Here is a 144,179-nt window from a genome sequence, read left to right on the forward strand (position 1 = left end):
TCTTTCTTGCTAAAGTATTCCACAAACATTTCTGCCTGTTCGTTATCTTCAAAATACTTAATTCCCTCCTTGATAAGTACTTGGTTGGGACTTGCTGATTTGTTTATGATATTTTTTAATTTATTTACCGATCTATATATGTCTTTAGGTTGTTTTATGTTATAATTTATGTTTTCCCAATATTTTCTTTTTGCTTCTATTATGCTTTTCCTAAAAAGAGCAAGTTTTCTTTTGTAATCTATCCAATCAGTAATCATTTGAGTTCTGTAGGCTTTGTTTTTTGCTTGGTTCTTTTGTTTTTTCTTTTTTGAGCATTCTAAGTTCCACCAGTTGCTGTTTGAGTTGTTGTTTCTATATTTCACTATTTTTGTTACGTTATCTATATTTGATGTAATAATTTCTGTCACTTGATTAAATGTATTGCAATTAAGAATCTTGAAATTTATATTAGGAATGATTTTATCCATATTATCTTTGAATTTGTCCCAATTTACATACCTTTTAATTTTAGTGTGTGTCTTTTTTTCAGCAATCCTGATTATAGTGGGGTAGTGATCACTTTCGCCGTTTTCATCGCTTCTATGCCAATCCATTTCTGTAATTAGCTCAGAACTGACTATTGTTAGGTCTAATATTCCCTCATCTTTTTGTTTGTTGATATGGGTTGGAATATTTTTATTGATTATGCAGATATTTTTTTCTTGGATCCAGTCATAGAATTTAATTGAGCTGTTGTATGTTTTTTTGTCTCCTGTTATTTTATTTCTAGCGTTAAAATCACCTGTAAAAATTTGATTATTTCCCTTTTGGATCTTTTTTAAAACGTTTAAGTCCTCTTCAGTGAATTTACCTGGTGGTCTGTAACAGTTAATAATTTGATAATACTTGCTATTGTAAAAAATAGTTACACTATTAATTTCAAAATTGGAATTGGTAATGTCTATTACTTCTTCAGTGACAGGAATGTCTGTTTTGACATATATACAAAGTCCACCTCCTTTGCAGGGAGGTGGTCTTTCATAACTAAAATTATGATAGCCACTTATAGTGGGGATTTTATTCTTTGTGCACCAGGTCTCCTGGAGACAGATAACGAAAGGAGATAACCATGAAATTAAATTTTTTAAGTAAATAAGATTCTTAGCCAAGCTGCGGCAATTCCATGACAAAAGAAAACAGTCCCTGAACAAGAAAAAAAAGAAAAAGAACAACCCCCTAAAGAGAGTTGTATTCCTCTTGGTCACTTTCCATGGGGTCTCCATCAATTGGTAGACCTCCCAACAGTTCAGCTTCAGGAAGAAGATTCTCTGCACTTGGGATTAAATTGATTTTTGGATTTTCCTTCCTCATCTCTCTATACTGCTTAATCAGCTGAACTTCTACTGTATTAAAATTACTATTTTCAGCTTTGTCGTCGTAGGTGTTATTGTACCTCAATATTCGTAATTCAATTTTAATTTTGTCTATTTCCTGCTTCAGCATTTTTATTTCTTCATCTTTCTCTCCTAATTCTTTTTTTAACTGCTTAATGATTAAGTCTTTGTTTTCATTTTCAACTTTATTTTCACTAGCCACTTTTGCATATGTTTTATTTTTTTCTTGTTCTTTCCTGTCTTTATTGTTTGTATAATTCTTTAGAACAGGACAACTTTTATCCTCTGCACTGTGACTACCATTGCATCTAAAGCAAGCTGTTATTTTTCCACAATTTTCGTGTGTCATTCCACAATCTGAGCATCTAACTTCTCCCTTGCAATACTTTGCTGGGTGACCTATTTTTTTGCATTTTTTGCAAATCAAAGGTTTTTCTATGTATTTATTAGCTCGGAAGTTAATGCATCCTATTTTAAATTCTGTTCTATTTGTGATTCCCAACTCTTTTATCAAAACAATCGGGATTGGTACCTCAGTCTCTTTTTTCTTAAATCTTATCACCTGCGTTACGTAAACTCCTCTTTCCTCAAGTTTGTTTGCAATGAATTTTACGGTCAAATCTTCATCTACATTTCTTAGTATATACTTTGTGCTTATGGCATCTTCTAATAGTCTTGTTCCAACTTCAATATCCAGAAAAGTTTTAGTTTCACTCACCTTTTTCATGGTGTCTTCGTTTTTGGTACTCACAATTATGTTGCCGTTCCTGGTAAAATATACTTCATCTTCTTTTGAGATTAAGTTTTCTATTTCTTTGTGGAACTTCATCCCTTTGTTCTTTGGTATCTCCTTGTTAACACCGAAAATAACTATTTTAATTTTATCGGCTCCATTTGTCATGGCAGCCCTTATTTTTTTTTTCCTAGACATACTAGCTTCATATATAAATTCATTTCGCTTGGTAATTTTCTCTTTACCATTAACAACCACCTCCTTATTAGGGCTAGCCTTCCTTTTTGGCCCCATATAAACAAGTTCCTCTTAGAAAAATAAAAACAAAAACCATGCACGAGCAACATGCATAGCTGGAGAAACGCAATTGGAAATAAAAGAAAAACCCCTTTAACAAAACCTAACTCACAAACTCGAGAAAAAATCACAACCTCACATTCGCCTACCACGCCGCGAAAAAACGAAAGTTCAGTCTTACTTCCGGTTCCGTTTTCGAACTATTGCGGTCGTAGGTAAGCTGTGTGCATGTCAGTGCATTTTTATTTAATCAATTTTAGATTATAAAAACAAAAATAAATTATTTTAAAATATTCAGCTATTGAATTCATCTGTCCAATTGTTTATTTGTCTGAAGAACTTTCTTTTTTCAAATTGGACGTTATTTGAAAAAATTCATTGAAAGTGGCAGCAGCCATGCCGTTGCTGGGAAAAACGTGTTTTGTGTTGTTTTGTTTTGTTTACCGACGGGTTTTGAAAGTACGTAAGTGAGATCAGAACTAGAAATCCAAAAAGATACTTGGAATTTAAGTGTTTATTGCTGATGATCAGTTCATTTTTGCAACCATTTAAGACAATAACATTTCTATAAATCTGTTTTGCTGTTGATCAATAATAAGGTATGAATGTCACGCTCGAAAATATGTTTAGAAATTTTCTTATCCCAATGGAATATTGACATTTTAACATTGATTTTTTATTGAATTTTGAAAATTTTAAAATGTCTTTAAGACGATACTAAAATGAAAAATAATTTCATGCATAATTTTCCCCGATGCATGAGAAATGTTACAGAATTCCTTTCTGATTGAAATCAACAAAATTTATTGCATGTTACGTATCAATTAATTTACAACTAATAGAGAATTATTGAAAATATACATAGCTTCTTCTTTATTTAATTTATTTCACATTGTTACGTTTTTTGACAGCCTTGGTCGAAAGGTCCCTGAACTTGTATTTCATTTTAAAAGTAAATTTTGATGTACCTATTGTTATTTATTTAATTCAAAATACATTTATTTTTGAAATTTTTTCTAAAAATATTGATGTAACCTGAACTTTCAAACTAAAAATAAGGACATACCACTGAGAAGATGGGGAGAGGGAATTTTTTTTTCTTGTGTCTTAATACATCACCAAATTGAAGATTTTTAGATTTCGCATTAAAAATAATTTAAAATTAAGCCCCTCCTTTGCTATGTACAGTGAAACTTCTCTGGAGCGACCACTTTCTTCCTGAAAAAAGTGGTCGTTAATGGAGGTTCTTCTTCCGTAATGTATTTAAATAAACTTCTTTTTTAAATTTTAAATGTAAAATATACTTTTTACATGGTTTTTCTATTTAAAAACTAATAGCTTTAAAATTCACAAATTTAAAACAACTTTAGTTTCTAGTTAAGTTTCAAAAATAAATTAATAATGTGTCCTTATTAATTTATCTATTTCTGTTAGCGTTTGTTGTGCTGACAGCCTTTTTTTTTACTGCTAATTTCCTTTAATTTCCTTTTCTTGTGTAAGTTCAAGACTTCTGCATATTCCTCGAGCGTGAGATTGCTCGGTTTTTCGAAATTCTGACTGCAATTTATGGTATGGTGATGAAAAGCAGAATGCAAATTCACTGAAACCAACTCTTGAGCTTTCAAAGGCACTAAAAATAGATTTTGTCCACTCTGATGACGTAGGAGTGCTCCCTTCTAACTACCCTCTCCTGTAAGCAATCAAGAAATTTCAAGAAACAACCTTTTAACAAAGTTCTATTCTTATCAACCTCCCTCACTGAAAGGTGCACACTTGACTTGCCTTGAGATTTGCATGTGCCACCTTAGCTTCCCATGGGTCCAAAAAACAACGCTCTCCTTTTTGTGACTTTAATGAGATTACAAGCAGAGAGAGCAAGAAAGGAACACGTTTGGACCCACTGGAGAGTAAATTTTAATCCTTTATTCTGGTTTCTTTCCACCTTTGTTAGTATGAGAAATCTGTTCTGTGACCATATGAACTTTATCTTCTATTGCTTTTCTTCTGTTGTCTCTCTCTTTTTGAGTTTTCTCTAACAAAAATTCCGGTATTTTTGAATGCTGAGGTTTACGATTTGCCGGTCGTTGTGAGAGGTTTCATTGGTCTTTCCCAGAGGTATTTTAACATTAGTCATATACGGGAGAAATTCGGTGCCTCAGAAAAGTGGTCGTTAATGGAGGAGGTCGCTATATAGAGGTGGTTGCTCATAGAAGTTTCACTGTACGGATTTTATGAAATTGTATCAATTCTTAAATTTTAAAATAAGAGCGTAAACCAATAGTAAAAGATATCTAGTTAATAAAAAACAGAAAGGATGCATGTTGAAAAGTAATTCAATATGGGGTCCATACTAGAAGCAAATTTGTACCTGCAAAGGTATTATTCATATAAGTTGTGCAATTGAAAAGTAAACAAGTTGAATAAAAATAATTCTTTTAATGGAAATCAAAAGAAATCGCCATCAGCGTTGAAACACAGGTCTCAGTGTTGTGGCAGCCTTTGCTGTACGTAAAGATCAGGGCTGATTCCTGAGGAAGTCCTGCACCGCTTTCTTCACTTCATCATCCGAATGGAAACGTTTCCCGTGTAATGCCCTCTTAAGTGGCCCAGAGACATGGAAGTTGTAGGGTGACTAGTCTGGACTATACGGGAGGTACTCCAAAACTTCCCAACGGAATTTGTTTAGGATCATTTGTCAGGATTGCACACACTTTATTGTAATGCAGATGCAGGGGTGCCACCCCCCCCCCAAGGGCAAGGGAACCCACCCTCAATATCTCAGAGAGCCCTCAAAAGAAAGAGCCCCCTCAAATTAAAAAACTACCCCTCAAAACACCCCCCTTAAAAATTTCAATGGCGCAGACAGCGCCATGCAACCCTCCCCCCCGTGTGGGCACCCCTGGCAGATGTCTGTGGTTGATAGTGCAAAGCGTTTCTTTACTCAGGTTTTGTGCATCACTGATTTCACAGGTCTTAATCCTTCAATTAGCTTGGATCATTTCATTAATGAAGGCAATGAAATCATTTGTGATAGCTATGTTTGCTTGGCCTGTTCTTGGCAGATCCGATGGTGTTTGCCCCCCTCTTGAGAACTTTTACGCCACTTGTTTACAGCTGTGCGACCCAGGGTTGTCAAGTTTCTGGCACGGTGATGAAAACCAGTTAAACAGGCATGGCGAAACCCCTTTCTGTCACATTTGTGGCAGAATCTGGAAAAACACCAGAAATAACAAAAACATCATCATTGATATACAATAGAAACTTAACAAAGGAAAAATATGAAATGTTAAACAAAGCCCAACTTAATTACAATATCATTCAAAATCAAATATTACATTGTTTGCACTCTGCAGCTGTCTGTAAGAAAAAGTGGATTGAAAATATAAATGGTTTCTTAATTTAATAAGCCAGATAATTTTGGATAATTTTGGAAAACTCTCGCAGCAGAAGAACTAGACGGCAATGCCATCAAGGAACAAGCAAGATTCAGAAAACTTTCACCAATTGTATATTTTGTTTAACTGGTCCCTCATGTAGTAACTGGGGTAATTTTAAAAACTTCGACTGAAAAAGTAAGTTTAGGAAATGGGGGCAATTTGTTTTATAAAGCTGTGAGGGTACAAAATCTAGGGGTTGATTAGGTACAAAATCTAGTTTAATATTGACAAGTAAAATTCTGGCATTTTCTTCATGAGCACATGATAATTTCAATCCCAAGCATTTTACATGAAGCATATAAGTTAGCAAATGATAATCAGTAACTGCCTGTTTAAATCTGTATGTCACTTCTATTTCCTAAGCGCCCTTAAGATTCTCGTCCTTTGTTACGTTTTATGAGCATCTGCAGTTAAACATTCTCTTTCTGAACTAAATCAAGGGCAATAGCAATGGTTAATATTTTTTCAAATGATGAAATTGAGTTACATTTTTTAGTTTACTTAAAAAAATATCATTTAGTAATTACTTGAATTATTAAAGACACTTTTTTGTTTTTGCCAGTTTCTGCCGGTTTTTACTGGTTATAACCAGTTTCTGCCACTGGCAAGGCAAAAACCAGTTTCTGCCAGCAGTAAGCCAACCTATACGACCTAAACAGTGGTCGCCATATACACTGCTACCACTACCCGATAGATGTCCGCATACCTCTTGTAACATATGTTTTGTATTCATGATTGGCAACGCTTGCTTACTTGCCATGCTCGTTATTGTAACATGCACGTGTAGTGCGATTCAATTCTTACCATTTTAATAAAAGTTGTTAAGTTTGAAAATTTGCTGTTGTGCATTACTGATATCTAGATACTGATATAAAAATATGAAACAAGACATGGTGTCAGGTGGAAATGCTCACAGTAGACCTCTCTGAGCATTGGAACTTTTGTGTTCAAACAACAGATATGATGGAGATGTTCAAACCGCCAGCTCCGATAAGCTTCTCAACGGGTAATGTGCCAGAAACATGGAAGCTGTGGTATCAAAAGTTTGAGAACTTTATGTTGGCGACGGAAAAAAGTGGGAAAGGCGACAAGACAAAAATCCCCATACTCCTCAGTTTGCTAGGCGACGAAGGAATCTCCGTCTTCAATACATTTAAGTTTGATGATACCGCCAGTAAAGATAAGTACGACGACGTCGTAAGTAAATTCACCGATTATTGTGCACCGCGCAGAAATGTGGTATTCGAGCATTTTAAGTTCTTTTCTTGCTCGCAACAAGAAGGACAGTCAATCTGTTGGATATAATTTGATGTTATAGAGCTAATAGCCTACAGCTAAGCTGAAAATTAGGCAACTCATTTCCAACTGAAAATTTGAGGGAGTGGTCTGCCCGAAGAAAATAAAACATGAATCATTCTTTACACTGAAAAACATTTATTTAACATATATTATAAAATGGTTACAGTACAATAATTTGGTCCTCCGAAGAAAATTAAATTATGTTAAATCAAAAAGATCTTACAATAAGTCCATGCAGGTGTCAAAAAGTCCTGTCGATGTTCCATAGTGAATCCCCACAGGTAGAAGGACGGCATCGCAATCTCCCCAGAATTGCACGCTGGTCAGTTCACACCTTAGGAGCCAAGTTCACCATATCAGGGAAAAATATCGAAGATGGACACGATCCTTTTTCTTTGGAGACCAAACGACCCACTTAAATTTGACTATAACTTTTCACTTTTATGGACGTCATGGCAGCACGCGCTTCCAAAACTGTAGACATCAATAACGACTCATTCAGAAAAAATCAGACCTCACCTGAGAGGCCAGTAGCAAAAACTTATGATGACATGGACGAACACATTTACAAACACAAACAACACAAAACGAGGAGACAAGTGAGAGAAAAAAGCGAGTGATCGAGCTATGGCCGGTCTGCGTATTTATAGCCAGATCCGACCTTGCTCGTAACAATGTGACGTTACCTTATTTGCATATTGCAAGAACAACTCAGCCCGAGAAAAACGCAGCTTGCAGGTTGCAATTCTTATTTAATTTGACATTCAGCACCCAACACCTCAACATGGTTTTCTCATGTGATCAACATGTGCTTTGTCGGAAGTTTACCGACATCTGCCGAATGACGACAACCAATCATAGCGTGCCACATATTTTTCCGAACACTTCCGATTCAAACTCGGACATTTGAGTGTCGGTGGCAGGTGGATGGGATTTCCCGTGCAAGGTTTTTCCCGGAATGGCAAAAGGTAAGTTACAAAATTTATTTTTTTAAAACAATGTTGGTGAAATTCTTCAAGAAACAAAAATAAAGGCATTTAGCCCAACAAGTTCCCCCCTCTTGAAGGAATTTCATCAAAAACCACATTATATACATTAAAAACACTTAACTACATTCATATTATATTTACAAAAGATACATTTGAAAAAATAGTTCAAAAATTTGATACGCCCCCCTCTTTTAAGTTAATCCCAATTAAATATAATTTTACAAAGCTTATTTAAACAATTCTTAGATAGGGGTTTAGTGAAAATGTCCGCGATGTTTACATTTGTCCTCACATATTTAATCAAAAAAATCTTTTGCTCAATTAAATTTCTTAAAAAATAGTACCTTACATCAATGTGTTTTGTACGGGAATTGTCAATTTGAGACTTAGAAAAATCAATTGTTGCAGTGTTATCACAATAAATGACTGTATCCTTAAGCTGGAGGTTTTGAATATTTAATTCACTTATTTCTGTAATTATCCTCTTCAGCCAGACCATTTCTTTTGCAGTTTCACCAAGTGAAATATATTCTGCTTCCATTGTGGATAACGCAACACATTTATGCTTAAATGTCCTCCAATTAATTGGGACCCGATCAATACACAAAATTGATCCTCCCATTGAGACTCTATCTTCCCGATTAGCGGCGTAATTGGAGTCGGAAAATCCCCGTAGATCTACACTACTGATTGAACTTAAATTTAGTTTGTATGATATTGTATACTTTAAATATCCTAGCAATCTTAATAGAAAATCCCAATGCTTCCTTCCGGGATTTGCTTGAAATTGGGAAAAAATGTTCACCGCATAAGAGATGTCAGGCCGGGTCTTTCCCGCTATGTATGCCATACAACCCAACAAATTTCTGTATGGGAGCTTTTCTGCTTCCCTTTTTTCTTCCTCAGTTTTCGGGCAGTCGTCTTTCGACAAAACTGTACCCTTTGAGATTGGGAGGGTTGAATTTGGCACATAGTAATCGGAGAATAACCCCAAGACCTTCGAAATGTAAGAGCTTTGGTGAATAAAAAGATTATTTTTATCTTCCACAAATTCGATCCCCAGTAGCTTTCTGGTTTTCCCCATTTCTTTAATATCATACATACTTTTAATTTCATTAATTACCTTTTTAATTAAATTTTCATTTTTTGCTAGAATTATTATATCATCTACATAAATAAGAAGAAAAGTGTTTTTGTCTCTATGATATACACAATTACATCCTTTTAATTTTTGAAAACCAAAACCACAAAGAACACTGTCTATTTCTAAGAACCAGTTTCTTCCGGACTGGTGTAGTCCATAGAGAGAGTTCTTCAATTTACAGACAAAATTAGGGTGGCTTTTACTGACAAAACCCTCTGGTTGTCTCATGTAGATTTGTTCCTCTAAGTCAGCATATAAGTAAGCATTTTTTACATCAATTTGTGAGTGACACCATTTTAAAAGACATATAAAAATAGAAAAGAAAACTCTCACAAGTGAAAACTCAATTACTGGGCTAAAAACTTCAGAATATGACTCAGTTGACTGACGGTCCCCCCTTACAACCAATCTGGCCTTGTATCTTACAATTTCACCCCTGTCATTTACCTTGAGGTCGTAGACCCACCTATTTCCCAAAATTGGTTTCCCCTCTGGTGGGGGTACAAGGTCCCACACCTCTCTTTGCTTAATGACATCTAATTCAGACTCCATGGCCAGTTTCCAGTTGTCCACCTCGGGGGTAGCGATACATTGCCTATACGAATTCGGTATAGAAATTTCCACTAAACTTGCTTCTTCACCTTCCCCCGAACTCTCGTCACAGATTTCCCCTACTGTTGGATTTTTAGTTGAAAAGTCAAAAAGTTTTGGTTTATACTCTATTTTATTTTCACTATAATATTTTAAAACCTGTTTTAGTGAATTTAATCTTACTTTATTTTTACCGACAATTGTATAATAAATATCAGTCCTGTCCCCGGTCTTTCTCTTTTTGGCTTCTCTAACCCATTTAATTTTTTCACAGGGAGTTTGCTCAACGCTCTCCTGGATTTCCTGTTCAAGTTGAACTTTACTCATAGGCCTGATAAAGTTAAATTTTCTCTCATTTTTATTTTGGACTTTTAATTCCCCCCATTTTTCATTTTCATTGAACTTTACGTTAATAGTCTCTGTGACTGTTCTGGTTTCAGGATCCCAGATTCTGTACCCTTTGGTACGTAAGGCGTATCCGACCATGATCCCCTTGGTAGCCCTCATATCTAACTTTTTTAGTTTAGACTTAGGCTGACCTACATAGGCAGTACACCCAAAAATACGTAGGTGCCTCACTGAAGGTTTACGCCCAGAAAACAGTTCAAAAGGGGTCTTGTCCATATTTCCTATTACTGTCCGATTCCTTACATAATTAAAACAAAGAGCGGCTTCAGCCCAAAACTCATCCCCCAATCCAGAATCATTGAGCATAGACCTCACCATTCATTATGGTTAAATTGTATCTTTCTACTACCCCGTTCATTTGCGGGGTGTAGGAGTTGGTCCGCTCTATCTTTATTCCCTGATTGGTGAGATAGTTCTCAAAATCTTTGTTAACAAATTCTGTTCCGTTATCGGAACGGATAGCCAAAATTTTTGAGTTCAGGAATCTTTCAGTCCTTTTTTGAAAGTTGACAAAAACATTAAAGGCCTCACGTTTTGCTCTTAAAAAGAAAACATATGACTTTCTTGAGAAATCATCTATAATTATAAAAATATATTTCTTTCCCCCCAAGGACTCGGTCTGAAGGGGTCCCATCAGGTCCATGTAGAGCAATTGAAGTGCAGAGTTAGTACATCTTTCTGGCATAGATTTAAACGAGCACTTCCTCATTTTTCCCAATTGACAAGGGTCACAATTGGGTTTTTGCCCCTTCTTAATCTCTAGTCCCTGGACTGCACCAAGTTTACTCGTTTTGGTGATACTTTCCATATTTATATGGCAAAATCTCCTATGCCATTTTTCCATATCAACACTGACCATATTGGCCCCTTCAGACGGGTCCTTGGTCTTAAAAACTTTTGTATAATTAACATTTTCACAATCAATATAAAAATTTGGTTTAACATGTTAAAGTTTATTTATTAAATTTGCTGTAAATAATTTAACATTTTCTTGATTAAAAACACAGATCTTTCCAGGCAACCATTTGAGCTTATAGCCCTGTCTGTCTATACAAGAACCAGAAATTAGGTTGCGTCGCAGTGTTGGAGCATAGAAAACATTATTGAGGGTGATGGTAACTAATTTTCCATCTGATTCAATTTTAAAAATTACTTTCCCAATGCCCTCTACTTGGCTCTTCACGTTTCCTACAGCTACCTCCATTTGTGTGTTTTGTACAGGCTCTAGTTCGGCAAACAATGACTTATCTCGACAAAAATGAGATGTACTGCCGCTATCCAATAGCCACGTATCCTCACATTTTGGGTAGGTAGTGTTTGCAGAAATTTCGTTTTCATTTACTGAACAAAACATTCCTGCCTGAGGGTCTTCTTTGGTTTTGAATTTAAAATTCTTATCCTGTTTTACTTTGTTACGGCTCCAACACCTCGACGCAATATGCCCTTTCTTTTTACAAATGTAACAAACTTTATTTTTAGCAAGAAATTTACTCCCACCATTTGCCATTCCGGAGTTTCCGGGTTTTGAAAACATTGCCGAATTTTCTACATTAGGCTCTTCGGCCAAATACCTAATCCTGCCTTCCTCAGCCAGTAGTTGGTCTTTTACTTTAGAGAAGGTAAATCTCTCTTCTTCCCATCTGTAGATGGCTTGAACAATACTGCTGAAATTTGGAGGTAAATGCCGTATCAATTGAAAAGTTCTGAGTTTTTCTTCCATAATATATCCATTTTCGACTAATTGGTTAAAAATTCCCCCCAACCTTGCAGCGAATAATCCCACCGTTTCACCTTCTTGCATTTTGCAAGAGAAGTAGGATTCCCATAGTGCGGCCACTCTGGCCAAAGATGGGGGTTCAAAATTTGTCTTAAGGGCTTTCCAAGCTTCACTAGGATCTTCCAAATTATCAATTAACCTTTTTATGTCTTTTTCTAAGTTTAAATAGATGATGGCTAAAGCTTGGCCACATCTTTTTCTGTCAGCACTAGTTAATTCCCCTTCTGGTTTCTTTTGGGTAATCTCCCATAAATCCCTTTCTATGAGCACCATTTTTATATCTTTGGACCAGGTAGCCCAATTATGGGAGCCCAACTTCTCAACATTTCTATAATCTCTCTCCATAATAAAAAATGATTCGATTTTCTCCGGGCAGGTCAACCACACGACTCTGCTACCACCTGTTGGATACAATTTGATGTTATAGAGCTAATAGCCTACAGCTAAGCTGAAAATTAGGCAACTCATTTCCAACTGAAAATTTGAGGGAGTGGTCTGCCCGAAGAAAATAAAACATGAATCATTCTTTACACTGAAAAACATTTATTTAACATATATTATAAAATGGTTACAGTACAATAATTTGGTCCTCCGAAGAAAATTAAATTATGTTAAATCAAAAAGATCTTACAATAAGTCCATGCAGGTGTCAAAAAGTCCTGTCGATGTTCCATAGTGAATCCCCACAGGTAGAAGGACGGCATCCTCCAGAATTGCACGCTGGTCAGTTCACACCTTAGGAGCCAAGTTCACCATATCAGGGAAAAATATCGAAGATGGACACGATCCTTTTTCTTTGGAGACCAAACGACCCACTTAAATTTGACTATAACTTTTCACTTTTATGGACGTCATGGCAGCACGCGCTTCCAAAACTGTAGACATCAATAACGACTCATTCAGAAAAAATCAGACCTCACCTGAGAGGCCAGTAGCAAAAACTTATGATGACATGGACGAACACATTTACAAACACAAACAACACAAAACGAGGAGACAAGTGAGAGAAAAAAGCGAGTGATCGAGCTATGGCCGGTCTACGTATTTATAGCCAGATCCGACCTTGCTCGTAACAATGTGACGTTACCTTATTTGCATATTGCAAGAACAACTCAGCCCGAGAAAAACGCAGCTTGCAGGTTGCAATTCTTATTTAATTTGACATTCAGCACCCAACACCTCAACATGGTTTTCTCATGTGATCAACATGTGCTTTGTCGGAAGTTTACCGACATCTGCCGAATGACGACAACCAATCATAGCGTGCCACATATTTTTCCGAACACTTCCGATTCAAACTCGGACATTTGAGTGTCGGTGGCAGGTGGATGGGATTTCCCGTGCAAGGTTTTTCCCGGAATGGCAAAAGGTAAGTTACAAATTTTTTTTTTTTAAAACAATGTTGGTGAAATTCTTCAAGAAACAAAAATAAAGGCATTTAGCCCAACACAATCGACTCATACGTCACCCAGTTACGGACGTACGCAGCAACTTGCGAATTCACTGATCAGGAAGAGTCTCTTATTCGCGACAGAGTCATCTTGGGTATTCGCGAGAAATCCCTCTAAGAGAGATTTCTTCGGGAACCGGCCATGACTTTGAAGATGGCTACCGATTTCATCCGGGCAGTGGAAGCCAGCAAGGAGCAGTACAAAACGATCTGCGACTCTGGCGGCTTCAAAGCAGAAGTGGATGTGCTAAAGGCGAAGAGGAAGCCTATAAAGAGCACTGCCTCTGCAAAATCACACCAAGAGTTCGACTGTGGCAGGTGCGGGAGAACACACAAGAAAAGAGAGTACCCTGCGTTCAACAAGCTGTGTAACGTGTGCAAACAGAAGAATCATTTCGCAAAAATGTGCAAATCGGGTAACGATAAAGGGAAAAAAAATCCTGAAAGAAATAAATCGGGTCCTCGTCACGTGAACGAGATACAATCTAACGGTGAGCTCGATATATCTAGTCTCTATATTGACGTTGTAAGTGCAGGCTCAGGGCCTAGAGAGAAATCTTGGTCAAAAGATGTGACCATTAATGGTCAAGTAATTTCCTTCAAATTAGACACAGGTGCAGAAGCAAATATTTTACCTCTGTCTGTTTACACAAGTAGGAAACTCGATAAATTATGCGAATTAATCAGTACTGATGTTCTGTTAACATCATATGGTAACCACAAGTTGAAACCTGAAGGTTACGTTAATTTATCTTGCTCTGTAAATAATAATGTAAATACTGTATTGTTAAAATTTATTGTTGTAAATGTTGATTCAAAGCCAATATTAGGCTTACAGGCATGTGAAATGTTAGAATTAATTCAAAGAATTGATCAGGTAGAAATCCTTAACAAGGATGAAATTTTGATCAAATATGGTGATGTTTTTCAGGGACTTGGTACTTTCCCTGGTAGACCCCACCATATTGAGGTTAATGAAAATGTTACTCCGGTAATAAATCCTCCTAGAAGGATCCCCCAGACACTTTTAGCAAATCTAAAAGAAACATTTTCTTAGTTGGAAAATAAGGGAGTGATAGAGCATGTAAATAAACCTACAGATTGGGTGAGCAATTTAGTAGTGGTTGAAAAGACAAATGGGAAATTGAGGATATGCTTAGATCCAAGGGATCTGAATAAAGCCATAAAAAGGGAACATCATATTATTCCATCTAGTGATGAAATAGTTAGTCAATTAGAGGGAAAGAAATATTTTTCTGTGCTAGATCTTAAAGAGGGTTTTTGGCAAATCCCATTGGATAGCAAAAGCTCGGATCTATGCACATTTAACTCTCCTTTTGGACGGTTTAAATTTAAAAGACTTCCTTTTGGTATTGCTTCGGCTCCAGAAGTCTTCCAAAATCAAAATCAAAAACTCTTTGGTGATATAAAAGGTGTTCAAATCTATTTTGATGATATAATAATTGCTGGAACTGACAAACAAGATCATGACAGCACATTAATTAAAGTATTAGAGAGAGCCAAATCTCATAACGTTAAATTTAATCCTGAAAAATTTCAATTCCGAGTTGATGAGGCCAAATATATGGGGTTAATAACTTCGGAAAAAGGGGTAAAGCCTGATGAAAGATGATGAGCATGTGAGAGCCATCAATGAATTAGAAAAGCCTACCTGTAAAAAAGATATAAGGAGACTTTTGGGCATGGTAAATTTTTTATCAAAATTTATCCCTAATGTGTCAAGGATTACTGCACCCTTGAGGGAACTGTTGAAGGATAAATCTGAGTTCCAATGGTCATTTGAACAGGAAGAGGCATTTAATTGTATTAAAAAACTAATCAGTACAGCCCCAGTCTTAAGAGTATTTAGTAGCTCTAAAGAAATCACAATTCAGTGTGATAGCTCGAAGGATGGGCTAGGAGTATGTTTGCTGCAGGAAGGGCAGCCAGTATCCTTTGCCTCTAGAAGTCTAACCGAATGTGAGCAAAACTACGCCCAGATAGAGAAAGAGCTCTTAGCAATAGTTTTTGCTTGTGAGAAATATCATAACTTTATTTACGGGCATAAGGTTCAAATACAAAGTGATCACAAACCATTAACCTCAATCATAAGAAAACCTCTTAATAAAATCACCACTCGCTTACAAAAAATGGTTTTAAAATTACTAAAATACAACTTAGTTATCAATTACTTGGCAGGAAAAGACATGGTTTTGGCAGATGCATTGTCTAGAGCATTTATTAAAGATCAGGTCTTGATGATCCTGACATGTTGCGTACTATACACTCTATTTCTAAATGCTTACCAATGAGTGACAGTAGAAAAGAACAGTTTGAAAAAGCATTGGAGGGGTATGATGAACTAAAAGTTATCATTAGTTTTTGTAAACAGGGGTGGCCCAACAAAAAGAAAATTCCCTTCAATTTAAGGAAATACGACAAATTAAAAAATGAATTGTATCTAGATCATGATTTGTTATTCTTAAATAATAAAATAGTAGTCCCAAAAATACTTAGATCTGAAATGCTCACACTTATCCATGAAGCTCACATGGGTATTGAAAAGTGTAAAAGTCGGGCACGAGAGATCTTATACTGGCCAGGCATTTCAAAAGACATTGAACGAACTGTAGAGAACTGTGTAATATGTGCTAAATTTCGTAAAGATCAAACTAAGGAACCATTACGACCCCATGAAATACCTGACCGAGCTTTTCAAAGAATTGGGATGGATATCATGTATTTTCGAAACATTAATTATCTTGTCATAAACGACTATTTCTCTAAGTGGATTGAAGTTGAAGAACTGAAAAGTAAATCAGCTGGGGACATTCTTAAAGTATTGGAAAGAGTATTGACCAGGTTTGGTATTCCTGAAGCAATTGTGTGTGATAATAGCCCTTTCAACTGCTGGGAATTTAAGAAATTCTGTAAAGAGTGGGACATAACAATTTCATTCAGCAGCCCATATCACTCACAAAGCAATGGTATGGCAGAAAAAGGGGTTGGGATTGCTAAAGCCTTATTCAAAAAGGCCTATGAAGATAGTAAAAGTCCTCTTGTGGCATTGTTAGAATACCGAAACACTCCAATAGCAGGCATAGGGTTATCCCCAGCCCAAATGATGTTCAATTGCAGGTTAAGAACTAAGCTTCCCATCTGTAATAAGCTATTAAATCCAGAAATCTTTAAAGATATTGGTGATGGCTTAAAGCAGCGACAAATAAAACAAAAGTTTTATTATGATAAATCAGCAAAACCACTCAGGCAATTGAAGTTAAATGAGAAGGTATTTGTTAAAAACTTCCTTAAGAAAACATGGGAGCCAGGAAAAGTCATTGCTTATGGGAAAAACCCAAGATCATACAAAATAAGAACTGCATCTAACAAGGTTCTCACGAGGAACAGAAAACATTTAATACCATCAAATGTTAATTATAATTTTAACTCTCATATAGATTTTGATATTGATGAAAATTCACCTAATGAGAGCATAATTTCTTTGAACTTAAATCGAACCAACAATAACCCAAATTTCACATTATCAAATAATAATAATCAAATTGTGCGGACAAGATCTGGGCGTGTATCGAAAAAACCTTCTTATTTGAAAGATTATTACACTTGATGTACAAGGGGGGATGTAACATATGTTTTGTATTCATGATTGGCAACGCTTGCTTACTTGCCATGCTCGTTATTGTAACATGCACGTGTAGTGCGATTCGATTCTTACCATTTTAATAAAAGTTGTTAACTTTGAAAATTTGCTGTTGTGCATTACTGATATCTAGATACTGATATAAAAATATGAAACAAGACACCTCTTCAACCAAAAACCGTACTAACTACCGTGCATTGTTCCGATCTGAACGCATCCATTGATAGCATGACTTTCCTTTTGTATAATTTCATCTACTACAAACAGATTTCACCTCTGAATAGCATCTGAGATGCATACCTCACACCACCCTTTATATACTTGTGCCATAATCGAATCATCCATTCTTACGTTATCGCACATGTCCACTTTTCATTTGGGCAAATCTTATATTTACAGTTGCAAGCAATTTTCATCCTCTCTCAAAATTTTGAAAATCCCATGAATTAATAGGAAAAGTTTATTTTGGTTAAAAGAAAATATTTGAAATTTAATAATGAATGCACATAATAGTGTTAGAAAATCTAGTTTATTTATATTGTCCCCTCTTTGGTGGAACTTGAGTACAAAAGTGGGGGCTGTTTTGCCGAAATCGGGATGTCCGGTCACTTTGTATTTTAGTTTAATTTGAGAAATTAGCAAATATTGTTTCAAGCTATTTTAGGAAGTTTTTGAGAAAATATTTTTTAAACTTATAGATGTCAAGATATTATAGTATAACAGAATCTAAAAAGAGTGGTGAAGTTGAGAAAGAAATCAAACGGAAAGAGGAGAAAAAAGAAAAGTCAAAGCATAAAAAGGCCAAGTTCAAAGAAGAAACAGAGAAAACTTTTTATGAGGAAGATGATTTTGATCCTTATGAAGGCCCTGTTACTGTACCAAATGAAGTTCTCAAAAAATATCAAAGAGGAAAACGTCTTGATGTTGTGAGTTATCATGTTTCTTATTTCAATTTTATTAATATTCATTTTATGATTATTTTTTAAAAATAAAGTGAAATCCTGATTATCCCTGAAGCTGACTGGTGGGGTGGGGCAATAGTAACCCAATTTTGTGCATGATAACCAAAATAATGAAAACAGGGAAGAATTTTTTTTTTTTTTTTGACAGAAAATGTACGGGGAAAAAAAAAATGCCCAAAATAGTTTTTTTTTCACAAAAAGTAGAGTTCACCAAAATTTCTTTTTTTCCTAAAATGGGGACTTAAAAAATAAAAACCTGAATCAACCTCTGATTCATGCAAATAAAACGAACATTTTACTTGAGGGAAGTAAAATTATTTTCAATTAAAATTCATTGCTGATAATTTTAGATTTATTTCTCTTATAATATCAGTCAAACATTTCTGCTTTTTTGTATTGAAACACTTTCTCTTCATTTGAAAATACTTTTAGCATTATTTTATCATACAGTCCTCTCGTTCCTTTTCGTACTAAACTAGACATTGAACTTTTTTTGAGCTAAAGCTGCAACATGGCTCACCTTTCTTGCATCTTACCATTTTCTTCATCACGCTTAAAATTCATTCCCAATGCATTGATTATCATTTTATCATGAATTACATGCTCAAAACATTAGATCATTTGTGTGCCAATCCATCTACTTAATGATATTGTCTTTATTGATAGTTTCATTGTTAGCTATTAGTCCATTTTACCAAATTTGCTAAATCATGACGGTACACTTTTCAGTTCTACCCATGATTTTTCCATGTTAAAATAAAATTAATATACTGGTAAAAATGGTGGAAAATTTATCTTTCATTCCAAAAATATGTTCCATTTAAAAGATGGAAATTGAAGTAATTAAAAATGAATTTAGACTTGCTTATAGTGTGCGAGGTGGATAATTAGGAGTTTCCTGAACAAAAAAAGTGAAATGCGACAATTCAGTGATAATAAATTCCCATAAAGCTTCTTCCTATTTCTGAGATCTGAGTATGACCAAACGCAGAAAAATTCTTTTTTTGAGATCAGGGATGCATGGATAACCAAATCTACGCATTACCAATAAGTCAGTAAAATATCATAAGCAACTGATTATTTATGATGATAGTAATGATTTAATGTCATAATTTTTCCATCACAGGATGTTCTATTCTATTCTTTATGAAAATTATAAAACCATCTCCAGGTGTGTAGAAAAGTATCATACATGAGAAGTATTCAAAATTGTGTATCAGTGTAAAATAGGAAAGTGTATCAGTGTTTTTTATGCATGTTCATAAAATTTTTTAGAATATAAATATATTTGAATGTAAAGTTTTGTTTAATAAAAAATAATGATTTTAAAATAAAATTGCAAAATATTTGTTATGACTTCATGTGTAAACAGTAAAAAAAAACAGGGATGTGTCAGCTGGCGCCAACCGCCGATCCTGCGCCAAACTGCTCCAAAAGACTGCTAAATCGACTTTTCTGCTCCAAAATCGAACAAACTTCTGCCAAAAGTGTGATTTTGCATTTAATTTTGCAGTTCCTTCAGCATATTTGGCAGTTTTTGCAGATTATCATCAAATTCATGCATTTGGAGCTTGTTTTAACGAATTTTTGACTTGGTCCCGATTTTTTACGCATTTCAAAATCCGATTGCATCCACTTTTGAAAAACTCAATTGTTTTAATTTATTATGTGATTCTGTTCCTTTGACAGGGTGGCGACAGATCAGGGAGATCAGGGAAAAGTCAGGGAACTTTATTAATCAGGGAAAAGTCAGGGAATTTTGAAAAAATAACAAAAAATCAGGGAAAATTGATTTTTTTAAGAAAAAATTTTTTTTTTGCTTTACAAAGTTAAGTACTCTTAATTCTCTACGCATTTTCCGCCAATTATCTGTTCAAAAAAAAAGTAAAATTAATGAGGTGCGATTATACTGCCGCATATTTGTGCATCTTTTTTCCTCAACGTCAAAGTATTGAATCTTACTTATTAACCACAGGATGAACTTCCTAAGATTGCTTTTGTGTCTGTTAGGTTGTTTATTTTACATAGCTTGAAATTTCCTTTTACGCTTTCAATGCTACGTAAAATAAACAACCATACAGGCAAAGAGGAAGCCTTCAATTATGCCTTAGCTCGTTTGCCTTTATTCCATTGTCTCGAAGTAATTAGTTTACTGTAATCACGATTTCAAAAAGAAATCTTTGGTTTTTGAATTAATATCGATAAAAGCTTGAAAGTTATTACTTCTTCGCGTTTTTAATTTAATTGCTAAAATTGAACTTTCAATTAAAAAACCTTTGTTTTTGCCGTTATACTAATTGTTGTCACCGCAGATTATAAAGGTTTTCTTTTCTTCAGACTTTAGTGATTCTTTAACTTTATAACCAAGTTGTATTCTTCTTTTATATATTTTGAAATTAACTAATTGCTTTTTTTTTTTCATTTTTCCCCCCTTGCATTTCAAAGTTGTTTGTTACAAAAGCAATCAAAGATTTTTCTCGTTACATACTGAAATCATTTGAAATAGAGTTAACTTGTGTACTTAAGTAAATATCTTTATTTTTTTTATTGTTAAAATGCTGTATTCATTCTTTAAAAACCTATGTTCTTGATTAGAGAAAAGCTCCCTTTGAATGTTTGTCAAATGGTTTCATCTGTTTTGCATAAATATGTCAATTAGTTATATAAGAATAACTGCATTACTTCTATTCTTTCACTATTACTTGTTATTCTTGCAACAATTACTATACTGTTTGAAAACTTAGGTCAAAATAATTTCAATTACTTTTTAGTTCTATCATAAATACATATGTTTTTAAAAGTAATTTTAATAGTTTCTTAAAATTCTTATGCTAAGTGGTTTCTGGATGTAAAGTTTTTTTTTTATTTTTTTTAAAAATTTTCTATAATCTTTCCATTGTATAAAAATTTAATATACTGTTTTGTAGGTTATTCTCCCCCCCCCCCCAAAAAATAGTCTTGTTTTTTTTTGACCTTTTTATTAAAAAAAGTAGCATCTTTTTAAAACATATCTTTAATTCAACAACTTTACATAACTTAGAACGTTTAAAATACTGCATTTTATACAAACATACAATGGATTTCAAGTAAAGCAAAGAAAGAAAACCATTATCATTGGTAACGTAAATCAGGGAAATTTGGTGAACTTAATCAGGGAAATCAGGGAAAAGTCAGGGAACTTTTTTTCACAGTTTCTGTCGCCACCCTGTTTGACTTAAAAATTTTTGTATTGACTATTATTTTCAACCATTCTTATCTTTTTTTTTCTTTTTTTTAAAGAGGGCATGTAAGCTTGTCTTCTTGCCACGCCCACTCGAAAATGTCAATCCAGTTGAATCCAAATTTATTAGCGAATGCCATTTGTAAAAATTTATATTGTTCACCAGTTTTTAATCTTGAGTTTCTTAGGATTTTAGTTCAGAAAATTGATCTCTAATTTTGGTTTTAGACATTTTAGAAAGCAAAAATCGAAGAATTCTAATGCTCTGATAATGAGTATATGCAAACATTTCAAGTTTCTCAGATTATATTTTTTCCATGTTCTTGACCTGTCTTAAAACTTTAATTTCTGATTTATTTTTTTTTTTCACATTTTTCATTTTTTTTTCCACATGTATTTTAAAATTCATTTTCTTATGACATCATTTCTCAAAATAATTTTTTTTTTCATTGTTATTTCATTATTAATTTTGTGATTAAATATGAAACAGTTAAAAATACAAGGTTTTAAGGTTGCCTTTGCTTGATCTTCAGATTTGTTAATCAAGTAGTTCAGTATATAACATATATGCCGAAATATATATATATATATATATATATATATATATATATATATATATATATATATATATATATATATATATATATATATATATATATATATATAAGTTCAAGTATAAGTAAATAACATACACATACCAAAAAAAAAAAAAAAAAAAAAACAGATTAATTAATAGCTCTTCAAAAACTCACTTGTTCAACAAACCTCATCTCAAAACAAACTGTTGAGGTAAAGTTTTTAAATTTAGCCATTCTTTTTTGCTTTCCTTTTTAGCCGTTTTGAATATGTTTTTGAGTTTTATGTGGATGCCTCACTTGCCAAATCGATTAACTCCATATAACAAAAAGTAGAGAAAAGTTATGAAGAAGATGGTGTTATCCATAGGAGTAAATAGGACAGCGTGTTATATTTTCTGCCATCACATGGTCAGAAATGTACTGAACCAAATCTTTAATATCAATTCACATGCTGCCGTTTTGAATATGTTTTTGAGTTTTATGTGGATGTCTCACTTGCCAAATCGATTAACTCCATATAACAAAAAGTAGAGAAAAGTTAAGAAGAAGATGGTGTTATCCATAGGAGTAAATAGGACAGTATGTTATATTTTCTGCTATCACATGGTCAGAAATGTACTGAACCAAAACTTTAATGTCAATTCACATGCTAAGTATTGATTAAGCACTATTAAAGCAGAAATAATGTTTTTTTTAAAAAGTGGAGTTAATCGAATTGGCAACTAAGGCATTATATGTATCTTATATCGTTTAATTGCCTATATATAAACTGCATAAGAGTAAACAAATTTTAAAAATTGGTATCAAAACACTATAACTTAAATGTGTACTAAAGCAGTGATGTATATTAAGCGAAGTAAATGTGTGAACTAAATTTTAATCAGAGGAAGTGAAAGAAAAAGGCAAATCAGGACAGAACTTGTCTTTTGTGAAAGATATTACGCAAAAATAAAAAGATAATAATAATAGTAGTAATAATAATTGTAATATTAATAAATGTAATTAAGAGAGCTTCAACTAGTAGTTGGAGTTATGGTGTTTTACATCCTTAATCTCCTTTTGTATCATTTTATCATGTCACACGTATTTCTGTGTGTAAAATATACATAGTTGCTCCAAATTTGCATTTTTACTGCTCCAGGCTGCTCCAAATTTGTAATTTTACTGCTCCAAGCTGCTCCAAATTCACCGTTTTACTGCTCCAAGCTGCTCCAAACTCACCATTTTCCTGCTCCCAAGATTGCTTCAAAAGCGAGTTTTGATCAGCACATCTCTGGAAAAAAAAAAAAATCTTTGAAACCAAGTAGTCTTTGAAACATTGGGAAAAGAGAGGAGTTCATAGACATGGATATAATTAAACTCATATCCCCAGCCTTTTAATATGCATTTAGTTCAACAAATATTTTAAAAGAAAAAATATATGTTTTAAAATTATAAGAAAATTACCTTTGTTTAACCAATTATGAACTCATTCAGCATAGTTTTCTGTTCTCGGCACACTTAAAAGTTTTAGCTAAAGAATAATTTTTCAACGACTAATCGGTACAAATTTGCCAATTATAAATCATCAGCAAAGTGGCCTATTGCCAAATAATTGGTGCATCCATGTTTAAGATTTATCCTGTTTAAGCTCACTTCTACATAATAATCAAAATCCAAATCGGACTTCCTGATTGTGAGTTACAAAAGTCAACTTAAATGCTTTATCTCATGAATGATATTAGTAAAACAGCATAATTTACTGATATCAATCCATAGTGAAATTTCTACTTCTCGAACAAAAGCTTAAAGGTTAAAAAATTATTCCTAGAAAAGTTATATTTATCAATGCAACTTTTCTTTGCTCTATTAATAATACACTACTTTGAAATGAATTTGTAAGCTGTTTTTATGTATTTGCAGAGACACCTTAGATCGAAATCCCATAAAGCTGGTTTGATTCAAGCTGACAAAAAAATTAGGCAGTCTGTTCAGTTAGCTGCAAGAAGTGAATTATTGCTGCAGGAAGAAGCAGGGTAAGATGCTTTTCTTTTTAAGAAAGCCATTAAAAAGTTCTTTATATCTACAGTGACTAAATCCTTTTTCTTTTAATCCTGTTGCTATCCTACCATAGAAGTATTTAGTTTGACTGAAAATGGCATTTATTTGTACCTTGTCTGATTATGAACTCTGACTGTTCATTTAATTTATTCTGTCTTTCTGTCTCCCTTTGTTTGTCTTAATAGCATTGATCTAACAGTCAAAATCTATCTGAGAAAAAAAATAACTAATTCCTATTTGTTGCAATGGGACATAAATTATATGATGTTTAAAATGTTTATTTAGCTCTCATTTTCTTGACAAATGGGAATTAATTTTATAACAGTTGGAAATTTTAAAATGTTGGTGTTGTTACCCTGACCACACCAATACCATCAACTTATATGCCAACAGCTATAAAATTGGCTAGCTAGTTAATAGCTAGGTTGTAATATGCCGCTCAAAATAAACTTTTTGGACTCGCGTCTCAACTTCTGGTTGTGACACTGACAAATAAGCAAGGGGAGGGCTTTCATCATGACATTTCAGCAATGGAGAGAAGGTATCAGGGGAAGTGGGCTTATCTGTGCTTGTAGATTATTGCTTCCATGTCATGAGAAATCTCCCTAAGGTAAATTAGAAATGAAATCAAAAAAAAAAAAAAAAAAAAAGAGAAAAAAAAAAAAGAACCCAACTCAGAGTGAATAACTCAATAGATATGGAACCAAAGGGAGAAATTCCATACATACATGCTTGTTATATATGTATGACTTAGAACGAAGAACCATATTCTTGTTCATGATTTATCCAGATTTTCGTTGTGGAAGGAAAATTGTTTTTCAAATCCTGATTTAAAGGGCACTGCCATAGCTTCTTCACCCTTCCAAGACCTATTGGCACCACTGTTCTGTACAGTATATCGTATGCGTGTAGGAAAAAGGCTTAGACAATTTCAGCGCATTGCAGGTGATTTCACAGTAATCTTTTAGCATCTGTTTCTAGCTTGTCCTTTTTCTGATTATTTCCTGATTTGTACACTGTGCAATGACTATTGAGCTAAAATTCAAAGGTATTTTCAACGTCCATTGCTCCCCCTCCCCCCTTTTCTTGCCTGAAAAATTGCGTTTGAAATAAAAGTTTATTGTTCTATTTGAAACATACTACCACAGAAAATCTTTGGTGTCTTTTTTTTCACTCTATATACTTTATTTTACAACTTGTATTACATATTTTTTTCCAACTTATTAACATAATAAAATTGTAGTTTAAGTGTCTTAGGGCTAAAGACACTTTTGTATTAGTGTTTTTTTTTTCAAGAAAATTAATGTTTGATAAAGCCTCTGTCATTTGCATGTTGTTTTACAAGGAAGCTTTTATTATTTGGAAATGTTATTAAATTTATTTATTAAATTTGTGTATTTTAAACTAAAAAAGCCCAATAAAACCATATTTTTTCTTCAAATATCGTTGTTTAAAATCTCCTGTTTTCTCCCTTGAAACTTTGACCCAATCTCCTGTTTTTTCATTTCATAAGGTTGGCAGTTCCATTGTTCTTCAACCTTAACCTGGTTGTAGAATTGACCATTTTTGTTTATGATTGAGGCAGCTTTAATTGTTTGGTAGACCGGTGTAAGGAGAAATAATTTTTTTCTTTCATCCTTTATGATAATAAATAACAACTATTTTATTAGAGCACATAGCTTGATGTGTTTTCTTCAGCAGTGCAGATGTTTTATGCTTTTTGTGTTAAAGTTCTGATTTTTTTTCCATTGTATCTGCTCATAACTATGCAAAAATGAAGTATATTTTAGAAATGTAACATTAACTGTAGAAAAAATCGTTTCAAGGAAAAATAAATAAATAAATTGTGGTAAGTAAATAAAATAAGGTCATTCCATAGAATAACCATTCTGAGAAATTAACAATCAAAAGTTATCAACTTATTCATACTTTTAACCATAGTGTTTATTTATATTTGAAGTATTTCTCTTATTCAGGGTGGCAACAGATCAGGGAGATCAGGGAAAAGTCAGGGAAAATTGATTTTTTGATAAAACTTTTTTTTTTTGCTTTACAAAATTAAGTACTCTAATTCCCTACGCATTTTCCGCCAAATATCTGTTAAAAAAAAAAAAGAAAAAGAAAAATTAATGAGGTGCGATTATACACTGCCGCATATTTGTGCATCTTTTTTCCTCAACGTCAAAGTATTGAATCTTACTTATTAACCACAGGATGAACTTCCTAAGATTGCTTCTGTGTCTGTTAGGTTGTTTATTTTACCTAGGGTGAAATTTCCTTTCACGCTTTCAATTTTACGTAAAATAAACAACCATACAGGCAAAGAGGAAGAAAGGCCTTAGCTCCTTTGCCTTTATTCCATTGTCTCAAAGTAATTAGCGTACTGTAATCACAATTTCAAGAAGAAATCTTTGGTTTTTGAATTAATACTATAAAAGCTTAAAAGTTATTACTTCTTCGTGTTTTTAATTTAATTGCTAAAATTGAACTTTCAATTAAAAAAACTTTTTTTTTTGCCATTATACTATTTGTTGTCACCGAAGGTTATAAAGGTTTTCTTTTCTTCAGACTTAACTGATTCTTTATTTTATAACCAAGTTGTATTCTTTTATATGTTTTGAAATTAACTAATTGCTTTTTTTTTTCCTTTTTTTTCTTGCATTTCAAAGTTGTTTGTTACAAAAGCAATCTAAGATTTTTTCTCGTTACATACTGAAATCATTTGAAACAGAGTTAACTTGTGCACTTAAGTAAATATCTTTATTTTTTTATTGTTAAAATGCTCTATTCATTCATTAAAACCAGGGTTCGTACGGGTTATGGAAATCCTGGAAAGTCATGGAAAAAAAATAAGCGAATTTCAGACCTGGAAACGTCATGGAAAATTGAAATTTTCATTGAAAGTCATGGAAATTTATTTCAAGTCATGGAAAATTGCTCTGGACAAAGAGAAAGTAACAGTAACTAAAGGAGCATTAGAAATCTTGAGTGATTTAACAGTATAGCACATAAAAGCTATTAAAAGCAGAAAATTGAACAATCCCAAAATCAAATCTGTATTTTGAAATCTCATTGCATCCACTTCTGTTTCAGCCGCTTGCCTTTTTTTGCGATGTGATTTTATTGCTTGGACATCACTTATTTTGAATTTACTGTTATTTTCGACACTTCTTATGTTTCATATTCTGTAGTAGCGAAATTTCACGTTCTTAGTTTTGCCACGCCCACTCAAAAAAAAAAAAGCAATTCAATTGCATCCAAGTTCGATTTCATTACTCGTAAGAACTTTATCATTAAACTTATCAGAGTTTATCTTAATTTGTTGAAGGTTTTAGAAAATAAAGATTTTTAGTCAGGCAATAGAATACAGAAAAAGAGAAATTCTAATACTTTAAAACAGTAATGCCCAACATATGGCTCGCAAAACTAATCCATGTGACTCACTGCTACGTTCAATGTCAGAAATCAAACATGTTCTAAAATTTCTTCACCTATTAATTTATATGCATTTGAAAAAGTGCAAATAACTAAACAAAACAAGTATACTTTTGAATCAGAAGATTGATTCATTATTAAATGGTTTTTTCAAAAAAATCTGATTTAGAAACATAAAAAACTAAACTATGTGGCTTTACTTTAAAGAATCAAAATACAGTCAAGTAACGTGGATGATTAAATGCACTGTTGACACTAAAAGGCAACTTTTGAAGCAAATTTATTGAAACTTAGTGATGACTCGTTCAACCTTTGTCCCATTCAATATCATTCTGCCTATTTATAAATAAAATATCAGACATTTAAGCATCATCATATTTGTTTTACTGCATTTTTACTTTACTTAAATTTATATGATGAAGACAATTAAGAATAGTTTAGTTTTTTAAGTGTGCACTTATTATTTTTCCCATTACGAGTAAGTGCTTCAATGCGGCTGTGGCATTCATGTAGACGTTTTGCTAATGCTCATTTCCAAAAATTATCAAGTTTTGAGATTAAATAGTGCTATTATCTTTGAGTAAAGAGGTCATGAAAATTTTCATTGAAGTCATGAAAAAGTCTTGGAAAAGTCATGGAATTTTTCCATCCAAATAGAGTATGAACCCTGTAAATCCTATGTTCTTGGTTAGAGAAAAGCTCCATATGAATGGATGTCAAATGGTTTTATCTGTTTTGCATAAATATGTCAATTAGTTGTATAAGAATAACTACATTACTTCTATTCTTTCACTATTACTTGTTATTCTTGCAACAATTATTATACTGTTTGAAAATTTAGTTCAAAATAATTTCAATTACTTTTTAGTTCTATCATAAATACACATATGTTTTTAAGAGTAATTTTAATAGTTTCTTAAAATTCTTATGCTAAGTGGTTTCTGGAAGTAAAGTTTTTTTTTTTTTTAATTTTTCTATAATCTTTCCATTGTATAAAAATTTAATATCTTGTTTTGTAGGTTATTTTTCCTCCCAAAATATTGTCTTGTTTTTTTTTATAATTATTTTATTAAAAAAGTAGCATATTTTTAAAATATATCTTTAGTTCAACAACTTTACCCAACTTAAAACATTTAAAATACTGCATTTTATACAAACATACAATGGATTTCAAATAGAGCAAAGAAAGAAAACCATTATCAATGATAACGTAAATCAGGGAAATTAAGTGAACTTAATCAAGGAAATCAGGGAAAAGTAAGGTAACTTTTTTTCACGGTTCTTGTCGTCACCCTGTTATTCTAGTCCAAATAATTTGAAAAAAAAAGGGGGGGGGAAATAAATAATTATAAGCATTTCTTTCTGGTTTTATTGTGTTTCATGTGCATGTTTATTATATCATAGTGTGTGTGTGTGTGTATTTTGACTATTAAGCTTAACAGTAATTAAAATTTAGATTCCTAGAACCGGATGAAAATGAAGATACATATAGAGTAAAACAAGAAGAAATAGCAGCAGCTGCTGATATTACAAGTGCAACTAAGGTGAAGTTTTAGTTTTATTTGCTTATTTTTGGCAAACTAAAAATAGTTGCTTATGATTCTGACCAAGAAATAGCGTGATAGCATTTAGAATAGGAAGTGAATATAAAAATCAGATAATGTTGCATTAATTGTTTTGTGTATATACAGCAGAGTCTTGAAAATGCAAGTCTCGAAAGTCCGACATTCCGCTTAATTCAAGGTGTTTACTTTATATTTTTAGTTCCAAAAAAAATCTTATACATATAAAATCTGAGTATCTATCTATCTATGTCCAAGCTTCTTCTCCCGAACGACAGTGAACTGACCATCGAACCAGGTATCGATGGATTCGTCATCTTCCCGTCTTCATGTTTGGCTGTTTAACATAATCCTCCGATAATAATTAGCGGAGATATCAATTAAAAACTATTAATTATGACTCTTAGATTTCAAAATCAAATCCCTATTTTTCGAAGGCTTTCCTCCATTCAAATTATTATTCAGTGCTTCATCTCAACTTTCCATAACAATGCTTTTATTAAATTGTATAGCGGAAGAAGAAAATCATTCAGATGAAAGATCTGTTGCCATTTTTTTTCTCGAATATGAACAGGTAAAATTCTTGTTTTTATTTTGAGGCTTTTCCTGTAATCAGGGGATTTAAAATGTTTACTTTTTGGGGTTTTCCGCAATCTGCCGCAAAATTTCAGTGACTTTTTTTTTTTTGGTTCAAGCCTGAGTGTTGAACTCGCGTCACTTGATACAACTTTTATTTTCGAGGAGGACCGTGCACGTCGTAAAGTTAATGAGTGATTTACAAGTTATTTGAGTTCTTTGAGGGTTTGTACCTGGAAAACGGATTGATGTAATTCTTGTACGACCATGTGGATAGAATCCATCCAAATATTTATCTGAGTGGTATGTTGCATTAATAAACACCCGGGCAACGCCGGGTAGTAGACTATTTTATGTAAAAAGCGGATTGTTATTGTGCATAAATATTTCCGATATAGTCTATCAGATGTAATTCAGTTTAACGTGAGTAAAGATTATAGTTGATAATGCATATATTTTCCCCTTTTGTGCTGACTGAAAATGTACTCATAACTTGTATCATTGATAACGATCATTAACGTTGATGAGGTGTTTTGGCAAAAATATGTTTTACTGGTGTTTTGCAAACCTTGCTTTACGCGCATTTATTTATTCCTTAATGCGTTAGAAACTAGTGTCAGTGTACTACAAAAGCATCAACTGGACTGCTCTTACATTTTTTAGGTAGCCCGTGCAACGCCGGGCACGCAGCTAGTATTTTCATTAAAATCTGAAAGGATAAATCTTTTGCGACTGTGAAACTCATTTAATTACATACAGTAAAGATAAAAATGCATTAAGACATCCTACTTATTCATTGACTACTAAATATGGATTTAGAGATAACTTGGAAATAATAACTTGATACCTAAAATTAACATTGATTAGCCACAGGAAAGTGTAAGCAATAAACATGGCTTGGAATTATTTGATTGGAATAAAAAAAGAAGATTCACAACTTGAGGCCATACAAGTCGTATGTACGAAACTTTAAACCTTCTACAACTAACCGTTTTTGTGTTATGCAATATATACAAGCACATAGATATAGATGTAATGACAAAACTTATTGAAATGAATTCAGGCCTGTCAAAATGTGTGCTTGATTGCAAGTAAAATTGTCACACACAATTGCATACACAGAAATTATGGGGGGTTCGTTTAGAGGTAAATAAAAGCGAAATTTATGCTAAAATTTCAGTGATAATATTTTTCATACAATGCTTCCTTTTCTTCGTACAAGGAAGTAAAAGGTGTTCCTCCTTACGTCATCAAAAAGTGTAAACTTTTAATCTGGAAGAATTTTCCGGAGTTTTCAATAATTCGAGGTGGCGTGAGCCCCAATTACCTCAGATTTTCGAGATTCTACTGCAATAGTATTTCAGCTCAGGAACAATTTCCTTTATTTGAATTTTTTGGCAAAGATGGTCACAATTTCTTTTCACAAATCACTTATTTCTAGACATTTCTTGTGACAAAGTATTTTTTCTGAAAGCATTATGTCTGATGTTTCATAGAAAGTTGCAAGCAGAAGTCATGAAAGATCATGGATTTGAAAACTAAATATGTAGATATGCTGCATTGATCTATCAAGAATTGCTTATTAAGACAATCTTCCTGCTTTGTTATTGGATTTAACCAGCTATTTTAAGATAATGTGTTACTTTACTGTATCTATTTATAAAATATTGGTTTAAAAGGTTTTTTTTTGAAGAGATTAATGACTTTTTTTTCTTTTCAGTACTTTGATTTATCACTAACTGAATTCGGTCCCTACAAAATCAACTATTCCAGAGATGGACGGTAAGTTATTTGTGTGCATGAAAAACTTTCAAAGCTAAATTCTTTAATATGTATACAGTCGAACCCAGACTTTATGATGTCCGTTTCATGTGTTATCCAGCTTCTGACTTCATTTTCTGCTGGTCCCTGAAAAAAGCTATACTAGTTATGTTAAAATATTGTGAGATCCTTCATGTTCACTAACATAACAGCCCCAGATGGCACCTGGCCTTCCAAATATCGATCCATGATGTCTTTTTGGCTGAGGTTCTCCAGTCTGTCACCTCGGCAGCTCAATAATTTTCAGGTCTTTTTCTAGTGACTTTTTTTAGAGGCTGGATATCCATTCTTATTATGTGTTGCACTCATTTTATCCCCTGTATTGCAATAAATATAAGAATAGAAGGAGTTGGTACATTTCCAGGTTCATTCTTCTTCACTAATAATAATCCCTCTTAATTCCTCCACTTATGCTTCTCAAACAATAACCACTAATGACCAATATTCTTGCTTGTTTTGCATTTAAGACACTTTTAAATGCCCCCACCCCTCTTTATGTTTTATTTCCTTTCTTTCTTTTTGCTAGCTTCCGCTGAAAAACATTTGTTTTGTAATGATAAACATTTGTGATTATTTTTCATTTTTTGTATCCAGGGTTGGGTTTTGGACTGTCCAAAACTAGTTTAGGACAGGACAGGTGATTTTTACCGTCCACAACTGTCTAAAACTGTCCAAAAATATGTTGAAGCTAAGGGGGTGTAATCTAATCAATTTGTATTTACTGCAATATTTGTAATGTATAAATATAGATAATAATGAGGTTTAATTAATGAGTATTTCAAAATATTTTTCTCCAAAATGTTCATTTATAAAATATTTTTAAAAAAATTGTCAGCAACTCTATTACGTAAAAACTTCCTTATGTAACAGTTGGTAGAGTTATGAAAGGAAATTCACAACACTACTAAAGCAACTAATGGAACTGAAATCAGTTCCATTTATAACTCAAATGAATGTTATTACATGTGCTTAATTTCTTTTAATGGTTTTTTAATGGTTTTGCAAAAAATTTTACATAATGTTTTAACAAAAATTATTTTTTAAATCATAGATTAAAGAACAAGAAACTGATCATTAAATACTTTGCTATTCTTCTTTTAGTTTATATATTTAATATAATACATTCTGTAACTACAAAAAATTGTAATTTATTGCATTTAAGTCAATTATTGCACTATATTTTGAATTTTCTTTTGCACACATGCATAAGTGTTGAAAAATTTGGTTTTTAGAAAAAAAAAAAAAAAAAAATCATGCATACAAATTGAAATTTTTAATGAAGAATTTGATTTCTACGTAACTAAATTAAAATCAGCTGTATAACTAAGTTACAAAAATTTATACTTGAATATTCACATTGAATAAATATATTAAATAGTCAAAAAAAAAAAAAAAAAAAAGATGAAACATAATTTTGACACATTTTGTAATGTTTTTGGTATTTTTCACAAAATATAGTTTCTCAAAAAATAGTTTTAGACACAAGGGTTTTGAACAGGACGGTAAAAACCTTGCCTACCCTGCTTTCATTTGCACACATGTATAAACATAGGGAATCTAGGTTACTATTATCAAAAAAAAAAAAAAAAAAAACAAAAACAAAAAAAAAAAAAAAAACAAAAAAAAAAAAAAAAAAAAAACTCATTCATACAAATTGAAATTTTTATCAAAAGTTCAACTTCTATGTCACTAGATTAAAATCAACTGCATAAATAAGTTGAATGTTTTCATTGAATAAATGTTCAATATAAAACATTACTTTATGCATTTTATTCTGTTTTGATGTTTTTTTACAAAATACAATTTCTCTAAAAATATAGTTTTGTTCACTTTTGGACAGTTTTGGACATGACGGTAAAAACCAGGGTTTTTACTGTAGAGTCCAAAACCTTGCCAACCCTGCTTATATCATTCAATTAATTTATTTATTGTGAAATTTAAATTTCTTTAGTTTTAAGGTTTAAAAAGAATAATAATTTGAGAAACTGACTGCTAATGATCAATATTGTTTTATTTTTTTAATAGTTAAAGTACTTTTGGAAACTATTTTCTGAAGTTTCCTTTTTGTTAACTAAATCTCAAATATTTTTTATTTTGTAATTTTTGTCGAGCCCGCTTAGTAGAAAAGCCAATTTTCCATGAAGAAGTATTCTAATAAGTGGGATATGCCATTAAACGGGATTAAAATAATAGACATCAACAGGTTGGTACATTGAAAATGTATCACATTAAACGGAATATTCCTTTAACCGATATTTCAATAAGGGGACTTGACTGTATATGAAATTTGTAATAATTTTTCATTGTTTGTTTTCTTTACTTTATTGATTTGTCAAAAAAAAAAATTAGAATTTGTAACAAACACACACTGAATCATTTGTTTTACAGAATTGCTAATTTTATTTACAAACTTCAAAAACAAATCTTATTTGTTGGTGAAATTAAAGCCCCCCTCCCCCTCGTATTTTAGGCATCTTCTTCTGGGAGGATATCGAGGCCATGTTGCAGCAATGGATTGGGTGACGAAGAGACTCCTCTGTGAAATAAATGTGATGGAGTCTGTCCATGATCTTTGTTGGCTGCACCTGCCCACTATGTTTGCTACAGCTCAGAAAGATTGGGTCTATGTGTATGACAGTAAAGGAGTGGAGCTTCATTGTATCAAGAGGCTCAGTAGAGTTTTACAGTTGGAGTTTTTGCCTTATCACTTTCTACTGGTGACATCAGTAAGGATTATAATTCTGAGTTTTGATTATAAATTAGTGAACCTTTGCAAAAAATTTTCACATTTTTTACATTTATGATATCGATAATTGAAAAACATTCAAAAGAAGATGAAAATGGCTCTACTTCTAGCATTGGATAAATTATGTAACAAAATTTAAACCATTTGTTACCAAATAATTAATTTGATAAAAAATTCTTTTTTAAATGCACATGTATTCAACAAAACTACTTTACATCAATGTTACTACTCCAAGCCATTTTTTCTCTAAAAATATGTTTTTAAAATCAAATATCACATTTTTATTTAAAATCTTAAAAATCAATTTAGTTTTATTCAAACCTTGAAAACGTGATTTTTACTTCCCTCTTCCATTTCTTTTCTTTTTCTTTCCCCTCACAGAATTTTGTAACATTTGTAATTACATAAGAATCGAGTCTTTGATGGCATGTGTTAGTACTATGAATAATTTGTGAACTGCAAGGCTGAGTCCCATCCAGAAAGTTGCTGCCTGCAAGGCTGTCTTGGTCAGTTTTCCTGACCTAGACAAAAGCACATGCCCTCCCATGATATATTAAAAAAAAAAAAAAAAAAAAAAAATTAAAAAGATAAATTACTAGTAAATACCAGGCAAATAATTCTTCAATGATGCAAGTTTAAAATAAAAGAACAAAAAAAAAAAAAAAAGGCTAATGTTTATCTATTTGGTAATAATAAGATAACCATACAATCAATTCATGGTTTTAAAATGCTTACTTCTAATGTGATCATGGTAACATAAACTGTTGTGTATGGATGAATAAGATAGAAGTTGATCTTTTATAGACTGCATATATGAAAATAGAAAACATACTAAAATTCTTGTCACACAATAGAGTTTTCGGTGATACTACTCATTGGCCAAATATTTTCTGAATTTGTGCTAATCTTTTACTTTTTTTTTTGGTATTATAAAATAATATTCTTCTAGAGTGAAAAGGGATTCTTGGCATGGTTAGATGTTTCCATCGGCAAAATGGTGAAAGAGACCTACACAAAAGCTGGCCGTCTGAATATAATGTGCCAAAATCCATATAATGCTGTGGTGGCTACAGGACATCCAAATGGTAAGTTTTCTTCCCCAGTTGATTTGTAATAAAGTATTTAGTAGCTTTTCTGTCTTATTTTTTTTGGTTTCACCCATGCAAAAGCTTTAATTAAAATATTTAAAATGATTTTTTTTGGTTTATATTTAAAAAAAAGTTATACATAAGTTATTATTATTATTTAAAAGTAATTATTTCGACAGAAATCAGGAGTGCCCTGACCCACTTTTGAAGTGGAATATTTTATCTTAAGTTTCCAAATATTTTGCCATTCGATTTTTCTATCATTTGTACATAATTTTTCATATCTTTAAATAAAGTTAAAACTTATGTTAAAATATTATCATAGACATCTTTTAATTGATTTATTACTGTAATCAATATTATTTTTAAGGTTCTGTTAGCATGTGGTCTCCTAATGTTGAAAAACCGCTAGCTAGAATGCTTTGTCACCCTCATCCCATCAGATCAATTGCTATTGATAACAAAGGCCTGTAAGTTGACTTTGCTTTTATTCCACCATACTTGTATCATTACAGAACTCAAAAGCTTATAAAATCATTGTTTGACTTAGGTACATGGCCACGTCTTGTGTCGATAGAACAATGAAAATATTTGATGTGAGGACACTCAAATGCTTGCAGTCGTATAAATTAGGGGCTGCCGCTGGGTTTTTAGACTTCAGTCAGCAGGGGTTGTTGAGTGCTGGACTTGGAAATGTAGTTGAGGTAAGTGAAGTAAAATATGTTAAATTAGACTTCAGGCTTTTAAAATTGATGATGTTGTAATTGTTCCAGTTGCTCGATTGAATCTTGAAACATTTTCCCAACTGCTGAAAGACGGTAGAAATTTTGGGAAAATGATTCATTCAAAAATTGAGAAACTAAAACAGTTCAAAAAATCAAATTCTAAAAATAAATCATAATTCATAGTTTTTATGGATTGATACAGAAAAATGTCAGTAATTGAACATGAAAAAGGATTATAAATAGAACATGTTCATGCTATATGAATGATCTTTGGAATATCATGAAAGGCAGGCGTATTGCTATATATGCCTCTTCAAAAATATCTTTATGGCCAAGAAAATTTGGCTTGGAAGATAATTTATTGCTCTATGCTTTGTTAGAATAGACATAGAGTTTTTTTGTGAGAATTAATTCTTTCTTTTAAAAAACATGTTATTGAATGTATTGCCCATTGCTAGCCACTACTTTTCCCTATCTTTCTGGAAGCATTTGAATTCCACGTAGGAAAAACAACATGTCTTTTGAAGCTATCTAAGAGTCTAGCCAATTTTTGGCATCTTCATAAAAATAGAAGTGCTGCTCAGCCAGGTCATGTATCATTGGCCGGAACAAGTGGTAGTCGGAAGGGGCTATGTCCATTGAATACGACCCGTGGGGTAGGATTTCGCATATGACATACAGGGTTCGTACTCAATTTCAGAAATAAAATGAAGGAATTTTGGAGGAGTTTTGGAGTAAAACGAGATTTTGAAGGAGTACTAATGGAGTGTCATTAAATGATGTGACTTTTTTTCAACATATTTGACCCCCTTCTCCCTTTATCACAAAGTGTCGCACTTCATCCCAAACTTCTCCTCTTGTCATGTCACTTTTTGTCACCCTCTCTTCCCTTCGTCACAATTTCATGAGCCCGTCTCCTCCTCAAAATGTGACATCACTTGTGGATGAACCTTTTTCCAATATCATAACTGCAATTGACGAAACAATTGTTTTTTTTTTTTTAACGCAATCACTTAATGTAGTACATTTACTTATGTAGTTTTAAATATTTAAATAATAATTAGACAACTTGACTTTTGCTGCTGAGAGTGTGGTGAAGAAAAAAACAATAATCATAAAACTTGAAAAAATAGCCAAGCACCATTTAAGCATGTTTTACTTCACTTATGAAGTGTCTTAGTCTTCTAATAAAATTTTCACCTTCAACTTTTATGAATTAACTATGATCAATTTGTAAATCGAAAAAAATAAATGCACGAAGTTATTACAAGGCGATTTTAGCCCTTGTTACGAAGTTAGTTGTCAATCGAAGTACTTTAAGTTTTTGTTATAGAGGAAGATTATGTAGTCTTGAACTCTCTAAAAAAAGAAGGAGTTTTGAAGGAGTTAAAACGGAAATGAAGGGGTTTGAAGGGCCCTTCAAATTTTTTTTATAAATGAAGGAGTATTGGAGGAGTTTTGAAGGAGCGTACGAACCCTGGACATAAGTGTTTCCAAGTAGATTTTTACCGGTATTGCATCACGTGGTCGAGCATTGTCATACTGCAAATAACCTCATGCTGCAAATTTGGCTGGGTAGTGCTTTGAGTTTTGCACATTCAAGCTAACAAACACTTTTTGGAAACTATTTTATACTATGTAGTGATGAAGAACATCATGTCTAATTTTGGAATGGAAAGGGGTAAGAGACAACAGCTCTCTTTGACTCCTTTGACCATTCTTTCCTAATTCTGTATGCTTCTTTAGGATTCTTCTATGTTCTTCAGGATTTTGAAACCTAGGTTAGTTTCTGTGTAAGAGAGGTTTCAATTATTCTCAGTAAACTTTTAAGCTGTCTCTCTCATTTAATAGCTTGTTCTAAATTAAGAAAAAAAAAAAGAAATAAAATTAAAAAAAAAAAAAAAATTAGCAGTTCTATAAACTATTTAAAATTTTAACCAATGAATTTTTGATGCTAACTCTTTACTTTAATCACATTTAGTTTGTCTATATTCTAAGTTTTTTTTTTCACTTTTAATGTATTCACTGAAATTTGTTTTTAGGTCTATAAAGACTGCTGTACTCAGGCTGTTAAATCACCTTACATACGACATAAAATAACCTCAACAGTGTCGGATATTCAATTTTGCCCCTATGAAGATGTTTTGGGTATTGGATATTCTTCTGGATTCAGCAGCATCTTGATCCCTGGTATGTGGCTTCAATTTTTTAAAAAACACATAGCAGTTATTTGTTGTATAACAATGGATTTTTTTTAAATGGATTTATTCTTTTTTTTATTATTATTTATTAGTTTGCATTGTAAGCCGATTTCAGATTATAGTAACTTACTAAGTGAATCAATCATTTAATAAAATTCCGAACCTTAGAGCCAGGACATTGTAAGACACATAATCATGACGTTACTAAAGAGAGGAAAACATGTTGTCTGGCGCATGCTCTTTTTAAATTGGTAAATAATTACAAAAGGATTTTTTTTCTTAGAATTTCATTCACATGGCTCGACAGGGAACAAGATTCTACATGCAATGCACTAATAAGCTGAAAATCGCAATTTTCGGACTTACTTCAGTCTGACTCTGAGGTACAGAATTAAAGATTTCACAGAATGTGGTATTTAATGCTCTAAGTAATGCACATCATTGTGTTTTGAATTACGTTGTGGCATCTTGGGTGCATTGCTTTTGATTGCATCTATTGTATCAGTTATCAAGTATAAAATAATGTTTAGCAAGTTTTAAGTTAGTATCTGTATGAAATATATATTCTTGAAAATTGAAAATGAGTTGAAATGAATTAAATATTTTTAACCAATTGTATTTAATAAATGACAAATTCAATGTAGCAATTAAGGAATCAAAATGCTTCATTTAGATTCAAATCCAAAGTTCCAGTTTTATGCAGTGATTAAGCGTTCCTAGTATTCTTTATAAATGTGTACACTAATTTTGCAATTTATGCTGAAAAAATGTAGATTTACCCATTAAATATTTCTGTTGTCGTACATTTTGCCCTAGAGGGCATGAAACTGGTTTTGTCAAAAGTTTTAAAGTTCTTTATTTGTATTTTTTCATTCAGAGGCTCACAACTTTTTTTTCATGCATTGCAGCTTTACATATTCTTGTGCATTTTATTTTGTCTGTTTTTAATATTGTATATGAAACTCATTTTGATTGTTATTTCATTGATATCACTGATTTTTTACAGCAAATTGAAGCTTAGAAAAAAAAATCTTACCTTGTTAACTGGGTACTTATGTTACCTTACGGTTTTTTTTTGTACATAATGTTTTTGTTATAGGTGAGTTCAGAAAAAAATGCACATGACCCTTGAATTTCAAAAATTAATATTTTGCCACTTGCTATTGATCATTTTCTTCAAAAATATATGAATAAATTGATGTTAATTGATATAATCAAGTTTCATTACTTTGAACTTCTCGTTTTTTCGTTACCATAAATAAGTACATAATTTCTATGCTAAAATAAAATTATTTTCAAAAACTAGCGGTCCAATCATACTGATTAAACACTCCTGTAAGTTCTCTAATATTTTCAGAATCTTCCCATTTATAGTTTAGCTGAATTTTTGAGGGAAGTATGACTAAAAATAATGTACAAAGAATCCTTCCATTACCATTTTTTTAAAATTAAATTTTATAAAAAGTTATTAAGGAAAAAAAGTTCCTAGGTTTGACTTTAACAATTTGTTATTACGTGTTTAATAGGCTCAGAGGTTCTCAACCTTTTTCGATTTGCAGTACTCTTTGAAGAATTTGAATATTCTCATGGCACCCTTGCCTATCTTTGTTCTATTATATGTATTGATATTGTAGTCATTTTGCCGTACCCCTCACCTCTCCCTACTGTACCCCAGTATGCCATGGCATCCAGTTTGAGAGCCCCTGGTCTATACATCAATTAGTGAAAAAATATGTATGTTTTTGCTCTTACACACACACACATACATACACTCCTTCTGTTACCACCAGGATTCACCTATGTATGAAAGTTAAATAAAATAACTCTTTCATACAATAAGGTAAACACACCAGTAGTGCCAGTGCTTCAGTATTTCAAGGTTTAAAACGCACTAGTAATGACCGCAGTGAAGTACAGTCGAACCTTGATATCTCGAACCTCCTTATCTCGAAACCCTTGATGTCACGAAAAAAAATTTTCCCCTGCATTTTCTATAAACCCCAATGAATTTTCCATAGTTATCTCGAAATTTATTTTTCGAAACCTTTGATATGTCAAAATTTTTGCACAAAAGCAAGTTTCAGTTGTCGTTTCTCTTAGGCAATTTTTGTAGTAAAAACAGTTTCAGGGACCAGTTTTCATCTCTCTTCTTGGAAACTTTGATTAGGGGATTGAAGCAAGATAATAGGGAAGTGTTGGTATGAAAGGGGTGCTGTGTTTTCCCCACAGTTTAGAATCTTTGTGCATTTCTCTCGAACATTTTGTCCACTTTGAGGAAAGGGGTTGATTTTTCGCCAGTCAGATTTCAGGTGAAAACGGAAAATGCGTTCGTCATTTTCATCATTCTGCTTTTTTAACTCCTACAAAATGGCTACTGAAAACTTTTTTGACTGTGGGGGAGCTAGCTACTAGTTGAAGATAAGGATTTTTAAATTTTTAGGTGAAAAACCAAGTTGAAGTTGTTGTTCATTTCAAAATCTCTTCCTGTGCACTTTCGACAATTATAAAATTTCAAATCTAGTAAAATATTGAAGACTACTTTATTGATCGTAATTCAAAGTGGTCTCATATTAGATATATAAATGCATATAGTGTACGTGTATGTAATTGTGAGAATTTCTAGTGTAATTTTTTCAAAACCTTGATAACTCAAAAACTCGATATCTCGAATTTTTTTAATGTCCCGAGAGATTTGAGATATCAAGGTTGTACTGTATATGTTTAAACTGTGGGTCTACAATATTAATTACCTCTTGCAACTCAATGAGCGTATTATAACCCAACTCTTCCTCAATCGTCTCATTTTCTGAAAATGCCAAAATTTCAATTTGTTCAATTTTTTATCCATTTTTCCCAAACCTCTAATTTGATCCAGTAGTGGCCACTTCAAAGTCTGAAAATTTCAGTAGTAGCCATCTGAAATTCTCCATGCAAAGCATTTACATCACTTACTTTAAATTCAAATAACTGATGAATAAAATTGATTCAATATGATAGTAACATTAAGTACCAATATATTAATCACATTATTATTGTTCATTTCTTTCTTCAAAGTATGTAAGTAACCTTGAAGTTGCTACTACTGAATTACTGGCCACTACTGGTATATTTACCTTATAGTGCAGGAATAATTTTAGTTTTCTTAAAGCACATTAACTAAGAATCTTTTTTGTGTAATTATATCATTTTAGGTGCTGGTCAAGCTAATTTTGATGCTTATGAAAGCAATCCATTCATGACAAAATCCCAGAGAAGAGAGATGGAAGTGAAATCCTTGTTGGAGAAGGTATGGAAAATATGATTTCTTCTACAAGCTAGTTGTTTGTTTTCCTTACAGTATTTTATATGAACATGTTAAATTTCATCTGCTTTGTTTTATATTATTTTCTATTTCTTAGATTCAGCCTGAATTAATTACCTTAAACCCTGGACAATTAGGATCCATTGATATTCCCACGTTGAAAGATAAGTTGGAAAAAAAGAAATCTCTTCCGGTAGGTTCTTCAAATTATTAGCTAATCGTTTTCAATTTTAATTCTGTGTCGACTTTGGGTGAGCTTTTTTACATCTAAAGATCTTAGAGCAGGAATTAAAAATGGAGGGAGCAAGTCCAGTCATTATCTTAGCAAGAGCTGACCCGGCAAATGGTTGGCATGTTTTGCGTGAAACAAGCAAAAGAATCCCGATCTCTTCCACACACACAATGCTTTGTTTTAAAATCTATCATGTGACTTGGGTTCATGAATGCGAGTCTTCACTCCCTCCATTTTATCTTTTCTCAATGCTAAAGATAGATGTTATTAAATATGTTATTTTAGCTTACTTTTTTAGTATAGAACTAAAGCCATTTTAAATGAATTACACCCATTTTCCACCTCAAATCATTTATTATAGCCAATAAATAAGTTCAAAAACATTCATATGAGCATTTTATTGTACTGTTACTGTTTTTAAATTTTAATGTAAATACAGTAATATTGGTTCAAATATTGTTGGTTTTATTTATTAAAATTTTCCAATCTAAGAAATGTCTAATCTTTAGCTATCATGCGACTGTTTTGAGTTTAGTTAAAAGAAACCTTCCGGAATTTCAATGAATTAACAAATATTAATAATTTTTGTGAAAATATTACAGTAAAAGTTGTAAATTTTTTTAAAGATACTTCATGTCTTAGTAGCATGATAGGTATTCAGTTGGTTCTCTATTAGACAACTTGCATGGGACCACAAAAAAGTGTCCTTAGTAAATTGTATCCTTAAACAGTTTTTTAAAACTATAGTGGAGGGTCAGGGAGCACGAAAAGTTGCTTTAAAATAGAGAAAGTTGTTAAATAGTGAACCAACTGTATACTGTACTTCATAAAGTAATCATAATGGGATCATATCATCATACTTTACTATCAGTTTGTTATAAAGCTCTGCAATAAGAGATGTCTAAATTCAAGATGAAGACTATATAATTCAATTCTTTTTACTCCCTGAATGTTATTTTTCATAATCATTTTTATTTACAATTTCTTACTTTTTTATTTGGGTAAATAACATAATTAATTTAGGGATTTTTAAATCCCTGTCTAAATTTAATATAAGTTCTCAAAATTAATTTTTTAGTTCTAAAATATGGTTAGAAACACTTTCAAAATATTTTTTACCTGGTAAAGCCAGAATTACCTTTTTTGGCATGTGAAACTATATTGAGTGTAGATAGCATAGATTTACAGCTAATAGTGTTATTTGATTTTTCTCTTTCTTTATGGAATATTATGATACAATGTGCTGGAAGAAACTCTTAATTTTATAGTTTTGAAAGAATAAGAGATGTTTCTAATGCAATTGTTGCCAATTCTAAATGATACCATAAGGTCTTGCAACCTTTCGTAAATTTATGTGAAAGAAATTCATTTACATACCAAAAAAAAAAAAGATAAAATCTTTTATTTATTTTTCTTTTTATCTCATGTTTTTCAATTCTGGTTTTAAAAATTGTCCTTTTAGATGCGCGTGGTTTTTAAAAAAGTGTATTTAATTTAAAAAAAATATTTCTGTATAGCATGTTAAACCACCAAAAGTGGAGTTTGAACCTCGACCAAAGGCAAAAGGACGAAGTAAATCTGCTCGGGTCTTCAAAAGAAAGAAAATTGTTCAAGAAACAGCAAAAAGGGTTAGTAATGTGCATGAATTTTTGATTGGTTGAAATTTTGCAAATGTATTCAGCGTATATTTACATACCATGTAGAATATTATAAATGTTGTTTTTTCCCCCTCATCTTAGAATTTTATCAAGTCTGCTGTTAAGGAAAAACCTGTTGAAAAAGAAAAATCAAAACCATCTCAAGGTGTTTTGGACAGATTTAAGAGTAAAACCAAATGATGTACTAAATGTATATGTTTTGTAAAGAAATAAATATTTATTGTTTGTATGTTTCAGGTGTCAGTATTTTGTGTGATTGTCAAGCTATCAATGCTGTTATGGCTTGGTGATTGTACTTTCAGACTACCCTAGTTTAACAAGTTAGAAGTAACTGTTAAAAAAAGTCTACAGAAAAATAAGTAAAATTTTCTTTTGCTTTATCGACCTATGTAGACTAGTTTTATATGGAAGTAAGTGCTGGAGGTTGAATAAATCAGATGCGGCTAAACTGACGAACATAATGAAAAATCTAGAGACAAAATTTTGGAGCATTTAAAGCAGATGGAGGTTAAAGAACAGATATAGTTATAAATTACAATAAAGATTAAAACCTTATGTAGTAACAGTAATTATAGCCTCTGTTTAGAAGATGGCCATTTATAGTTATGAAGATGAGAATCTGGTGTAGAAAATAACATTTCAAAAGCCAGAGGGATAGAGCAGCTGCATACAAGATGGCTGGGCAATGGAAACATTGTTGAAGAGCCTTGGTTTAATCACCCTCTTTTCTTACTCCTGTTAGATGATGTTTTATCCATAGCAAGTTTTTATCAAGAATAATTTTTTTCTTTTGCTTCCCCGTCTCAAAGTTTAAATCATTCCTAATTCTTCCATCTAATTATGTTTAATAATAATTACTTTATATTTTCCATCATATTAGTGTGCTTAAATTTTTTTTAAACAAATGCAATTCACTTTGTAAAGTTAAAAGAAGGGGTTAAACTATAAAAAGTATCTTAAAATACGTTTTATTTATACATTGTATGATATCATTCGCTATACAAGATAAATGCATCTTTTTATATCTTGGTTAATGCTTTGCATTCTGAGATATTTTCTATATCTTAGATAGTGTTGAGATAATGTATTGATCAATCTTACCAGTAATTTTTTAGAGTTTAGATTTTAGTCCTGATAATTCCGGATAACCATGCCTATATAATGCAACCACTACAGCCCCTCCAAGTCCAATATTGTGCTGTAGTGCTATCTTTGCTCCTGGAACTTGCCTTAAACCTGCAGAACCTCTTAGCTGCCAACATAGCTCAGCACATTGGGCTAGTCCAGTAGCACCTAGTGGATGTCCTTTGGAAATCAGTCCTCCACTTGGATTCACCACGTATTTTCCACCGTAAGTATTATCGTTAGCATCTACCAATTCAGATCCCTTACCGATCTCACATAGACCTAAAGCTTCGTAGGTAATGAGCTCATTGGTTGAAAAGCAGTCGTGCAGTTCAATGACATCGATGTCCTGTGGTGTGATTTTGGTTTTATTGTACAGCTTCTGTGCTGCATTTCTTGTCATGTCAAAACCAACCATTTTGATGCAGCTGTTTTCTGACAGACTCGTTGGTGGATCTGTGGTCATTTCCATCCCGACAATCTCAATGGCCTGGCTTTGTAGGTTGTGTTGTTCTACAAAACGCTTGGAAGCAAGGATGGCGGCCGCTGCACCATTAGAGGTTGGGCAGCACTGAAGACGCGTGAGTGGTCCGTAAACAACTGGGGAGTCTAGAATTTCCTGTACTGAATATTCTCTATTAGATTGGGAATTTTGGTTGTGGACAGAATGCCTGTGGTTCTTCTGTGCGATTTTGGCAAAGTGTTCTTTGGTGGTGCCATACTTCGTCATGTGTTCTTGTCCTGCAGCTCCAAACATTTGAGCTGACATGGGCGCAGCAACTATTGGACAATTGTTTGAAAGTACCTGCATAAAAAAAGAAACTTTGTTAAGACCTTACTGATTAAAATGTTTACAAAAACCGAAGCTCACTGTTTAAAAATTAGGCTTTGCAAAAGTTAAATTGATAAAAGAAATATATATAAAACTAGAAAATGCCGAATTGTTGAAAGTATTATTGGTTCTTTTTCTTTTTTTTACTTTTTATAAATACAGTCGAACCTGCTTAAAGCCACAAAAAATTGTTCTAATAAGCGGGATATTCCATTATCTGGGATCAAAATGACCAATTTTAATGACTAGCTTAAAATGTTGAATATTTAATACATGAAGAAGGGGATACAATGAAACCTGTGTAATTTAACCACTTGTGGTGCAGTACTTAAGCGGTAAACTTAGACAGATGGGCAACTTACTAAGGGTTTACTACAAGATTCTCAATCAAATTTGGTGCAAATTAGTTTTCAAGCTAGGAGATCAACTTACAAGGGTGGTCAACTTTACAGGTTTACTGTATTTCTATAACCTAGGTTCTCAATAAAAATATAAAACAAAATAAGTACATTATTTCTTGGTTACAACACTCAATAATTGCAGGTAATGTTGAAATCTTCACATTAAGGTTGATATAAAAGCAGGCAATAAACTTAAATTAAAAATTGAGCGAAGAAGAAATATTGGCAGAGCAATTTGTACAGAGCTATTTACCGCAACATTTTGTATAAAATTTGCTGCTGATGTGCATGGCCTCTCCTTGCAATATATTGCCCTATTTTCGTTGAAATTTTGCAGATGGAATACTTAAATTCAGTGGAGAAATTTTTCAGAATTAAAATATTTATATTTTTTATAAACCTTGAAATTAATTCATTACTCACCAAATGAGTATCCCCCCGGTTGGACCGCACCCTCTCAAGAAAGGCTTTTTTGCCTTAACAAAAAGTTTTTTTCTCTCAAGTTACAGCTTAAAAAAAAAAAAAAAAAAATCAATGATTGGAAAATTTGATTTTTAAATTGAATATCTAACGTTGTATGCATCTTAGGTTTACAATAAAATACAACGCGAAAATTTCATAAAAAGGAGTTAATATTTCAATTTCTGTTTAGGGTTTTTTCTCACTCTAATGAGGAGGGAAAATTAAAAAATAAAATATTATAAATAAATTTAAAAAAAAAAAAAACAGATGTTTCAAAATCCAGGAGTCGGAGTCGGCCATTTTCGTTCCGACTCCGCAATCCTGGTAGAGGTTTAAAATCGGTCAGGAGGTGGGCAGATAGATGTTAAAAAAAATTATTGTTTTTTCTCTTAGAAATATGTACGTTTGAAAGGGAAGAAAGAGAGAAACTCACTCTACTTTGGTGCCCAGCTCCACGGACACGCAGAACTGTATGTTACTCAGGCGCTGGTCTTTAGTTGTCTTTTTTGCCGATCATTGTGGTGGTGTTGTGAAAAATTTCAAAGATTAAAATTTAATTTAAAAATAACCCTAGATTTCAAAGTTTTCAAAGATTATCAGATTTACCAAACCTATGGAATAACGGAATTCAGATTAGCAATACTTGCGTATTGAGAAATAAATTTTCCAAAACAGAAATCAATCACCTTCATATGCTTGTCCAAAGGATTTGCACGATCTCTGAACTTGGAAGTCAATGACCCTTTCTCCATTTTCTCAAAGCCAACTGCAAGAACGCAATCATTTAGTCCTCCTTTGATGAGCTGGTTGGCTAGCAGAAGTGCTGACGATCCTGTGGAGCAGTTGTTGTTGACGTTGTAAATCGGAATGCCAGTCATTCCGACTTCATATAGAGCTCTCTGACCACATGTGGAATCACCATAAACAAAGCCCACGCATGCCTGTTGTATTTTCTCGTAAGGTACCCTGCAGTCGCTGAGGGCAGCCACAACTGCTTCTTTTACCATGCCAGGGTAGTCTATTTTGCTCGTGCCTGGCTTTAAGAATTTTGTCATGCCGACACCGATGACGTAGACAGGTTGAGCCATTGTTGTATTCTGTAAATAAAAGAAATTTTATTGTTGTAAAAGTAAAATTTTATTTGTAACTATCTGCGTCGCCTGGCTTTGAAAATTGATACTGGCACATTCTGATGCAATTATATATTATTTACCCGTCAATTAGGAGCTTTAATTAAAGTAAGCTGTTCAAAAAGTGCAGGAGAAAGCCGAATTTCCTAATCGCCAATTTTGTGTATGATTACAAGTGAAATGAAGCTCTGTTTAAACAGAAAGGTAATGTTAAATCTTAAAAGAAGCATACGGAAGCAAAAAATGAAAAACTTGTACACTGTGCATATTTTATTGACGTTAGTACAAAATAAAAGCGACACATAACAGAAATTCGCAAAAACGAACCACTTCAAAAATAATCGCGGAAACTAACTTTTTTCGTACATAAATATGATTATTGTTCATTCTAAATCGTAAACATGATTATAAAATTTATAAATTTCATTTTCTTTTCTTGCAAAGAGTGTATTTGTAAAAAAAAAAAACCGTTCCCGATTTTTGGAGAAAAATCGGAAATTAATTTAAATGCGAGATGAGATTCCGTTTTTATTTCTTCACATTTTTAAAAGTTGGGGGGATAGAGTCACAAGCAAATATGTATTTTTTTTCTTTTTAATGGGTATTTTCTACTCTGATATATCATCGATATCGAGGAGTTGCTCATCATTTTTATGAGTTGTGTTTATGGCTATGCGGCATTTCTGAACATTTAAAATTTTTTTGACAGACTCTTACTCTTTTCGGGGTGCGGTAATTATACCGATGCGGCGTATCTACTGTAAGTTATTGTACTTAGTGCGCGTTTTCAATGGAAGGGGGGGGGGGAGAGAAAGAGATATATGCAGGCATTTGATGCCATGTGCTCCCCCCTCACTCTCAATTTTGTGAACAATTTCCGAATGAATATTTTTGTTGTATGGTGAGGATTGAGAGAAATTACATGCCTTCAATTAGAGAAACATTAGTATCTGATCTTTGTCTTTGATAAAAATGTTATGTTTACCATGCATGGATGTTTCCTTTTTTTTTTCGTGACAAAAATTTTGGAACAAGAAGGAGGTAAAAAATCAAACCATTAAAACAATTTTTGTTTTTATTGCTTGATTAAAATTAAAACTGGCCCATCATTTTGATCCCCCCCCCCCGGAGATGGCTAGCGAAGGATGTATACTGAATGCAAATTTTATCTAAAAACAACAAAAAACGCACATACTTGTATAGTTAGGCATTAATTTTCCAAAGCCAGGGAGGGGAGAAATTGACCCCAGGGATCCCTATAAATGACGTGCCTAAAACAAAAATGTATGTTGAATGCTGAAAATACATAATATAATACAAACCCTTTTGTTTACTTATTTCGTTATTTATTTACACTGGTGGACAAAATTAAGAGATAGAAGGCATTTTCACACATTTCTTGGAAAATATCCCATAAAACCTGGATGGTTGGTTGCCATATAATAACACTATGGTGCTGGTGTTGCTGAGATGCGTATACGTATTCTTGTGGGCGTTGCTTAGGCAGCAAGAGGGGTATTAAAGTCTGCAGCCACAGCTTCTCAGCTCATTCCACTCTACGACACAGTAACGATTTGAATGATGTTTCTTGAATAATCTTGTTGTTTTTGTTGATTTTTGGGTGAAATGAGTGAACATCATCGCTTAGGCGAAGGTATGAGGTGAAGAATTGTGGGTAGACTTGAGGCAGAATAGGCCCAAGCTCAGGTTGCTGGGGGATCGGGTGAAAGTCCAAGTATTGTTTCGAATTTGTAGAGTCAATTTAAAAACAGTGTGACAGTGTCCAGAAGACCAGGACAAGGTTGTCTGAGAGCAACAACGCTCGATAAAAACCAGTATTTGTTACTTATAGCCAAGCACCAGAGGACGTCTATAGCGACACAACTGTCTAGGGAGCTCGCTGCTGTCACAGAAACATTAGTTCAGAGGAACATTAGCAAGACAGTTGCCAGGAGGCTCGGTGAAAGAGGGTTGTATGCCAGGAAGCCCGCCATTGCATCCTACTCACTCACTCCCACAACAGAGAGAGTGTACAATGGTGCAGACAACACCAACACTGGACACAGCTTCAATGGGCTAATGTTCTTTTCACAGATGAGTCCAGATTCTGTCTACAACCTGATTCTCAGCGAATATTTATGTGGGGGAACCTGGGATGCGATACCATTCCAGTAACATCATGGAAAGGGACCATTATGCTGTTGGAGAATTGTTGCTTTGGGCAGGGATCATGCAAGATGCCCGCACACCACTCCATGGGTTTGACACTGGTTCCGTAAATGCCCAGAGGTAAAGGCAGGAGATCCTACAACCCTATGTGCGTCTTTTCTGGGGTGCTGTGCTGTTGGCCCTGAATTCGTTTTTATGGATGACGATGCCGACCACATGGGGCTGTCCTGGTTGAGGATTATCTGGAAAGCGAAGATAGTCATCGAATGGATTGGCCAGCCAAATCTCCTGACCTTAACCCTAATGAACATGCTTGGGATGCTTTTGGGAGAGCTATTGCTATACGCCAACCCTCATCCAGAACCATTCCGGAGTTCAAAACCGCTCTGGTGGATGAGTGGGAGGGTCTTCCACAAGCACGCCTTAACTCTCTCATTAACAGCATGTATACTCGTTGTGCATGCTGTCTATCTGTAAGAGGTGACCACACACCATATTAGAGGCGGTCACACTCCATACAAGCCTCACTTTCATTGCCATCATTCATGATGAAGTGCAGTCCACATTGGACATTTGGCAATAACTCTTGCCAATGAAGGGCACTTTAATTTTTGCTTTGCACACACTATTGTCTTACTATAGGTTATATCCATACCAAATTTCATTAATTTCTATCCAGTATTTCTCGAGATATTTGGGAAAATGCCTTCCATCTCTTAATTTTGTTCACCAGTGTAGTTTAATTATTTTATTATAAATTTTATGTCTCATATTTAAGAACACATCCTTATATATTATTTCTGTAGCCTGTTTTTGGTTTCTACGCGAGATTTCCCTCAATTCTTGATCGATTTCTTTGATTTACACCTTATTTTAAAGCTTATCATGCAGGCTACTGACGAAAAATAGACCCACGGTCTAAAAATAGTTTTTTTCCGGCAAAAAAACTAGTTTTAAAGAACCAGAAGGAGGTTTTCGGTTAAATTTATAACTTTAACTTGCACTGTTACCGACAGAGCTGAATAGATTGATCGGCAGAGCGTTCGACTGGTAACAAGAAGATTGCGTGTTCGGGCCCACGTCCGGACAATCTGCATCAAAAAATTAGAAAAATATCGCGCATTACATGAACAATGAATAACAAATATGAGGGAATACATGAGGTAGAAACGCTCCTAGCTGTTATGAAAACTTGATGTAACACGGAGCTAAATTGATACTCAATTGTAAGGTTTTTTTTTAAAACTTTGGCTCCGGGAAGAAAATTAAAGCATAATGTAAGCGAAAATATAAGTATCAGGTTTAAGATTTCAGACTACATTGGAATTGTTTTTTGTTCAGTAAAATATAATAAATCTTATGTTGAAATATAGATTCTTCTAATGAGTTTTTGACTCTTTGTACAAATAAAAAAAAATACTACCTCAATTTAAAGGGTAATATATATATATTTCTTCTTTTTGCAAAAAATCAAATATCGTATCACATTTTTACTACATTTGAAAAGCTACGCTTAAAAAAGAACTTAGTTCAAATTATTTTGTATTTTAACCGTGCTGTTAAATGATGAACACGTGCTGCCATCTAAGTCATTCAAACAGCCTGCGATAACAAATTGTAAAAATTTTCGAAAATAAAAACACTTCTCGCCAAGAAAAAAAATTTAAAATTACCTGTGGTTTTTTTTTTCGGTAGAGCGTTCGGCTATAAACTGTTTGAACTTCGGGCCAGTTTGGGCTGTCCGACATAATAGCAAATTTTCAGTAATATTACGCATTACATGTACTCATAACATACAACAGATAACACACGTAATAAAATAAATGCAGTGGGAATGCTATTTGGTGTTTCGACTCCTTTATGCAGGCTACAGTTATCATTCAGATAAGTTGACTGCTAATCGTAGGGTGTTCTTCCCTTTTTTTTAAAGCTTTGACTCCGTCCAGACCACTGAGCATAATGTTAGCATAAAAAAAGTATTAGATATACCTCAAGGGAATCCTTTTTGTGCAGAAAAACATTTTCATTGTATGCTGAAATGTAGATTTTTCTAATAGCAGTGTTCGAACTTTTGTACAAATGAAAAAATACTACGCCAAATTAAAACTACGAGTTTCAACCAGTAAATCTTTAATTATTTATTCGAATACGATATAAAACATTAAAATTATTATCAACTTCATTCGTAAGAAATCCTTTTCTACTCCTCTGCTTTCGGCTGAAAAAAAAAAAAAACATTTTGTCTACGTTCGAAAAATTACACTTAAAAAACGGACTCAGTTCAACTGGTTTTAGTTTTGAATTTTAAGTGTTCGATTAAAAGAAAAACAAGTACGGGCTTTTAAGCCGTACAGGTTAAAGAAGCCTGCTATGGGAAATTGTTGAATATTCAAAAATAAAAACACTTATTTTTTCAACCGAATTTATTACTTCTCTAGAATGTTTGTTTCAATCGCTACGTGAGATCTTCCTCATTCTTTAATCAAATTCCATGTTTTACGAATAATTTTGAATCGTATGATGCTGGCTAATGACAAAACATAGACGCATGATCTTATTGTATTTTTTTCGGCGAAAAACTTTTTTACTGTGTTTAATTACGCATTCCTTCAATGAATAGCATTCGAAAAGGAAGGCACAGTTGCTAGGTTTGTTGGAGAGTCGTACTGTTAATCAGAATGGCGCCAGTTCGAATCCGTGCCACTAAATATCTCTTTAATGTTTCTTTTTTTCCGTCAGATGCTCACATGGGCAGGACTGTATTTGCCACAACCTGTTTTTTCACATGCAAAATTACTGATTTTTCACGTATCACTCAGCCACACTTTTATTGATATCTATATTTGCATTGAAAATACGTACAACCAAAAGGGGAGCGATGATCAAATTATCACAACGTTGTACTTAACGAGGTTTTGTTACTGATGTCTTCAAGTTACATGCCTTCTCTTGTGCGCTTACTTTTTTCCGTTTACTTTTTTCGGTTTTTCTTCATAGTATTCTTTCTTTGAAATTTTTAAAGAGCGAAATGCCTTATGAAACGATTCGAAGTACAGTGCGGAGTTCCGCACGGGTCGACTAGTGTATTTTAGTTCTGAATTTTCAGTCTTTTTCCTATTTTTTTCAAATTCAAATATCTGCCTCTGTTTATGCAAGAATGCATGTCAGCTGCTGATTATTTTTAACTAAAACGAATTTAATATTTGCTTTGCTTTTGTATTATAGTTGATGACAACAGGAGCTGAAAGTGTTAGTATTTTCAAATGATAAATGGATTCTCTCTAAGGGATGTTTTCGTTTCTGACAAAACAAATCTTAACAAAAATGGTTTTATTGCACCAAATAGGAGTTTTATTATTATTATTTTGCGTTGCTATATTGCATTTTATTCTTTCACACTTAAAATTTTTATTACTTTATTGCTGAAAGGTGTTTATTTGTTTGGATTTTATTTTCATATTTTTGTAATTAATATCTTTGTTTCTACCAGTTTATTTTTCATACTAATGATTGTCAGTCGTCTTGATGTGTGTGTAGTACTATCTCTTCCTATTTTTTCCTACTTTTTTAAGTGATTTTTTTTCCTACTTTTCCTACTTTTTTAATTTTTGATTCCTTATTTCCTACTTTTCCCCCTCAAAAAACCACTTCGGGGTCTGTTTAAGTTCATGATTAGTAACCATTTAGCAGTTATTGTATATGGCACGTAGTAATAATTCATTCATGGCATTGTGAATGAACTGCCCTATAAAAATCTCCAAAAGTCAGCACAGCTGTGTACCCTTTTGAATACTAGCGACGCGGGAGGGGGTACAGGGCATTCAGGTGTCTCAGTTGAACATTTCAGAAATCTGGCAAACCCACCGTAGCCCCAACTATAGCAGTCAATGAATTTCAAAAATAAAGAAAGAAATTACGTCAGTGAGCATGTAATCATACCAATATTATTTTAAACGAGCTGATGTGTGCATCACATGACTTCCTTTTACTCCAATTAATGTCATTTCCCCATTACTGGCAATTTTAATGTGATTCAATAGTCTAACTCTTTAAATATCACCAACAGTGGCCAAATTAAAACAGATTAAAAAAAAAATCGCCGAATTTGTTGGCAAGTTGGCGACCAAAAGACTGGCGATATATCGCCAAGTGTCCGCCAAATTGTAACACCACTTAAGTTTACATCGAAATTAACAATGATTTCCTTCCAAAAAGGGGATAAAGACCCTCTTAGAAACACCCGAATGCAACCAAAAGGGAAGGTGCACAAATAGACCCCACGAGGAGTCTACGTACCAAATTTCAACTTTCTAGGACATTCCGTTCTTGAGTTATGCGACATACATCCGCACATACGCACATACATACGTACATACAGACGTCACGAGAAAACTCGTTGTAATTAACTCGGGAATCGTCATTATGGATCTTTCGTGTGTCTATACTTTCTTAGGCATTTATCCACGTGTGGTCGAGTCGGAAGGAAAAAAAAAAAAAAAACTCAATATTTATTCGGGGATGAATAAAATGGAAATTAAGGTCGATTTTTGAATGAAATTCTTTTCGCGAATACAATACTTTCTTTTTTGTAAAAGGAAGTAAAAACCAGTTGTCTACCTTTCTTCTAAACTAAAAGCTGTTTTGAACGAGTAAAATAGTTGAATTCATTTTCCTGCAATAGTTTTTCTAATTAATGCACCAAAATAGCGGTATGTTTTCCAAACTAGATTTGATTAAAGAAATAAAATTCCTTTCATTTTTAAACAAATAATTAAGGGAGTGAGAATTTGAAACCCGACATGTGATAAACTTTTTAATGGAATAAAAATGAAACGAAGTGATAATGAAACTTTTATATGGTTATTCTGTGAATTCAAGGAATTAGCTTTTGTTTTAATTCAATTTATGTTCTAAGTTTTACTACCTAATACGCATCCGTTTATTTGTTTTCCTATAAATGATTTGTTTGTAAAAACTTCGTATTGCTAGAAATTACACGTATTTACCTTTAAATGTCATTTAAAATTAGTGGATACTTTTTTGTATTATGTAAGAAGCGTTAAAATAATTTAGAGAAAAAGGATTAGTTTCCTTGACGAAGGTCAATCATTTCCAGTTAATATTCTGGTTCCCAGTCGGTGTTGTCGCATTATTGAAGACCGATCTTTGAATTAAATAATTTTGGGCAATTTTCATTTCGAAGTACTTAAAATAAAATTAAAATATTAAAAACAATTCAAAAGTTCCAGTTGGTAGATTTTCAAGAGGCAGAAAATCGACTGCGTTCATATCGTATGATTGAGATTTTTTAAAAGATCTCTTGAGTATTCGTTTGACTTTGAACACACCCGGCAAAATTAAAATCCTAGTGTAGTTTCGTAGCAAGAAAAGCCCAGATGCCTCCACCTAGTGGAGAATCTGGGCGTTAAAAATCTCGTGACACTGGTTCTCTGCCGAGGTGCCGCACAAAAGAATGGATGCCAGCTCTGAGGAGTACACTAGGTCTGTAAATGGTGAAAAACCAGTACGAGAGTGAATATTCTCGCGCATTTTAGTCCCGTCGCTCTCTCCTGTGAGTTGGATGCTAGTTTTAAAACTGGTAATCGCAGAATAGTTTGCGATATCAGGCCTGTGCTTTCGAATTTTTACAATGGGAAGCTAGAGTATTTTATACAAATTTTATCGGAAAACAACAGCTTGTAAAACATTATTTTTATATGCCAGGCCATAGCAATCGATCCTCTGACACGACCCCCACAAATGACGGACTTGGTTATTACCATATCAATCATCACCTTTCCCTTTCAAGTCAGAGAGCTTTAGGTTTTACTCCGGTTTATTATGATTTATTTTATGTGAAATTGGTAGTTTTGAAAGCTTCTCACGAAGGTTATGAAAAAAAAAAAAAAAAAAAAAAAAAAGAATTTTGACATCTTGAATTAAAATTATGTCTTTCGCAATCACGAGTGTGTGTGTGTGTAGGCGTGTGTATATGTGTGTGTGGGTACGCGTGAGTATATGTGTGTGTGTATAGGCGTGTGTTTTTGTCTGTGTGCAGGCATGAGTGTGTGTATGTAGGTATGTGTGTGTATGTATGTGTGTGTGTAGGCGTGTGTTTGTGTCTGTGTGCAAGCATAAGTGTGTGTGTGTATGTTTGTGTGTCTGTATGTGTGTGTGTGTAGGTGTGTGTGTGTGTATGCGTGTGTATTTAGGTGTGTGTATGTGTAGGTGTGTGTGTGTGTATGCGTGTGTATTTAGGTGTGTGTATGTGTAGGTGTGTGTATGTATCCGCGTGTGTGTAGTTGTGTATGTATGTGTGTATGAAGGTGTGTGTGTGTGTGTAGTATATTGACGCAACCTGGAGACGGTTTTCGCTATAGGAGCAGCATCGTGAGGATCCGGTCGACGGTGGTGCTGCAGAGGGTGCTGGTGGGAAAATAAAATGATAACACATCAAAACAGTCAAATGAAAGCAATAAGCAATCGTGATTGCTCAAAAAAAGGAGAAATTTTTGTATTCCCTCTGAATTTGAGAAAAGAATTTTTTTGCAGCATTTTGTCTGCAATGAATCAACAAAGTTGTTCTTATGCAAAAGAGTTTTTTAGCCTGAGACTTAAAGAAAGTCTAGGTGGTAGATTTCCTTTCATAATAGTCATAGCTGAATTTCTACATTAAAAGTTTGATGGTTAAAGTGCAATTATTACACGAGTACATTTAGTTTGGTAATAAATGCACTGCACTGCACTCCATTAGGGTTCACACTATCTAAAAGAAATACGTATTGTAAAATTCAAGCATCGTTTCATGGTAATAGTTTTTTGAAAGGTTTTGTCTTTCTTTCTATAAATCTAAGACCGTAATCAAGCACTTGATAATGACTAAACTAGTATGGTGCAACAGGAAATATCCAACGTTGTTTAGCACAAATAAACAGATTATAGAATACAGGTGTTTCGGGGTTTCGATAAATGTTTTGCTGTTCTCAAAATCAGAATCAGGAGCGAAAATTGAAAAATATTTGAAATCGTTGCTTAAATAGATCACGAACTTTTTATTCGTTAACAAATAGAAGATGACTACAAATAAAAATTTTAAATCATTGAGATTTTCCCCATTGTGCTATAGTTTTTTGATCGTTTTCCACGGATTAAACCGCGCGACCTTCTTAGTGCAATCGTAAGTGAAAATATTTAAATTTAATTCACTTAAGTGGATGAAGGTTGAGGGTAAGGTTCTTGTGTCCTATCTGGCAGAGAAACAATATGTTTATCAATGTTTGAATAGTAACTGTTTCTTCAAATAAATAAATAAATAAAATAAAAAATAAAAATGAAAAAATAAATAAATAAATAAATAAATATAAATTAATTTGAATTTTGACATCTGAAATTCAAATTGTGTTTTTCGCAATCACTAGTGTGTGTGTATGTAGGCGTGTGTGTTTGTGTGCAGGCATGAGTGTGTGTATGTATGCGTGTGTTTTTTTTTTAATAATTTTTTTATTTACAGCATGCTCCAAGACGCAAGTCATATCACTTGCATCTACAATCAATTACATTCAGCTAAAGATGCTGTCAGGTGTCCTAACAGCGACAAAGATGAAAAACAGATAGCAAATTCAAAGACGAAGAAAAGGAAAACTGAATAAATCCAAGGAACTGGTGCTCAATGTACTCAGGTGCAAGCAAATTTTCCAGTTTTGGAGGCCACGTTAGTCCACTTGTTACAACTTGTTTATAAAGTTCATATCGAAGAAAGTCAAACTGCACTGTAAAAAATCTCGGAAAACTCTCTGAATATACAAAAAAGTTTTCCGTAATACACAGATTCGTACGCCCTCCGCAGTTTTCTCCTATAATCAAAAACCTTTCCCGTTTAGCAAGAAAGTAAGAGTCGACGCATGCGCAGCTCACACGGCAATTTTATAGTCCAGCAGAAATCAAAACTGAAACTTTCGAAAGCACGCAATGAAAACAAGTGCTGACTCATGTATGCGAAGTAACACTCATCAAGTGGATTAGTAGAAGTTTTGTTCCTCGCATGAATTCACTGAAGATAATTTTAAAGTCTTATATTTTCTTGCTTATGTATCGTCATGAGATTGAATTTGAAGCTATGTCACTTATTTTTAAGTACGAAGTGCAAATTCTCGACGCATGCTCGCGGAAGGAATACAAACTGAAATTAAAAACCAAATAACTGCCGAGAGGACGCCATGTAAATTCATTGCGTCGCATAACTTGTGTAGGTAATTTACTTTTTTCTTGGATACTTTTCTTCTTTCTACCAAATGGGTAATTTTTGTTGGCAGAATTTTATTCTGTCATAAAAATCACCTTTTTGGTGACCAAAGCCTGCAAAAGACCACCACCGACGAATAGGTAAGTCGCTTTGCAACTCTATTACTTTAAAGAGATTTAGTTCATATAAATCTCGTTAAAAGAAACTATTTTCTTCAGTATCATTTTTTCGTTGTGAACTATTGCAATTTGAAAATATTTTACATTACATAGAACACATATTTAAAGTGCAAGTGTGTCGATACATATATGTATTTAAAAGTGTCTTCATTTTTTTCGTTTTACAAGCCTCAATTTTTACCAAAAGCAAAAAAAAAAAAAAAAAAAAAAAAAAAAAGACTTAATAAAATAATTTTGTATTTTTACACCATATTAAAGTATTTGACTTATAATTTATATGATACTTTGATTTATAATGTATATGATGTTGCTTTTTCAAGGGGGGGGGGGAGGGGGGGGGGGCGCTTCATAGCATTTTATGGGTGCACCATCACTCTTATGGTGGGGGGGGGATTCTCGTATATATGAAATGGAATAATCATGTAATAGAGTTCAATGTTTTAATAAATAAAATATATAATGCATTTTGCGCACACTGTAAAAATAAAATCAGTAACCTATTTTGAATAAGTATTTATATTTGTGATGAGCTGGAAAAGGGCAAGAACAGAAGAATCAACCCGAATGGTTCCAGCAGGGGGACTTGGTGTCATATTTAAATTCATCAATTTCTCTGTTGGTACTTTTCGGTACACTTTGTTCGTCAGAGAAATTGACTTGAGGTGAACGAATTCCGGAACGCGAAGGGTAGGTAAGTCCTGTCAAATTTTATCCGAAGATAAAAGCTATCAAGTTTGATACAAGATATACTATTTTTAAGTTCTGCATTAAAAATACAATATGTTGATAGTTTTGTCTTGAAAATATTGAGAGAAAAACTGAAGTTTAAGATTGTTTAACAAACAATCCCCACTTTTCAGAAGGTACCCCCACTCCAATTCCCCGACGATTTTGTGATTAGGAATTTCATAATTTTTCAAAAATTTATAACTGTGCATATGTTATGCTGTTAACCATGCTATTTGTCATTAGAAATTCAAAAAAAAAAAAAAAAAAAAAAAATCCACGAATGATTCTAAAATTGCTTGTATTATTGCTCTTAGATATGAAAGAATTGAAGCTGATATGGTATGCAATACTATAATAAAGAATTATATTTTAGAAAAAATCACGGAAAAAGGATTCCGAAATTCTCGGAAACGTTTTTGAAAATTGTTTGGAGAATCCCGAAATACTCGGAAACGTTTTCGAAACTTTCATGAACCACAGCTGCACAGAATACTCAGAAACATTTCTGGAAATTACGGAAAGAGGATTCCGAAATACTCAGAAACGTTTCTGAAAATTACAGAAAGAGGATTCCGAAATACTCAGACACGTTTCTGGACATTACAGAAAGAGGATTCCGAAATACTCAGAAACGTTTTTGAAACTTTCATGAACCACAGCTGCACGATATACTCAGAAACGTTTCCGGATTTTTTTTACAGTGTGAGGACAGAAGAATAAAACATGATCAACAGTCTGAAGTTCATTCAGGTCGCAAGAGCACAGAGGGGAGGTCGCATGATTGTGAATCTGAATAAATATTCTCTTGTTCTGCAGTGTCCAGATAGAATTTGGGTGAGTATAAATGAGGGATTTAGGTTTCGGTCTAATCTCTTATAAACAGATGTCAAAAAAAAAAAAAAAAAAAAAAAGAAAAACCTACCTACACACCTACCTACCTACACACAATGCGTGGTGTGTAGGTGTATGTGTATGTAGGAGTGTGTCTGTAGGTGTGTGTATGTGTATGTGTGTGTATGTATGCATGTGTGTGTAGGATATGAACGCAACCTGGAGACGGTTTTCCCTAGAGGAGCAGCATCGTGAGGTCGGTCGACGGTGGTACTGCAGAGGGAGGCGGGGGGAAAATAAAAGCATGGGAATTCAAAACAGTCAAATGAGAACAAAAACCAATGTGATTGCTCACAAAAAAGAGAGATTTCACCAGGCTACTGAATTTAATATTCAAAGTAATAAACATCGAATAACTGCGCTCATTTTATGCACTAAAAAAAAAAAAAACCCTGATGTGGCTATTTAATTTCTACTGTTATTCAGTCGAGAGGTAGATGGAAAATGGAAGAAAACTTCACACAGACAAACAAATCGTCATTAAGACCCTATTTAACCAAATGATAAACGATCTTGACACTGAAAATACGAATTAAAAATAATATCGCAAAAAAAAAAAAAAAAAAAAAATGACCCGAAAAGGCAATTTTAATTTCCATACAATGCATTAAGAGTTCATTGCAAGGGAGAGAACAGCAATTAACAGAACGGCGGGATTTTCGAAACTGCTTCCTTTTTCCTATCAAACATCCCACGTTCTCGGAAAATTTATTTTCTTTTAAATGCTACAACTTTTTGCCAGATTTCGTTGTCTTATCTTGAGAATGGTAGGAAAGGGAGAGAGAATACTTAATTTTTGAAAAACTTTAAATCCACCGAAGTGTGAAAGATTCATTGTTTATTTTCAGTTTGAATTTGAGACTACATTTCGTTAAAGATTCAGCGGAATTCATAGTTCCTTAGGCACACGTTATTCGATATGATCTGCTGGTTTTCTAAGAAAACAGTTATAATTTAAATAAAAAAAATCTACTAAATTACCTACAAAGCTGCGATTGAGCCAAAGGACAAATTTCATAGCAAAATAGATTAAAGTAAATTTTGTCTCATGAACTTAGAAGGGATAATCCGAAGAAAATTTTTCCTTACGAAACTACTTAAAGGACATCAAAACTAAACTTCAAAATTCAATAAAATTTTTAAGGTTACATTTGATAGTAATTCATGTAAGAATGTACATCAGGGGATCTCAACCTTTCAGGGTCTGCGCCCCTCTTTGAACACTGATGTGAGCTCTACCCCCCTTCCTCTCATGACCCCCCCCCCCCTGCATCTGACATGCGGTCAATACAAGAGTGCTACAAAAATTGAAACTGATGCGAGTTGCGATAGCTGAAGCTGGTTAGTATATAAAAATATAGATAGTTTTCTAAACAAAATTTAATGCAACTGCACATAAATACATCTTGAACATATTCTTATCTTTATTTTCTTTATCTTTTATATTTATACTAATAATAAATCTCAAAGTCTCTCTGTCTGGAGGATGTCTAGATCTCTGCGACGCGCATAGCGCCTAGATCGTTCGGCCGATTTTCATGAAATTTGGCACAAAGTTAGTTTGTAGCATGGGGATGTGCACCTCGAAGCGATTTTTCAAAATTCGATTTTGTTCTTTTTCTATTTCAATTTTAAGAACATTTTCCGGAGCAAAATTATCATAACATGGACGAGTAAATTACGAAATGATCATGATGCGGAATGGGAGAGCGAATGAACATAGCCAATTGGCGAGAAATTCGTTATCCATTATTTGTAAATATACAGGCGAACCATTTAATTTTCAACTACGGGCAAAGCCGTGCGGGTACCACTAGTTAGAACATATATGTAATCAAAGAACTAAATACTACTAAATTTGAAGTAATCTAGGATCTAGGTGGGGTTGGCATGTTACCAATTAAACCTGCAAATTGTTTTCACGGGGATTTTGGACAAAAATTGCATTAAAAACGGGAATAATGTTGAAAATATTTACATGTTAGTTAAAAATTGAATAAATTATTATTACTTCTACATTTGTCCTTTATTTTTGGCATATATTCACGCCTCCCTCTAACTAAATAGGTCTTTGACCCCTGATGTACATAATGGTCACATAAAACCCATACAGTTTTATCAATGGAAATAATAAGTTTTTCCCTCTAAAATAGAATGAAAGATTCTTAAAATGCTGCATTGTTTAAAATTGCTTAAAATGCTTAGACAGTTTTACTGTTCAGTAAAACTATATTTAAAAAAGTAATAATAACGAAAAAAGTTCTTGAATTTTACTTTTTTGCACTTGACATAGCGATCTGCAGACACACAATCATAAATTTTTATGTAATACGGTTTTTTAGTTGAAAGTCTTTAAAAATGGTTCTACATTTAATGTAACACTTTTTTATTTAATTTCAGTTCATTTAAATGTAATTTACAAATAAGTAAGTTTTAAATAAGCTGATAACGATTTCAATCTTGGTAGCCATTTGAACTATTTAAAGTGTTTACCGATGTTTAAAGTGTTTTAATATATAATATTAGGACACTACTGAAATTCGTTTTTCAATTTAAACAATATTTTACAAAATATTCTAAATCTTTTTAAAAATTTGTATTTAGGCAGCAGTCGCAAAGGTTATGCGACTGTGATTGTAGTATTTTTTACAATATCGATCGCAAAAATAACGATAAAATATGTTATTTAAATTTTAGTGTTATTGTAACAGGAATAAAATGTATTTTATGACATATTTCTGTGAAACACTTTTATCATAATTTTAGACTAAAAATTCGATTTGATATTTTCTTGGCGTTACATCACTTCATGCTTATGTTGTTCCTTCGTATTATGTAGGCTAAACGTTGAATCATCCACTGAGTTTATTGATCCGCATGGAACAAAAGCGGTCATTTTAGAGCAAATTTGAAAGTTCAAAGACTTTTCTACGATTTAGAAGAAATCTTTTTAAGAATATTTTTTAACTTCTAAACTGAAACATTTCAGATTTTATCATGTAAGAGTCTAAGAAAAAGAGCTTACCTGTTGGTTCCGCTTTTTCTATTCATACAAGAAACCTCGACCAGAAATACACCATAAAAACAAGTTCTGGAAGAAAACAACACGTACCACCTGCGGGCAATGGGCAGCCTGGTAATGAAAGGAAAGTTGCGACGTCTTGTTCTTCGGAAGAATAAAAAAACAAAACAGAAAGGAACACGCTTGGTTGCGCCAAGAGTTGTACCTGAGTGGGATTGTGTCACAGGTTGGCATGGTTGCCTGTCTTAGATTTTTCAATCTCTTGGCGATGTTCACCTGTATTTCTCAACAGCTTGGCGAGCTAGGATCGGTAAGATTTTCCATATGGGACAAGGTCCAGTGTTTTCTCAGGCTAATTTACAAGTCGGTAAATAAGTTGAAGGTAAATTAGCAGATCTGTCTACCTTGACCCTCCACCAAGGTCAGGATTCATTGCGTTTAAGCGGAAGGTTGTATAATTATAGATGAAAGTAGTTGAATTCGAATTGATAACACCGGTATTAACAACTTGGAGTTCTTATGTCGCACCTGAAATTCTAGATGCTTTGAGTAAGCTTTTAATAAGGGTTCTTTAAAATTTTAAGTATTACAAGATTATCAAAACTTAAGCGTTTAACTGAATGAGGAATAAAGCATTTGAGTTTGTACGTTTTCATATTACCGGAAAATACAAAATTCATAGTTTTTGTTATTTCTATTGCAATTATAACAACAATAATGCAAAATAATAACGAAAAAAAAATATTCTAGGTAGTTTTTTATTACGTAGCTACTTCAGCAAAAAGCATTTACAATTTTAAGTAGAAATAAAATTTAAACGTCTTTGGAAGCAATTACTATTCATCAATTTAGGAAGCAAGGCCATACGTAGCGCGTAACTGAATGCAATTTATTATTTCCAAGTGTAAGGCACTAATCTTCGAAATACATTTTGGTCATTCAATATCACGTTATGTACTCCATTAACTATTCAAACGTGGCGTAAAATGAGATTGATGTATTTACCGAAACTAATGTTCGCCCAGTGGTCGAAATTCGACCATATTCATAAATGAATATTTGAGAAACCTTGTATGAATTTAACTATTCCCAACATTTTTATTTCTACTTTTACTCTTGTTTACTGCATATCTGGAAACATACAATTTTTATACGTACACACAATAACAAAAGGTAATAATTTATTCCAATTTTGCTTTTTGTCTGTTAATCTCAAAATATATGGATGAAAAGGGATATTTCGGTAATGATGTCGTTTCCGAAATTTTTAAAGTGTTTTTTTCTGAAAGAGCATGTTCTAAAGAGAAACATGGATTTTAACCATTTTTTAAATAATTTTTAAAAATTTAATATTTTTTAACAATTATTTAAATCGGTGCGCAGATTGAAATTCAGTTTTTACTCTTCTGAACATGGCATCAAAAGCGATGAAATGCCATTCACTGATGCCATTAGCGCACAACGCAAATTATCATAGCGTGGAAAGGCGGTTGACAGCAAAGCGTAAACATTTAGCACGGCAATGGAGTAGCGCACGCCAAAGTACATCACTTGTAACGTCATAAAGATTAATTCCAAAATCGAACGTTTGAGATATTAATAAAAAATAACTGTCGAGAAAACAAAAGCTTTTCTTGGCTCCACGTTATTTCTTTTGCTTATTCTATCAATTTCAGTGACTAAAAGTAGTACTTTTGACTGAAAAAAACAGCCCCATTGAGAAATTGGTGTGGTCTTCAAATTCTTGACTTGATAAATTTTATTTTGGATACCATGTTGCTTTGTGCTAACCCTATGCAAATAGATACTTCCTTACTCTTTGTTTACGTATGCAAAGGAAAAACATTTTTTGCGCTGGCATTGGAAACAAAAAATTTGACGCTAATGGATAAAAATCGTCAGTAATACAATTTTCGAATTATTCCTGTATGAAATGAAACATCAAAACTCAGTTTATACGAAAATCTTCTGTGTGAACAATATTACTTATAAAACATCTACATTACTGAGTAAGTAGCTTCTTCGTCATTAGAAATATAAATTTCTAAGTATCAAATGAACGAACTCTTATCGTGGCAACGTATAACTGTCCATTCGAAAACACTGGACGTTGCAATAATAGTACAATTTTTAAAAAAGGTCATCTTTGAGATTTGCTTATGGTTGAGGGCGGTGCATAACTGATGTCACACTTTTCAACATTTTCGAGCCTCTCCCCTCTTTGTCAAAGTTTCGCAGTTCACCATACCCCTCTTCCTTTTGTCACATGTCACGCTGTTTTTCAAAAATGTTCCTATTAAAAAAAGGCTTGTTCTCACATTCTCCTCATTGTATGTCCCTCTTGTCATTTCTTTCCTCCCCCTAGTCACAAACTTTTACATTTCGTGAACCCCCACCTTAAAGCAGTGGCGTACCCAGGGGGTGGGCTGATAGGGCTACAGCCCCCCCGAAATTTTCAAAATTAATTATAAAAATTATAATAAAGAACAAATTTTTTTTTTTTTTATGATGTATTTTTGAAATCTTACATTCGTATTGATATCAGAAAAGCGATACATGAACTTTTCTTAGCTACAGTTCATAAGTATCCCCCCCCCCCCAGCTCAAAAACTTTCGAGCTCAGCCCCCCCCCCCCCCCCGAACTGATTTGTCTGCGTACGCCGCTGCCTTAAAGCGGGACTTCATTCGTGGACAGCCCCTGTTTTGTGGTAACTGTATGAAAATACATATTTCCCTACTCTTTGTTTACGTATGCAAAGAAAAAACATTTCTCGCGCTGCAATTGGTGCCAAAAATTTCACGCCAATAAATGAAGAGCGCCAATTTCCCAATTATCAAAATCTTCCCGAATGAAATGATGCTGCAAAACTCAGATTATACGTAAAACTTCTTCATGAATAATATTTCTTCTAAAAAGTTTAATATTATTGAGTAAGTTGCCTTGACCTCTTCCATTAGAAATTAAAATTTGGAACAGACAAATGAACGAATGGTACTTACTATATTAAAAATTGTCCATTCAAAAACACTGGACACCGTAATAATAGTACAATCTATATATATAAAAATGAATGTTTGTCTGTATGTCAGCCATGAACTCAAAAACTACTCGGCAGATTTGGCTGAAACTTTCACCGTTTGTTATTTTTGATACTGGGAATGTTTATAGACTAGTTCGAAAAAAAATCCGAACAATAGTTCCTTTTTTATTCCAATTTAAGTCACAATCCATTGGATAAATACGAATAAAATTATCGGCTGCAGAAATTAATTCGCGTGAAAGATCTCATTGATAAGAAGTTAGCTGTTGCCATTTTTCTTGAGTTTGAACAAATAAATTCTTTCTTTATTGTTTTATGGCTTTTCATGCAACGGGGGGATTTAAAACTTTTTCTATTTGATATTTTTAGCGATTGATTGATCTTGCAAACTGCGTGAGTACAAAATTTGAGTATAGTCACGGCTTCACTTGATACCTGGACCGATTATTATGAAAATTGCTATATATATGTATTTTTCCACGGAGAAGGTGCATAATATGCTCATTGAAGCCACTCGCCACCAGGTGGCACTGCAGAGAGCAACTTCTGCTCCGTTCAACCGATTGTCATGAAAATCAGTATAACGATGTATTTTTTTGTTGGCGTAGCAATGCGCGTCGGGTACAGCTAGTTATGTATAAAAAAAAATCTTTTTTTGTGATATGTTTGCGGTTTAGGAAATAACTGACTAATGCACTTTTCAAAATTTTTGACGCCTCTCCCCTTTGTCACAAAGTTTCACACTTCACCATGCTCCCTGTTCCCTTTGCCACATGTCATACTGTTTTTAATAAACTTTCTTACCAAAAAAAAAAAAGGCTTGGTGGCACATTTTCTCCATTGTTTGTCCCTCTTGTCATTTATTTCCTCCCCCTTGTCACGAACGGTTAATTTAATGTACCCCACCTTAAAGAGGGACCTTATTCGTAGTCAACTCGTTGCAAATAGACATTTCTCTACTCTTTTTTTTTTTTACAAATGAAAAAGAAAAATATTTCTCGTGCTGGCATTTTAGTGCCAAAAGTTTTACACCAATGAATAAAGTTCGCCAATTTCACAATTATGGATATCTTCCTGAATGAAATGATACCGTAAAACTCCTTTAATACGTAAAACTTCTGTATAAACAATATTCTTTGTAAAAGTAGGCATGACCGTTGCCGTTAGAAATATAAAATTTTCAACAGTCAAATGAACGAATTCTACACGCGGCAACATAATTGTCCATGCGAAAGCACTGGACGTCGTAATAATACGCCAATTTTATCAAAAGTTTCACCTTGAGATTTGTTGCCGGCGATAGCAAATGCAGGTATTATTGTGAGAAGAAGGTAATTTTATCTAAACTGAAAGCCCTCCCTCCCTCACTCCATAAAATGATTTATTTAAATATTAAAACCGCGAAAACATAATCAAAATGAAAATATTTTTAATGCCCCCTAGTTACCCAAAAAGCCTCAATAATAATAATATAAAAAAAGCAAGTATTTCATTTCTTTCTGCTCAACCGAGGAATGGCAACACCCCAATATTATCCGGCAATTTCTTCACGCTATGTGGCGTGAAAAAGCAAATAAAAATGAATTTTCACTAACTTTTAATTGCTTCTAGTTAACTTTCTAGTCATCTTAGCGGGTTTTCGTTTTGTTTTGCCGTAAACGGGGGGGGGGGGGGGGGGGGGGGGGGCAAACGTTTTTAGAAGTAGTTTTCACGAGCTTTCCAACCATACCAAGCTCAAAGCACTAAAATGCATTTTTCGTGTAGAAAAAGCGGTTTAAAAAATGAATTAAAACTTAATGTTTCACTTTTCCAACAATGAGTTCAACAATGGAAAAGAGATAAAATTAAAATTTTTGAGTTTCGCTAACTAAAAAACGCTTGTAACTTTTTTTCTAGTGGATTTAGGTTATTGGACCTTGGGCGCCCTGACAATTTTTTCGTTAGGAGTATTTTTTAAAAACCTTTCCAATCATATCAAATTCGAAAAAATTGGACCATCAGTTCGCGTAGAAAGAGCCATTTAGGACGAAAATGCGTTTTTTATTAATATCTCCGTTAATTAGCGTTCGATTTCAAAAATTTTTATTGATGACACTAAAACTCGGCAATAGCTACTGATCAAAAAAGGAATGAAGGAAATCGGTTCACAAACAGGGGAGGAATCGGTACCGAAAGAAAACGGCTTGCCTATCAATATATAAAGATTTAAAACTGCAAAGAAAAAAAAAAAAATTGAACTTCGACATCTTGAACTCAAATTATGTTTTTCACAATCACGAGTGTGTGTATGTAGGCGTGTGTGTTTGTGTGTGTGGGGGGGGGGTATGTGTATGTGTGTGTAGGCATGTGTGTTTGTGTGTGTGGGTAGTTGTGTGTATGTGTAGGTGTGTGTATATATGTTTGTGCGTGTGTGTGTAGGTGTCTGTATGTATGCGTGTGTGTTAGTGTGTGTAGGTGTATGTGGTGTGTGTGTGTGTGTAAAGGTAGGCAAGTAAGTTACGCAACCTGGAGACGGTTTTCGCTAGAGGAGCAGCATCGTGAGGCGGCCGGCCGACGCTAGTGCTGCAGAGGGAGGCGGGGGGAAAATACAATCATAGGAATTCAAAACTGTCAAGTGAGAACAATAAGCAATCATGATTGCTCAAAAACCCTTCACAAACCATTCTCTTGAAAAGTTTTAGCAAAATTACGGAAAATTTCACCTCTTGAACATTTTTTTTCTGATGAAGCAAATTTCTACTTCATTTTCCCACCTTCAATAAGGTAACTAGTCCGCCCTAGTATTTTTGCCGCCCCAGGTCATGTTGAAAAGTGTGGCCCGCTGTTCTCAATAATACATATTTTTTTTTAATCATTCGGCATACTCTTACGTACTGCTGCAGTTTAAATAGCAAAAAAAAAAAAAAAAAAAAAAAAAAAAAAAAAAAAAAAAAAAAAAAAAAAAAAAAAAAAGAATTTTTCATTGTTTTTTTCATTTTTTGCCTCCTTACATCCCAAAAATCTGCCACTCTAGGCGGTGGCACAGGTCACCTACCCCCCAAGAACTGGGGATAGCATACAATTTACCACACAAAAATTCAAATTATAACGCTATTATTCAAAGACGAAAATAAACTTCTTGAAAGCTTTTCGCTTTAATTAATTGCGTATCCATTCCCCACAATTATGGTTCAGTATTCTACAAACTAATGGGCCGAAAAATAATTTTATTTTTCAATTCATCGTAAGCTCAATAGATGCTAATGACGAGTTTAAATCTTCTGGAATATAAGGAGGCTTTATTAAACTATCTCAATCGATCCAATTATTTTTTTTCTCATTTTAACTGAAATTAATAGGTACTTTTAAGTGCTAAAAAATAGGCATTCAAGTATCAGACATTTCCTTTAAAAAAAAATCAAATGAGTTATTTACTCTTTAAGAGAGTAATGCATGAACTGACTCTTTATGACATAACAGTTCTATGATTGATAATACCCTAAACTTGAATAAAACTCATTAAAAGAGTTTCCTGTCCTACCTCAAAATTATAAATTTTAACTACAACTAGTTGCATAATGAATATAAAACCATTGGCCGGACTCATGTTCTCCTCTACTACCTCTATAAAAATATTTTATTTTTATCAAACAACTTCAAGTGGGCGGATAATTTTAAAACATATTAATAATTCAGTTCAAATGGCTATATCAATTGTTTCACAATTATAAATAACTAATGCAATACTTTAGAACAGGGGCCGGCTGGTAATCTTTAGTGGGGTCCGGATACTTTTAAAAAAATTTCATCGAGGTCCAGAAAAAAAAGCCACATGCCTTGCAATTTCTTTCACTTTAGTTTTCACTTACAATTTAATATTAAATGCAATCTATTGGTCTACAGAAAAATTTGTATTCAAAAATAAACGGGAGATGCACTTGAGAATTCGCAGATGAAGCTCATACAAGCAGAAGTTTGTTTATGCAAAGAGTGTTCAAGGTGAGCGTCGTAAGTTTTGGGCAAAATTAGTTTGTCAAAAGTTTCCCAAGCGTATATGAAAGTAAATGGCTCAGATTAGTCAATTAATAATTTGGAAAATATTAGGGAAAACAATGATGAGGATGGCGCTTGAAGGTATTTTTATCTACAGTAGAATATTTTTAAGCAGTTTTTTCGTATGAGTTATGTTTTCAAAATAGTTATGGCAGTCAGATTTTCGATCAATCGCGGTCCGCCAGTTGCTGACTGCTGCTTCAGAAGATCTTCTTTAACTTTATGCTAATAGGTGTAGTTAAAAAAAAGAAAAAGAAAAGGAACTTAACACAGTCAAAAATAGTGACATTGGTTATTAAAAGTGCTCTGAATGATAGTAGTCATAGCCTGTAGCCGTAAATCATTTAGCATCATCTAGGTGGCACATGTGACATAACGATGTCTCTAAGATGGGAACTCACTCCAGTCACAACTCAGGGCCCGATTAAGACAAGGGCACATGGGACACAGGCCCTGGGTGCCAAGATTTTGGGGACACCACATCAGTAGCAAAAATTTTTACAAATTTGGTGCATGGGCCACGGGCAGCAAAATTTTGGGGCACCGCATCAGTAGCAAACGTTTTTACAAGTTGTAGTAATTCTATGTTCTCATTCAACTGGGAAGTGAATATTAAATCTAGGAAAACATTTTTCAGTATAAAATGTATAAGTGTTCTTGCAGTGTTGACATCTAATTTTTAAACTTTATTCGAAGGGTTAAGGGAGAGTTAAAGGAAAACTATTGTTCCATCAAATTTAGATACATATTTATCAGTTACCATCGTCGAACTAACAAAGAAACATTTGAATTGCAAATTATGTATTGAAAAGAATTATTCTGTAAAGTTTGTCTGGTCAGTTTTAACTACTTCATTTAAATTTGTATTAGCATTTAAATGTCTTAAAATGTAAAAACGGGGTAAAAGGAACGGGGGATAAATAACTTGAATAAAAAAATAAAAATAAAAAAAAAACGAAGAATTAAGGCTTTTTTTTTGTATTTTAAAGAATCAAAACATTTATTTTAAAATTAAAAGTAAAATGTATTTCCAAGGAATATAATCTAGTTTTTATTTGAAAAAAAAAACTTGAAATTAGAAACTCATCTTTGTATGAAGGGTAAAATTAATGAATAGCATATTTTTCGTGCATTATAATTCGCGAGTTAAATTTTGTGCCCTGTTGTGAAAAAACACGAGCAACAAAATTTTTTTACAGATTCACTCCATTATAGGGTAACAACACCAGTAGTAGACAAGCTTAATACATCGCTCTCAGGTTGACTTAGTTTTCTGTGTCTTTTAATATATTTAGACTTTTTAAACTATTTTTCTCTCATGCAACTACATCTCACCTAACTTTTGGATGCTTCTGGACCCTCTGAATTAGTTAATTCTATATTTATTTGCTCAATTTCGAAAAAAAAAAAAAAAAAAAACGTCCGACCCCCAGTAACAGACACCGACAATGCTGACGATACCCAGTAACAGATAGGAGGAGGAAAGGTTGAGTAATGGACAGAACTCCATTTTTCTCTTCAAAATGTACAAAAGTTCTTTATTTTTGGATCTAAAACCTTATTGAATTCAAATGAACATGAAATACCGTTAGACCTCATGGCAGCTGTTCATAACCTTCCACCACTGATTTGTAAATACCAACTGGCTCATAAAATGCGCTCTGATAACACTAGATGGTTGCACCGTATTCATGTGTCGCAGCAACATCAGTTTTGTCCGCCTAAAATTCTTATTTTTTATATTTAAACATACGACTGTCTGTTACTGGACCCTTGTCTGTTACTGGTGCCGTTGCACCAGGTATGGGAGGCACCAAATAAACTTTGTGCCCATGATATTCAAAAGTCATAGTCAGGGCCTGGTTACCCAAAAGGCTCAGGAAGCTTGAGCTTCCCCTCAGAAATAACAGGGGGCTCAAAAATGACTTTAAAATTTCAGTTTCTGCTTTTGAATGTACAGTGGATGCTGGTTAATTAAATCAGTGGTTAATTGAATCAACCGCTTCAATGAATCAAATCGTCAAAAAACTGAACAAGATCCAGCTTTACTGAAGTAGCTGCTTTTTTGAATCAGCCGCTTTATGAAATCAAAACTGTTTAGAACAAACATGATTCATATAAGCGACAGCCACTGTATTTTTATAAGGGTACAATAATTAGAACTTGCTAAAAAAACTTTTTGGAAGAATTTTAAAAAGTGAGGATACAGTTCATAAAATGTGGTACGTAGCAAGCTAATTTCAACTGGTGGAATTTGCTCGAACATATTACAATCTACTTTTATCATACTTGATAAATTTTATGAAGTGATAAATCTGAAATAACAACTAACCACCCACCCTTATCTGCTGCGAATGGGGAATGGGAGTAAAAAAATATGCAATGTACAAAAGTTAAATATGTCAATAGGGGGAGGGGGGGATAAACTTTAATTGGAAGTCTGCGCGGACGTTTGTGGAAATAATACATATAGCATTTGTGAGTTTTGTTTGAATGTGCATAGATTTTTTAAAAAATATATACTGAAAACAAAAAGTGGGGAACCCTGAAATGAGACTTAGCTTCCCCTAACTTCAGAGGCTAATCGGACCCTGGTCATAGTTAGGCCTTGCTTACAATTAAAACAGTAATCTCGCTAAATGTGATCACTTTGGAAACACAATGATTTTGAAATTAATAACCAATTGATAACAACTAGCGAACCAGGAAATTTGATAAATTTAGAAAGTAAGCTTTAAGTCATTCATACTGAGATTCATAATAGAGTAAAAAATCTCATCAAAATGATGTTGTACATCCACGTTTTAACACTTTACATGCAATTTTCAGTTTAGCACTTTGAAGTATCTCAACATGAAGGCATTCTATTTCTTTTCTTTCATCTGCCTATTTTCTGTAATTCACGAGGTATTTTATGACGAGTCTGTGATGGTAATTAATCGTAATCGACTACCTTTTGTACATACTGTAATTGGAGTTATGTTTTTCAGAGGATTATAACCGTAATCACCTATTATTTATGCTCGTAATTGACTCTAAGCCTGAATTATTTTTGCATAGATTTCATTTAATTATATAGAAAAAAAATGCACAAGAAAAGAAGTATCCATTAAACATAATTAAGAATTTCTCAAAATTCTAAAAGCACTGCAGTTTACATTGCAAACAAACCATTTACAGCAATGCTGTAAATGGCTTGTTTCTTGCACTACACTGATTTGACAATTATTTCAAATTTAAAATTACAGATGGCAGCACTATAGGCTCTGAGTGAGGCAGTTCTCATGCGAATTTTAAGTAGGAACTTGAATTAATAGAGACGAAGTAAATAACTCCGAGGAAAACTTTTTTATGAATAATAATAATTGAAATATACCTTTTCGATTTTACCCAATCCTCTTCAGACAAAAACAGCATGCAGCGCAAAACAAACCCAGAGCATATGCCTCCTCCCGGGGGGGGGGGGGGGGGGGGGCGTGTGTGTGTATGTGTAGGCGATAAATTTTTTTAAATTAATGTATATAAGTTTTTAAGCAATCGAAGAATTGCTTATTACTCTCACTTTAGAGCAGTTTGTGTTTCTTTGAATTTTGGATCTGGGTCCTCTGCGAGCAACACTGTTCACAGGTTTCTGTTCCTCCTCGGCGGTGTTACTACCTCCATGTCCTACACACACACACACAAACACACACACGCACACTTACACATACACTTTAATCGGGGCGTATAGGGTGACTTTGGCCCAGTCGACAAACGCAAGTTTTGGCCCACCTCTGTAAATCAAAATAGTTAAAATAAACAGTGCCGGATCTCGATTCTTCTGAGGTCGAGCAAAGATATTAAACTGTCGCTAGTTCCTATTTTCCTTTAGGTTTCCTAATCAAGTTTTAAAGTTCTAAAAAAATAAACTTTTGAAACGTAAAATAAGGTTAACACTGTCACTTTTTTTTCTACCTTAAAAAAAAAAGGATACTAATGGTTACACGTGCTAAAAGGCACATCTTTAGGCTTCTATACTGACAATATAGAAAGGACATGAGAAAAGGAAGGCATCAGGGGAATGCCCACTGAAATTTTTCGAAATTGGATGGCCAATAATGGCTTAAGGAGAAAAGAATCGAGGGAAAGGGTACCACACAGTATCCACCCAAGCAATATTTTCAAAATTTGCTTCAAAAACCGCAATTTAACACAATTTTTGTTAACGTTAGAGGAAAAGGAAAAGTAGGGGCACCCCCACAATTTTTTAAACATCAGAATTAAAGTTCATTTTAGTCTATCTTTGTTTGCAATAGAATCTCGGGGGCTCTTCCTGGAAATTCTCCGGAATGTGAAGTTTTAGAAGTCTAATTTTAGGCTATCCTTGGTAAAATTATTGGAACAGGGAGGAATCGGGGGTTCTCCAGGAAAACGTTTCGGCATTGAACAATAAAAAAAAACTCAAAACTATCTTTGATCACGTTAGCGAGAGAAGAGGGCTCAGTGATCTCATTTGGTGTCTACTCGGCACGATTTTAAACTGCATTTAATGACGAAAGGAAATCTGGTGACTCTGCTGCGGAGATATTTCCACATTGAAATTTTAGAAACATACACTTATGATATGTTTGGAAACGGTAAAACGAAGACGACAAGTTTTCCTAGTGTTTCCCCTAAGGGTTTTTAGGTGGACGTTTTTGGAAATGTATAATAGAAGAAAGTTACTACAGTGTCCTAGTTTTATCTAAAGAAAATCGAGTTATTCATTCTCTGATTGGTATACCCTGAATAATTGAAACAACCGAAAGTATAACTAACATTTTATTTCAAAGCTCAAAACCCAAAATTCGATTCATTTTATCTAGAATTTTGTTAGCTACCGCATTTTCAAAATTAGTTTAGTGCGTTTATTTATTTATTGACATTGTTATTATTTTCTTTTCATTTTTAATTTTTTTTTGTTTTGGTATTGGCACATTTTTTATGCAAAGTTTTTCTACTATTATTGTCTTTCATAATGAAACGAGTGTTTAAAACTATAATAAAAATTATATCTCAATTTCTCTTAATATACAAATTTTAATTCTCGTACCTTTTTGTGTAAATTTGGAGAAAAATAAATATTTATATAAATTATTTTTTGTTTGAGAGTCCTTTTTTAATGTTTGTAAGGGTTTTTTTTTGCGCTAGCAAACATATAATTATTTATTATTATTATTTTTTTAGGACAACAGATGTGTCACGTTCATAAACATTTTTAGTGTTCTAATAATGCTCATAATAACAGAAATGCATTTAAGATAAATTACTCTTTAAATAATTTGTGTGTGACTACTTCAAATATCTTTATAAATTGTGTACTTTTGTTTTTGAGAAGATATTGAATATTTTTATTCTATATTGACAGAAAATATTCTTGGCTTTAAGATTGTGGAAAATTACCCGCCCCTGCTAATAAATTAAAATATTTATAGAGTTGGATTTATGTTAGATTTCAAAATTCGCAGCACTTATCACCTTCAAACAATATTGAAAAGTTTTTATGCGATAAACCCTCCCGAGATTTCCCCCAATTATAGTGCGTAAAATATATCTGCCTGTGTTTTGAATGTTTCACGCTTATGAGAAGACGCAATTACGTTGTCCGTAATGACGGTGTTTAATTTTGTGCTGTATAATTATCTACTTAGAGTGTGGCTTTTAATCACATTTATCGTCTACACCAAAACGTTGTTATAGAAACGGCTTCAAAATGTTTATTAACACAAAGACTTTCAAATTAAGCTTCTTGCCGCAGGTTGGCCAATGGCCATGTTTTCAAAAATGAGATTTTGGAGATATTTGAAAAAAAAACGCGCTTTTAATTTCCCGCAAACAACAGCTACAAAATATTGAAAATCTGAGTTATTTTCATGCTTTGGTTCAGTAGGCACTAAATAAGCAAATTTGTTCAATAAAAGGTGAGTAAAATATATATATTAAAAAAAAAAAAACGATAAATTTTCAGATACTGTAGTTTTTTTGTCCCAGTAGTGTTGTACAAATTTTAAACTAGTTTTTAATTGTCTCATAAACTTGTTATAAGTAGCTTAATTGGGTTGTTTTTCCCATGTTTCAAACACACTTTTTCAAAAAGAATATGGTTGAAACCATGGCGTGAGTAACATTTTTTTCTTTTGATTTTGATTTATTTTCTCTCTTAAAAAATAACCTTAAAATGCGTTCAGTCATTGTTTTCATTTTCGTTGCTGACGTCACAAGTGAACAAGTCGCTAGGGTTACCAGAACAAAGTTTCAGAACATTGCCAAACTTCGCCAATTTGACCAAAGTATGAAAATTTATGTATTCGCAATACTATAACAGATTTTGTATTATAAAGCGAGGGTTTTAGACATATTTGTCGTGAAATATGTTGAGTTGTTCAGTTGAAAACTGCTTAAGCACCACAGAGTGCTTTATATACGTATCGATTTTCCGTTAATATGTTGAAAGATAAGTAAAATATTGTTAATATTGTTTATATTGTACAAAATAAACTATAACAGAAAATTTCGAGCCTAGTAATAATTATGATGGAATATAATTCATCTTTATTTCTTCTGCAATTATTTCTCTGGTTACTAAAATTTATTTGGCAAAAATAATAAAGAAACCGTTTTCATAGTATTTAGTTAAAAAAAAAAAAAAAAAAAAAAAAACTTTACAAAAATGAACATTTTACTTAACTAACCATTCACGTTCCGCTAATACCTGCTCCCCAGTGAAAAATCACCAAAAGACATTCAAGCATTCCGATCCAAGATGGCTGTCTTCAATTGTGACGTCACACGATAAAACATTTTGTTTTGAAAATCAGACATTAAAAAAAAAATTAAAATTAAATGTTGGGAAAATAAAAGTATTTCCTGGCTTCTTGTTATTCTTTTTTGCTTATTTTATCAATTTCAGTGACTAAAAGTAGTACTTTTCAATAAAGAAAACACCCCGTTTTTAATTTACAATAATCCTTTCATTCGATAATCCATAACTCTACAAACACTGAATACTGCAGTTTAGTAAGTTAGTTGTTGGCTTAAGAAATACTCTCACATCAATATCTTCGTTTCAAATAGTCCCAATATATATTTCACCAGATCTACTATTGAGCACTTTGAATATTTCATTAATCTTTCTGAGAATAAGAAGTGAAAGCTTTCTATGGAGGATAAATAAATTTTAGTTTTCGGATGGAGTTCTATTTGATGAAGACAAAGATAAAGCACTTGCGATCACTCTTGAGGTATGTTAGAAAAAATTTATCTGGTTTTATGCCATCGTAGGGATTTCTCTCTCAAAGGAGTGGTGCATAGACACCTATTGGGAGATCTGCTCTGGATTGATTTTTATTGACTTTTATTATACTTGTTCTGTTGTTGGTGGGTAGAACAAGCTTTTAAATCGTTGCCAAAATGGAAATGAAAAATAATAAATTTTTAATAAAGTGAACAAATTCATTTTAAGGCTGAACTTAGGCAATCATATACTTGTGGATGTCCGTGGCGACCTGATCGGTAAGACTCGCAACCTAAGGGTCTAGGGGTCGATAGCGGCCGGTGAAGATCTTCATGTTCGTTTATGGTGACTGGGGCACTTAATTATGTCGGGGTCACAATGTTCTCCAAGTGAATAGTTAATCAATACTTCTGCAGATCAGGGATTGCTTGGCTTCATTTTACCGTGTACTTGTTTATTAGTATAAAACATTTAAAAAGAGAAAACTAATTTAATCTCAAAATTTTCATTTATAAATGTATTTCTATTTTAGCTTCAGTTATAAACTCAATTCAAATGATACACTATAAAGTAATTCGGGGTAGCAGGCCCCACTTAAGGGAAAACTGAATTATTTTTCTTTTTCATCTTAACGACAAATAAAAAATAATACCTTCTGCTTCTCTTAATACAATTCCAGATTCAGTGTAAAATCTATCATGACCAGAAACTACGAATTAAATATTTTATTCCAAGTAAACAAAATTGCCGCTTTGGGCCACATTACCTCGAGAGTCAGGTGATTCACCTCACTCCATCAGAAAAAAATGCCACGTTGAGGGAACATCACCAAACTTGTTAAAATCGGGGCAAATCCACGTGACTCACATTAGCATTTGACGTTTTTTTACAAAAGTAAATGGTACATACATTAAAGAGATTCCATTACTGACTTTTAATTTTAATAAAGCTGGTACAGTAAAACCTGTGAAGTTGACCACCCTTGTAAGTTGACCAGCTGTCTAAGTTGACCGCTTTTTTCAGGCACAGAATTACCCCTTATCATATAAATCAATCTCTGTAAGTTGGCAACCTGTTTAAGTTGACCACTAAAGTAGTGCACATCAGGTGGTCAACTTACACAGGTTTCACTGTATTTAAACCTGAAGCACTGTGCACTTGGTACTGTGGCTCACGTTACATAAGAAGACGGAACTCAAGTTTTGTGGACTTCTAAAAACTTAAAATTTCTTCCCTTTCAGAATAATAAAATTTGAAAAATGTATTTCATGGAGTAAAACACATTTCTAAAATTATGATACACGCAAAAATAACATTTATTTTGAGGTCATTAATTATGTTAATATTTTGAGCAGGGCCGGATTTAGGGGAGGGCAGGCAGGGCTACTGCCCCGGGGCCTCCACAACAAAGGGACCACCACAATAAAATTTTTACAAAATATCCTAACTTTTACGGGTCAGTAAATTTTACGTTTTTTCTCCCCTATAAATAATAATAATAATAATATAAAAAAATAAATAGCAGTAACTTTAGGATGTATTTACTATTGTAGTGCTGATCGAAAATATCGAATATATACATATATGTCGAAATATTCGGATATATATCAAAGTACCGGATATTTTCGAAAATATGATAAACTTTTTGAACCCTGATTAGGGGCCTCCACTCCTTCGTTGCCCCGGGGCCTCCACACTTCCAAATCCGGCCCTGATTTTGAGTGTGACTCACGTTACCTTTTCCAGTTTAATCTTTGTCGTTAAGATATTGCTGATTTCAAAGAACTATATTTTGTCAATTTTGTTGCAATTTCACTTAATTTTAATGTAAGTATTAAAGTAGGATGAAGCTAATAAAAACTAAAAATTACTTCCGGAAAAAAATTACATTTATGCTGTGGGAGAAACGGCATCACAAGTGTAAAACATTATGTTTAATTAATAAGAAGTTGAGTTTGCAGTGCATGAATCCAGCTTAGATAATTTTTTGTCCCCGTTTTCTTGCCACGTTTATCCAAACACTCTTAAACTAAAAAATAAAAATAAATACTTAAAAGTAACTTTTTTACTCTTTTTCTTTCTTTTCCAAAATGAACTGATAGCTATTTGAAGGGAAATACTTTACTAAGATCATTGGACGCACTTTTCAAAAGCAGAAGTACATTTCTTATGAAATTATTATCATTTTTTAATTGGAATTGGGGGGAGGAGGGATTAAGAACTATGACACTTAAAATTCAAAAAATTTTGAAAATTTGAAAATTCAAAAACTTGGTGATGAATGATGAAATACTTCCTTATGGTTCAACCGAGGGTTGAGGAGGAAGCTCCTGAACTTTAATTTGTTTCTTTTTAAACTTTTGATTCCTTGTTTGAACTCTGAACAATCAATTTCGTATACGTTTTCAATTTCGATTTTCAACTCACGGGCTTTATATTATTTTATCCTGTTATATAAAATAACGCATGATCGAGTAACGCTCCTGGCGTCATCGACAATGAAACTCGCGCCACTGCATGATAATTTGATAAAATGTTTTGGTAATGTTTAAAATGTAGGAAAATGCTTTGTTTTGACAGGCCTGAACTAGATCCGGCCACTTAACTGTTTTACGGATAAGACTGTGTCATTTCTGGGGAATGAAGAAACGAAAAAGTGATCCACAATGAACGCTATCTAATTGAGTTTTAGGGTTCATCCACTGGAGTTAGGGTTAACATTTCAACCATCAAAATATCACCAAACAGGCAATTGCTTCGTTCAAATGTAGAAGCAATTTTCACCTGTCATATCTTGACGGGCGATTTTTTAGTTTTAATTAATAGTAAATTTTCAAATGAAAAAAAAGGCCGTTTTTTACCATGAAAACAGCTATTTAGGAAACAGTGAGTCCTGAAGCAAAAAATTACTTCAGTATAAATATGAGCAGATAAATAAAATGTGCTAAAAATTTCAAAGTAACATGCAAATAGTTTTCTGGAAAAAGAAGGATGAGTTTTTAAAATTGACGTTTTGTAAAAATTGTGTTTGAGAATTAAATTAAACGTACATTGCAAACCTGCACAATTTATACTTAAATTTAGTTATTTTTAATCTGCATAAAAACACGAACTTGGTATCGCTTGAAAGCTCTTGATTTGAGTATTTTGAATGAATTAAAACTGAAAAATTATAATTTTTAAGGTTTTATGCTACCAACTTCCCTATCAATGCATTAAAAAATTAAAACAGTTATCCACTTCCAAAGCTTTTCCGTCAAATTCTCAAAATTTCTCTAAAACATCAAAAAGGTCTAATTACCGAATGGAATTGTTTTGGATTGCGAAAAATATTTCACGAATAAAAGTAATCAAAACGAAATTTCAACTGACATGGTTTACGATATGTTTTCATCTCTAATTAGATTTTTTAAACTTTTTAATTCCTGAACGGTATACATAAATTGTGTTTTCATATTTTCTGCAAAAGCTATAATACGAAAAAATTGAGCTGTAGCATTTTTTTCAAGATATAAATGTTTCAGACTAAAAAATTATTCTTCAAATGCTAAGCTTTAAAACGGGACTTAACTTCTAAAACGACTTGTTTTAAAACGGGAATATTGTATTTCCGTTTCATATAATACTGAAATATATTTTACATGAAAACGAACTCCCATAATGGGTTTTAGTAAAACGGTCAGTTCTTTTATATATTTAAATTTGTTTATTTATTTATTTATTTTTCATTTATTTATTTTTTAAATTCATTTTTTTCATTAAAATTTTTTTTTATTTATTTTTTCGTCGTGTGTCGTCATTATGAAAGATTTTGTCCGATGGCATGTCATTTTTCTCAAAAGATTTTCTTTTGATCTTAAATCATGGACGGATATGATAAAACTGTTTTTCATCGCTGTAAATTTTTAACCCTAGGCGCCAAAAAGGAAGTGAGTTATGAGTTTGATGAGTCTGATGAGTCTGTGGTGTATCTGTGCATCCAGTTTATGGCATCGTAGATCTTAAACTAATAAACTGATTTTATTATATTTATTTATTTAATTTTTGGTTCAAAAGTTGACTTGATCGAGAGGGTTCTCATCTAGGTGTTCATCTCGTTCAAATGTAGAAGCAATTTTCACCCGTCATATCTTGACGGGCGATTCTCTAGTCTTTTAAATACTCATCGCCCCCTAACACTCTTTAAGAATTTATTGTCTTATTGAGAAGTCCCAAGCTTGGGAACAACTGTTCTGGCATTATCGATGTAATTTTGTATACTTTTTGTAGTTAATTACGTGTGTCTTTATTTTCGAGTACCCCAAGAGGTACGCGTTCCACCGATTGAGAACCACTGCTCTAATATATAAGTTTCGGGCCAGAAAGGATTTTTTTTTCAAGACTATAAAACACTGAAACTTCTCTTTCTAGGCTAATAAAGTAAGAATCTTTTTCGGTGCAAAACGAAGAGGTTGACGGGTTGACCCTTCTGTTTTGTCTTGTAGAAGAGTCTCGCTTTGTTAGCCTCGAAACTTGTTGTCTCTGTTTATCTTTTACCTTGTTATTTTTAAAACTGCGCCATTTTGTTTTTCGTCTCTCAGTCAACAAAACCATTAAACTAGTTCGATAATTTCTTTTAGTTTTTCAAGTTTTACTTTGATTTGAATCTTTTCAGGTTTCTTTGGAAGCCACTCGACTGCAAGGGGAGCATCTTGTTCGAATGGAAACATTTGTATTTCAATGGAAAGATTTTGTGCAAGATGTTACATAAATATTTTGAATTTCAGAGTTGAACGGTGAGTGATAGAGACATTTGTAATTCAAAGAGGTGGGAGGAGCATTTTACATTTCAAAGAGATAAAAACATGCTCATTTAGATAAAATCTCCATTTTACCAAAAGACATAACAAAAACATTCTCATTCATGGAGCTCTTCATTTACTACATCTATTTACATTTCTGATTCTACGTCATTGTAAAAATATTAGATTTTGACTTCAAAATCCCTTAAAGAAATCACTTGAGAAATAAACTTCGAAAATGGTCGTTGGCATTGTGATGCATAAGGACCATTGTATAGCTTGTTGTGAATCTTTTTAGAAGCATGTTTTTTCAGAAAATATAGAGCGATGGATTTTCAGACGACTTGAAATGGAATGCGTAACAAATTTCTTTGTAGATTTTTAAAGCTATAAAAAATGTTTTAGGCAATATGTTGATAAAAAAATGAGAGAAAAGTTTCCGATTGTGACAAGATAGATATACTCCTTGAATACACAAAAAAGCTTTATACTAAAAATGAAAAATTGATAAAATGTATCTCCTTGATTGGGAAAGCTCTGAGGATTGTAGCAGTGACAAATTTTGAAACAGGTACTTAAACCTCGAATGTGAATTATTTAAGTGGGAGCATTTTAAGATTTAAAAAAATCTTTTTATTGAACACAGGCTTTTCTGAGTTGTTTTGCCAAATTCAAGAAGGTTTGGCATTTAAATGAAAATTATTCGTCAAGCTTGCCCGAAAGTATCACAAGTGGTTGAAAGAAAGAAATAAAGGTTTTACGCATCATGCATTTTAATGCTTGGAGATAAAACTTTTATTATACTTTTAAAAATGTTGTCTACATTTATGTATAGAAAATGTATCTTTCTGAAACATTATTTCAATTCGTCTGTAACAAAACATTTTAGTAATGAAAAGGAAGGAATTATAGTGAATTTTTAAAGATTGTTCCTTTTTTTGTGAAAAAAATTTAATCAGCGGCACGCCGCATTTTGGCTATTTCTTGCGATGCTTTTCAGAAAACGCATTCACGCCCACAAACATATTTTTGCGACATAGCAAATAATGAAGAGTCCGAATTTAGATAATTAAAACACTTTGTAACTATTATCATAATAAGTACTAATAATGTAAAATGCTCTCTCCAAGCTGTCTGAATAATTCCAGAAGACATTACGTATCTCCGGGTGGAAAGAGTTGATACAGCAGTAAACTTTTTAAGTGGAGATTTTAAATTTTTAAACTGAAAAAAAATAGTTTCATTATTATTTTTTTATTTGTTTGCCGGATTCAAAAGTTTTCTCATCTTTTAGAGACATTGACGTTTTTCACCGAATTTGTCAAATTGCCGCCTGGTTGTTAACTTAGGGACACATTTTTAACAAGTAAACAAGATTAAAATGTCTTAAAATCTTCATTCAAAATACAACTTCAGCATTAAAAGGTATTTACAATTACCAAAACTAGATTGAATTATTTACAAAATTTACAGACATTTTCAGTACACTCTTGTATTAACAATAACTCCAAGTAAAATATCTACCCTATCCAAGTACACGATTACAAACTGCTGTAATTAATATATCACTTGTCAAACTTTGCTACTCGAATCTCAATCTCATCGGTAGTCATATACCTTCTTTAAGGTCTAAGTACGGAAAAAAAAAAGTTTGAATTATGAGACCTTGAATTCTAGTTATGTTTTTCATAATCACGAATTGCGATAGGACCCTACTCGTTGGGTTTCTTGTTTCTACTATTGAATTTTATCGCAACCATAATTTGAATTCAAGACGTCAAAATTCAAATGAATGCCAGAGGCTGGATGCTGTATGCTGGATACTGTCATTCAACGGTCAAGGGAAAACGATAAGCAATTCGTGATTGCTCAAAAACAAAACACCTTGTACTTCGATACTTGCTTTGGTTCTAATCCAACGTAAGATAATCTTGTGCTCTAATGATTGATTAAACAAAGCACTAATTAATAATGAGTAAGAATTGCTTGGGGGCTTGCAACTTAAAGCGAGTCTGACATATGACTCAGGGCTTGATCGAAAAAAAAAAAAAAAAAAAGCTATAATAATCAGCGACGTTCATGATTTGGATGGTATTTGTGCGCATGTCTTTTGGTGTCCACTTGTGCCACTGTGCGCCTGGTTCCTAGTACATAGTCTGAAAAATTCCACGAAACACTATGTATCTTAAACTGAGACTGCTATAACTTTCTAGTCTCAGAAAATGTTCAGAAATTTTGGCTGAACTACTGTTATTTATTAATTTATAAAGAAGTAACTACGTAGAGATTATGTATTTACTACGGAAAGAAACTTTCTTTTGCACATTATTGGATAATCAAGAAAAAAAAAATCATCAACCGTATTTCTACAATTTCTTCAATTATCCCCTTTGTTGCTTTTAAGACGCAAATTGCAATACTCAGCGTCTTGTTTTAGCAATTTTTAATCTCGGATTCGTATAAAGTTGTGCATTTTTTTCATTCTAAAAAGCAGGGAAAAATAATTAAAACTTTGATTGCCCTACAGATCTATGTTAAATTAAAAGTGTATTTTAAGAATCACTTATACTTCTCTTTCAAAGCAAAATCAACAGTTTGTTTTTTAAAAAGAAAATTGTATATAACTGAAAGATATATTAAGTAAACAAATGTATTAATCTTATTTTTACTAAGGAAATAGCTGATGCTTTATACTATTAATTAAATAGCTTTATACTATTAATTGAAAAACAAAACACTCCTTAAATTCAAACTTTTACACTAAATCTCTTATCTGTGCATTTTGCTTGGACGTCAAAATGCAGAAAACTCTTTAAAAGAATATTATTTTGAAATATTTCTCCACCAGAAAATAATAACTTTGGAAAGAAGAATGATGAAACAAAATACATTCCAGAAATCTTTGCAGTTAAATAAAAAAAATTCAAGTATGGAAACTGAGACAAATAATAAATGTTAAAGATCTGATGTTTGAAATAAGTTGCTGATTGTGCAACAACAAACAATCGACAAAGCTACTCTTTAGAGCTAAGAAATAATGGTTGTTTGTAGTAGAGTGTATTTTTTCTTATTTTACATTTTTGAAGACCATGTCCTGTTTAAAAATAGGAAATAAATAAAACATAATTCCTTAAAGAAAAAGGGTTTTGTGAATCCCCAAAGGGCAAGTCATTTTTCTAAGCAGTGCATAAACTGTTGGGTATGAATTATTTAAATATTCAAACAAGTAGTTTGAAGGAATGTTCCTTTAAGTCTTTCTTTCAAAATGTAGAAGTATTCGATTGGTTTTTCCCATTCTAAAAGTTCGAGACTTTTTGAAAACGTATTTTTTTTTAAATTTCCGGAAACTAAAATGTAATTTATGAATTCTAATAAATGACGTAGTGTACAAATTGAGTGGAATCTCTTTAGACCATTTTCAATCTACCTTTCTTTAAAAGTAAATAGTGATGTTAAGTTCAAGTTCCGTGGACATCGAACATAAAATTAATACAAAATTAATTTATAAGTAAAATATATATCACAAAATTTAAAACTTGAAAGTAGTTTAAGTTTTTAAGGTATGTGAAGTAAATTTCTTTAATGTAAGCTTCCAATCAATTATTGAGCATTTTAAATTATATCATCAACACTTTGGCATTCCGGTGATACTTACCCTATAACAGCCTTACAATATATATCTCTATGTGTCATAACTTGCAATACTGTGAAATAAACACTGTGAAATGCCGTAAGTAGTCATGCAAAATAGATCATTTTTAGTGCTGTCATAGTTTACTACTAATGATCCTGATTCGGAGATGGATTAAAAAATGTTTTACAGTGCCAGCATCCGGTACCCTTATCAAAGCGTAGAATAATCACTACTTGAAATAAGATTATTTCACTTTCACAAATTCAGTGTCTCAAAATAAACTGTTATTCACTTATGCGTAGATCAGAATTCAAAGCAATTTAAGAAAAGAAAGAAAAGAAAAGAAAAGTAAAGAAAAAAAGAAAATAAAAGGAAAAGAAAAGAAAAAATAGAAAAGAAAAGAAAAAAAGAAAAGAAAAGAAAAAAGAAAAGAAAAGAAAAATAAAAAAGAAAAAGAAAAAAAAAAAGAAAAAAAGGAGGAAAAAAGAGAAAAAAAAGAAAAAAGAGAAAAAAAAGAAAATGGAAAAGGAAAGAGAGAGAGAGAGAGAGAGAGTTGCCAAACGAGAAAACTAACCCAACGAGCTCCAAGCTCGGTCAAATGACTGGCTGTTGAATCCGAGAATAAGTTATGGTTTAATCTGTCCACGTTGGTAAAGAGAAGTTGGAGTGATGCAATGACGAAGTTAAAATGAATCTGTTACACCAAGCTTTCTGCGATTTTTTTGAAGTTATAGTTTAAAATTATCTGAGCGGATTTATAGTTTTACTAAAATTCATGCTGAATTTGAAAGAAAAATAACAAAGACTTTATTTTAAAGCAGGGATTCCCAAAGAGGGAGTCGCGGCACTCTGTGGTTCCGCAGGGAGAGGTGAGGGGTGCCTCGAAGTGCCTACGATATGAATGTATATACGTGCGCATACATTTACGGAATGAGTAGGGTGCCATGAGAAGGAATCGTTTTTAAAAAAATTGAAAAAATTCCAGGGCACAAAGAAAACACCATTCAATCACGGAGACACTTTTGTTCTGAAAAATTGCTATATTTTTTTTTGTTGAAAAATTAAGAAATTAAAAAAAAAAAAAATCACTCTTTCCTCCATATAAAATTAGGAGATGACGTCATGTTGATGTCTTTACCCTTGTACAGTAAAAACTATTACAAAAACAGCTTTATTCTTGAACTATTATTCTTAACTTATGCTGCAAAAGCTTATGTAAGTGAAAACATACACTGCTCCAAAATAATTTATAACAAACACAAAAATGTAATGTATTCACAGGGCGGACATATTTGTTTGTGCCTGAGGGGACTTTCTTAAAATATTCTATTTAGACTTTGAGGAAATACACGTTCATGGCTGAATCCAGAAAAAAATGCTTAATAATTACTTTTCATTTTTTCAACACGATGTTTTTGAACTTGAGTACTAAGCTTGGAATATTAGCCTTGTAGAAATTTTACGTAAATGTAAAATTTTTGACGACATGAAACTGAAAAAATGAAGAATTTAAAGGTTTCTTTTCCAAATAACTAAAAATTACTCAATGGGACTTGAACTAAGAGCATTTTTTTAAATATGTAATTCAACCATGAGCAAGCTATTTGTAAGGGAAAACTATGGAAAAGGTTTCCAAAAGCTCCTACTCAATATCTTACCGAAACACTCATTACATGTTATTTTAGATTTTGGATTATGAGCCTGCCTTGTATAAGATCATATTTTTTATTAAAAATATGCTTTTAGTATGAAGATTTTTTTTTTAAAGCTTTAGAATTCTTTTGAAAGAATATTTTTCTTGAGTTCTTAGAAAATTTCGCATGACAAAGCGAAAGGAACGACTTCACATTCAGTAGCAGCTCGTATTTTGTTTTTTTCCCTGCACTAAAAGAAATGTATCCTGCAATATAATCTGAAAGCAAGGAATTTTTTTTATCGAAAATAAGAAACTAAATACTCTTTTTAAAAATTCATAATTTCGTAAGAGAGTTTTGCAAGCAAAACACTACAAACATATACTCTTATCATGTATATTGCGTAGATATGACACAGTAGAAATTATTTATTTTGAATGACATTAGGATAAAAAAAAAGATAGGATTCCTTGTATAGACATGTTTGCTTATTGACATAAAATATTGCACTCTTCAAGACAGTTGATAGAATGAAAAGAACTTTTGTATCTGCAAGGACAATATTGATATAAGTGATTACAAAATGGAAGCAAAGTGATTATTTATTGCAGGAAAAATCGCAATTGAATCTAGGCTTTAGTACCCTGTGGGATCACTTCAGGGTGATGCACGAGACAGTAAATTAAGATATAAAGGCAAAAAATTCCTTGTTGCGACCCTTGGTTGAAGTTATACACGTTATCTAGCATGAATAAACTGTTAATTCCACAACATCTTTACTAATAATAAAGCAGAAAGTCTCTCCGTTCGAAGGATGTCTGGATGTCTGTGACGCGCTTAGCGCCTAAACCGTTCGGCCGATTTTCTTGAAATTTGGCACAAAGTTAGTATGTAGCATGGGGGTGTGCACCTCGAAGCGATTTTTCGAAAATTCGATGAGGTTCTTTTTTTATTCCAATTTTAAGAAAAAAACTATCATAAATTACGAAGTTATCATAATGTGGAACCGTAACATGGGCACAAGCCAATTGGCGAGATACGAAATTATCATAACGTGGAACTGTAACGTCGGTACAAGCCAATTGGCAAGAAAATTCACCATACATTATTTGTAAATATACAGGCGAACCAAAAGACCTTTAATTTTTCTATTACGGGCGAAGCCGTGCGGGTGCCACTAGTTAAGACATAAAAACATATACAATTAAGGTTGATACGTAATAGTTCGCATGCAACCTTCTGATCTGGAGTCAGAGACTGAACTGAACTGTTAGGGGATTCTTACCTTGGAGAGGACAAGCTTTGGACACTTTCCATTGGCTGGCGTCCACGTCACAGTACGTGGTGTACATGTGGTACACACGTGATGTGTGGGTGTTATACCTCACATGGATATTTTGCGAGGCTAACTGATCGTCACTACGTAATCCCCTCCTAGCGACAGCGAATTTTTCAAGACTGAAACCGATCCGGGAAACGAACACGACGTCCCGAACGGGTTGTTTGATTTGAACGACGTTGATTTGAAGAGGTGTGGCGCTAGGTGGTGTTTTTGCAGTGGGAGTAATGCTAGGACATCGGCCAGTTGCTTTAGGTTGCACACTTAATATGCGTGCTTTAGCCTGTCGATGGACGCTGAAATTATTTTGCCATTGACGTCAATGTGAAACACTTTATCATTTTGCTTGATAACACGGAAAGGGCCATCGTACGGTTGACGTAAGGGATGCTTCACACTGTCAAAACGTAAAAACACATATTCTGTTGTTGAAATTGAAGAGGGCACAAATATAGGTTTAATACCATGCCGTGACATGGGCGAAGTGCGAATATGGCTCATGTGGTCTTTTAACTTTCCGACAAATGTAGTCGGATCAGTAGACACACTATTTTCCTCAAAAAATTCCCCTGGCAGCCGGAGGGAGGAGCCGTACACTAGCTCGGCAGAAGAACAGCCTAGATCAAGTTTAAGAACGGATCGGAGACCATTGTTTTGCTTGGTCTCCGATTTGGGGAGTACTTCTGTCCAGCGCTAAGATGCATAACATTTTATTGCTTGCTTTAGTGGGCGGTGAAATTCTTCAATTAATCAGTTCACAATTGGATGATACGCAGTAGTGCGGATTTTTTTTACACCAAAAAACTTTGACAAAGAGCGAAATAATTTTGACTCAAATTGCCTGCTACGGTCGAACGTTATGATGGAGGGGCATCCAAAACGTGAAATCCAGGTTGTGTAGAAATTTTCTACAACTGTTGGATCAGTCATATCCTTCATGGGCACAGCTTCAGGCCATCGCGAGAACCAATCTATCATCGTTAGACAATAGACGTAACCGTTAGAAGGTGACAGTGGTCCAACGATGTCAAGATGGACATGATGAAATTGATTGGATGGTTCGTTAAGATTTTGAAGTGGCGATTTGATATGTCCGTGCACTTTCGATTTCTGACATGGAACACAATATTTTGTCCATTTCACAGAATCTGAAGACACTGAAGGCCAGACAAAACGCGGTCGGACGAGCTTACTGGTGTGTCGAGAACCAGGATGCGTAACGTTATGTATGCTGCGAACACAAGTTGGCGAAATTCTTTTGGGATGTTATGGACGAGCAATTCCAGTAGATAAATCGCAATACAATTATGACTCATTATATGGGAGCATACTTTTCTTGAGTTGTAGAGAAGTATTTTTAGATAACAATGACTTTAAGTCAGGGTCACAAGCTTGAGCTTGGGAAATTTCATTACAATCAATTTTACTAGGGTATCAGAAATGCAGCTCATTATACCAGCTGCGATATTAGAATGCCCAGAAATGTGGCGTATATCGCAAGTAAATTGAGAAATAAATGATAATTGACGCATTTGGCAAGGTGAACATTTTTCAAATTCAAACTAAAAAATTTACCTCAGATTTACCTAACACACATTTTGATGCATTTAATTGTAATCCATATAAATTAAGCCTCTCAAAAATTTTATGGAGATGCATTTTGTGTTCTTCAATAGAGTTAGAAAAAATTAGAATATCATCTAAATAAACATAGCAAAAATATAAATCACGTAACACATCATGCATAAAACGCATAAAAGTCTGGGAACCATTGACTAAACCGAAACTTAACTTAGTATATTCAAAAAGAACCCAAGGGGTGGTCACTGCAGTTTTTGGAATATTGGGTTCATGAATAGGAATTTGTTAGTATGCTCTGAATATATCAATTTTAGAAAAAATGGACTCACCGTGAAAAAATGTGAAATAGGGAATAGGATAAGAATCAAATTCTGTGACAGAATTTAATTTGCGATAATCACCCACTGGTCGTACCGATAAATCCGTTTTTGGCACACAATGAAGAGGCGAGCTCCAAGGGCTTTTAGAAGGGCGAATAATCCCTTCCTCTAACAGATATTCGAATTCACTTTTTACTTTATCGTAAAGCGATGGATGCAAACGACGAGGTTTAGAAAACACAGGTGGGTCTCGCGTTAATATGTGATGCTCTGTTGAGTGCGGAATTGACTTCCGAATTAACGCGGGGTTAGTTAATTCGGGAAAATCTTTGAAGATCTCTTGAAAAGCACACGAATTTTCACACACTAAATGCACTGATTTTTGAAGAGTTGGTTGATCACTTTCAAAAGCACGTAAAGACGTTTCAAGTAACGTGTACGTTCTGCGTACAAGGAAAATGCAGAGGTGAAATTTCGCTTTTCCGGAGCTGAAGGAGATAGGACTGAAATTTCTGAACCGCTGTCAATAAAAAATTTTTGACCAGTTTTTCGATCAAAAAACAAATAATCTGCTTGACTTTGAGAGAGTTTCCGTCATCCCAGCTATGGCGGAGTTAGACCGTTTTTTTCGATCATTGAAATTGCACGGTGCTGTACATTTTTTTTTTTTTTTTGCATTTTGTTGAAAACGGCGATGGTAAAAGCACATTCCAGTAAATCGCTTTTCATTTCTGGAATAGGAGCGCCGACGGTTGTACGAACTCCTGCGGTACAGAGAGCGGGTGTTTTGTGAAGTGGACAGCTCATCAACTTTGCGCGTGAGCTCCGAAATTTGACGCTGTAACTTCTCCATGGGGATTCAGGAGCAGGCGGCGGAACACTGCTCGTTCTCGCGAAAGCAGAGTACGGCATAGAAAACAGAGTGCGCGATTTTATCCGCTTTCTTCGACAAATTATCCAAGGACTCGGAGCTGGTGGATAAAATTGTCGAAATGTGCAGCGGCATTCTTTGCATCCGCAAGTTCTTGAGAAAATTGTCATCTAAACGGTTTGCAGAGTTCCTTCATTTTTCGAAGGAGTTAACTAGGACAGTCATCTCCTAGCTGGAGGTCGGATAGTAGCTCCTTGATGGTTTGAGTCTCCGATTCAGCAAACTTCGATATGAGTCACTGTGAAAGATCCTGGTACTTATTTTGCGCTGGAGGATTAGGTACAGTGTCTGATACGAGCGACAGAGTTTCAGATCAGCAACTAACGCTGCATATATCGTTTCATCGGCTGTAATTCCGTTGTAAAGGAATGCGTTGTCACAAAATCCATTGGAGCACATTTGATCTCCAAAAGTTTCAGCGCTATGCGTGAAACTTGACCACCAGCTGCTGCGAGGGGTGCGTAATCAGTTTGGATCTCGCTCGGAAGAAATGGAGAGGGAAGCGCAAAACCCGTTAGCTATCGTCTCCTCTCTGATGAAGTTGTAGAAATGATGCGGATTTTTACTACTGCATTCATTAAATTGCCGGGTCACCAGTGTTGTTACCCTAGGTGTAAGTTATACACGTTATCTAGCATAAATAAACTATTTATTCTATAACATTAAGACATAAAAACATATACAATTAAGGTATATACATAATAGAAAAAGCACAGAAGTTCGCGTGCAACCTTCTGATCTGGAGTCAAAGACTGAACTGAACTGTTAGGGGTTTTTACCCTTGGGAAGGACAAGCTTTGGACACTTTCCATTGGCTGGCGTTCACGTGCACAGTACACGGTGTACATGTGGTGCACACGTGATGTGTGCCCAGCTAGCACACGAACATTCGGCCAACGTTAGCTTATTACGTTAGACTTATGTCGGCCTCTTACGTTAGAACATACGTTAAAGTGCACCGTCAGAAAACGGTTATCCAACGATTGGTTTCCAACGTTATCTCAACATTTTTCCAGCGCTGATCCTACGTAAAATGCAACGGTGAACCAACCAATTCCAAACGTTATTCCAATGTAAATTACAACAGTTAAACAACACTTCTTAACATTATCCCAATATAAATTTCGACGCTTATTCAACAATTTTCCAACGTTAGCTGCAATGTTAGACTGATTATTTTCCGACGCTATTCTGATAAAAAATCAACATTTAAGTAGCTATTTCCGAATGTTATTGAAATTTAATATGCGCAACCTTAATAGTGTGCTACCTCAGATTGCTTTCCAGCCTATTTCATTTGAATTTTTTATTATTTTCCGTCATCAAATCAATAAACTTTACCAAATATATATCAAATCATTATTATTTTACAAGCGTAGAAATAGAAATACTAAAAATTAAAAAAATATGCTGAAGCATGGAAATTCTTATATGCTAAAATAAATTAAAATATAGTAGAGAAATAGTTGCATCATGTATAGTACCTATAATTTATGTGACTTTTTGCCCTTTGTGACATCATAACCTTTATTGCTACCTCTGATTGCTCTCAAACCTGTTTCATTTAAAGTTTTTACTATTTTCACTCATTACATCAATATATTGTTTCAAAGAGTAAAAATGCTATAAAAAATGCAATTTATCATTTCCCTATCATTTACAAACGTTTCAATAAAATATGAACAAAAATTAAGATATTTATATTTCTTACCTTTTATTTTTCTGAATAATTACTCGAAAATTATCTTCATAAGCATACATTAGTTTCTTTTTTCTTTTTCAGGAAATATTAATTACCAGCAAGGTTATTCTTAAGACAGAATAAAATCTTTGAATTTAAAATTCTGCCATGAAAAATAACCTAGCTTGTTTGAAGGTTCAATTTTGCTTTGACCTGAAATAAGAATAAAAATTTAAAAAAAAAAAAAAAAAAAATATACGCATACACATTTAGTTAGTAAATCTTCATAACAATTAAAATGACGTAGGTTAAACTTGAATATCATGAAAAGTACTTATTTTATTGTTTTGCCGAACTATATTATACTCTCCCATTTCATTCAAAGGTTCATGTTCATTGATTTTTTTTTTCATTTTATTATTAGGGAAGGAATTTTAATGTATTTTATCCATCAACAAGAAAAGTTCATTCAAAGACACAATTTTATTTCTATGGTAAATTGCACGTGTAATTTGTATGATTAGCAAACTGTTTTTAAATATTGTGCGTTTAAAATTACCATCAAGGCTAAGCAAAGGAACAACACGAAATTCTGAAACAAATTCAAAGCATTCACAAAATTCTCTAGAAAACTAGTTAAAGCATCTATCAAAAAAAAAAAAAAAAAAAAAAAAAAAAAAAAAAAAAAACAGTTCGAATGCGCAAAAATTCTAAGAATTTCGAATTATCGGAGACCCTCCAAATCGGGAGTCCCCCCCCCCCGTTAAAAAAAGAGAAAATTTATTGAAAGAAAGAAAAACAGTTGGAAAAATGAATTGATTTACTTGGGAAGACTTGAGTACTTGCGAGGATTGAACACTCGCAGTGAGCAAGTACGACACGTGTGAATGTGTATGTGACCCTGGAATGAAAAGAAAATGGCTATGTGCACTCCTCCCTCACCCCTTTCAAATCCTGGGTCTCAACAAGACTGCAGAGGCGGGGGGGGGAGGGGCTTATGGGACGCATTTACGTACGCTTTGCAGAACGCGCAAATCAGCAACGAGCTTGCAATGAATGGGCATAAATGTGAAACAGGTTTGAAGGTTAGAAATAAGTTTGGAATGCGTTTAGTCGGATATAGGTTGGTTTTAAACCATCCTCCGATGCTTTGAATGATCGAATGAGCGTATAAAAAAATCCAATATCTAACCAAAACATATTTCCAACCATTGCGATGCATTTTCAACCTTTCTCCAACGTAAATCCGATGGTTTGTGCTACCTGGGTGGATGTTATACCCCACATGGATATTTTGCGAGACTAAGTGATCGTCACTACACCCTTGTGATGTTCAGCATCATGTCGTTCCAGTTCTGTAAACACGCCTCTGGTTCGATTAAATTCGTTATTATTTCTTACTTTATTCTACATATGCTTGATCAGTGACAACTCACTGAATATAGCCGACCAGAGAGGTGATAACGAGGTGAGGCCTTTGCTGTGTGTACGCAAACATTGTCCTGTTCAACAATAGCTCCAGGAAGGCCTGCGATGTGTGGCGACACATGCGTCTGAAGGATGTTACGAATCTACCACTGGGATGTCATGGTGTTGAGGATCAATATTAGAGGGGCCCGAGTATGGTATGCGACGGCACTACAGGACACCCCTCCAGCTTTGGCTTCGATGTACCTTTGAAAAGGAAAAGCACTTTTAAAACCTCTACACACATACAGATTCATTCTGAAGAGCGTTTTTTAGTTTTGAACGCTTTAAATACTTTTGAAAAGCGAGCGATTTCTGATTAGTATATTTCAGTCTAACACGTCCAAAGCGCTCTTGATCGCCAAATGAGCAATGACGTTGCTCATTCGTGCATGTCTGTTATTTCTAACCGGATTCCCTCATTCCTACTATGGTAAATGGAATACAGGTATGAATTGTTCGAAAAATAACACCATAAATCAGTCAAAAATTTCAAGCCGGACAAAATATATCGCAAATGAAAATGAGTTTCAATATTTTGCTAGATTGATTAGTCGTCTGCATTACCAAACTGGATATTGTGGCTATCACGAAACTTTCTTCTCTATTTCTTTCTTATGTAATCTTTTATTTTGCATTATAATAGCAACTGAAATGTTTTACAGCCGTCTTTGCTGCATTTCATATTTGAGTGTTAGTACTACATGACTGGTGCGAAAAACGGTCTCGGCGTTATTTTTACAATGTATGTATGAATTCATATTTGAACAATAATAACATTTAAATTCTCAATTTAAATTCAAAATTTAATAGCAACCTTATCGGTCTGCTCTATAGAGAATAAGTATTTAGACGCAAAATCAGTAATCAAGGAGGAAAATTGAAAATCCATTAAAAATATTTCCCTGATGGCGAAAATCAATTTCAAGTACAGGGTGGTCTAAAATACATAATAGAAAGCAAACAATTGTTGTGAAAAAAAGGCAGCATTCAAGAACATGAAACCAATGTTTTCAATAGGGATATTAATGACATTTGATATGCAAGATTCTCGAAAAGTCTATCGTCCCTGACTAAGTGTTATAAAGTCAGTTCCAAAGTTCTGTCATAACACAATCTTCCGTTTTATGGCAGATTTTAGGTCCTCCAGTGATTTAAGGGGTTTCCTTTCGATTCTGACCTTGATATTACCCCATAAAAAGGAGTCGCATGGATTTCGGTCCGGACTGATGGGTACCACTCTGTCTCATCCTCCGTGCAGGAACTAGTATCAGTGTCTTACGTGTTGAGCGGCCCCGTTCAGTGTGAAAGTGACGATCATCTTGTACGGGCGCAATCACACTGCTTTCGTGAGCTTTTACAATGATGTTTTGGACATAATTAGGGGTTGAGACAGCTATCGATTGGAAGTGGTTGGCTGACCCTCAAAGAAGGCGAACGCGTTCCCTGTTGTCATCGGTAATTACTATGGATTTTCGCTCCGACGATAAGCTTCTTGCATCCCAATCACTACCGACAGATTCAAACCTGGCCATCAACCTGTAAACAGGGAAAATCAATGCTGGAATAGGACTGGAATATCAGCTATTTGATGAAGCGTCAAAATGACAGCGACTTTCGAGTGCTATAACTTTTTGCGTGACTACCACTTCACTAGGTGTCCTTTTCTCTCGGAACTCTGAACAACATGCCAGACCAACGGTGGCATCACTTCAAGTACTCTTTCTATTAAAACTTTTTATGATAAATAACCGTTCTTCCAGGATCAGTGACTCCATATTGCTTATTATTTAAAGAAGGATCTTCTGGAAGAAGTGTATTTTCATCAATACATTTGATATCAGGAACTTTCTCTCATGTTTTTTTGACCACCCTTAGTAATATTTGCAATGAGTATATTTGTACCAAATTTCTTTGGATTCCATGCGGTAGATGTTGACCTAGAGCCGCCACAAAAAATCAGTCCCGCTCATACAGACACACAGACACACACACATAAACAGATATTTTCAAAAAATGGTCAAAATGCATTCAGTACACACCAAAACGTGTAAATCGTTGAAATTCGAAAATTTTCGAAAACCTAATATTTTTATAAGATATAGGAAAAAGTAAAAGGAACATATTAAAGAATTTATTTACTATTTTTCAATTGTGCTTGATGAAAACATATATGAATAGTTATTCAAAAAATCCCATCTCGCAGTTCAAAGAAATCCCCTTTTGCAAATGCTCAGTTATGGCAACTTGTTGTACACTGCTCATCTTGCTTTGTGAAGCAACATTTGCATGAAACGATGCGATAAGGCTAAAACATCTCTCGCTATTTCAGAATTTTCATTCAAATTCATACAAGGAAAATACGAGGATTACCCAAAACTGGCAATTCACAGTTCAATAGACATCATATCGTCGAGGACAAAAATGGCAGCATTCCGTATTGCAACAAAACATGAAGTTCTTTAGAATGTTTAAACAAACGGAAGTACAATGCGACCGAAAAAAAAAGGCATTTTAAAAGCTCCATACCTCCCGAAGGAACTGTCGGTTTATAAATAAACTTCCGGGTATGCATTATTAAAATGGCTGGAACGTGTGTTTTTGATGGATAAGACCTCTTAGAGATCTTTCTTTGTACAATAAAATATTCTTCGATGCATTTCCTTTCTTTTCCTCGTGGCATTTGGAAACTAATATTTGAAAGTTTCCCATTTTTATTATTAAAAACAGAGAGAATTCTTTATTTAAAATTCTTATAAACAGTTCTTAAAATACGGGCTCTCAATATAAGGAAATGTATTGTGTGGGAAGGAAAAAAAAATCCTTTCTGTTCCCCATTTCGGGAAGTTTACGGCAGGAAAATGACTTTCGTTTTGTACGGTTCTGAATCGTAATCGAACGATTTTAGGGAAAATATAGCTGTCTTGCATATCGTAAGCATTTCCCAATATTTATTCTGCTTTTAAATTATGTTTCTAATATGAAGCACTATACCAGGAAAATATTGAGTGTTTCTTGGTGTGGTAGCAATACTGTCGAGTCTCGACTTACGCGAGGGAAGTGTTTGTTCCAAACAGGGCTGTGGAGTCGGAGTAAAATTTTGGGATAAAGGAGTCGGAGTCGTACGAAAACAGGCCGACTCCGACTCCGGGTTTCTTTTTTCTTTAATGTTCTCTCTTTCCTTGCAATTTTTAAAAAACTGGCTACCAATTAATTTGATTACATGTATAAAGGCGTACTAATTAAAAAATAACTGTCATTGTAGCAATCAGCTGGCTTGATTGTTTATCGAACTTTCTGTAACAGCTACCTACGCCGCAGTCTCCTAGTTTGCTTATTTTTAACTTTATTTAACTGATAGCAACTGTCAGCAAACAATTTTGTTGCCTACCATTTTTTAAGTAATCACTTTCATATGAAAATAATAATATATTTTTTACAGCGATTTCAGTTATAAAATATTAAAAGGAATGTATCGCTTGATCAAGTCGGGAAACTTCTGACGGTATACTTGGTAAATTTAAATAAATGGTACGAAAACGCAAATCTAATAAAATATATATATTTTTTTTTTAAATCTAAAGACTTTATCTAAGAAAGCTTGGTTATCACTAAAAAGTACAAAATAAAATCATTGCATGATTTATTGGTTACAACACTCAATAATTATTGTAGTCACTCCTAAAATCTTGATATTAAGGTTAATTCTAAAGCTATCAATAAAATTAAAATTAAAGTTGAGCCGAGAAATGTAAGCATACTAAACGCTATTCGTACAAAGCTGTATACCGCCGCATTTTGTGTAAAATTTGATCCAGACGTACATGTACCCGACCTCTCCCCGCAATATTAAGCAATACTTTCGTTGAAATATTTCAGAAGAAATTTAAGATTTATTATTGGGGAAATTTTTCAGAATTGAAGTATTTCAATTTTTATAGACTCTGAAATTTAGTTGAGGTGTCAGTCGCCAGATGGGTGCTACCCGGGAGGGAGCGGGGGATCTCCCCTCTCAAGAAAAGTTTTTTGACTTAGCAAAAAAGGTTTTTTCTCTCTCAAGTTACAGCTTTGAAAAATTGAAAGCACAGTATTTGATCAACATCTGTTTGTTGAACATTAAAGGAGAGCAAATTAATCCTTTTCAATTTCTTAAAAATGGGATTTTAAAGTAATATAATGTTAGAAATCGGAACTATTGGATAATTTGATTTTCAAATTGAACTTCTAACGTTGTATGCATCTTAGGTTTACAGTAAAATACAATGCGAAAATTTCATAGAAAGGGTTAATTATTTCAGTCTCTCTTTAAGGGTTTCCCCCCTTCCCATGAGGGAAGGGATTTGAAAAAATAAATAAATAACAATAAAAAAAGCCGGAGTCGGCGTCAGAGTCGGACGTTTTAAAATCCAGGAGTCAAAGTCGGAGTTGGTCATTTTTCTTCCGATTCCGGACCCCTGGTTCCAAGACCCCTCGCGTAGGTCGGAATTTTGCGTTCTGAAAAAGAGTATGTGTATGAATTTTTTTTATAAACCTATCTAATCATTTTAGACACTTGTAAACACCACAGGAAGCTTTTAAACCATTTCTTAACCATACATTTCCTTTTCTTTCATAAAGAACTGAACTTTAATTGTATTTTAAAAAAAGTTGTTTCATTCAGCATAAAATACTGTTACGATGCACGAAATCAATGTTCTATTGGGAGAGAGAGAGAGAGAGAGATAGAGATATAAAATAAAGCAGTACGGTACGTGCAGTATGCAATAACAATAAAATGTTTCACTATAATAGTACTGTACAGTAGATGCGGTAACAATACTTTTAGTTTAAAAAATGAAGATGTTGTTGATTAATGCTTCGTAATCAAAACATTATTCTAATATATATTTCTTAATACAGTTGCTTCGTCGCTTTTTTGATAACGTTTCCATCTCTATATGACAGCACCTCTTCCTGGTCTTTTAAATCCACAATACAAGAGCAGTTTCCATTTTGAAAATGTTTCATTTTGCTTAGACACCACTCTGCGAACTTTTACGGTTTTCTTTTTTCTTGACTTGTGCAATTGGAAGATTCACTCATGTGCCATTGGAAGATTCACTCATACTTAACAGCTGTGCTGCCATCGACACATTTTGTAGTTGTTCACGCACATCGAAAATCTTTAGTTTTTTTTTCCTAAGAAACTTTCTCTTTTTCTTTCCATCTTCAAACTTTACACGAATCATACTGTTAAAAAAATCCAGAACTTTTACGGTAAAGGTTACTGGCATACATGTTGCCAGAAACTTTTAACGTAAATTCATATTTTACCACAAAATTTTGCGGTAGAATAAAGGAGAGTAAAAAAACGTAACATGCGAGTAGCAGGTTCAATCTCGGGACCTTCGTATTGGGAGGGATTGCGCTAACCACCCTACGAATTGAGCCACTTCGAGTGGAGGATATACGGTGTTATGTGCTTCACACTGTAAGTCACGTAGAGTTCAATTGGCACTGCAAGTATTTTTTTTTTCAGTACAATTTACTGTAAATGAAATGTTTTCTGTACTGTAAACAATTCATCTTACGGCAATATTTACTATAAACGTTTCTTGAATTTTAAGCAGTGCAGCGGGCTTATATATATGTCTATATATATATATATATATATATATATATATATATATATATATATATATATATATATATATATATATATATATATATATATATATATATATATATATATATATATATATATATATATATATATATATAGATGCCATTACATTTCACCAACTTTTGCATTTAAAATACCTGATTGAAATGTCTCGTAAACGTACACCTTTTATCTTCGACGGCATTGTTTTCTAAGTAAACAAACAAGAGATTTGGCGACGGGTTTCCCTTCAGCTCAGTTCTAGCTGCCTTTAATTAGATTATATACGACAAAAGCTCTTCAAACCACTTTACTTCTCACTTAGGATCAGATATCTTCGCAGCACCTTTATCCTACTGGACTGCAACTCTCTCCGAACTTGTTCCGGATGTTATTGAGATGATTAGCTACAAGAATTCAAATATACACTGCCCTGGTGAAAATGAAAGCAATTATAACTGTTTCCCGTTTATAGACACGATCATCCTAAAAACGGGGATAGTCGAAATGCACTGGGAAGTACCTAACTGCAGTGGATCGTCCTTCTTATCAGAGACCGATCTGCACTGCTGCCGAAGCCGAACCCCTCTTCTGAAGTAACCCTTCCATTGTTCAACTTCTTCATTTTGAAGGGGGCAACAGCGGAGTTTCATTGACGCCATTAATGGCCATATTTGTAAAAATGAAAGGCGCTTCCAAGAATGATTATCTTTACTAATAATAAAGCGGAAAGTCTCAGAGACTTTCCGCTTTATTATCTTTTTAAATAAAATTAATCTTTTCTCGAAACGGACTTTAAACTATTTGATCTTTATCATTGGTTTTCAAACGTTATGACTACCACTCGAAGATAATGATTAAAATAATTTTTTGTACTTTTGTGTCATTTGTTTGAAATGCAAATTTCAGCGACCTAACTGATATTCACCTGCATTCCTACTTGGTTGCATGATTATTTTTTCACATATTGAAACAATGTTGCAATTGCTGAACATTCTTTTCCTCCTAATCAATCTGACAGTTGGGGGTCCAGTGCAGCTGACTGTCGATTTGGTTGACAGGGAATTGTGGGGAGTGCAGTTGATTCTCGTCCCTAAAACAATAACAGTTAAGCTACATTATAAGGAAGACAAAAATCCCTAAAAGCAATTTTTGCCTTCCTCCATATTAGCGTTCGCACTATCCAAATTTAAAAAAGATCAACCATGTATATTTGTACAATTGACGACGTTGCAATCAACTCTGGCTCTTCTTCGCGCAGATTCTAAATTTCTAAAAAAATAATTATTAAATAAAAACCCAACTGCGTAAAAAAAAAAAAAAAAAAAAAAAAAAAAAAAAAGAAGAAGAAAAAAAAAATAAGCCCAGCAGCTTAGAATGTTGTTGAGTACAACTGAATAACTACACCATTGAAATACTATATACACACATAAGACAAATCATAAATTCAAAAGCAGAATAGAAAGGTCAACAGTCGGAGACCATTCAAATTTTACGGGGTTCCTTGATTTAAAAAGGAATGGGCCCCGACTGTTAATCTTTTCTATTGACTTAGTTATTATGATCATAAGACGGCAAATTTCGCAATCTTGTCATTTTATTGAGAAAGTTTATATCATGAGGATTATTAAGCGACTTGCGGTGGTCTAAACTACTGATTATTAGTCCCTCTAGGGACCTAGCTCGGCTTAAAGCTACATATGCTTGAACTTAAGCAAAAAAGTGCGAACTTAATTCAATCACAGCTATATTAACAGCGCGAAAATGTCGTCAGTCAAATCTTTCTCGCAAAACTAAAAAAGCCTGTCAAGAAAGTACACGTCGCGAAACTCAGTCCCCTCAATCACAACAAAAACAAATGCAACATGTTAGAGATGGAAATCGAATTAGTAGACTTAGTAAATGAAAAATTTAGGCAGTGAAAACGCTACCTGCATTTGTCGCACGCCGTGTAGCACGCAGTTAGCTTGGGACACGATCCCGAACTGAAAATATGGCCACTGGTTGTTAATATGGGGAATTGTGAATACTGTCATGTGTTTAGTGACACTCGCAAGGTCAAGACAAATCGGTTGACGTAAGAATCATCAAAATCGGCCAAGGTATTTAGCCCATACAACGCCACATAGGAACAAACATACATACATACATTCATTGACTCATTAATGCATTACCCTCCTTTGCGTCGCGCACGCATAGTCGGGTAAAAAGAGTGGCCATTGATAGAGGTTACCATTATCAACTCATTGTCACTCTGCCTTAAGGAAACTAATCAATCGCAATACAACCTACACTAAAAGCAATTTTTCTCATAATTTTATTGTCTTACAGTTCCATTCATGGGCGTACACAGGGGGTAGAGGGAGGGACATCTGTCAGGCTCAGGCCCAGGCATGAGCCTGAAGGAGGCCCAAGATTTTTGAAAAGAGGGTAGAAATATATGTTGGGACGTAGGGTAAACAATGTGGATTAGGGTCCGTAAAAGTCATTTGTGACGGGCCCCAAAACTGCTCCCCCCCCCTGGTTCCATCCAAGGTTATCAATTTATCATCTCTTTAAACGGGACCAGAACTTGAGAAGCACTGGTTTAGATTAGTTAGATACTATTTGTCGGTTACTTTTGACAATATAATATCGTTGCAATTGTGTCTTTAGCAATATGTACTATTTGTCTAGTTCAACTGCCACAAACGCAAACTATTTAATTTTACTGTGGAAGGAAATAAAATATTGATGATGAATGCTAGGGTGAATTTTGTATGGCCATATCTGTAAATACGCAGTAGTATATTAAACTTACACACTTGCATCTGTATTTCATTTCAAAGTCCAGGATGTTAGCACTTTTTCACTCCAGGGCCCCCCGTACCTAACCACTATTTGTGGTAGACGTTAGCACTGCAAAACCGCCATAAAACGAAAAATTAAAAATGTGTTCTTACGGTGTTATTGAGCTGAATGTACGAATTGTTCTTAATTGCTAGTTGCTGTAACAATTGATATCTTGAAAATAAATTGTTGTAAGCACTTTGTGCCAAATCGTTCTCTTGAAAAGAAAAACTTGAACCCGCTCTCTTGGATAAACTTGACTTTCGCAATAGCAACTTGTTTTTAGTCACTTGTAATATTATTATGCTTCGAAAGACAAAAATACAATTTTATGTTCCAGTCTATTCCATTTCATATTTCTAGATATAAGAAAAATCACCGGTAGGAATAAATGTACCTCACCGTTACTTTTAGTCTGTTGGCTATCCCCATAGAAATAAATATTAAGTCGTTTCCAATTTAATTGAGCAGAAACATTTGAAAGCGAAACAATCTATTTCGTGTTCTAATCAAGGAATATCTTTTACCAGCGCACAAACAAAGCCACAATCAAGTGTTCTTTATTTCCCGTTGCCCAATAGAATACTTTGCAGCAAATTCTTCATATGGATACCTCTCCCAACTTAAAAGCGACACTCCAAGAAGGTTTCAACATCCTCCCCGCCTGCCAATAACTGAGGGGATAATTAATGGCGAACTATCCGCATGAACAACACGGAAATTATTCGCGCGTAAAGTGGAGTTGAGGTGTTTTGTTTATTTCCTCCGGGTGTCTTTCTTTTTTAATTGTTGCAATGCACTGGAGGGCTGCTGATGTAACGAATTTAAACATGAGAGGGCAAATCCGATAAAGTAGTGGCTTTTATTGGCTTTGTTTACTGGTATCGATTAGAGAAGTTAGTTAAGGAAGCAGATGTGTTTATGTATTTTTTCCGAACTGAAAGATGTATTCATTTTCTGGCTATGCAGAGCTATTTATGAAGTATTACAATACAAACAATGCTTTAAAATTGATTTTAGAAAGAGAATGTTAATCCACGCTGCTTTCTATTTAGTGACATTTTAATAATTCTGTGCAGGCAAACTTGTCACTAAACCTATATTTCGGCTTTGATTAACACAAATAGTAATCTTTGTGTTCTATAAGACAATTTTTCTGTATCCTAGCACTTAACGTTTCAATTCTTAGTTTGAGTACGCAAGTAGTAATAGTTAATTGTGTTTAAAGCTCAGTTATTCGTTGCCTAAATTTTTATGCTTTGTTGCTGCATTTGAAAACACTAATTTGTAGAATATTTTTTAGTTATACATTTAATTAAGTTTTTTCTATGCCAGTTTTTTGCGGCTTCAGGACTTGCATTTCATTACTCAATTTTAGAGAACAAGTGATTGAAGTGAACATTTTGAAAATGATCAATACAAATTAATGATGTTATAAAAAGTTTTAAATGTTTTTTTCACTGAACGGAGGGATACTTGTATGCCTCCGTTACATGTCCCAACACATTTCTTCCCATGTACGTTTTCATTCATTTACTCAACGCAAAAAAATGTAACAGATTTAATAGTGAAATTTAAATTATTTGATGTTTTTTAATAGGTTAAAAGAATTATATTGTAAAATAAAAAAATATATAGCGGTCATAATCTTTTGAATCACTGTCACAATATTTCTTGTATCCTCCGTTCAGGATTTAATTAAGTAATAGAATTTCCTATAGACGGCAGTACTGGCATGTTATTACAGAGGTTTAGAATCACAGGTTAGCCCTTTTCAACTCTGGGTCTTCATAGTGCAGCTAAAGAACTTAGTGTGAAAGACTTTCAGCATTATTCTCTTTAAAGTCAAATAGGTCCTTAACTTTGTGTGTCCTCCGTTCTTGAGTTAAAAAGGAAAGAATTGTTTGTATACAAAAAGGAAGAAAATTATAGTTAAAATTGAATCACTTTTTTAAAAGTAAATTCTAAATAACATGTTGCGTTAACCCTAAATCGACACAATGATCATAGCAAAACATAAGTATTTGTATCCTCCATTTTTGTATCCTCCGTTACAGTATAGATGTAATGGAGGATATACATTTAGAAATGGAGCGTACAACTTTCTTTAAAAATCCATTTTAAGAAAGATGTGTACATTTTAATCAGTTCAAATCGTGTTCCTCATACAAGATGCAATGTTTATTTGAATGAAAGATTAAAAATAACATTTAAAATACATATTTACTATGCGTTACTCTCCGTTCACACCCAAAATTTTAACTACAAAAGAAAGCTACAAAAAAACCAATAAAGAATGTGACTAACTATGTGAGAGTAAAAAGGTGCCTAAAAGGAACACGATAAAGTAACTTTTAAAAAAACTGAAGAATTTTTTTTTCATTAATTCCAACTTCAAAAACCTACGTTTTTTGTATAATGACCCATAGATAGTTGAACAATATCTTTTACTAATAAACTTGTTTAACACACAAAAAATTCCATGCTTTAAGTGATAGATTAATTTTTCTACTTCATTTTTATATAACTAGTGATTCATTTGAATATTTTTCACGAAAAGAAATTTGGCTATTCAATTCCCATTTTTTCAAAACCATTCCGTTTACTTTCTCAAATATATAAAAGACAAAAAAAGTTTTTATTTTAAAAAATGCAAATTTGTTTGAATCTCTAAAACTGATTTAAAGTAATTTTTTAGACGATGAAGCAAATGCTTTATTTCATAAATACGTACAAAGCTCCAACAGGTCATATTTAATTTTTTTCTCTTTATATTTTTTCAGAATCCTTTTATGCAAAAATCCCTTTAAAATTAAACTGTAGTTACTTGCAGTGAATTAGTAAATGAAAATAATGAGAGCAAAGACAAGAAAAATTCGTTATAATATTCGTTCATATTTATTCTAAGGGGAAAATGGATCTTGAAATATCGAGAATTTTTTTTCAGGAGGATTAATAACGCGGCAAAACATGGAAAAAATGCTTATCATTACTTAGTGTTTTTTTTTCTTAATAGCAAATGAGTGGAATTTTGCTTGCACATTCTGTTTATTAAAAATTAGAGAAACGCATGATTCGTCTTTTAGAAATTGTTTTCCAGCTACACTGAAGTAGTTTTGTTTATTTTAAGAGCATGCGATAATCGAGTAATTAAAATGGTACTAATCCTTCTTTGTTGTAAAATGCATGAGCAGCGTTGAGGGAAAACTTACCAGCATTTCCTTAATTTAAATTTACGTATATTTTGTTTGTAAATATTTCAAACTAGAAAATCGCCCGTCAAGGTATGACTGATGAAAATTGCTTCCACATTTGAACAAAGTAATTGCTTGCTTGATGATATTTTGATAGTTTAATTTTTAACCCTAACTCCAGTGCATTATCCAGTAACTGAAGGCACAACGAGCGCCAAGACCCCAATTACCTGGTCACCCCACAGTGTTTGGCTGTGAAATAATGTCTCTTATAGTGCCAAATCTTAAAATATTTATAATTTTTTTTTCACTGTGAAAATACAAATGACAGCTTAAAGTAGTAGAAAATTTCGTTATCTGCATTTTTACAACGAGAAAAAAATAAATAGTTTGAGATTTAGAGTTTGTACGGGATATTTCACAGCTAAATATTGTGGAATGATCCTACTCAGGAATTAATGCTAAAATTTAGTACACTGAAAGTCGTGATGTACCAGCTTTAAAACAATTTGGATAAATTTTCCATGATTCTTGCAAATAGTTAGCTATGATATTATTGTAAACTAGAAAATCGCCCATCAAGGTATGACGGAAGAAAATTGCTTCTACTTTTGAACGATACAGTTGCCTGTTTGGTGATATTTTGATGTTTGAAATTTTAACCCTAACGCCAGTGGACTAAACCTAAACCCCTAGTAGATAGTGTTCATTGTTGACCACTTTTTCATTTCTTCATTCTCCTAAAATGAGTCTTTCAAGTAAAACGGTTAAGTGACCGGATCCAGTTCAACCTTGTCAAAATAAAGCATTTCCCTGCATGTCAAATATTGCAAAAAATATCATCAAATTATGAATTTACTGAGTTTTTGCGCTTCAACAATGAAATACTATCGTCATGCATCCTATGGCACGAGATTTATTGTTGGTGACGTTAGAGAGTTACTCGGTCAGTGATTTTGGCTTTATACATCTGAGGATGCTTTGATAATTTGGTTATCATTTATAACAGTCATGTTCATTTCTTTTGATTTTCCATTGCTCACTTTTTTTGTTAATGGACGTTGTAGCTGGTATTGAGAGACGCTTGCGCGTTTTAGAAACGGCATAGAATGGGGTCGTATCCAAAATTTTAAAAGTATTTTTTTCTGAAAGAGCATGCTTGAAAACATAGGATCAGACCATTTTTTAAATAATTTGACTAAGTTTAATATTTTTAAAAAATTACTTTAATCGGTGCGCTTTCATTGTTTACGCTTCTGCCGATGACATCACAAATGATGAAATGCCATTTACTGTTGCCATTCGTAGAATGTAATATTTAATTTGCTTCTTTACTCATGTGTACCGGCAACGATATGGTTGATAGCAAGCGTAGAGTGCAATGTTTACTTCGCTTCTTGATTATCATAACGTGGAATCGCGGCAGACAGATGCGCCAAAAGTACATCATTTGTGACGTCATAAAGATCACGCCTTGTTTGAAAAACCGGACATTTTAAAAAATTAATTAAAAATTAACTGCTGGGAAAATGAAAATATTTTTTGGGTCCATGTTTTTTTTTTGCTTATTCTATCAATTACAGTGACAAAAAGTGATACTTTTGACTAAAGGAAACAACCTTATTTTACTTTATGTTAAACCATACAAGGCAGTAGTGCCCAACCTTTTTTTTACACGAGGTTCACTCCTCATACTAAGAGGAATCTCACGGGCCAGAACGCACATAAAACTTGAATACATTATATATTTGAATCTTTTCTTCTAGATAACATGAGAAAACATAAAAAAGTAGGCAAGTTAAACCACGAGTTTTGTTAACATTACTATATACAGTCAAACTCTCTTATAACAAGCCTTGATTTAACGAAAACCTGGATTTAACGAGGAAATCGGAAATATTTGGTTGATACGATGTTAAGCCTATTTGAGCATAACTCGCTTTTTACGAGCAAACCCCGCTTGAAACGAGCAATATTTTTGTGATTCACAGAATTTCCACTTATTTCTAGTTCAACTTATCTTTTCTTGGAAAAATTCCTTGAACCGAAAAAGTTAGTGATGAGTCAAAAATTCTGTAAACAAGTGATGACAGCAGTTTTATTTATTATTTTTTTAAATTTGTAAGTAGTGAAGCCGTTGAAATTTATATATTAGTTGACGCTAATGTTCTTACTTCCGAAACACTTTTTAAAAATATTAAAGTTTAAATTCAAACTAATGCAGATGAAAAAAATAATGATAGCAACGGCAACAAATGCGAAGAGTTTGAAGTTCAACTATCCTTAACATACTCAATAGCTTTTGACGTGAGAATATCTTCAAACGTTTTTGATGCCAGGAGTGCAAATGACGATGTTTTCCGAGCCTAGAGCATATTTCTTGAAAAACAGTGGTGCAAGAAAGCTACACTAAGACACTTCAAAACAAAATCAACTTCTTTAGGAATTTATAGAAAAAAAAAAAAAATAAATAAAAAAAATATTTAATTTGAATGCTGAAATTTTGAATTCAAATTATGTTTTTCGAAATCACGAGTTGCGACAGGGCCCTACTCATTGGGGGCTATTGTTTCTAGAAACAGCTCCTGTACCCCCCAAGCCTACCCCTCTTCCTGGGCGATTACGTGTGTATAGTTGTGTGTGTGTGTGTGCAGACGTGTGTGTATGTGCAGACGTGTGTGTATGTGCAGGCGCGCGTGCGTGCATGTGTATATAGGCTTGTGTGTGTGTGCGTAGACCTGTGTGTATGCACGAAGGTGTGTGTATGTGTGTAAAGGCTTGTGTGTGTAAGCGTGTGTGTATGTGTGCGCGTGTGTGTAGGACATGGAGGCCATCGACCAGGAGAAACGGATCCCAGGAGACAGTGCTCGGAGCCGCGCGTGCAGAGCCCGGTGGGCGGTGGTGCTGGTGTCCCTGGTCCAAGCTGAAAAAGGAACCACAACATCAAGGACGGTGAAATAAAAGCAATAAACAATCGTGATTGCTCAAAAATTTTTTCTTTAGCATTTTGAATTCAAATTGTGATTTTCGCAATCACGAGCGTGTGTGTGTGTATGTAGGCTGTGTGTGTGTATATAGGCGCTCATGTGTGTATGTAGGCGTGTGTGTGTGCATGTAAGCATGTGTGTATATTTAGGCGTTTGTATATGTAGGTGTTTGTGTATGTAGGTGTGTATGTAGGCGAGAGTATATATGTAGGCGTATGTGTGTGTATGTAGGCGAGAGTATATATGTAGGCGTGTGTGTGTATGCAATCGTGAGTATATATGTAGGCGTGTGTGTGTATGCAATCGTGAGTATATATGTAGGCGTGTGTGTGTGTATGCAATCGTGAGTATATATGTAGGCGTGTGTGTATCTGCGCTTGTGCGTAGGATATGGACGCAACCTGGAGACGGTTTTCGCCAGAGGAGCAGCATCGGGAGGAGCCGGTTGACGGTATTGCTGCAGAGGGAGGCGGGAGGAAAATAAAATCATAGGACGCCATTCAACAGTCAAATGAGAACAATAAGCAATTAGTGATTGCTCAAAACAAAACAGACTAAGCAAGTATGTAGAATATTTATGATATTTTTTTCACTAATCCGTTTCTTATGAGCACTTGGTTATAACGAGCAAATTATACGGTTACTTTTCTCTCGTTAAAAGCGAGTTCGGCTGTACTTATTTGTCAATATGAAGTCTTCATCTGTCTTTTAACAAGAAGTTCCGTCTAGAACTAGACGAGCCTACTTTCCCGTATACCCATACTACTTTCTAGTACCTGATCAATATTCTCAAAAATAGCTAAAATCGCAAATTTTTTCAAACATATATTTTTTAATATTTTAAGCTGATTTCTAGGAATAAAATATTCCTTACTTTTCTTCAAAAAAACGAACAAATAAAATAGCAGCACCTTTTAAACAAAGCAGCTAATACACTTCTTTCCATTAAAAAAAATTTTTTAACAGCTTTCAAAACGAAAAAATAATAATAAGTTCATTAAAATAAATACATCATATAAAAAAAATCGTTTCTTTTTCCCCTGTTGCCGAAAATAATTTTTTAAACGAATTAATGCACTTACCAAAATAAAAAAAAAACAATAAAATGTCAACTTAAAGAAATAATTTTCATTGTCAAAAAAAAAAAAAAAAAATCGTCTGCGCATATTTTACGAGTTTATTCACCGAAAACTAAATACCTAAATTAAAACTTTAGCGTGAAAATAAAAACAAATCATATCAACAATAATTATTTCACAGTTAAAACCACAGCAGCGGAGTCGGAGTCGGAGTCAATCTCATTTTGGGATAAAAGAGTCGGAGTCAAATATCCAAGAATGGGAGTCAGTCATTTGTCCTCCGTGTATAAATGTTTGCCAAAGCTACGAAGTCAGAGTCGAAGTCGGGGAGTCGGAGTCCGATTAATTGTCGGGAACAGGAGTCAGAGTCAGTGTCAGGTCCCCCTAAATTCTCGGAGTCGGAGTCGGGAGTTGGTCGTCAAGAGCTATTTCCAACAAAGTTTGTTTGAAGTAAATCCGCCTTCAAGTACGGAATCTACATTGACTTTCAGTTTCCCCGTAGGCGCTAATGTTAAGGGATTTGAACTGTTCAAAATTGAACGGAAAATTGTTCAAATCAAAAAGATATCTTATATACAAGTTTTTTATCAAAAGCTTTTTCCTACAAAGTTTGTTTGAAGCAAATTCGCCTCACAGTTCGGAATTGCTTTGAATTTCCCCGTAGGCGCTAATGTTAAGTTTTTTTGAACTGTTCAAAATTGAACAAAAAATAGTTCAAATCAAAAAGTGAAATATGGGAATGAGGTGTCCTCGCCGAGATCTTTCGAACAAAAAAAAGTTTGTTCGAATCGGACTATTCATTCAAAAGTTATTAGGGGGGGACAGACAGACAGACCGACAGACAGACCGACAGACAGACAGACCGACAGACAGACAGACCGACAGACAGACAGACAGACCGACAGACATTTTTCCCCATCTCAATACCCTACTTTCCAATTTTTAATTTTTCAATATTCATTTCATTATTTTATTTCTTTTTGACTTTTTTTTGTTTTTCACGATATTTTTAAGATGCATTAAGCCTTCTTTCATGCTTTTTTCTTCTTTTTCTGACTTTTACTGGGAAAGTAGGCTAAAAACAGATTACTGATGAATTGGGTCCAAGTTTGCAACAATCATTCTTCTAACCGAATAAAGATGATAAGTTGTTTTGGAAGTTTCAGAAACATATTTTTTGATTCGTATCATTGATCATAACAACGAGCCGCAAAGATTAGCTTCGCGGGCCATATCTGGCAGTCGATGACCGGAATCTGGACTTTTTCCCTTGAACTCCTAAAATGACCCCCCACCCCCAACTATTCCAACTTAGCAACTACAAACTGTTCCTTTAAGTTTTCTATAGAACGGTGTCGTTTCCAAAATTTTAAAAGTATTTTTTTCGGAAAGAGCATGCTTAAAAACATAAGATCTGACCATTTTAAAAATTATTTGACTAAGTTTAATATTTTTAAAAAATTACTTTAATTGGTGCGCTTTCATTGTTAACGTTTCTGCCGATGACATCATAAATGATGAAATGCATTTCAGTGCTGCCATTCACAGAGCATAATATTTAATTCGTATATTTACTCACGTGTACTGGCAACGATATGGTTGATAGCAAGCGTAGAGCGCAATTTTAATTCGCTTCTTGATTATCATAACGTGGAAACGCGGAAGGAAGATGCGCCAAAATCCATCATTTGTGACGTCATAAAGACCACGCCTTGTTTTCGAAATCGGACATTAAAAAAAATAATTAAAAAAATAACTGTTTGGGGAAAAGTATTTTCTGGATCCATGTTATTATTATTTTTTGCTTATTCTATCAATTTCAGTGACTAAAAGCAGTACTTTTGACTGAAGGAAACCACCCCATTCTATTTGAAACTACAAAGTCGCCCGTCAAGGTATGACGGGTGAAAATTGCTTCTACATTTGAAGGAAGCCATTGCCGGTTTGGTGATATTTTGAGAGTTGAAATTTTACCCCTAATGCCAGTGGATTAACCCTAAACTCCAGTCGATAGCGTTCATTGTTAATTACTTTTTCATTTCTTCATTCTCCTAAGATGACAGCTTTACCAATAAAACAGTTAAGTTACCGAATCCAGTTCAGCCTTGTCAAAATAAAGTATTTCCCTGGACGTCAAGTATTACCAAGAAATATTATCAAATTATCATGCTGTGTGCGAGTTTCATTGCTGGTGACGTCAGGAGCATTACTGGATCAGTGTAGAGCCGCTATATAAAGTATATATAGGGTATATATTCTATATATACTCTATATAGCAAATGAATACAAAGTATATATAGGGGTCTAAGATCAGTGAATTGGCTATCGCATTTATGAGGATTTTTGAAGATGACTATTTTTTGTGCATATTGTTTTCAAAAGGTAAAATGTACAACCAAAAATAAAAAAATGCAAGCATTGAAGAGCTATTTGTGTTTTATTCAGAAGTGAAAACTTTAATTTACGTGCATAAAAAAAAAGAAAATCCGCATATTTTGAGAATTTTGAGTGCATATTTTGATGATTTTATAGTGCATATAACCCGGCTCCAGTCAACTGCATTAAGGAAATGAAAGTCAGTATAAATAGCGTCAGGAACAGGCTACCAATGAAAACAATTACAAGAGAAGTGACGAGCTAGTAAATCTTGACTAACGAATGCCTAAACAAGCTTCATTTTGAAAAATCTTCCAAATACTTTTGTTTTGAATATTAAAACAATTTTGATATTTTCACATCGGCAGTCTAATTATTTTTAAATGAAACTTCTGAAGAATGCATAACTTATCATTTTTGAAAACAACACATTATTATTCATTATTAATGAGCAAAATCTTTTGCATAATTTAAGTCGACAAGCATAGAACATCAGCGTGATCTCTAATTATCTTATATCTTCAGAAACACAGGCTCAACGAATGGGTAATCTCCTTCGAGTCGTAGTTTATTGGAACAAAAGAATAAATAATAATAATTCTATTTGCAGCTTCTATCCGGATGGAAAAATTACTTCATAATACTCGCGCTGAGCTAACTTGACAAAGTATCGATTTTTGAAATGAAGAAAGATTTTGATTATTTACATGTATGTATTTTTTGCTTTAAACAGATATAGCATTTCTATAATTTTATTCTGACGGCACGGCTATGAATTCAAATGTTAATATTTTAATCCTGTTGTACCGTTAGAAAATTTAGATGAGCAAAGAATTGCATGCAATATTTTCTTAGCAAAGTAATATTTTTCAATAAGAACCTGCTCTATCATGATGACGTTTTTTTTTAAATGCAAGATTAATTCAATGCATCTTCTTAAAAGACGTAATTTAATAATACATTTAGTAGAAATTTGATGTATTTAATATATAAATGTGCATGGTGAAAAGTAAATGAATGTAACTTTAAGCAAAATTTTCTCTCACTTGCAGAGAACTCAAGACTTCCTTTTACGGTATCGCATAAGTATTGAAGAAGCTGCCCTTTTAATGCCAAATTCAACGTAACAGATTAGTTTTTTTTCTTGTTGCCCAAGGTAAAATCAAATTTATTCCTCTTATATCACACTAAAGTTAAATTTTTTTTGTAAAATAATCAGTAACCGTAAAAATATTCTTTAAAAGATGGATACATTTTGTAAATTCGTTTTTTCTCGGAATTTGTTATGTACTACTACCAAACAAATATTTTCAAATTGTTATTTTTAAAACTTTTTTTTACTGATATTTTAAAAACTAACACTGAAATAACCATTTAAAAAGGCAGCAATAGAGTATTCTTATGTAAAGAAATTATAACCATCGACTTCTTAACTAAGATAGGAGTGAGAATCTAATAAATGCTAAACATGAACCATTTTTAGTTTCTTATGGTATTCTTTAGCGGTTGCTTTCATTGCAGTTTTAGACACATGCCATTTAATTAAAGCTTTTACTCAATGTCGGGTTTCTTGACCGCTGAAACCAAGATTAGATTTTCATGATCGTTCACCAACCAATTCTAACCTCCGTCAGACCCACAAACCGCAGGTGGAAGCCTTCTTACGGTCATGTTCACCAACCTAGTTGTACCTCAGTCAGAACATCCGAACTGCAGATTAAAGCCTTCTGATTGGTGGAAAAAAGTATTTGATTGACGGTTCGAGTGTTACACTAAGCGCGTATGTCTCATGGCTACTTTCTGGGATCTGCATAAAAGATTTACTTAAAAAGTTTGAATTTTTGTTGAATGAAAAGTAGTCTTATCTCTAAACCTTATGTAGACAAATCTAATTATTGACGAATGATTCGTAACATTAAATTTAAAAATAAAATGAGAAACAGTAGCTGAAAACAGCATTGAGTATAACAACAAAAACAAAAAAGGAACTTGTTCAAAAAACTTGAAAAATGTTGCATTCACATTCAGAAATTCTTTCGGTTTCTAAGAGAAATAAATCAAAATTCTTTCCCAGGAAAAGTATCCTCTCAACCAAAACGAAGATCCGAACAAGTCCGAGATAGAATGCAAAGTATTCTTAAGAGATATTGCGATTCGATATTGTTCTGACTGTTGAGTATAAAAACAAAAATTAGTTCTAAAATAACCTGAAAAGAAAAGTTGTAACGAAAGAAATGAAAAATGCAAAGAAATTACATTTTTATGGATGATGACACTGTTCCTATTCAACAAAAAGTTATCATTAGGATCTTTCTAGCATGTGACGTACATGTTATTAAAAGTTATAAATGAAATAATATGTGTTACAAAGTGTGAGATGTTGCAAAAGCACTTATTTTTGCGATTTTCACGAGCCCGTCGTAATTTCGAAAATTTATGCCCTCACGAAATATTCTTTTTTTAAAAACTTCCTGTTCAGTTCACATGAAATTCGCGAAATTTTCCGCCCGCAAAATCACATATGTTTTCACTTTCGTAAAAATAACGGTTCGCAAAAATAAGTACTTTTACCGTATACGCTTAAATTTCCTTAATATTCGTCACATCTCCTAATATTTTAATTGAACAGGGGTAAGCAAATTTTTTAATCTTTACATTTGATACAAAGACACTCCCGACTTATACTTTTACTAAGCAATTTTGTTATTTAAAATTTAATTTTGTTGCATGCTTCACGTGCGGGACATCCAAAATCAAACCTCTTGCAAATTCATTGTTGATTAGTTAATATTTTTGCTCTATTAATATATTAATGCTAAAACAAATTGTAGATTTTGAGAGCAAAGGTTCCAATGCAAAGGAAAAATTTCATTTGTTGAGAAAGTTTAAATCATTGAAAAAATTATATATTGGGCCATTCCACGCAAAAGTAGCCATTTTGTCCTGCATGTGACGGTTCATATATTTCATTAAAAAGTAATTATTTAAAAAAGTAATGACGAAATCTTATGCTTGTGAAATCACACATTCGTTTGTAATTTGTTAAGCAATAAACTTTTTATCATTACCCTCTTAAGTTATTATTTTGAACGAAATATACGAGACGTCACGTGCGGGACAAAATTACCGTTTTCGGTGGAATGGCTCTTTAATAGTTTGGAGAGAAAAAAACGAAAATTTAAAAGTTTCTGCCATCAATCTGACTGTCGCCAAATAGAATGACTGCAACTACAAGAAAAGCTTTCTAATAATATTTATGTTGCTAATCAAAGATAGCAATCTTAATTCAGTTTTACTCTAAATACCACTGACAAAAGAAGTGGTTTTTTCCTTGAAGAATTTTAATAAAAGTAAACTGACGCGTGGGAATCAAGAAGATATCCAAAAAAGAGTGAAGTTCGTTCTCATTTCAAAAAAAAAAAAAAAAAAAAAAAAAACCATATTTCCTTAAATACATCAAAAGATGCAATATTTTTGCTTATTAAAATATTTTGTTTTTTCAGATAAATACTTAAGTAATGGTAAAATGTGTGTAAATGCTATGATGTTTTATTAATTCTTTCAAGGTGTGATTAAAAGTACAAGCATATATTGCCAGCTGAGGTTTTACAATCAGAGACTGTGTTTTCGTCCTTGTTATGGACTCATCAGTCTGTAATAATTGTCAAAAACCAAGCTGGAGGCAAAAGTTTACTGATTAAAACTTCTTAAGAAACTTTTAAAAAGTGCAACTTTTCTGTGACATGCCTTTTACTGTAAAACTTTCAAGGAACAACTTATTTAACAATGCTTTTTAGTTTCATCAAAAATATATCTATTTAAAACTGCCAACAATTTTTTCATAAATTTTTTTATTTTAATATATTTTTGGTTCACAACATGTGAATTCTCACCTCCGTGGCTTGTCACACACCTGCTGTGACTGTTTATGTTGCTTAAGAACTTGTTCAATTAAAAGTACATACTTATTTATTTATTATTCCTTTCACAAGTGTCTCAAATACTAATTGTTTAAGTATATTTAATTGTTTAATATTGTGTTTTAGTTCGTTTTAGTAGGATAAGTTAATCATGTCACACAAATTCTCACCTCCATTACTTAAATACAAAACGCCATTTCAACATTACACGTGGCAGTAATGACATCACATTTTATTTTCCATGATACAAGGAAGCCCCCTTGTTTATTTTCAGCCATAAAGAAGTTGTGAGATTTTTGTCGAAAAACAAGAAGATTTTGTTTGAAAAACTAAGTGTGGTTATTGTGAACTCTCACCTCCATGAACTTGAATTTCAGGGAAGTAAGTTAATGTAAAAAAAGAATTAAACATGTTTTCATACCTTTAACATGTGCAGATTGTAGCAACAAAGAAAAACAAATATTTCCCTGAAAAATGTATCCATTATGCCTATATTAATGGAAAATTCCTCACCTCCGTGACAGACCTTATCAATGCCATGATTCTTGAGGTGAAAATAAATGATGGACGGGAAATACATCAGTATTAGGCATTCTACCTAAATTATAAATTGCTAGTATATTCTAAAATTTACTAAACACTATTTTGTAACACACATTATAACTTAAAGGTTAACTAAAAATTAAGCCGTATTTTAATTAAGAGAGCTAGATATTAGATTCCCACTAATCATTGAAATAGCTCATTTTTCGCACAATCAACAAAATTACTACTTTCATATTAAATTGGCCTCGATTTTTAACCATTAAAAGTCTTTTCTTCTTTTATTTTTAATATCTGTGAACAAGGCATTTTTTAAATATTTTTATTTATGAGTAAAATAATTGGCACTTAGTTAGCTGGGCCAGCTTCAAGCAGGTAACAGGTAACACTTTCGTGTAAGAACGAAAAAAAAAAAAAAAAAAAACAGAAGGTTTCGAAATGGGATCGTTTCCAAAAATTTAAAAGTACTTTTTTCTGAAAGAGCATATTTAAAAACATAGGATCTGATCTTTTTTTAATAATTTGTTTTAGTTTAATATTTAAAAAAAATACTTAAATCGGTGTGCTTTCATTGTTTTACGCTTTTACCGATGACATCACAAATGATTAAATGCCATTCAGTGTTGCCATTCACAGAGCAAAATATTTAATTCGCATCTTTTCGCACGTGTATTGGCAACGATATAGTTCATAGCAAGCGTAAAGCGTAATTTTAATTCACTTCTTCATTATCATAACGTGGAAACGCTGAAGAAAGATGCGCCAAATAGCAGCATTTGTGACGTTACCATGACCACGGTTTGTTTGAAAAATTGGACATTTAAAAAAATTAATTAAAAAATAATTGTTGGGAAAATAAAAGTATTTTCTGAGTCCATGGTATTTTTTTGCTTATTCTATCAATTTCAGTGACTAAAAGTACTACTTTCGACTGAAGGAAGCAACCCCATTGAAGAATAGTTGCGTTCAACAGTTACGCTTACTGGAGAATGACCCGTATACCGACTACCTTTAAAAGAGAACTCAATTCATAAAACTACTCTATGTTTAATTCATAACATAGCATGAGGTGACGCAGATAAATAATTTAATTTTCTCTGAATTAAGCAATATTAATGCGTAGAAAACTAATTAATTAGAATTGCTGTCAACGTATGCATTTCTTACTAATTCTAAAGAAGAGTGAAATTTTACTGTATTATGTAGGTAATATTTATGTTAAATCAATTTAGTAATTAAAATAAAATATCAGTGGAGTACATTTTAGAGCTACGAAATTTAATTAAATTGTTAGTTTGAGAGGTTATGAGTAACAACAAAAAGAGTTAATAGAGTATAATAAATTAATTAATATTGCATTTAAAATGCACCATTTTATCACATGTTTTCGATACTACTTGCCGTTCCTTTTACTTTCTCAATTTTGGTAAGACCAGTTTTATAAAATTACTATTAACAAGTGCTTAAATCTTTAAAAGATGATTGCTCAAAATGAAAGCTTTTGGCTTAAGTAGCTGAATCTTAAGTGGTGGAAGTTGCTTCGATAAATTAGGAGTTTACTTTCAAAAACGGATTAAATCCAGTTTTATATTTGTTTTTGCAAAAAAAAAACAAAAAAGAAACAAAAACGTTTACTCACAAACACAAACTGTTAGAATTTCGAATTTCTCACTATGTTTTGGTAGAATAACAAGTAGCTATTGGAATAAGTCTAGGAATTTTTCCTCAACTTTACCAGACCTTAATTGTCAATTTTATTTTGGATATATTCCCTTTTGGTGTAAAACAGTAAATGTAATCCTATTTGCAAAAAATAAAAAAAAATAAAAAAAACACGCATTTTCTTTAGAAATAAATTTTTTTTAGATTGAAACAAAATATTCAACATTTTTTTAATCTATTCCTTTTTTTACTTTACTTTATTCCTTCCTCCTTTATTTTTTCATTGAACATTTCAAAAAAAAAAAAAAAAAAAAGATCTTCCATTTAATTAAGTATGAATAATGCAACCACCCAAGCCAATTCAAATAACAACGTTGTAGGTATTAATATTAATAGATCATACTTTTCATTACAATTAATCACAATTTATATCACAAATAATTACAATTACTCATTAATTAATCACAATTTAATAGTAATACTAGCTGCGTCACCGGGCTTTGCACGGTGTACCTCGGAAATAAAAGTCATATCAAGTGACATGTGTTCAACAACCAGGCTTGAAAAAAAAAAAAAAAAAAAAAAAAAAAAAAAAAAAAAATCAGTAAAAGTTTTTCGGTAGATTGCGGAAAAATAACCAAAAAGGAAGCATTGAATAATAATTTGAATAGAGGAAGTGATATCTCCACTAATTATTATTGGAGAATTATGTTAAAGAACCAAACATAAATACGGGAAGATTACGGATCCATCGATACCTGTTTCGATGGTCAGTTCACTGTCGTTCAGGAGAAGAAACTTGGACATAGATACATAGATGACTACATAGATATGTAGGTACATACGGTACAGTTTTAATTATATAAGATTAATTATTTAACATTAATTTAGTAATCACAATTTGAGGTCGTGCTTGCCTAACTGATAACAGACTTGCTCAAGGCCCAAGGTGATGCAATCTCTTAATACGGACGGGTATCACGCCTGATTGGAAATGCTCAGCCTGTGCCACGCTCCGCTATTTTATTTGTGAATTGTTTTTGAATTGGAAGTAGCAAATTCAAATTTGGATATGTGCTGTTTTGATATGAAAGTGAATGAGTGGGTACCGGCAAATTCGAGATAAATTCCACTTTGCTGTAAAAAGACCTGGCGAGAAATAAGTGGATGAGTGTACACCGTTTAGGAGGTAAAACCAATGTTTACGCATTTTTAAACAGTAGATATAAACTTCGAGCAGAAAGAAATTTATGGGTCTATAGGGCATATGTTAGAGATTCTGAAAAAACAAACAAACATTTTTTTTATGAAAGTGAATATAATTTTTTTTTGAAAGTAAACTCCTCAAATATCAGTACATGAGAAATTTTCAGTAAAAGCAACGGCAAGGCACAGTTAACATCGTCATGTGTTGTTTAGCGGTATATTGGTAATGATGCCATTTTTGGTTTCTACACCCCTACCCAATAATAGTAACCCAACTAAAGTGTGAATCACCGATTGGAATTAAATTTTGCACATCAATAGAACACTTAAAAATATTGAATTCGTGTTTTTTTATTTCCGTTAATAAATACCTTTAATAGGGTAAAATTTGCCCCTAATAATTGGAATATGAGAGGGTACAATATATTCTTTTATTTTAAATTTTAATTATGAAAATTAAAATAATGATTGAAAATTTGAAAAAAAAAAAAAACTGAACAAAAAGTTGATGTGTTTCAGAATTTTTCTGAAAATACTATTTATAGGGCTAAATCGTTTCTCGCAATCTTACCCCGTTGCGCGGCTAGGTGCCAATGAGCAATTCTATGTCAGATAAATCACCTTCTTAACTTCACCATTTCCGATTTCAATAAAATTTATCATGAAGGACTCATATAACAAGATAAGTAATCTTGCCAATTTTTTGATTTCTATTTTGAAAACTATTCGAAATAAAAGCCAGTAAAAAAAAAACTTCAAAATGTGCGAAAAAAATGAAAAGTGTTCTTACAAATGACCGAAACTTCTCTCCTAACTATAGTAGAATTAAAATTCAAAAACTATTGTAAATCAAAAAAATAGCGCTTTCTATTGATATATAACATTAGTTTCTTAAAATAGATTTTAAGTTTTAGGGTCATTTACCGTAGTGGGGTAATATTCTGAAGGATGTGGTTTAGTATTTTCAGAAAAATCCTGAAACACGTTAATTTTGGTATGTTCAGTTTTTCCAAATTTTCAATCAGTATTTGGATTTTTGTAATAAAGTTATATATATATATATATATATATATATATATATATATATATATATATATATATATATATATATATATATATATACTGTAATATGCTAATTATTCAACAAAAAACAAGGGTTCAATATTTTAAAGTGTTCTATCGATGTGCCAAGTGTTATTCCAATCGGTGATTCAGACTAGGGTAGGGTTACTTGTCAGTCGGAACCGAATTTCGCATTCAGTTCCGAATAACCGACGTGATCGTGTTCTGCCAGAAAAACTAATCACCTAGTTAAAAATCACTGCCCAAGATTTTCCTCGCATTTCTAACTAAAAATCTAAGGGCAGCTGCATGTTGTAAGTGCTGAATGCTTTGGATATGTGTGGATGATCACTTTCATTTGCGTTACATCTTTTCATCGTTACTACGGTCTAAGGTTGGCCAGGCGTTTTTGTTTTCAGTGCACTGCCTGTTGCTCTAAAGTTTGATGCTCAAACAAAATGTTTTCGATCTGAAACAGGATCATGTCGGCCAAATTGAACCCGAACGTGAAATTCTTCCTGAGTAATAATCAAAAATCAACATTTCAAATATGTTCTTTCACAACGCATGACGATGCTCGACGCGCCATGCTACTGCGACTACTACAAATGAAAGGTATACTGCTATATATCGATATCACTTCTACCACCGTATCCTCACCACAACTCCCGCAGCGCTCTCTCCAAATACGGGAGGTTGATATGCGACCTTGTATCTTCTAACATCAAAAATACATCTGGGATAGGTGTAAAATCTTTTACAGCTGCTTAAATTAAAAGTCATTTGTGTAAATGAGTCAATTATTTAATTGTATGGTGCTATCACAAGTCATTTCATTAATGCAAAAGAGCTTGAAGTGATATTGAAGTAACCGAAGGCACAAAGAGTGACAAGACACCAATTACCTGGTCATCCCACAGTGTTTGGCTGTGAAATAACGTCTCTTACATAATGCCAAATCTTAAAATATTTATCAATTTTTTTCACTGTGAAAATACAAATAAAAGCTTAAAGTAGTAGAAAATTTCGTTATCTGCATTTTTACAAAGAGAAAAAAATAAATATTTTGAGATTTAGAGTTTCGTACGGGATATTTCACAGCTAAGTATTGTGGAATAATCCTACTCAGGAATTAATGCTAAAATTTAGTACACTGAAAGACGTGATGTACCAGTTTTAAAACAATTAGGATAAATTTTCCATGATTCTTGCATATAGCTAGCTCTGATATTATTGTAAACTAGAAAACCGCCTGTCAAGGTATGACGGATGAAAATCGCTTCTACTTTTGAACGATGCAATTGCCTGTTTGATGATATTTTGATATTTGAAATTTTAACCCTAAAGCCAGTGGATTAAACCTAAACTCCAGTAGATAGTGTTCATAGTTGATCACTTTTTCGTTTCTTCATTCCCTTAAAATGAGTCTTACCAGTAAAACAGTTAAGTTACCGGATCGAGTTCAGCCTTGTCAAAATAAAACATTTCCGTACATGCCAAAACTAACTGAATTTTAGGTGCTTCAACAATGAAATAATGCCTTCACTCATGCTATGGCACAAATTTCATTGTTGATGACGTCAGAGCGTTACTCTATGAGTGAATTTGCTATTATATTGAAGATTTTTCCTTTTTTTTGTCCTCTTACAAATGCATAAGAAATAAAAAATTGACATTCTTGAAAAATTTTCAGTTTTTAATCTTTTTAAATTTACGTTTTTTAAGTAAGAATAAGTGAATTTTAGCAAATTTTAGGAAGTTTCTTTTTGTGTATGGGTTTATATTTGGACACTTTTTGAGGGCATTCTTGTGTAAAAATTACGTTGGGATACCTAATTGAAATTTTCAACGCAAAAAGGTGAGCAATGCATCGAAATCCCCAAAAACTATTCATTACCGAGACTCTCAATGGCTGTCATATTCCGTTCATTCCAGATACATTATTATACGCAACTACGAAATCTTTTGTTGACAGAAAACGGTTTTATAGAAGGCAAATAATACCTCTTTTAAAATTCCACTTAATTCTAATTCATCCCATGGCAAAAGCTACGACTAAAATTAAATAATTAATACCCGAATTTTAGTCAGGAGGGCTTTCACATTTACGAAACTAAGAACATTTACCTTTTATGCTCGTCAATACAATGGAAGGATTAACTTCTATTAAGTACGGTATTACTTGTTTAACTGATTCCCCGAAGATTTTGTATGTACCAAGAGTGCGGGATTATCCATTGAAATTTATTTTTCAGTTTTAATATATATATTACAGCTCAATAAAACGTTAGGATTATAAATGCCTCTACTTGAACAACAGAAATGAATATTTTAAAAATGAAAACAGATATCTAATACCCGCGTCCTTACAAAATTTTCATGCCCTACATTTTAAATCTCTTGGGGGATTAAGCGTTTACACTGAAGTGAAATATGGTTCAACAACAAAATGTACAAGCTGACTTATCTTTTCATTGCAATAAAAAATAATAGGTTGCAGGAAAGAAAAAAGGGTCAGTTTCATTTGTCAATTTTTTTCGCATCAAAGGCATTTGTTAAAGTTTTTCAGTTCAGTGAGCTAAGTCATAAAATTCATAGTTAGGTAAGATTACGTAATGTTTTGAAACTTATTATTATTTTTTTTATGATTTACTTTTATTTATACCGCAGCGAGCACGCGTCAGGTTGGTCACTACGTCAGAGCCGCATTGACTCAGGAAGGAATTCCCTTAAAGCGGGAATATGAATCGAGAGAGGTAGTCCAATGATTGGCTTAGCAAAAGATGAGTCTATGACTCCAAGTCATGTGACTCAACAACGACGAATGGTTGACACGGTTTGCGTGAAACTGACGAAAGAAGCCTGATTTCCCCCAATGCTTTGCTTCAAAATCTATCACGTGGCATGGGGTCTTTGGTTCACGTAAGAAAGTCTTCACTTCCTCCACTTTATCTCTTTTCGATGGGAATTCCATCGATAAGAAAGAGCTCTTGGATAACCATTGCGCACCAGACAGACAGACATCTGGTGCAGTGACCTATCAATTTCAAAATAAGAATTTATATAGTGTGACTGTGACGTGTTAAGCTATGACCTTCGGAATGTTTAACTCTTTTTGGGGTAATAAAGAGTGGTAATTAGCGATGAGTTGAGTCGTCGTAGTTATTCATAGCAGGTTTGCAAAAGTATTCCAATTTAATTCCGTTACAATGAGGTGTTGTCTTTTCGCTGAACTTCTCGAAACGAGGTAATCATTTTCAAGGTCATAGACCAACTTATCAGAGATACAGAGACTATAAACCCCAGAGCTGCCGATTTTGTTTCTTGGCGTATAGTATGGATTACATAGGTCGGTTTTCGATCCGCTGAGGCTTAAAAGAATCGATTTGTTATGATAGGAGTGAGGAAGTTTGCTTTGCATTCCGATGTCGATTATTGGAGTTAAGAGATTTAAGCCCGTCATAGCTCTTGTTACCTTACTTTTTTGAAACTACGTTTGATATCTATGTATCTACGTACAGTTGAACTGCAAGTACCCGAATCAGTTTTGACCGGACTCCAGTCGGATAATTAAAAATTTCGGACTATTGGATTTTTCCGAAAAATAGGTATATTTTAACCAATTACTGCATATGTTGGAAATGTAAGAAAAAACGACTTTTTTTGCAGAAAAAGAGCTTTTAATTAATCAAATTGAAAGTAACGCTTTTCATGATAGGTGTACTTATAAGGGTTGTACATTAGTACGATATCTTCTATGTACATTCCATACTGCAGATGAAAGTCATTTCTTGCGGAACATCTCGGTCAAAGTAAGGTGTTTGATTTGCTTCGTAGGGGGGAGAACAAAAGCGTTCGTCGATAGAATCATTATTTTGCGAATGGGGTCGTTTCCAAAATGTTAAAAGTATTTTCTTCTGAAAGAGCATGCTTAAAAACATAGAATCTGAAATTTTTAAAAAAAATTCTTTAAGTTTAATATTTTTAAAAAATTACTTAAATCGATGCTCTTTCATCGTTTAACTCTTCTGACATCACAAGTCATCGATGACATCACAAGTGATTAAATGCCATTCTGTGTTGCCATTCACAGTGCAAAGTATTTAATTCGCATCTTTACTCATCTTTACTCTCATGTATTGGCAACGATATGGTTGATAGCAAGCGTAGAGCGCAATTGTAATTCGCTTCTTGATTATCATAACGTGGAAATGCGGTAGATCGATGCGCCATAGTGCATCATTTGTGACGTCATAAAGACCACGCTTTGCTTGAAGAATCGGACATTTAAAAAAATTATTTAAAAAATAACTGTTCGGAAAATAAAAGCATTTTCTGAATCTATGTTTTTTTTTGCTTATTCTATCAATTTCAATGACAAGAAGTACTACTTTTGACTGAAGGAAACAACCCCATTTCAGCAAGAGCCTTAATTTTTTTGCTTAAATTCTGAAAGCGATTCGGATAATCAGAAATTCGTACAGTTGGATTTCGGATAGCGGGAGTTTTATTGTATCTATTTATCTATGCCCATCATACGTATGTATATATGAATTTATGTATTTATCGATTTTTATCTACATATATATTTATCTATGTTTTAATTTATAATACTACTTGATGAGACTGAAAAAGTTCACGATTTTTTAAAATGCAAAATGCTTTTTACAACATGCAGCAATTTATCATCATAAAGTGATGACTTATTAATTATCCATTTTTACTACACCAAAATCTAATTTATTAATTTACACTCTATCAAAATAAAATAAATCTCTTAAAAATTTCCTATTAATATTAACGATCAAGTAATCTAAAATGACAAGCGGTAGAAATTGTATTAACTCATTTATAATGCATAAAAATCTTTTCTTAAACATAACAGTTTCTTTATTGTTGTCATATTTAATTTAAGTGATATGGTTTCATGTTAAAGAAGTTGTTAATTCATTTAATACAAGTTGATGTGATAAAAACAAACTCCCAGAAGTAAGAAATTCTCACTCTTCTTAATTCTACCTGAAAACATCGGTATTTGAAACTCAATTAATTAACTGGGTTTGTGCAAAATGGTTCAAGTCTCTTTTTTTTTAATGTCACGTGGAAAGAAGCACCAAGTTATAAATTAAAAAAAAAAAAAGTGGATAAAAAATCTTGTGCTATGCAGTAAATGGAAGTGAAAATTTGTATCTTTTAAGAAGATAACGATTTTTATTTTGTTTCTTTTTAGAGCTCGTACATTAGTTATTTAAAATGAATGAATAATAAGTATTTTGCTTCTATTCACTGTAACCGTTTTCGATAGTTTTGAGCAAGGAATGTTCTAAGCCAGCGATTTCCATCCGGTGGTTCGGTAGACCTGCACGGTCAGAAGAAAAATCTGACCGGTACTCAGAGATTTTTCTCGTACAAGTTACAAATTTTTCCTTTCTCAGAAAAAAAACCTTCATAAAAATATTAATAACATTCTTTAAGAAATTTTTAGAACGAATTTTTATACTTTACTATGATTTTTCAGCTATGTTTTTTACTTATGTATAATTGTTACCATACTTACCTATCTTATTCTTAACTTTTAAATATTGTAACGGATTCGGTGAGACTTCCAACTTTCTTGAAAGGACGACACAGTTCTTGATTAAGAATACAGGAAATTTATTTACACTATGTACAGGGAAGATCGTCAACAACTGCTAAATTAATCATCAGCAATTAAATAAGTATCACTCAACACCGTAAACTCAACGGTTACACACGTATTTACTTCCAAATACGAAAACAACACAGCGAAATGCCTCGCTATCAACAGAGCTAATACACTCTCAGTTCGAATTCTCAATCGAAACTGAACTTTTTATCACGCGGGACGCTTTTATAAACATCGAAAAGTTTCCACAACATTCTTACTGCTTCTCGAAATGCGTAGACCGTTATCAAATTTCATCAATGAAAAAAAGGAAATAGGGGGATCGTATACTTCAGCAGAATGTAAAGGGATTGTATACTCATTACAAGAAACTGTTTACAGGTTACGTTACTACAATAATTACTATTTACAGAATTCGTAACATTGCCCCCTTCCTAAGGACTGTACGTCCCGGGCAGTACAATCCCCAGAAAGGGTGCCAAACTTCTATCACAAGTTCACAAATACACACATTAAATAATAACCAATAATGCATAGGCAACACAATAAAAACAATAAATATTACTAAACATTAAAAAGCAAAGCAAAAAAAAAAGATTATCTACAACTTTTATGTTATCAACCATGGTTGTTTACGTAATACTCATGCACTATGGCCATAGTATGGGGCTAACCGATCATAATGTACAACCCTAGGTTTTGCATTAGGTGATTTTTGGATCCTCACTACGACGTCATTCAGTCGGTTAAGGACTTTGTAGGGGTTCCTTTGTAGGGTTTGTTCCCAATGCGACTGCAATTTGGGTGAAAGACCTTTCCGTCGGATGGGATTCTATAACCAAACCTTGTCGCCTTCGTTGAATTCATGCCCAGTAGACCTTGTGTCGTATCGGGTCTTCATCTTCTCCGCCGCGATGTTGATTCGCTCTCGTGCAAGGTTATGAACGTCTTCCAACCGGGCCTGGAGATCCTGGATGTATTCCTCAGGCGATGAAGGCGCATCCGGAGGACGACCGAAGACGAGATCACAAGGTAGCCGAAGCTCTCGTCCGAAGAGCATCTGAGATGGGGCAAATCCGGTAGTCCAGCAGGAACAAAGGTAGCTTCTTGTCCCAATCCTGTTGATTTCTGGATACCATAAGCGAGAGATTATTCAGGATTGTGCGGTTAAATCTCTCCACCATGCCGTCCGACTGTGGGTGTAGTGGTGTTGTCCTAGTTTTCTCAATTCCGAAAATTTGACATAGGCCCTTAAACACAGCAGAGATGAAATTCCTCCCTTGATCGGAATGAATCTGCAAAGGTGTTCCATATCTCGAGATCCAATGTTGGACTAGAGTCTCTGCTACGGTGGTAGCTTCTTGATCTGGAATGGGATACGCTTCGGGCCATTTGGTGAAATAGTCGATGGAAACAAGAATGTATTTCTTCTCATCAGCAGTTCTTGGTAGAGGACCCAAGATGTCGATCCCAATTCGTTCGAAGGGAGCTCCAACGTTGTACAGATGTAGCTTCCCTCTGCTTCTTTTCTTCGGTCCTTTACGAGCAGCACAGGCGTCACAAGAATGGCACCACTTCTCCACGTCATCCTTCGCCTTGCTCTAGAAGAAGCGCTCCCGAACTTTATTGAGTGTTTTCAAGACACCAAAATGTCCTCCAGTCGCACTACTATGTATTTCTTTCAGAACATCTGAAATTCTTGATCGGGGAAGTAGTAACTGCCACCTAGATGTTTTGCCGTCATCAGATTCCCATTTTCGGTACAGTACGCCGTTCCGTAAATGGAGTGAGTTCCATAAAGCCCAGTATCTTTTTGTTGCAGGGCTGAAGATGGAAACGTCCTGCCAGCTAGGGCGCCGACTGTCACTTTCCATGAACTCCAAAATTGGTTTTATGTCGGGGTCTTCAAGTTGATCTTTTCGAACTTGGTCGTCACTCCATGGATCAGGTTCTGATGATGTTGAAGTCACTGTCCCCTGATAGGCAGTAGGGCTAGTCGTTCCATACTGTTTCTCGATTCGGGAACAATAATTGCAGTTCTCAGGACAGGGTCTCCTTGATAAAGCGTCTGCATTACCGTGAGACAACCCTTTTCGGTGCTTGATCTCCATGTCATATTCCTGGAGCCGCTGTATCCACCTGGCTATCTGACCTTCTGGATTCTTGAAGTTCAAAAGCCAAGTTAACGAGGCATGATCTGTCCGAAGAAGAAGTTTTCGGCCGTAGAGGTAACGATGGAAGTGTTCTACAGCTTTCCTATGCTGCGTTAAATTCGTACGGCCAACATCCTCCGATGTAGATGAAAACAGATGCTTGAAGTCGTCCACCAATTGTTCCGCAGAAGTTCTTTGATCTTTCGATAATGGAGAACTCCCAATTAACTTCGTTGTCAAGGACTCAGAAGACACAGTCTCGGGGGAATTGATTCTTCTAATGATGCAGTTTACGGGAGTACAAGTTGCTAACACTTCGCCTTTCCGGATATTCCTTGGCCTTTCAGTCACGTTGGCGACTCTCACAGGAATTACATCCTTAGAAAGGTCCACAAGCGTAGATGCTACCAGCACTCCTTTTAGGTTATTGCTTAGGTTAGGGTATTCAATGAGTCCAAATCGAAAACTATTGCTTTCTTCAATGGAGCCAGGTATTAATGATACTGACCTTGAGGGAATTGATAAATCTGTTTGGGCTATTATTTGATGAGCGGATTTTACATCATTTTCAACGTTGAAGATGGCTATGTCTTCTCTCATCGAGTGCAGTTCATTAGTCTTGAAGTCAAGGGTGAAGTCGTATTTCTTTAAAAAGTCCAATCCGAGAATGAAGGGGTCCGTGATATCAGCAACGAATGCCGTATGATGGTACGTGGCAATCCCAAACACTATTTCCAAGTCCACTTTACCCTCAATCTCAATTTTGTCACCTGTCACAGTCTGGAGACTTACGCGTGGCGATGTCCACAACAGTTTCAATCCAAATTCACGAGCCACATCTGTCCTAACGGTTGTCACATTAGCTCCAGTGTCGACAATCAGTTTGCAAGGATTCCCATTTACATGTGCATAAATGAAAAGTCCATCACTGCCGCTACTAGAAGAGGATATCTGCAGAGCTCTGGTGGTGGTGATTTCCTTCCCTCGCGTAGCTTGGCGAGCCGGACAACTCCTTCGCAGGTGCCCTTCACTACCGCATTTACAGCATTTCTGCTCTTGTTTCCTTTGGGCTGTTTTGCTGTTCAGATGTCTTGCCAAGTCACCGAGTTGTCTCTCAAGTTCAGCGAGGTGGGACGACCTGGAATCACTCATCAATTTCCAGAGTTGGGATGGGATGGCGATCCACACGGGTTGCTTGCTGGGCGGCCTCCAACTTCATCGCATACACAACAGCAGAATTCAGGTCTTTGACATCCGCCATCCGTAGAGCTTTCTGGATTTCCGGATCTCGAACCCAGTCGATGTAGTAGTTGAGTGCCAGGTTGTCTCGAACATCCGCAGGACAATCGCAAAAAGCAAGATGAGACATTCTCTCGACGTCCGCCGCTAGCTCTTGCAGGGTTTCCCCGGTTTTCTGGAAACGGGACTTCAACTGGAGTCGGCTGAAATCTTTCTGGCACTTCTCACCGAAGCGAAGCTCCAACGCAGATGTGAGGGCGGCGAAATCCAGGCGCTGGCCGTCCGGAAGGGTCTGAAGAATGTCCGCTGCGTCACCTCTCAGGGATGCTGCAAGGTGGCAGGCCTTGGTAGCAGAGTCTCATGCGTTCGCTTCCGCCACTATCATGAATTGAGTTTTGTAAACCTGCCACGAAGTTTTCCCATCAAATGTGGCAAGTTTAATGGACGGTCGAGCAACCGATGTGGGAGCGCCAAACTGTACAGAGCTGCTTTTCGTGGTCGCCAATCTCCTTTCCACGTCCTTAATTATTTCTTCCTTAAATGAAGTCGATTTCTTGTCTTCTTCTTCCAACTTATTTTCCACATCGGCGATGCGCTGTTCCACAGTATCAAATTTTTCTTCCAGAGCATCGACTTTATCTCCCATGGCGGTTAGTTGATTCTCCATCATGGTTTTCATCGACGTTAGGTCACTTTTCATTTCATCTTGACTTGTAGTAATTTTAGCAGTTAAATCACTATTTAACAGTTCTTGGTTAGTCGCTAATTCATTTTTCAATTGCTCTTGATTAGCCACCAATTCATTTTTCAATTGTTCTTGATTAGCCGCAATGTCATTTTTTAATTGTTCTTGATTTGCAGTAAAACTTGCAGTCAAATCACTTTTTAATTGGTCTTGATTAGCCGCAATATCATTTTTTCAATTGTTCTTGATTAGCCGCCATATCACTCTTCACAGAGGTGATTGCGTCAACAAGTTGTTTTAATTGTTCATCCATTGCGCGAGTAATCACCATAAAAATAATTATAAGTCCAAATTAAAAAAGTCTTTATGAAAAAAATGTCCAAAGTCACACTTACTCCAAGAAAGTCCTAAAGTAGCCCCACGTTGGGCGCCAAATTGTAACGGATTCGGTGAGACTTCCAACTTTCTTGAAAGGACGACACAGTTCTTGATTAAGAATACAGGAAATTTATTTACACCATGTACAGGGAAGATCGTCAACAACTGCTAAATTAATCATCAGCAATTAAACAAGTATCACTCACTCAACACCGTAAACTCAACGGTTACACACGTATTTACTTCTAAATACGAATACAACACAGCGAAATGCCTCGCTATAAACAGAGCTAATACACTCTCAGTTCGAATTCTCAATCGAAACTGAACTTTTTATCACGCGGGACGCTTTTATAAACATCGAAAAGTTTCCGCAACATTCTTACTGCTTCTCGAAATGCGTAGACCGTTATCAAATTTTATCAATGAAAAAAAAGGAAATAGGGGGTCGTATACTTCAGCCGAATGTAAAGGGGTTGTATATTCATTACAAGAAACTATTTACAGGTTACGTTACTACAATAATTACTATTTAAAGAATTCGTAACAATATTTTTATAACAGTTGTGATACACCAAGTGAAATTTCAATATATTTATTAGTTCATTAATGAAAAAAAGTTCGTCGTTCGTAAATTTTTTTGCAGGTATGTAAAATACGTAGAGTCTTTTTTTTTTCAAAAAAAAAAAAAAAAAAAAAGGGCAAATCTCACCAGTCCCTGAAATAATTACAAATTTCTAACATTCCGCAAAGCAATTTTCTTTGCAGAAAACGAAGAAAGAAAATCAAAGGAGAAAAAAAAATGTATAACCGATCCTCAATTTCTTTTCAAAAGCTCTTGACGGTCCTTGGGTCAAAAAACGTTGAGAAACGTTGCTCTAACCCATTCCAGAAGTAAATTCATTGACATAATAAAATTAAAAACTATAGTTGAGTCAAACCTAATCTAGTAGCATTGTGAACGCTGCGCAGATCCCAATTACAGCATTACGACTCTACATCGCTTGGTTTGCCTTAACTATAGTTGTTGTCAACGGTTTCAAGCATAGAGGTTTAGCACACTAGAGTGCGTGCTCCTCTATTCGAAAGGAAGAAAACGGCTGTCAACTGGAGGAGAAACTAATCAAATAAGAAGAAAGGCTCTATATTTGGTATCTTCCGTTCCATATAATGGCGAAGTTGAAATACGTTTGGACTAAGTGTGCCCGCAAAGCTAAAGATTAGACCTCCGTGCTCGTCAAACAGTGTATGTAAAAACCGCTTTCCTCATTACAGCCGATGAATAACACTAGCATGCTCTCTAGTTCTATTTTCACTTTATGGTTTCAAATAGTCTTTTGATCCAGTTTCCTATTGTCTTCCTTTAATAAGCCCAGTAATTTCTATTCACTACAGATTTACATGCTAAAATGATAAAAAGTTAACACAAGTTGATAAAATACCAAGGAATTGAAAAAAAGAACACGTTTATAAGAGAAAGTGTACTGATTAAAAGAAATGAAATTTGTGAATTTATTGGAAAAGTACATGTTGGTTGACCCTAAAGACTTACCCTATTGTGAGCCTGTATGTACATTGTACATCACACTAATAACAACTAGATGACTAGTGCCAAGAAGCACGTGCGACAACTAGTTGTGAATCTACCTCATCTTAATTTCGGACAGTATAAGGTAAACCGGGGTACGTTTGCGAGGATTTTTTTCAATAAATTTTCTAAATTTTGTGTTTTAACTTAGAAAATTTTCGACATTGCAATTTGTTGAAGCAGTTAATGGAGTCAAAATTGGTATATTCAGTTGTTGTTCAGTTTGTGTTTTTAACCGTTAAAAAAAATTATTTTCGAGTTTAAGTCGGTGGCGTAAACTTGCCCCGGATACGGGGCACGTTGACGCATACTTATTTTGACACCTAACGTGGTTATGTTGGTGTTTTGAGCATAATGTCTTACCATCGTTTAAATAAAGCAAATTTATTACACGCTGAATAGTGTATGAAAAAAAAAGCTGAATGGACATGAAGACAGCGCTACAATGTTGTAAGCTATAAGGTACGAATTTGTAACTCAATTAAAAACTAAATGGTGTTTTTCAAAACTAAATAGCTTGAAAATACTAAAAAGTTTTGAAACAGTTCGGAGCAAAAAACGCGTCAAGGCACGTTTCGAAGTAAGAAGTAGTAAGAACGTGTGAAAGGTGCTCAGACGTCAGGACGTAAACTTGCCCCGTCGCCAAGTTTGGATTTATTTTTAACGTGCAAAAACATTCAATGACATTTCAGTTCATACAAACAAAATTCTCAAAAAAGGATAAAGTTCTGCTAATTTTTATACATTTGTTCTTTCTTAACTAAGTATTATTTATTCACAATAAACTTCAGAACGTTCAACTCAAAATTTACTTGACTTGGTAGAAAACAGATTATTCTTTCTGCATGCTAGGCCGAAGCTCGACTGATGCTCAAAAACTTGTGAGAATATTTGCTAGAGAGCAGCACCATGCTGTTATGACTGTTGACTCTCCAGTTATAATTTGTTTTGAAAAAAGGGCACTGCGTAAACGTACCCCATACGTAAACGTACCCCAGTCTGCCCCTGAACTTACCAATCTATTTTACCAATACGTGACAGCGTAATATATTTATATATTAAAATTTATTAATACATAATTATTATTTATTAATACATATTAAAAATTTTTAATACACAATTATACGTAATATATTTATTAATACATAAGTAGCCTTCTGTCTACGATTTATTTACTGGAGCTAGGCGTGTTATTTTGTCGTTGTTGCTAAAGTCACTCGGGTATCCAAACCTGAGTATACAACGTTACCCGATTTAAGGCGGACATAAATGACTTTCGTTACAGAGCCTCACTAAGGTGGAAGTCCAATTTAGCTCAGAGAGCACACGATAGAAGAAACATCTATCAAGGGCCATTAAACGGAAAACGGTAATGTGACGCTTCATACATTTCATTAAAAATAATAATTTAAAAGGGTAATGAGAAAAAGTTTGCTGCTTAGGAAATCTCAAACGTATGTGTGACTTCTTAAGCAAAAAATTCCGTTATTATCTTTTAAAACTAGAAAATCGTCTGTCAAGATATGACGGATGAAGATTGCTTCTACATTTGAACGAAGCAATTGACTGCTTGGTGATATTTTCATAGTTGAAATTTTAAGCCTAAGTCCAGTGGATTAACCCTAAACTCCAGTAGATAGCGTTTATTGTAGACCCCTTTTTCGTTTCTTCAATGCCCTGAAATGAGTCTTACCAGTAAATCAATTAAGTTACCGGATCCAGTTTAGCCTTCACACAATAAAGCCTTTCCCTGCGTATCAAACATTACCAAAAAAGTATTATCAAATTATCATGCGCGAATTTCATTGTTGATGACTTCAGGAGCGTTGCTCGATCATTGGCTATTATATATATGAGGATTATTTCTTTTTTTATGAAGTAGGGAACCGTCATAATGCTTTTTAATGGTTTAAATTATTATTTCTTATCAAAAACGAGATGCTTTTCCTTTACGTTGGAACCTTAGGTTTCAAAACCTACAATTCGTTTTGTCAGTGTTTTATTAATTGAGGAAAATTATTAAGTAAATGCATGCAGCATACTACAGAAGTTGACTTTGGAAGTCCCGCACGTGACGCATGAAAATAAATTAAATTTTAAGTAATAAAATTATTAAATAAAAATAATACTGTGTCAGGAGTATCTTTTAAAAAAGATTTAAAAAAATGTGCTTACTCCTGTTTAGTTAAAATATTAAGATCTATAACAAAAATCTGGGGAAAATATTGAGCGAATTGTCCCGCGCATGATGGCGGAATGCTCCTCAAAATTTCGATAATTCTGGTCCAATCTAGAAGCCGAACAACTTCTGGTTCAGCACCTTGATAATTATTGATCTGGATGGGGAACTAGGAGGAGCTGGTGATATTTTTCTGCGATACTTCGAAGTCACGACAGTGAAGGTATGTTCCTCATCCGGTCTTAATTGCTGCATTGTGTGATATCGAGTGTTTTTTACTTGCAGCTTTAAGTCCCAAAAAATATTCTCCGAGGTCTTTAGATAGGGACTTTTTGAAAAAGAGGAAAAAAAAAGGGGGGGGGGGAGGTGGCTTGGAAGATAGATGCAGAATTTCTTCCGACCTTTATGGATTTTAAATCACATACGGGTGATTATATTTCTAACTTAACGGTCACTTGTCGAAAGTGTCCATGGAAAGCCCTATTAGTGACTCACTAATAGGGCCGTTTCCATGGACACTATCGACAACGGAAAAAACCTGCTTTTCACTGCATTCCTGTTATTTGCGGGGTATATGGGGAAATTTTCTCTTCCTGCTTGCTTCTAGAGGGAAAGCGGAGTTTTTACCCAAAATGCATTACGTGAAAGAAGTTCGTCTACTAGCCGCTAAGGATTGCTGGGTAAAAACCACTTTCTCTGGTACAATGGGAAACCTCTTTTTACAATTTTTCAATCGTTTTTTTGCGGAGCCACAGCAGGGATTTACCGGGTCGAAAAGTGTTGTGAACTAAAGTTACCAAACAGAAAAAAAAGTATTGGAAAGTAGCAAGCAATTTTTTCAACTTGTACCGAATAAGAGTATCATAAGAAAAAAAAAAAAATCCACCACCATCGAAATAGGCCACTTCCAGATCACTTTGTATCATGCAGACACTAATACACTGCGTACACATGTTTTGAGGCTGCAGAGAACCTCTTTTTCAATGCAAAGAGTCAGCTATAGGATGAAAAGACATCTGGTAAAAGCTCATTACTTGCAATGAAAAAGAGGTTCCTTGAAACCTCGAAACAGTAATCTGCTCGTATGCAGTAATCAGTATGAACTTGTATGCCGCAATCTGCTAATTTTTTCCGTCAAAAAGTATTTATTTATTTACTACTAGAAAAAATACCCGGCGTTGCCTGGGTCAGTAATAATTGTGAGAAACTATCACCACTTTTTCATTCGTTTTCTGCTTTAACTGAAAGAACTCAAAACACACCTCTTTGACGTGGTTAAAAATCGAACTTCTTCCTTAGCCATAAAAGTAAAATAGCAATACGTATAAAGAACGAAATAGTATTCAGTTAGAAACGAAAGCACGACATTTAAGCATATAAAATGTGAAGAATTTCCAAAATGTGAACTAACAAAAACAAAAATCACTAAAAAAAACCGTGCGCTTTATTTTTTTAATTAAATAGTACACACACAAAAAAATCTCTCTACTATTTTTCCCTAAACAAGACTTCACTTGATACGCGTCTTACGTATCAAGTGAAGCCTAGCCCTAAGTGTGCAAAAAGTAGAGTTTCCAAATATTTAAATGACTTTAAATTCATGTTTGCTAGAAGCCATGATTCGCAACTCCAGAGCTCGAATACGCTACCTTCCGGTGATTAACAATACTAAAGAAAAGGTTAAAACATTCCATTCCACGTGTTTTCCTTGGGGTCAGACAGTTTATGATGCAATGTAATTTCAAAGGAATAGAAAAGAAAGCTTCCCACAATAACGATGAAAAATTACTGTCATTCACTAAGCGTCAAAGCAAGTTATAAGTTACGGCATTTGTTTGTTTTACCTTTTTCATCCGCCATTAGACAGTGGCTGCAGCGCCCCCTATAGTTTATTGGAGTTGCGAATTCAAAAATTTCATTATGATTACTTTTAATATTGCTGTTGCTACGCCACGAATTTTTGTAACAATGGGTTTTATATTTAATCATTTAACGGGGAAATTGCATGAAATTTACTGTTTTCCATCATAACTTTTTAAACTAAGTTTTTTAGGAATAAATTATAGTCTAAGTTGCTTCCTGATAATGTAGCTATCTATGGTGAAGAATGGCTAAAATCCGTCCAGTAGTTTTGAAGTTTATCCCGGACATATACACATACAGAAGTAGCCATTTATGTATATAGATTACATTTGTGGCATCAAATATAAGATATTTGAATCCAAAATGATTACCTAGCTATATAAAACCTCCTTTTACTGAAGCTTTGTTTTTGTATTTTTTATAATAAGTCCTCGTATGTCTTCAAAAGTAGGGGTTAGAAAACAAAAAATACTTTTCTTCCTATAACAATTTCCTGAAAAGTACGTATTCAGTGAATATGCACTGTTAAAAAAGATGTTCCAAACTTCCTCTGATGTATGGAAATATATTTCCGTTAAACGACTGGCTTTTTATCAGAAAAATAGCCTTATTTCAGTGACACTAAAACAATTCCTTTCGATCTTTGTTTTTTGCAGTAAATTCCATCACGTAGCTTTTGAAAAATAACAAGACCCTAAATCATTTTTCTTAAAAAATAGAGAAAGAGAAACGTAGCTGACCTACTCTCCACCACTACGTTCTGCCTCGCCATCGAATTACAACAAAAAACATTCCAACTGTTTGTACTACATGACGATTTCTTTTCTGTTTTTACTTCAAAAAAGTTTCCTCCTTGATTCACTCTTCCTCTGACTTACGCATGAACAACAACAATCACTTATCCACTCGAGTACGTTTCGTCTTTGACGATCCTCTGAAAAAAAAAATGGAGATCAAAAGATACCACAAAACTGTTTCTTCGTCATTTTCTCTCTCTCTTTTTTCTTGCCCTACAATTCTTTCCACAAACTGCTGATGGCTATTTTTGGACGTAGAAAAGATAGAAATAATATTAACACTGTTAAAAAGAATGGGGTCGTTTCCAAAATTTTTTTAAAAGTATTTTTTTCTGGAAGAGATTGCTTAAAAACATAGGATCCGACCATTTTTTAAATAACTTGTTTAATTTTTAATTTCAAAAAAATTACTTTATTCGGTGCGCTTTTATTCTTTATGCTTCTGCCGATGACATCACAAATGATGAAATGTCATTCACTGTTGCCATTCACAGAGCAAAATATATAAGTAGCATCTTTACTCACGTGTATTGGCAACGATATGGTTGATAGTAAGTGTAGAGCGCAATATTTAATTTGCTTCTTGATTATCATAATGTGGGAACGTGGTAGAAAGATGCGCCTTGCATGATTTGTGACGTCATAAAGACCATTCCTTGTTTGAAAAAATCGGACATTTTAAAAAATAATTAAAAAATAACTGTTGGGAAAATAAAAGTATTTTCTGGGTCCATGATATTTTTTTTGCTTATTCTATCAATTTCAGTGACTGAAAGTAGTACTTTTGACTGAAGAAAAGGACCCCATTGTTTCCAAGCAATAAAATAGAAAATAATTTTGAGTTTCGGCTTGGTAAAGCATTTTTTCGGTAATACTTGATTAAATAAAACGTGAAAATCTTTTAACCATTATATTACAACCCGAAAGAGTTTAGATCGTTAAAAAAGAAAATAAATACACCCCCCCCCCTTTGCGTAGTAATGAGGGATTTTATCTTCAGAACTTTGAAGTTAAAAATAAAATAGTTAAATTAGTGTGAAGCAGCACAGGAAATAAAAAAATGCTATTTGTGTTTTTTTTTATATTGTTTTAAAAATTATTTTGGTTTTAATGTTGATTGATGGTTTTAAAATTAAATAATGTTAAAATTTAATGTTAAAATTAAGGTATCTTAGTTGCATCAGAATTTATCTAACGTATCGTGGGGTGAAAGTTTCAACCGGATAAATACAATTCCGTTATTTATTTCATACTGCTTTTAAAAGACTCTTTTTTCACGGTTTTTGGGGAAGGTGAAGACTTGATTTAAATGTCAAAGGACTACTATTTCTAAATTTTACTGATTTACAAGGATTTATTATGTCTTGTCTCGAGCAAAAGTTTTAAACAAAAGTAAAACATTTTATCCCAAACCTGCAGCACAAAATAATTTCATCTTTTCTAAATGAACGAAACTAAATCAACTGAACCCCAAAAAGCCACAAAATTACTTTAAATGCAAAGGAACAAATTTAGCCTGAAATTGAGATTGAAATTTATCGTACTTTCAGAAAGTACTTATGCATTATATATATATATATATATATATATATATATATATATATATATATATATATATATATATATATATATATATATATATATATATATATAGGGTGTTCCATTTTAACCTGCAAGAATCTCTATTTTCGCAACTGTTGATCCTAGATGCATACATCCAATAGCAAAAATGTGCAAAATCAGAAGCAGAGTTATGATAATGAAAGTTTTGAAGCAAAAATAAAAATGAGCTAAAAAATACAAAATTTAACTTTTTATACGGGCCCTAGATCTCCTAACTAGTATTTAGGGAAATAACATTCATTGAAAGATATTTCTACACAATAAAAAATTTGACATTTGTGCGACCAAAACTCAAGGAGATATTCGAGTTTAAACTATTAAGGGACTATGTTGAAGATGGGACTGGAAATTATCGTCCATTCGGAAGAATAACAGGTTGTTGAAGTAAAAAAAAAAGTATTTGTATTTTTCATTTTGTTCAAAAATAAATGCAAATGTTATGCCATGATGTGCAAAAACACACTACAAAACCTCAATCAATTTTAAAAACAACACAATATGCACACATATAATTTTAAACTTTTGTTGACAGTTACATTTTCCCCCAAAAGGTGTTATTGACAGCGAGTGTAAAGTGGTGAATAAAATAAGCAAAAATAGAGTATAAAAAACAGGCAACGGAGCAGCAACTAAAATGCCATGTTGTAGCAAAAGTGCCACAATTTATACAGGACGGACATATAGAAGGGGGAAATACTTTTTGTTGCATAAAACTATAGCAATTGATGCTATAAGAATTAAATAACTGAACAGAATTTCATAAATTCGAACTTGGAAATACAATAAAAATTGTATTTTTTAATCGTTAATAATTCAAGACGAGGAAAACAGCAGTACTTTTAAAAATAAAGGAAATTAGCGTTTCCAAATCCTTTGCATGCAAAAAAGAGTCAATAAATCCTTTTTTGTGAAGGAACTGAAAATAGTATTTTTAAGATGAATAAATTAATATAATAGAGCCAAATATACACACTATAACAAAAAAAAAAAAAAAAAAAAAAAAAAAAAAAAAATCGAAGCACCAAGAAGGAGTGATCCGATTGAGACGAAAATTAGTGGACAGTAAGATAATTCACAGAATAGTAAATGATTAAGTTCTCAGAACAATTGAATAATTTATGTCAGAATTTCAGTAACAGTTCAATAAGGTATTGACCCGTCTCTAGCCTGGATACAAGCTGAAGCACGGCTTGGCAAACACCGACAACGCTCCCAGAGAGTGTCCTGCGGTACTTCCGGCCAAATTCGCTCCAACTGTCGGACGAGGTTACCAACATTCCTTGCCATATGCAATAGCCATCCCATCATACCCCAGACATGCTCGATGGGAGAGAAATCTGGCGATCGGACAGGCAACGAAAGAGTTTGACAAGCTTGCAGACAGTTTATAGCAGCACGTGCCGTATGTTATCTGGCATTGTCCTGCTGAAAATAAGCCGAGGGTACTGCAAAAGGAACGGCAGCAAAACATATCTTAGAATGTCGTCGACGTACCACTGTGCAGTAATTGTACCTCTAATTACGACCAAAGGGGTCCAGTTACCAAAGGAAATGGCACCCCAGACCATAATGCCATGTTGAGGGCCAGTGTGGGGCGCAAAAGTGAAACCAGTATCCCCCTCTGCCCTGAGTGTCTGCAGACACTCAGGGCAGGTGGCGTAACGGTCGGGCGAGCGTAGATTTCGTTGTCCCAACCATCTGTAAATGGTGATGATGGACACTAGTGTTTGGGTTGAATGTCTGATGGTTCATAGAGATGAAGAAAGCGCTGTGACAGCTGATCGGATCTTTACTCTGTCATCACGATCTATTGTGACTATTGGTCGACCGCTACCATCCTAACGCTGAATTCTGCCATTTTCCACCCATCCTTGCCAGCATCTTCGAATCGCCGCATCGCTTCCACTCAAATGACGAACGACCAAACCAACCAAATTTGACCAACAGGCCTCTTTCAATCAAATGATACGACCTCTTTTAAACTCTGGCTAGTGTCGTAATGAGCACGAACCATGCGGCGCGGCATTTTTAAGTTGTTGAAAGGTAATCTGAATCGCAATCAAACCGAAAGCTTTAAAACTGTTGAAGAAGTGCTCTTTATATACATCTGTTGGATGCGCAGTTTCGATGCGCTAAAGATCAAACTATACATTCATTGGACACCAAATTTTATCATTTGCATATCTGATCAAAACACTCATACGTGTAAAATTTCAAAGCAATCGAATGATTGCTTCTTGGTGCGACGATTTTTTATTGTTATAAAGTGTATATGATTTGGCAAGATTTTTTTTTTTTTTTGCCCATAATTTCTCTTTTCCCTTAAAGCAAAAACTATATTTAAAATAGCCTTAAAAAATTGCGGGAGTTGTTTAATGATGTTTGTTTGTACATATTTTTTTTAAAACGTTTTTCGCAAACAAAAGCGTCAACCATTATTTAGCACTTCAAAAACAGCTTTAAGGAAACCAATAAAAAATGCTCATACACAAATTATGCGTCAAAAGGTTTTTAAAACAGTTTTTTCAGAAGAAAATCCGTCGGTTGCATCACTTTTTTTGTAGTCCTTTACGTCAATTACTGCTCCAAACATTAAAAAATTTTGCGACTAAAAAAGGGGCAAACGCGACTGATTTGTCTTGTCAAAAATATTTGGAGCGAAAGGCAGAATATCGGCATAATTATTTTGCTGAAACATTATGCTGACAAACAAATAATGTAAGCGTACTTTTCCTTTTTATTTTTTAGTTTTAGTTCATTATAGTTGACCTTACTTTTGAAGGATATTTTTACAACAAATTAGACTTCTTTTTATGCTTTTCCTATCCTTACCTCTTAATTCGACTTTATAAATTTTTTTCTTCTTCTAGCAGGAAAACATCTGAACACTCAAAAGAGAAAAAAACTTTCTTCTCGAAATTGATCACTTATTGGATTCACCTCCCCCCCCCCCCCATTTCGCCGACGTTAAGATTTCCTTCCCCCTCTAAATAAACTCTGATATTAAATGTATACAGCAAATATATACCAACATGGGGAAGGGGGGCGAGCAAATTTCGCGTCAGAGAAACGGAGGGAACAGAATTTATTGTTTACTTCTAGGAAGATTTCATGCGCTTTGGAAATAAACAACAATAAGAGAGTAAAATCCACTGTTGAAACAGACATATGTAGTTTTTGTTTTGAGTTTTAAAGAAACTGAAAGGTAACATAAATAAATAATTTGATACGTTATTCCCCCCCCCCCCCCCTTCCGAAAAAAAAAACTTTTTATCGGAATAAAAACAAAATCTCTATTTAACTCTCGTAAAGGTGATGCTCAGACTTGTCTTTTGATTCTTTAAAGCTCTTATTTACAATTCCAAGTAATTTTCATGCCAAAAAAAGTTGTCGATTTAGAGGCTATTCTCCAACTCGAATAAAGCTGAACTCGTCATAAAAGGGTGACATCTTTATTTTATTGCAACAGTTATCCACAAATGAACTGTCGAATAAACACGAGTTGCTCTCAGATCTGCTCATGATTAGGGTGAAAGTATTGACTGCAGAAAGCTTCATTGCTTGCTATGCAAAAAGATAGTGAGGGGAAATCGCTTTACATCAATTGTATATTTGGTTTAACCATTTGATTTGGTTTCATTAGATACTGAATGGGAAAAAGCAGAATATTACTTGATCAATATTTATTGAGGATCAATTCTTGTTCGATTATTTTGTTTAATATAGTTTTCAAATAAATGTTTAGCAAACTGTTATCTCATATCTTACTTGGATATTATATTTACATTGCATCAAGTGTACATTTGGTTTAATCCATTAAATTTGATTTGAATTCTTTAAAAATGAATGGTTAAAAGTAGCGTATTACTTGGTCAATATTTATTGAAGAGTAACGTTTGTTCGATTATCTTGTAAATTTCGCTTTTACATAAATGTTTAGAAAATTGTTATATCAGCGTATTACTTGGTCAATATTTATTAAAGAGTAACGTTTGTTCGATTATCTTGTAAATTTCGCTTTTACATAAATGTTTAGAAAATTGTTATATCAGCGTATTACTTTGTGAATATTTATTCAAGAGTAACGTTTGTTCGACTGTCTTGTAAATTTCGCTTTTACATAAATGTTTGGAAAATTGTTGTCTCATATCTAATCTGGATATTGTCTTTAAAATACAAGGATTTTGTTATATTTCGTTCAATCCATCATATTTGATTTAGATTCATTAAAAATTGAATGGTAAAAAGTTGCATTTTTTTTTATCAATACTGATTAAGGAATGACATTTTGCTTGTACATAACTGTTTACCAAAGTGTTATCTCATACCTTATTTGGATATTATCTTTCCTTTAATCAGTTGTTATATTTGGTTTAATCCATTAAATTTGATTTGGACTGATTAAAAACTGAAGAGAAAAAAGTAGCATATTACTTGATTAGTCCTTTTTAAAGAGTAATGCTTGTTCGATAATCTTATAAATTTCGCTTCAACTATTATCTCATATCTAATTCTTATATTATCTTTTAAACCGAAAAATTGTGTTACTCAGCTTCGGTACAAATTCGAATTTTGAACAACAGAAATTTTAATTCAATGAGACATAATATAGATATGCCAATATAAATATACAGTATGTTTAAAACGTGTTAAGATGAGGGTTTGCCTTCTTAGGCTGTTATAGTTACCCCGACGAAATAGAAAACAAAGTTATTGTTTTACACGTTGATGAACCCTCACGAAATTCACTAATAAGCTTTTCTGGCTTTCTTCTATTTACTACACATGTGGGACAATCAAGACCAAAAATTTCTACAGGAAGTAATTTCTCTCGAGAACCTAGCACCGAAAAGTATGACAAGAAATGAAATTCCTAAGTTAGATGACTTGAAAGATTTTCAGTCATGACATTCACTATACTACTTTATTTTAAAGCAACAGGTTGAGGAAAAGACACCGAGTAAGAACAGAACCAAAAAACAAACAGCCACCGTAAAGCGGCTTCTAATCTGTGGGAGTCTACTTCTAATATCTTAATTTATGTACACGAGTGCTTTCTATTGTTTAAAATAAAGATAAAATTTTGGGATTTTTTTCTGAAGTTGAAGTTTCTTCTAAAATGCAATTTCTAATTTTAATGACGTGGAAGAATTTTTCATTCATAGCATCCACTATACTTTGATTTATAGCCGCGGGTTGAGGAAAAAGACCAATTAATAAGAACAGAACCAAAGAATAAACAGCCACCGTGAAGCGGCTTCTAAGCTGTGAAAGCCTACTTGTAATATTTTAATTTATACCCTTGAGTCGACTTTCTATTGTTTAAAATAATGGATTTAAAAGTTCGAA

The 144,179-nt window shown here is 33.6% G+C and overlaps 2 protein-coding genes across 2 annotated transcripts; one reads left to right on the forward strand and one right to left on the reverse strand.

Annotated features, from left to right (window-relative positions):
* Positions 1-2,838: 2,838 nt before the first annotated feature.
* On the forward strand, positions 2,839-43,518 carry LOC129225290 (WD repeat-containing protein 46-like). Its single transcript, XM_054859879.1, has 14 exons — positions 2,839-3,002; positions 17,858-18,085; positions 23,822-23,934; positions 28,851-28,938; positions 31,253-31,314; positions 33,824-34,079; positions 35,049-35,184; positions 35,558-35,657; positions 35,738-35,891; positions 37,955-38,102; positions 41,305-41,399; positions 41,512-41,607; positions 43,164-43,274; positions 43,386-43,518. Exons 2-14 carry the CDS (start codon positions 17,858-17,860, stop codon positions 43,482-43,484), a joined length of 1,686 nt encoding a protein of 561 aa, XP_054715854.1. The 5' UTR covers positions 2,839-3,002; the 3' UTR covers positions 43,485-43,518.
* A 764-nt stretch (positions 43,519-44,282) lies between these two features.
* Positions 44,283-62,618, reverse strand: LOC129225292 (sterol carrier protein 2-like). The gene is made up of 3 exons (XM_054859880.1): positions 62,490-62,618; positions 46,811-47,221; positions 44,283-45,234 (listed from the first exon to the last, which is right to left on the reverse strand). Exons 2-3 carry the CDS (start codon positions 47,210-47,212, stop codon positions 44,416-44,418), a joined length of 1,221 nt encoding a protein of 406 aa, XP_054715855.1. The 5' UTR covers positions 47,213-47,221; positions 62,490-62,618; the 3' UTR covers positions 44,283-44,415.
* Positions 62,619-144,179: the final 81,561 nt, after the last annotated feature.

This window comes from Uloborus diversus, chromosome 6 (assembly GCF_026930045.1).
Source record: "Uloborus diversus isolate 005 chromosome 6, Udiv.v.3.1, whole genome shotgun sequence".
NCBI classification, from domain to species: Eukaryota; Metazoa; Arthropoda; class Arachnida; order Araneae; family Uloboridae; genus Uloborus; species Uloborus diversus.

Bases quoted from the DNA above. Each gene is read 5' to 3' on its own strand.
- LOC129225292 (XM_054859880.1), bottom strand. From the start codon at position 47,212: ATGGCTCAACCTGTCTACGTCATCGGTGTCGGCATGACAAAATTCTTA. The intron at 45,235-46,810 runs GTGATTGATTTC...TTTTTTATGCAG, and splicing joins CTTTGGACAAGCATATGAAG to GTACTTTCAAACAATTGTCC.
- LOC129225290 (XM_054859879.1), top strand. From the start codon at position 17,858: ATGTCAAGATATTATAGTATAACAGAATCTAAAAAGAGTGGTGAAGTT. The intron at 28,939-31,252 runs GTGAAGTTTTAG...TTTTCTTTTCAG, and splicing joins ATATTACAAGTGCAACTAAG to TACTTTGATTTATCACTAAC. The intron at 31,315-33,823 runs GTAAGTTATTTG...CTCGTATTTTAG, and splicing joins AACTATTCCAGAGATGGACG to GCATCTTCTTCTGGGAGGAT.